Below are 128432 nucleotides of genomic sequence, written 5' to 3' on the forward strand. Positions count from 1 at the left end.
TCACCACCCATTGGGATTTTTTGTGATCTCTCAAAGGCTTTTCATTGTGTAAATCATGAAATTCTGCTAGGTTGGTTGGTTGGTTGTTTTGGGGAAGGAGACCAGACAGCGAGGTCATCGGTCTCATCGGATTAGGGAAGGATGGGGAAGGAAGTCGGCTGTGCCCTTTGAAAGGAACCATCCCGGCATTTGCCTGGAGCGATTTAGGGAAATCATGGAAAAACTAAATCAGGATGGCCAGACGCCGGATTGAACCGTCGTCCTCCCAAATGCGAGTCCAGTGTCTAACCACTGCGCCACCTTGCTCGGTCTGCTAGACAAGCTCAAGTATTGTGGCACGAGTGGGACAGTGCACAAATGGTTTCATTCATACCTAACTGGAGAAGTGCAGAAAGTTGAAATAAGCAGTTCTCATAATATGCAAAGATCAGCACATTCCTCAAACTGGGGAACTATCAAGAATGGGGTTCCACAAGAGTCGGTCTTGGGTCCTTTGTTGTTCTTAATATATATTAATGACTTGCCATTCTATATTCATGAAGAGGCAAAATTAGTTCTCTTTGCTGATGATACAAGTATAGTAATCACACCTGGCAAGCAAGAATTAACTGATGAAATTGTCAATAATGTCTTTCAGAAAATTACTAAGTGGTTCCTTGTAAATGGACTCTCACTGACTTTTGATAAGACACAGTACATACAATTCCATACATTAAATGGTATGACGCCATTAATAAATATAGTCCTTAATCAGAAGCATATAGCTAAGGCAGAATATTCAAAATTTTTAGGTGTGTCCATTGATGGGGGATTAAATTGGAAGAAACACATTGATGATTTGCTGAAACGTTTGAGTTCAGCTACTAATGCCATAAGGGTCATTGCAAATTTAGGTGATACACATCTTACTAAATTAGCTTACTACGCCTTTTTTTACTCATTGCTTGCATATGGCATCATATTTTGGGGGAATTCATCACTGAGGAATAAAGTATTTATTGCACAAAAGTGTGTAATCAGAATAATAGCTGGAGTCCACCCAAGATCATCCTGCAGACATTTATTTAAGGATCTAGGGATATTCACAGTAGCTTCTCAGTATAAATACTCTCTTATGAAATTTGTTATTAACAGCCAAACCCAATTCAAAAGTAATAGCAGTGTGCATAACTACAATACTAGGAGAAAAGATGATCTTCACTATTCAAGATTAAATCTAACTTTGGCACAGAAAGGGGTGAACTATATTGTCACTAAAGTCTTTGGTCACGTACCAAATAGTATCAAAAGTCTGACAGATAACCAACAAGTATTTCAGAAGAAATCAAAAGAATTTCTGAATGACAACTCCTTCTACTCCATAGATGAATTTTTAGATATAAATTAAGAAAAAAAGAAAAAACAAACAAAAAAATTATAAAAAAATTAAAAAAATAAAAATAAAAAAGTTGTTATATTAACTTAATTATGTTGTTAAATTAACTTAATTACGTCATGTATTGGAAAATTTGACTTGTTCCACATCATCACGAAACATCGTATTCATGATCCATGGAACTAGTATTAATCTAATCTACACTAATCAAGTACATACCTTCTTCAGCACATGAAACCAGATGCTATTCAGTTTCACACAGTCATTCTTCGCATTAAAATGATTTGCATGCTTAATAGTCTCTATAGTCTCTCTCTCTCTACACACTTCGTAATACCTGCTCATGGCAGATGTGACCTCAAGCTGGGTTCACACACGCATCTAATGTGGCGCCATAGCTGGTGGCTTGTTGTAGTGACATCGTGAGCTACCATTCACACAGGACACCACAAATTATACGTGGTTGCACAACTTTCAATATGATGTCAGTCGAATTATATGGGTGAGTATGAATGTTATAGTGCAAGTTATGGTCTTAAAGCTGTGACAAGAGTCCAATCCAAGAAAGAGGAAATCCTGATATTGGATCCAAAAATAGATTTCACACAGGTATAAATCAAGAGAAACAAACTAATTTACAAGAGAAAAAATGGTAAATTAACCAAGAGCTGGCATGTAAATATCATCTGCAGACACAACGGTCTTCCAAGATTTTAGAATCTTATTGTACCGCTATTTGTTGATACAGACAATTTGAATAACTAATTTTTAGTTTAACAGCTGCCACTCTGGAGCTGTTTCCTGCTTATAATCCACAGTTTATACGATGTTTGGTCTCACAAATTACAAAGTTTATATGACACACTTTTTTGGTTATATATATCAAGTTTATTTATTTATTCCTTCATAGAATATGTCATTGGTTTGCAAATATTGCACATACACACACACACACACACACACACACACACACACACACACACACACACACACAGCTGCAGACATAGGTTGCTGTTCTTTTAGTTCTAGAAGTGAATGTGTACCTGCCAATCATTGTTTTCATTTTTTTTCAGAAATAAAACAGAAACGCACTGAAGTCGAATATAATCCAATAGCAATTACTGCACAAAAACAGCGACAGAAAGCTAGTGTTTCGCAATACAGCCGCCAGATGGCAGTGGCAATAGGAAAATGTGCAGCAGATTACAACCAAGCTGAACTTATTGTGGCCTGACAAAAGTTGCATCCTTTAAGCTACACCACTAAAATCTGGGAGTTCACATAAGCAACTGCAATGCAACTGTAGTGTGCCACTATCTGTGACGACACATTTGTTGTGGGTGTGGTCCCTGCTTCAGTTTCATTAACTCGCTTCTAGTGGTCTCTTGGTTGCAAAGTGTGTTGTGCAATAGCCGATCTATGTATTCTTCCCCTTCTACAGTTGCCACCACGTTCTTCAAGTCGTTTTTTCCGCTGTTCTATTTTGTAGTACACGTGTACATGTCTCCGCAACTACACCGCATTATATAAATTCTTACTTTTTCCAGTGATTGGAGATCATCTTTTGCTGACTTACGATACTTCTGAATTTTTCAGGTGGGTTTGTAGTAGAGACATTTGTAACGACTTGTTGGCCCGAGGTTGACACACGCAACAAGAGTCTCACAACAGATAATGGCATACTGCAATTGCATGTGTGAACTCCAATTTTTAGTGCGCAACTTAAGAGACGCAACTTTTATGACGCCACAAAAAGTTCAACTTTGTTGCACCTCTTTCCTTCCACCACTGGGGGCATTATTACGAAACACGAGCATTCTGCCACAGTTATCGTGAAATAATTGCAACTGTACTTCATTCGATTTCAGCGAGCTTTTACTTTATTTCTGAAAAAAGTGAAAACCGTTGTTGGCATGTAGAGTTTCGCAGCATCTGGAACTAGAAGAATAGCAACCTGTGTTTGATTTTCTACAGCAGCAATGTGTGTGTGTGGGGGGGGGGGGGGGGGAGCAGTATTTCCAAACCAATGATGAATCTCACAATCTTAAAAGATTTTTAGATAAGTAAATAAATGAACTTAATATATGTAACCAAAAAAGCGAGTCGCATAAACTTAGTGATTTGTGATGCCAAACATTCTATAAATTGTGGATTATACGCAGGAAATATCTCCAGAACGTAATTTGGCAGCTGTTAAGCTAAAAAATAGTTATTTTAAATGCCTACATCAGCGAATACAACGAGATTCTAAAACTTTGGAAGAATGGCGTGTCTGTAGATGATATTTACAATTGTTGGTTAGTTTGCTACTGCAAACTCTGAGTGTTATTTCTTTTATAAATGTGTTTTTTCCCTTAATTTATCCCTGTGCAAAATCTATTTTCGGATCCAGCATTTGGATTTCGTCTTCCTTGTATTTAACTCTTCTCACAGCTCTAATGCCATAACTTGCACTATAACATTCATACCCGCCCATATGATTTTAATTTAGCCCATATTGAAAGCTGTGTAACTACGTAGAATTAGTGGCGTCCTGTGTAAACGGTAGCTCACGGTGCCACCACAGGAAGCCACAAGCTGTGGCGCCAGATTAGATGCGTGTGTGAATCCGGCTTAAAAGATAAGTTGCACGAGTGCCTGCATTGACGTCTCGAACTTTAACTAATAAGCAAACCCAATGCCTATCTGCACCGAAGTGCAACTTCTTGTGTGTCCACATGATGGTTTTTTTCTGTTCATCTTTGCACATGAGCTTACGTTATAACAATGCATCTAATCAATCGCATTTATGCACGCGTAATTGCGCGTTGCTTCCTGCGTTAGGTGACAATCTCCTGCGCTGTTTACTAGACGACGGGCATCTGGGGCCCATGTGTATTTTGTTCTGTACCTTGTAGTGTGTTGAGGTTTTTTTAAGGTGATATGTTTGCAATAATGTCTAGTGGTTCCAAAGAAAGCTCGCTGAAATTTATATGTGACTACAAAGAGAACGCGTATGGAACACGACTCCTGAAGATCATTTCAATAAAATTTTGAGATATGGAAGATGGGGGACATTGATGATACAAAAAAATACGTAACTGGAAAATGCAACATCCATCCTAGTGGATTCTGAGGTCTGTGACATCCCGGAATTCGTCCAGTCCAAGGATGTTAATCTGCACAGGATCTTTTATGATAAGTTCTGTAAACATTAAAAAAATACAAATGACGTATTGAAAGCCAATTAACCTTCACATAAGGACTAAGAACCTCCATTTAAGTATTTCTCTGTTTCTGGAATGGCCACTGCAATGCTTTGTTTTGAAATGCTCAAACTGACAAAGTTTCTGTATGTCCATCTTTCGTAGAATGGTTGCGGGTCTCGACTGTTCGGTACAGGATGCCAAAATAAACAGCTTTCAGCGGTCCAGTTTCCAAACTTATTTTGCTTGGCTACCAGTTTTGGTGATTTACTAGACCATCTTCAGGCCCATGTACGACATAGGAAGATTCCACCTCTATTGTGATAGAAACATGGACCTTGATGGTTAGAGGTATCGCTTTAGCAAGCAGAAATCTGCTGATACCAGTATTGCTGGTCCACGTTTTTATCACATCCCGAGGTGGAATCTTCCTACACGTCGGTCAGAGAACTGAAGATGGTGTAATAAATCACCGAAATTGGCAGCCAAGTAAAATAAGATTGGAAACTGGACGGCTGAAAGGTGTTTAATTTCACATCCTGATATATCGTCGGTTATCACTTATGAAATGTTATTGCCAGGTGCCATCCTTATCGCCGCAGTTTCCCAAGCAGAAAATCTAAAATCTCGCAAACAAAACGTTGTCGTCACGTTGTATTTCTTGTGTCTTTGTTATTAGATACTTTTTTATCCAAGGTCGTCTTTGAGTTTTCTGTCTTTGTGGCCTTTTCATCACAATAAACGAAGCACCAACCCTTCTAACAAAGAAGGGGATGCGTTGCATATCTGCGTTCTTTCCACTAATTTTTGTGGATATCCTTTCATTCCTACGCCTCTGCGATTGCGCACGAGGAGATATGCATCGTGTGGACATATTTTTCAGAAGCGTCTCGCGGGCCCCGAGGAATCATGACGTCATATCATGGCATGACGTCGTCTCTCATGCAAGCCAATATCGCTGGTAGTTTTCGAAACGCGGACGTTCTTTGAACATGGCATGCTGATGCCTTGTGGATTTGTGTATGATGGCGTGATTTGTGTGCGTTAAAGCTTTTCAATCACGGAAAAAAATTGATAATACTTGCTGCAAAAGCACATGTTTGCAGAGGAGAAAGGATAGTTTAAATTCCAGACAATGGACGGTAAGTAACTTTCGTTAGTAACCTTATCATGCGCAAGAAAAGTAAAATGTATGGTAAATCTACAGAAATTTCATTCTTTGTGCCTATAGTATTCTGATGCATTATGTTACTCAGTAAAGTTTCTTTCAATGCATCTATGTGGATTACTTGTGGTAACGGCGTATTCTCATAACAAATGGCTTCGGTATTTAAGTTGCAATCATCGTAACTTTTTCCTGATCAAAAATTGTGTAGTAACAGTATTCTAACAGTAACCTGCACATTTGAAAACTTTAGAATGTTTACAATTAATCATTGATCATAGTCAGTATTTTTGACAGTAAAATAGATATGAATTGCAGTGACTGAATCCAGATTTGTGAGTGGTGTAATGTGTTTTTGTAATGGATGTTTCAGAGTTTCTGAAGTGAAAGTCCAAGGAAGAGAAGACAAGGAGAAGTAGCTTTTTTGCCTGCTTCATGGTTTATAGGCCTACTGGGGAAACTCGCCATGTAAAAAAAACGAGTAACGCATCCAGCTTGGTACCTCTGTGGTGATGTGGAAATCCGAGCATTGTTAATAAAGAAATTAATTCTGTGTGTGTCTTTCTTTTGATTCCTTTATCATGTTGCTTATAGTAGACCAAATTTAATTAAAATACCCAGGTGATAATTTCAACATAAATTGGACTATGTGCATAGCTGCTTCTCACAGGCAAAGTATAAATATTCACCATACTCTGGCATGTGTGTTCACTAGTCAGTTATGGCAAAAGAAATCACTGACTCAAAGCATAATTTGCTTGGTAGACATAATTGGAAATGGCCTTTTTAGTTATAAGTTTACATTATTAGATTATAGTACTCCCTGAGAGATTATCTTCTGCATTTCTTGGCCCTGACATGATTAGGTCTGGAATACAGCATTAAGTGTGCTGCTCTGCTGTCAGCAGCATGGTAGTCAATGTGTTAAGCAGTCACTTAGGAACTAGTGTGAAGTATATGCATCTGTACAGCCTTGGCTAAAAAGATACAGCTAGAATGCTAATTACTGTTTCAGGAATTATCCTTTACACAGTTAAATATGTATCTAAAACTGAATTCATGAATAACTTTGTGGTCATTTAAATAAAAATACTGCAAACCGAAAAATCGTCTTGAAATGGTAAGGGATGTCAAATATAAGTAAATATTTTTCCTCGGTAAGATTAAAGTGTAAAATTGCTGATACCTGGTTGTTACCATGAGATCAGTGCTGGCCCCAGCAGAGCAATCTGCTGTGACCACCGGCACCTTCATGCCAGCCAACGGGTTAATACACAAAACAGGGCAGTGCAAGACTTGGTCCGTAATTGTCATTGATTGAAGCAACTAAAATTAAATTTCTGAGGTATGCTGGAACTGTGTTATTGGTATACTCCCCAGCATGATTTAAAATCTTTGCATTGAAATGGCACTGACAGTGTGTAATATATTTTGCAACCGAGAATAGATACTTAAAAATTTATGTGGGAATATATTTCAAGAAACCCTTTCAAACCAAACCTGACAATTATATTTACACACCAGTAAACCCACCTGAATGGCACACTGGGTTACACAAGCATTAGCTGTAGGTGTAGAATAGGTAATTTACACAGAAAACTTTTCATACAAATTTTATTGTAAAGCGCACTGAAGTTAGGGGAAAGATGCAATGCCTAGATGAGATAAACATGGACACACAATAACTCGTTTTGCTCAGATATATGGAAAATTAACTGTAGTATTATATGATGTATAACATATATATGACATATAACACATCTGAGGTGCAAATTTGTGGAGAGGAGAGATTGCATTGAACTTGTTGTGTATGGTGCATATTTTGTTGCAGTGCTGGGATGATGTCATCCAGATTTCAAAATTAGGGGTCTTGTAACGAAACTCATCAGTTTTAATATTTAAAAATAAACACGCCTGAAAAAGGAAGCTGAATAGGACTTTAAATTAAATTGCAAAAATTTTCTTGTTTTGCACATTCACTGCAGCTGACACTTAAAAGCTCGTGGCTAGTAGCTCTTATTGACCTTTGTGTCAGCCACAGTGAACATGTTGAAGATTTTAAAGTAACAAAGTAGTTGTTGACATTCTGGTATTAATGGATGGCAGCAGGAAACACAGCAATGAAATAATGTGAATGACTTAAACCAGGAATTAAACAAATCTACATAGCTTTGAACACAGTCATTTCACACTTCTTAGTCACTGCATATTTGTGTGCTATAACTAATACAGCAACCTTTCATTTTCTCATCTTTCATCTGGGACACATGTCGCATCTTACTTATTTTCCTAGAGCAACTCTAGGTTTACTAGATCCACATTCCAGAATTCTGGTAATTGTAGTCCTACTTCATGCTGAAAGTGTGGGTTGATAGCTGTCTCTTCAGATATGATCTCATCAACTGCCATTTCAGAAACTTGAAGCAAAAATGTGATTATTAAATTTTCTGTCAGTGATGAATATATCACTAATGTATATACCACACAAGTATTCATGATGCTATAGAGTAGTGCAGGGTCATCTTCTGGAACACCTGCTGGGTAGACTAAACAGTGCACTTCACATCCAGTGCATCAATTTCTTCATAGGTAGTATCATAGTACACTACTATCTCAGTCTCGATTGTTGCGATGCTCAATGAAACAGCATTATGCCTTGAAGACACTAAACTAACAGCCTTCTTAAGTTTTTGGATGAAGGATGTAAGTAAGTAATATGTCCAAAACCAATTAAGTTTTACATTTTGCTGTAAGAAACTCGTTTGGAATCTTTCCTTTTATTATTATTTTGTACATGTGTGACCTTTTTGTGTCCTCTTCCCAGTTTGACAAGTACATCTGATTTACTTAATGAGGATATTTATGGTTACAAAAAAAAAAGAAAAAAGAGAAAACATGTGGTGACAATGCAACCTGCGAACAAAGATCATCCTCCAAAACTTTACGAGCCTAGGAAGTAAGCACAATGATTTGGACATAATAGCGTTTTAATAAACCAGATGTTTCAGTTATTACTGAGCACTGGTATACCAAAAAAAGAACCTTATTATGCACCAATTAACAAAGAATTTCTGCTCGTCTTTCAGTAGGGATATCAAACCTTATGGTGATGTTGCAAAAAGTGCCAATAGTTGGTGCTCAATTTCTTACGTGTTGAAGGTGTTACTGAACTTTCTGCAATAAGCTATAGATGGGAAAGCTAATCTCTATCAATTGCTTGTAGAGAGAGATAGTAAATACTCTGGGAGGGTCGACAGAAGCGTCCGATCCCACGCGTCGGCTTTGACCCGTGACGTAAGGGTGTTGTGTGTGACGTCACGACGGCGGGGAGTTTGGTTTGAGTGTGGCTGTCTCCAGTTCTGTTTTATCTTATTTTATTTACTTTTCTGATCTGTTCGTTCTATCTTGTGAGATTTTTTTTTTTAATTTAAAAACACTTATTAGTTATTTTAATTATCTGTTTCCTCAAATTTCTGTTTTAGTTTATTATATTTATCTTTCTGATCTGTTCGTTCTATCCCGTGAGATTTTTTTTTAAAAAAGACAAAAAACACTAATCAGCTACTGAAGCATCTTTATCTTCTATGGGTTGCAGGGGTTACGACCCCTGGGGAGGTGGGTGGGTATTCATGCATGGCTGTCTTCACTTACACGTTGTAGCTACGCAAGGCGTCTAAATTTGTTTATATTTAGTTTGCCCCCCACCCAAAACACATTTCCCGCGCTTGTCCCGTTACTGTCATTAGGCTTCTTGCGGAAAGTGTGTGTGTTAGTTTTTGTTTCCGCCATATTTGTGACGTCATGGGTCAAAGCAGACGGGTGGGATCGGACGCTTCCGTATTTTCCTCTGGGAAAATGGCCGGGTAATAATGCCGATAATTGTTCACAGTTCAATAAAACCTTATCTCACACAAATCAGTTTTCACTCTTAAGAATGGCGAGTGGCACACACTGATCTAACATTACTGATATGTAATACAGGGTACCCTGGACTTTGTGCTGGGATACTTTCTTTTGTTGATTTATGTAAATGACAAAATACTGCTCCCCAAATTCAAGGATAGTTCTGTATGCTGATGCTACATCCATTGCATGCAAGTGTAAAGGTCATGAGCAACTACAAAAACTATGAAACTGTATTACAAATGAAATAATTCAGTATTTCTAAGAAAGTCATCTCATTGTCAGCACAAGATAGCAGCAGTAATGGATTTTCACCCCACAAGACAGATTTCGAAATTCAGTTGTGCACTGGAACTGATATTGTCATCAAAGAAAACTACTGCTTGGTTACAGTTAAACTTTCTATATTTAACATGTTATAACATGGAAACTAATTACTGTACAAGAACACAACTTGGTAGCATTAATGCCAAGGACATGAGGAAGAGAAATAATGCAGAATCAATTCAATTGAAAGACTTTTAATGTTTCCAGAATGAGAAACACCCCCTAGCCTGTGGCTAAGCCATGTCTCCGCTATATCCTTTCTTTCAGGAGTGCTAGTTCTGCAAGGTTCGCAGGAGAGCTTCTGTAAAGTTTGGAAGGTAGGAGACGAGATACTGGCAGAAGTAAAGCTGTGAGTACCGAGCGTGAGTCATGCTTCGGTAGCTCAGATGGTAGAGCACTTGCTCGCGAAAGGCAGAGGTCCCGAGTTCGAGTCTCGGTCGGGCACACAGTTTTAATCTGCCAGGAAGTTTCACTTTTAATGTGCTGCTACAGTACACCACACCAGTACCATTACTGGTGACGGTGATGGAGGCTGCTATGAAAAGCTTGCGATTTTATTCAAATCTGATGTGGCAAGTTAACAAAACTTTTTATCCATGTGAGTAAAATTATTGTGTAAAATTGATAGCGCAGCGAGTCTTTTCAGGGCCCTTCGGAGTCTTTCACTTACATGTCAACATAGTATTTGTTGTTCATAATAGGGGTAATTTTACTCTGTTCAGTGAAATGAACTTGCAAAATACTGGAAGTAAAAACAATGTCCATGTAGACTATACATCCCTGCCTACGATTCAGAATGGAATATCACATTCTGGTCGAAAGTCTTTAACAGGTTGCTGCTAGACATCAGGCAGAAAACTGAAAATCCTAAGGTAATAAAAAAAAATACAAAGTAAAAAAAAATATTTTATTAGCTTCTCCTTCTATAATTATAATTAAACATAATGTTTCGACTCACGAATGCAATTGCTAGTTAATGTTAACACTAAGGTTCAAATTAACAGGATTTTAATGTTACCATTATATGTACAGCTGACAATACTCATTGTAAAATTATGAAATGACTTGTACAAAGTATGAGAGAAAAACAGCACTTGAATAAAAAAAAAAAAAACACAACCTTTCTAGCTTTCAGGGTTGTTACTTCCTTCCTCTGGGAAGATGAATATAGTTTGTGACTGGAAATGAGGGGAAGATCACTTACACCACCCATATAGAACAAATATGTGACACGTTCATGAGTACTGCTCCAGTGTTTGAGATCCAGGTCGGATTTAAGCAACACATTGAAGCAACTCAGAGTGTGGATGCTATATAGGTTACCAGTAGTTTCAAAATATGTGTGAGTATAATGAAGATGCTTGGCAAACACATGTGAGAATCCCTGGAGGGAAAATAATGTTCTTTTTGTACAACGCTATTGAGAAAATTTAGAAGTCATGAGAAATCTGGGCTCGGATAGTAGACAGCCTTTCTTCCCTCTCTCTGTTTGCGAGTGGAACAGGAAAGAAAATGATTTGTAGTGGTACAAGGTACCCCTCCACCAGGTACCATTTGGTTGCTTGTGTAGTATGTATTTACATCAAAATACGGAAGAAAATTGTGACTGCCTACTACATTATGAAGTAATAGTTGAACTAACCTAAGCTTTGTGATTTACTTCAAATGTTTTCTCCCACTGATACACTCTGACAATTAGTGATTTGCATCTATAGCAGTCTTACAATTTGGAGATGTCAGTAGGCTTACTGCTTAGATCTATTAATATTCCCTCATTGAGCTCTTTTTATCTTAAGATCACATAAACTGGATTTTTGAGAAACTACATACAGGGAGATGTGATTGGCATATACCTGTTTGTTTACAATAAAACAGCGATCAAAATTTAAGCATATCGGTAACGCACACTGGACAAGAGCACATATCTGGGCTAGAGCACTATACTGGATTTCGCACCCTTCCCCCCCCTTTCCCTAGAAACCTTGGCTGGAGTAATAACTATTTGTAGCATAGTCTGAGGTCTACATTAGGTTGAAAAGCGATAATTTCGTCGACAGTTGTGGAACACAGCGAATGAGAAATAACGGTTGTGATAACAGACAGACGTGTGGCTTTGCCTAATATTCGTTTGCGGCGTATTTAAATGCACTTTCCCACATTTAATGCATTTCTCATAATAAAAAAATAAAACTACTGGGTCATCCCCAAAAAACATATATTAGAAAATGAACAATCATCCGACGTGTTTTGATGCATATTACTTACAGATATCGTACACAAACTGGAAAAATGCAATGGGCGTTCCACTACGTATCCTTTACCATATTGGATTTGTTTTTCCGCATTTGCTACTGCTGGTATGGGTTCAAAGACAAATTCGTGCTGCAAACGTCTCAGTGGTAGTTAGCCTACATTGGTAAGCTGCAGTTAATGCGTTAAAAACATTTATACACATTGTCCTCAATGCGTAATATGTGTTATGCTATAAATCACTCTGCCTTTCGACCAATAATTTGTTATCAGTTGGCTTCAATCAATCACGTAAGACTCTAATGTGTGACTTTGACTAGGCTGCGGATTATGATGTCACCATAATCCAGATTATTCGCATTCAAACCTTCTTTCTACATTTAATTCTGTTAATGGAAGCTTCATTCAAAAAATCTGGATTGATTTGACGTTCCAAAACAATAGCTGATGGCAAGTCTGGGGTCTAGTGCAGCAGGGGATACAACCCGTCGGCTTTGAACAATGACGTCATTCCTTAGTCATAGATCGTAATGTCTTCACTTCGAGGCATAGATAATAAAGCAGTTCGGTGTTCTAATAAGCACTATCATTAAAATAATTCAATAAAATAATTGAATGTAAATCTAAAAGCGATCGCTTGATATTGGGTGCATCATTAAACGTGTGACTTAATTAACCTAATTATTTGTTTCAAGATATTGCTTAATAAAGTAGGATCAGTTTATTCTATCTCGTGAGATTTTTTTTTTTTAAAACAGCCAAAAAACATTTATTAGGTACTGAAGGGAGCTGCTCAATAAAGTAGGATCAGTTTATTCTACCTCGTGAGATTTTTTTTTAAAAAGCCAAAAAACTCTTATTACGCACTGAAGGGAGCTAGAACACTAAGAAGAATCGCTTCTCGGCTTTTGACAAGCTATTGCTTAATAAAGTAGGATCAGTTTATTCTATCTCGTGAGATTTTTTTTTTTAAAAGTCAAAAAAATACTATTGCTTAATAAAGTAGGATCAGTTTATTCTATCTCGTGAGATTTTTTTTTTAAAAAAGCCAAAAAACACTTATTAGGTACTGAAGGGAGCTGCTTAATAAAGTAGGATCAGTTTATTCTACCTCGTGAAATTTTTTTTTAAAAAGCCAAAAAACTCGTATTACGTACTGAAGGGAGCTAGAACATAAAGAACAATCGCTTCTCGGCTTTTGACAAGATATTGATTAATAAAGTAGGATCAGTTTATTCTATCTCGTGAGATTTTTTTTTAAAAAAAGTCAAAAAACACTTATGCTTTTGACAAAACCAATGTTTATCTCTCTCGCATTCCTTTGTTTCTCAACATTCTCCTCAGCTCTTTCATCTCTGTAATACATGCTCTCTGGCGACTTGTGACGTCATTGTTCAAAGCCGACGGGTTGTATCCCCTGCTGCACTAGTCCCCGATTTGCGTAGTTTTGTGTGCTATGCTGTTCGTAAATAGACGGAATGTAAAAGATATTATGTGTAACTATCAAAATTCCGGGTCTAGTGCAGCAGGGGATACAACCCGTCGGCTTTGAACAATGACGTCATTCCTTAGTCATAGATCGTAATGTCTTCACTTCGAGGCATAGATAAGAAAGCAGTTCTGTGTTCTAATAAGCTTTTGCTGTTATGTTTCAATTTCGTTTTTTTACTGATTGCTTAATAAAGTAGGATCAGTTTATTCTATCTCGTGAGATTTTTTTTTAAAGCCAAAAAAAACACTATTGCTTAATAAAGTAGGATCAGTTTATTCTATCTCGTGAAATTTTTTTTTTAAAAGCCAAAAAACACGTATCAGCTACTGAAGGCAGCTACAACACTACGAAGAAGTCAAAAAACACTTATTACGTACTGAAGGGAGCTAGAACATTAAGAACAATCGCTTCTCGGCTTTTGACAAGATATTGCTTAATAAAGTAGGATCAGTTTATTCTATCTCGTGAGATTTTTTTTTTAAAAAAAGCCAAAAAAAACACTTATTAGGTACTGAAGGGAGCTGCTTAATAAAGTAGGATCAGTTTATTCTATCTCGTGAGATTTTTTTTTTAAAGTCAAAAAACACTTATTACGTACTGAAGGGAGCTAGAATGTTAAGAACAATCGCTTCTCGGCTTTTGACAAGATATTGCTTAATAAAGTAGGATCAGTTTATTCTATCTCGTGAGATTTTTTTTTTTAAAAAGCCAAAAAACACTTATTAGGTACTGAAGGGAGCTGCTTAATAAAGTAGGATCAGTTTATTCTATCTCGTGAGATTTTTTTTTTAAAGTCAAAAAACACTTATTACGTACTGAAGGGAGCTAGAACGTTAAGAACAATCGCTTCTCGGCTTTTGACAAGATATTGCTTAATAAAGTAGGATCAGTTTATTCTATCTCGTGAGATTTTTTTTTTTAAAAAGCCAAAAAACACTTATTAGGTACTGAAGGGAGCTGCTTAATAAAGTAGGATCAGTTTATTCTATCTCGTGAGATTTTTTTTTTAAGTCAAAAAACACTTATGCTTTTGACAATATGAATGTTTATCTCTCTCGCATTCCTTTGTTTCTCAACATTATCCTCAGCTCTTTCATCTCTGTAATACATGCTCTCTGGCGACTTGTGACGTCATTGTTCAAAGCCGACGGGTTGTATCCCCTGCTGCACTAGTCCCCAAGTCTGTATAAACGCTGTGGCCAACGTGTGACGTCACTTACGTCAACAGAGTTGTTTACAGGTCTAGTCACCAGGCAGCGCTGTCACGCTTTCAGCCTTACTGATGACGTCATGAAGCGATTGCTCGGGGCCCGCGAGACGCACGTATATTTTTCTTTTCTACGAAGCCGCTTTGACTCCGCAAGTTGTTATGGGCGCTGCGCATGCGCAAACGGCTATCAGCTGTTGTGAAGAGGTGTAACCAAAGTATGTTTATTTTTGTCTTCAGTGCTACGGACACAGATATCAACAGTACGCTTAAAAAGTGACATGTTACTTTTTTTTATGGAGAGTTGGCTATTAAATGACGAACCATCTTTTGATAGGAATATTGCTTGAAATATTAGTACATGAAACTTGAAGTGCTTACCGATTTCCTACTGCCATCGCGTAATGGTGCACGTTTTTACTTTTGTTATTTCTTTAACATGATAGATTGAGTGAAATGCCGATTTATATTTGTGACTGGTAGCTGTTGTTGATCTTTTACTAATATGAGTTGTAATCCTGAAGAACTCATTGAGGATGCCTTGACATCCTCCACAAGAGCTGTGCAGTTTGACAGGTCAGGTCAGCATGAAATTGCAGCTTATTATTATCGTGAAGCAGCAAGGTTCTTAAATGTAGCAGCTGGTAGCTCAGCGGATGCAGAACAACAGGAAACTTGGAGGACAAAAGCACGTGAATACGTTTGCAGAGCGATTCAATTAGATAACCTCGGTAAGTCATTCAGAACGACACGTTACATTTTTTCCTCCATTACCAAAAATGCAAAGATTAGCGAAACTATTTAGGGGACAAGTGCTAGGTTGTAGGACAAACAACAAATTTGTAAAAATACAGCATGATAAAGGAACATTTGAATCCTTGATTTACTTTCAGTGATGTCTCTCTGACACTCCAACTAAATTTTTCCCCCTCTCGTGCACTGTGCAGGCTTGCTTAGTATATGTGTAGATGCCTTTCTTGAAGTAGACATGAGTCTTACAGTAAATGGTGTATCAGAACATGGTAGTTAAATCACAGCACTAAAGCATCTCCAACAATCATGTTCAACTAAGGAGGGAAATATATAATTTTGCAGAATCGTGAATGCTGTCACAGTTACACTATGCAGAAAATTTACGGGTTAAACAATGGTAAGATGTTTACCAAGAACACAAAGTATATGAAAACATACTGACTGTTAGCTTTTCTCTGGGGACACAAGATCCCTAGACGAAAGCTAACAGGTAGTATGTGAACAAGTGCCCATAAAAGCTTGAACAGTTTTGTAGTAGATAAGAAGTGTAATTCATTCCTAAAATATTACTGTAACACTATGGAACCAGAATGAGATTTTCACTCTGCAGCGGAGTGTGCACTGATATGAAACTTCCTGGCAGATTAAAACTGTGTGCCGGACCGAGACTCGAACTCTGGATCTTCAGCTTTCGCGGGCAAGTGCTCTACCAACTGAGCTACCCAAGCACAACTCACGCCCCGTCCTCACAGCTTTACTTCCACCAGTACCTCGTCTCTTACCTTCCAAACTTTACAGAAGCTTTCCTGCGAACCTATAGCACTTGCCCGCGAAAGGCAAAGGTCCAAGTTCAAGTCTCGGTCCGGCACACAGTTTTTTCTGCGAGGAAGTTTCACTATGAAATCAGATTCTCTTCACAATTTGGTAAAAATTGCAGTGAAACCAGAGAATGGATGGCCAACATTTGAGAGTAAGTAGGCTGTATTGTGCCAGGAAGAGAGGGACAGAGCTTTTGTAATTTGTTGGGCTAGCTCTAGTCAAGACTACTAGAAGGATTGCAAAATTTTTAGTTATGGTGTCAAAAAGCCAAGAACCATACTTTAAGCAGAACAAATTCAACATTCCAAGAACATTAGTGGACATGAAATGGATAAACTTAAAAAGAGAACTAAAGATAGTTGTTTATCAAGCACCTGATGACAGTAGCGATGAGGTAGATGGTATTACATTCAAATAATTTACCAGTAAATTCAATGAATTCTGCATAACATGAGCAGAAAAACAAAGGGACAAAAATGGGCCATCAAAAGCAGATGCATCAGACATACTTAGAATGATGTAGCCTTCTGTTCCATTTTTGCCCAACCATTTACTAGAGAGATCTTAAAACAATCTTTCTGCCATTGGAAAACAATAATAATGATAGTATTTCAATTGGTGTACTAAAATCTTATTGATGTAGCAGCATATTCTCCCACCCCCCACCCCTTCTTTGAACCTCAATTACAAACCCATTTCCCTCCTTCAGGTATACTAAGGAGTCTTTTTAGGAAGTACCTTACTACAGAATACTGAAATAATCTTATCAGCAGCTCATTGTATCATCAGTAAAGACTTCTCTACAGAGAAAGCAATGTATGATTGCACAAATTTAGTTCTAATATAATTAAACAAGAAGTATTTTGCTGTGGCCATTTTCTGTGATCTTGCCAAGTTATTTGGTTGTGTTAATTGAAAAATTCTGCTTGAGAAACTAAAATCGTATGACAATAAAGCTTGCGTGCAGGGAGACATTTCTTAACAGCAATAAACATGGGGGTCACAGCCTAAAAAATTATACAACAGGAATAATATTAAAATTCAGGGTGGAGAAACATTAAATAAGGGGTACTACAAGGTCAAGTGCTTGACCCACTGATGTTCTTGGTCTACATAAATGATTTTTGCAGGACATTGGTGGACTCTCCAAAAATTGGGATGTTTGCTGTTGCCACATATAAATTGGTAAAGGACCCACACACATCCATACCAGAGACAGGCAGCAAAATATTGGAACAGGCTTACATCTGATTCAAAGCAAGTTTAGCACAACTACATTTTTTGGCAAGCTAAATGCACAATAATATAAAACAGTGCACCATCCAAAAACAAATATTATTAAAAAAGAGAGAGAGAGAGAATATCAATTTCCAACATAACGCTACAGCCACAAAACCAACAGGAATCATACACTTCACTCGACCTATATAGCTCAAATGAAGCCCACAATACCAAAAAACCTACATCTGCAACTCGATAAAGCAGAATTGGGCGTTTCCTTTGACTAATATGCCTCAAACAAAGACGACGGTACCAAAAAGCAACATCCCCAACTACGAAAAGCGGAATCGGACATTTCCATAAACCTGTACAGCTCAAATGTGTCCCTTGATGTCAAAAAACCAACACCAAAAACTCTGAAAAGCAGAATTGGACACTTCCCTTGACCTATATAGCTCAAATGCAACTCTTGATACCTACTGGCAAACCACAAATAAAAAAAACTGCCGCCACAAACTTCACTCACCTACATAACTCACAAAACACTGCCAAAACGAAAACCCCAACAACTCGAAAACCCAAAAATTTGGATATTCACTTCATCAATTAAAATACAACTAAAATGCCGTAAATATAACACAGTCAAAACTTTACAGTTACTGTAGAATAAAACCAAAACAAAAGCCTCCAACAAAATTACCTAGTTCCCCCCCCCCCATTCAAACCAACCCAAAAACTGCCCCTTCCTGCCTCTCACTGAACAGCAACTTATCAATTTCAACAACGATCCCTGACACAACCAACATCCCCATATACTTCATATACTCTGAACACACCTCATGACAAAAAGAAAACCAATCTAAAACATTTCTATCACTCAGAACAGTCTCATGCACAAAGAAACTTAAAGAGGACCTATAACAAAAGTAATATGTATGCAAAAGTCTCCCGTTCGGTCAACCTAGATTTCTCAAACCAGGTTCCATGCCATATCAAACACCAGATGTTGTCGCGCCGACAGTGCCACATGTATAGATCCCTGGTTTGAGATGCTGGGACTCTCGTCAACTTAATGCTTTGCCTGCAGGCATGGCACCTAACATATTCTGTTATTAATACAAAAAGCTGCAGGAAGTTTATTACTGACAACATACCGTCACCCGTAGCAGCATGTAACAAAAAGCTGGCAAGCTTATCAGTTAATATTCATCCCTAGCAAAAAACAATAAAAAAAATATTAAATTTCATTCCACACGGCAAACACACATCAAAGTAGAGGCCCACTGCACTCTGAATTCCTTCTGTGAGATCATATGCACTTGGCTGCTTGATGGCCTTACTGAGGCTGAAATAACAGCCTATCTCACTAACCAGGGAGTGATTGCAGTTCACCGCATCATGAAAACGGTTGATAAAGAACGATGCTAACTCACACTCTATTCCTTACATTTAACTATGTGGTACTTTCATCAAAAATTAAGGCTGGCTATGAAGCTATTACTTCAGATGATATATCTTGAATCCCATGTGTTGCTATAACTGTCAGCGCTACAGCCACACCTGTGAATCTTGTGAAAATGCTGCCAAATGAGTAACCTGCGCCAGAGTCACTAATGAGGATGAGTGTCCAACTCCTTCCCCTGACTGCATCAACTGCAATGGTGATCATGCTGCTTCCTTCTGCGCTGTCCAATCTACCTCAATGAAAGAGCTGTTCAGGAGATCCAGGCGAAGGAAAGAGCTCTTACTCACATTTTTCAGAATATGTTGGCTAGCTGCAAACCTTATACACCACCCTCTGGCTACTATACTACAGTTCTTGCTCTACCCCGACCTATGAAGGACAAGGCTGTGCAGACTTGTGATTTCCAGTTTAGCACCACGTTTGTGAAATTTTCCAATTCCGAAGTCACACACTCATCTTCATGTACTACAGGTGCACGCCATACCAACAAACCTTCACCTGTGCCAGCAAAATTGCGTGCCTCTCAAACAAAAGTACAGAAATCCAAAAAGGAGTACTCTTGCGATGACTTTCTGTGCACATATAGCCAGCCACTGTCTGGGTCAACATCTAACAAATGCCAAGTTTCTAAGCAGTCGAACAAAGGCAAATGATCTTCCCCTTCTCCACCTTGGCACTGTTCTTCAATGATGTCACCAGACCATACCCTTACTCGGCTGACATCTGATTCACCAGGACATACCACCAACAAACAGTGTGCTGGCCAACCGAAGGCGAATGCCGGCACTTCTGTCAGACTAATGGATCAGGATCCTCCAGTTTCTGTACCTGGTCGTTGTGCACATTCAAATTCTGGCACTCTGTAGTCACTGCGGTGACTGGCCCTTATTTGACCCATCTCCTGTCTATCATTCAACATGGTTATTCTCTGATGGAACTTCACAGCATCAGATCCAACAGGGTTGAATTACAGCTCCTCTTGTGATCACATGTGCAGTTGTTTTCTGCCTCCAGGAAGCAAGATTATGCCCTCACATTCTCTTTCACCTCTCACACTTCATTTCAGTCCATTTTGACCTCCCCCTGTGGTGGGGACAGCGGCTCATGGGGGGGAGTTGTGTCGCTCCTTTGAGATGATGTCAATAGTCACACCATTTCCTTGCACACCTAGTTTCAAGCAGTTGCCATATGTCTTTCCCTTCCCAGTTTCATGTTCTCTCTTTGCAACATCTACTCACTTTCATCTTCTGCTGTCACCAGGACAGATATTTTGCAACTTATTGCTCAACTTCCTCCTCCCTTTTTGCTGTTTGATGACTTCAATGACCACATCCCCTTTCGGGCTCTCCGTGCCCCAGTCTGAGAGGCTCTTTCCTAGTAGATAATTTCAACAAGCTCAGTTTAATTTGTTTGAACAGGAGTACATCCACATCTCTTTCCAATTCCATGCACTGCTTTTACCACTTGGACCTTTTGATCTGTACTGCTCAGCTTGGTCATTGCCTCGAGTGGTTCGTTCTCTCCACACACACTCAAATGACCATGTCCTGTGTGTCATTTGTTTGCTACTGCCTATCCTCTCTGTGCATCCAATGAAATGGCAGCTTTCCAAAGCTGTTGGGCTGCTCTACTCCTGACTGGCTACTTTTGATGAACACCTTTTTCCTACATTGATGACCAGGTAGAATATCTTACAAATGCTATTTTTACCTCTGCAGAATGTCCCATACTTTGCACCTCTTCCTCATCATGACATGTCCCTGTCTGCTGGTGGACTTAGCATGCTGCAATATGATCCGCATGCGAAGATGAGTTCTGTGTTTTTTAATGCCATCCAACGATGGCAAACTATATCTGTTATAAACAGCTTTGTGCGCAATGTCGCCGCATTTTCAGGGATAGAAAAAAAAAAGAAACAACTTGTTGGCTTTCTTTTCAAAGCTCTTTTTACAGTTTTACTCCCTCTTCTGTTGTTGGGGGTAATCTCCATCGGCTTTCAGGGACCATGGTTCATTCCACAGTTCCTGGTCTGACCATAGTGAACAATGTCATTGTAGACCCTCTTGATAACTCCAACACCTTGGGCCAATATTTTGCAGACATTTTGAGTTCCACCCACTACCATACTGCCTTCTTCTCTCTCTGAAATGGATGGCGGATGCAAGGACAATATCTTTCTCCTCCCAGAATCCTGATTGTTACAATACTGCTTTTATTATAAGGTAGCTTGAATGTACGCTCTCTTCATCCCTGTCATCTGCTCCAGGACCAACTGGCATCACATTCTGATGTGCTCTCCTATGAACATATAACTGCATTTGGACAGATGGCACATTTTCCAGTCACTGACATGGTGCCATTGTCATTCCCATTCCTATGCATGGTAAGGACGAACACCTTCCTTCCAGCTGCCACCTAATTTCCCTCACCAGTAGTGTCTGCAAGGTGATGGAATATATGATTAATGGTCAGCTGGTGTGATGGCTTGAGTCTTTGAATCTCCTCTGACGTCCATTGTGGGTTTCCTAGGCAGCGCTCTGCATATGACATCTGCTGGAGGACGGGCACCATTTGTATTACGTATGAGTGGGGCTTCTGGGGCTCCTGTCCCTTTTTACCCAGGAATTTTTAAAAGGCCAAGTTTTTGAGGTAAGTGTGGGTTCAGCTCTGTTGGACACTTTTATTCCAGAGAATGGCGTGTCTCAGTATTCTGTGCTCAGCACCATCTTATTTGCCATAGTCATTAACCCTATTATGGATTGTCTTCTGCCAGGTATCTCTGGCTGTCATTTTGATGATGACTGTGCAATGTATTGCAGCTCTCAGTGAACCTGTCTACTTGAGTGGCATCTTCAGAAATGTCTTGATTATCTTTACTCATGAGCATCAACAATGGCTTCCTCTTTTCTGTTGGCAAGACTGTCTGTGTGAACTTCTGGAAGTGCTAGGAGTTTCCTCTCCTATCGCTATGTCTCAGCACATTCATCCTTCCGTTCACTGACACAGTGAAATTCTTGGGGCTCATGTCTGATAGGAATCTCTGTTGGTCTTCCCATGCCTCTTACTGGCAGCTCGTTGTATTCACTTCTCAGTGTTGTATGTGTTTAATGTGGTACCTTGTGAGGAGCAGATCGGACCATCCTCCTACATTTAAACCAGTCCCTTTTCCATTTGAAAGTGGATTATGGCTGTATCATATATTCATTTGCATGTCCATCTGTCTTACTGTGTCTTAACACAATCCACCACTGTGGGACACGTTTAGCCACTGGTACTTCTATACTAGTCTCGTTAAGAGTCTTTATGCTGAGGCTGCTAACTTACTGCTATCTTAATGGCGGGAAGTTCTCCTCCATCATTACATGAGCCACCTGCCTTCTATGCCTGATCAGCCATCCTGTGCTCCCTTTTCTGACAATTCCCTTGACCACCAGTATGGGCTGCACCCATCTTCTCTTTTGCCTCCCAGAGTTCTTTTGTTTGCTGCTTTGACAGCTTTGCTTTATTCTCCCTGCCACGTTCACCATGGGTGTGAGCTCTTCATCGCCCTGGCTTCATGCTGATGTACCTGTTTATTACAGACTCCATTTGCTCCCTAAGGTCACTACTACTAGTCTGGTGTATCACAACAAGTTTCTCGCACTTCGTCTGTGGATTGGGTACAGTGGCATCATCTACACTGAAGGTTCCAGGGCTGACCGTGGTGTTGCATTTGCCATTGTACTTGTCTATGATTCACTGTCGGCTTCTTGACCAACGCTCAATTTTTACCACGGACCTTTACGCCCTTTATCGGGCCACCCACCAGTACCCCGGTGATACGGGCTTCCAAATTATGCTATCTGCTCAGATTCTCTCGGTGCTCTTCAAAGCTTCCGCATGCTGTACTGAGTCCATTCTTTAGTACAATGGAACAAAGACTGGCTCCACTCACTCACTGGGTGGTGATTGGGGGGGGGGGGGGGGGGGGTGGGAAGCCGACACGGTGTTCCTGTGGGTCCCTGGTCACATCAGCATGCTAGTGAATGAGGTTGCTGGTACTTCTGCAAAGGCTGTAGCTTTTCTCCCTGTCTGATAGTCATTCTGTTCCTTCAGATGATCTTCGTTTTGCTGTCTGTTATCGTGTAGTATCACTTTGGAGTTCACAATGGTCTTTCTGGTCCAGTGTCCATTTTTTAACTATTTACGTTTACGTCTATGTTTGCCGTCTACTCAGTCGGATGGTTTAATAGATGACATGCATTCTATTGATCGCGTCTTATTTTTTATTCACTGCAGCAGCATGGCAAAGCAAATTTGATCCCTTGTGTGGGGACCTACGCCATCTCAATGATGTTTTGAGAAATTTTCCCAAGGAACATCCTTGTCCTTACTGCTCCTCATTTGAAGTTGCTTGATTGGGTGTTTGCCTTTTTGCCTGATGTTTTTATTTAGTACTTGTTGTTTCATATGTTACGATCCTGCTGCTTATGACCATAGCAGCAGTTGTGCACCCCAAAGCACCAACACCGCCCCCCCCCCCCCCCCAAAAAAAAAACACACACACAACACCATTATTCACGGATCAGAGCAGACTGGTGGAATTGGATGCTTCCAATGACATGTTCACATTAACTAACATATTTCTACATTTAGAGCCAGCTGCCATTCACCACATCGACTAGAAATTTTGTCTAGGTCATCTGGTATCCTCCTACAGTCAATCGATTATATCTTCTCAAACACCACAGTGTCATCAGCAGACTGCTGCTCGCGCTGTCCATGTGTATAGAGAATAAGAGCAGTCACATCACACGTCCCTAGAGGCACTCCTCATTATACCTTTTTCTTCAGTGAATACTTATCATCGAGAACAACTTACAGGGTCTATTTCTGGAGAAATCTTTGAACCACTCACATGTCTAGGGACCTAATGATCTGTGTGCTTAATAGTCTGCAGTGGGGCACCCTATTTTAAGCTTATACGACATGGTGACCAGGACGTAACTCATTACACATGTGAATAGACATAAATAATAAAAAATATTTAATTTCAGAAGTAATGTGAAAGTAACCGGGCAATCCGGGAATTTAAGTGCTTTTGGATGGGGAAAAACTAAGTATATGACAAAACTAATAATGAAGATGTGCCAAAACAAACACTAAAACAAAAATTCAGCAAACAATATCTTCAGCAGTTGACAAAAACACTGAGGATAAAAAAATCCTGCATAAAAACTGGTATCAGAAATTTCACCTGACTTTGTAGCTGAAACGAAATCCACAGTACCACAAAACCACACACAACTCAACAAATCTGGTTAAATAATAGTACACTTGACCTGTAGGCCTATAGATGAAATGGTACCACAAAATAAAAAATTGCCCATATAACTAACAACGAAAACCTAATCCCATAAATGTAGGTAAAACAAGATCTGTGATACACAGCAGTCACAATCCAGCATAATTACCAACAACAAACAACACAACCCAAAGTGCATTAACACCAATTTTCATACACAAGAAACCCACAATTATTCAGATAAACACACAGACCCACATACTGCAATAAAAAGAATAAAACCATAAAAATATACTTACCAACCAAAGTCAGCATACACATAAATCTAGTGATAGCAAAAATATGTCGTCAAGACAATCCCTTGAATAGTTGGGAATCTCTGTGGATTTTGTTCAACTGATAATTCCATGTATACTGGTCCCTGGTCTGAAAGGCAACAACTTTTGTCAATCTCCTACTTCTCCACAAATGTAACACTTCACACACTGGGGAATTAAACCAAATAACTGTAGGAATTTATTCGTGGTCAACATGTAATCCCCAATTGTGGCATGCAGGGACCTACTTGTGAGCTACATATCCATAACTACAAAAAATGAAACATAAAATTAAATCTGCAACCATAAACAACACACCACACTAATAACTACACACTTAAGAGCAAATCTATTGCCCATAACTACCATCATCAAAATAACTTGGTGACTAAACCGCCACAGACTCTTCCGATATTATTCTCACAAACAACACTCAAGAAACTTCCTGGCAGATTAAAACTGTGTGCCCAACCGAGACTCGAACTCGGGACCTTTACCTTTCACGGGCCAGTGCTCTACCATCTGCGCTACCGAACCACGATGGTAGAGCACTTGCCCGCGAAAGGCAAAGGTCCCGAGTTCGAGTCTCGGTCGGGCACACAGTTTTAATCTGCCAGGAAGTTTCATATCAGCGCACCCTCTGCTGCAGAGTGAAAATTTCAATCTGAACACTCAAGAAGTCGAGTGAATCACCTTTAGCACCCACAAGCAATTTAGAAACAAGCATCCCACACTAGAGTGCACCACCTCATAATCCAACATGCACTCTGCAAACAGGACCAATTTCAACCAAGCTACAGCACCATAACATCACACAACACAGTTATGTCACAAGTCAAAGAATATAGATGATACCATAAACTTCGAGTGACGCTGTAATTGTTTTAATATTGTAAGCTGTACTGTTTCATATTAAGGAAAGTCTTTAAAAAATTCAAAAAGATGCTCACTTCTTCAAAAAATAACTTACACAAGTGAAATGAAATTAGTGTGAAATACTGCAAAAACATAAAATGAAGGAGGAAGCCATGTGTGACACAACCAGCCTAATTAGGTTCATTGAATCACTAACAGCACTCACAAACATTGTAGAAACAAACATCCCACACTAGAGAATATCGCTCATACTCCAACACACCCTCTGCAAATGTGATCAATTTCAAATATGCCACAACACCATGATGTCACACCCAAGATTGCCGTACTGGCAACTATTAATCACACACTTCAAGGTGGCCCCTTACTGATTGGCGAAATTTGCTTTACTTGAGGCTGCTACAGAATGTTAATGCTTGTTGCATCTAAGCTTGTAAGAATATTGTGCACCTTAACAATGAAGTAGCCATTGTGAAAATGATTTTGATTCATGCTTGGCATTGTCCATAGTGATTGTTCTTATTATTTTTGAGGAAAAAGAATGAAGAGGCTTTATCTGGTCTTTCTGGTGGCTCACCAATGACTTTTGCGTGATTATGTGGTGTGTGTGTTTATATATATATGGCTGCCATGAGAAAGGGAGGCTGGGCTCATCCAAGCAGCCAGTATTAATACTGGTAGCAAGCACTGCTAGTCCTCATGTACAGTAAGTTCTGGGCATACTTCAGTGACAAATGTGAGATATGCTAACATTGGAAAGTGTGGCTCATGGAAAGTTGTATCAGAGAGCAGAAATATTGGCTTAATTACATGATTTGCAAAGATAAAACAAACTAAGACTCTTGAGACTTGTATTAGTCTTCCCATTTTAACCCCAAAAATTCACAACCGTTAGGTTAGGCTGATTGCCATATTAACACCCAAGCCAACAAGAAAGACTATTAATTCACATGAGTGCTCACAAGCTGAAATCAGGCCAGAAAATTGGAACAGAATATGCACCAATAAGTGTAGGCTGCAGTAGTTATTTAAAGGTAAAGAGGTTTGCACAGGGTAGCTTTACTCGAAGAGCTGTGTCAAATCAGTCTTCTGACTGAATATGCCAACAGTAAACAACAACAGCAACAGCCAAAACGTAGTTTAACATCTGAAGAGAAAAGAACAAAGCTTTAAAAACTTATACTGGTGCTCTGCAAAGATTTAATGATTATAGAAACTAGTGTTCATGTGGAAGTGTTCCCACTCAGGCATCCCAGATGTTGAATATATTATACAAGGGGATTAACAGTAAGCTAGCTTTCGGTGCCTTTCACACTAGTCCCATCGACAGTCTCCTCGCAAAAGCGGGGATTCTCCCTGTAAAAATGTGACGGAGCCAACTCCTGGTTTCTTGTCACTGATGGTTCTAAATCGATAGACAAGACATGATACATTTTTACGCCTACTGCTGGAATGGAACACCATTTATTGCTGGGATCATGTAGTGTGTTCACAGCAGAGCTCCTAGTCAATAACAGGATACTCCATTTTGTTACTCGGGCCTCCCTCCACAGTGTTTGTAATATGTACCAACTTGATGAGCAGCTTGCAGGCTATAGACCAATGCTACTCTCATAACCATTTGATCTCTGCATGACCTCTCTGCCCTTGTCTGTGTCACCTGCTCAGTTGTCTTTCTCTGAGTACCAAGTTATGTGGGAATCCCAGGGAACTAATTGGCTGACAGTTTGGCTAGAGAGGCAGATACTTATCCCCCCCCCCCACCTTTTCCCTGTCATGATTCCAGGAGCAGATATGTAGATACCTATCAAATCACTCTTTGCCCCAAAGTGGTATGACATCTGGTGCACTACTGCTCTCTGTAATAAACTCCGCACACTCAAGGAGCCTATTGTAGTTCGGCACTCTTCATTCCACTCGTCTCGGAAGGAGTCCACTGTCTTACTCTGTCTATGCACCGGTCATACTAGGCACACCCATTGTTTCCTCTTGCATATCGAGCCAGCCCCACAGTGGCACAGTGGGGCTGTGTAGCCAGACTGACAGTATCCCATATATTGTTGGAATGTCCCCTTCTTTTGGCCCTTCGTACTAAGTATGGCCTGACAGATTCCTTGTATTTAATATTAGCAAACAATTCATGGGTGGTTGAACTGGTCCTCAGTTTACTATGTGAAAGTGGTTTTTATTTTCAGTTGTAAGGTTTTTCTTTACTTCAGGAGCAGGGGCAGGGTGGTTGTGGTTAGGATGACCCTTTGTTTTTTCTGGATCTGGGACCCATGACCACTCCCCTTGCAAAGACTGCTCTTTTATCTCTCTGTTTTTCCACTTCTTAGATTTGGCCTACCCTTTTATGCCTTCTACTGTGCATATTTTTAGCTTCCTTGCTTTATTATTCGACCCCATTGTCTGGATCTGCCCACTTTTAGCGGATGCCTCTATCTTAAGCAAGTAAGTTTTGAATTGACCTCACCGTTCAGCCCCATAACCTCCGCCCTCTCCCCCCTCCTCAATCAGTCAATAATCAACACTTTTGGTACTTTGTTAATTGCAAAGCGACCAGTATATTACTATGAACATGAAAAGAAAGCAAGCTCCAAAACCCTCTGACTATCCAAAACTACTTTTTCCAGTAAGTCTGGTGTCACCTTACGTGAAGTTTTGGAGTATGAAGTCTGCCTGCAGGATCCTGAAAGTCTCCACTTACTATAATGAAGTCCAGAACTTGGTGTTGAGAAAAGGAGAAAGTAGTAGGAAAAACCCTTTCCATGAAAATGGAGCTTGATACTCTTGTGTAATATTAATGGATCAAGGACTTATCTAGAAGAGCTGCCACTCATGGCACAGGCAAACTGTATGTTTTTATATCTTCAGGAAATATGGATGCCTTTGTGTTAAGGGGGCTATAGTCTCCTTGAAAAGATGGCCTCAGCAGGTTAAGAATTAAAGCTGAAGTGGCAATATTTGCCAATTATGAATACCACTACTTGCCTCTTCTCTTTGATGTGAACTTGCATCCAGCTGCTGCAGTAGCAAACATGCTACAGGGGGTGAATATTTGTTCCCAATACCTGTCACTAGCAGAGGTTGCTACTAGAAGGCTACCGAGCGGGGTGGCGCAGTGGTTAGACACTGGACTCGCATTCGGGAGGACGACGGTTCAATCCCGCGTCCGGCCATCCTGATTTAGGTTTTCCGTGATTTCCCTAAATCGCTCCAGGCAAATGCCGGGATGGTTCCTCTGAAAGGGCACGGCCGACATCCTTCCCTAATCCGATGAGACCGATGACCACGCTGTCTGGTCTCCTTCCCCAAAACCAACCAACCAACCATACTAGAAGGCTCTCACCAACATCGTTACATCGTACCCCCCTGTCTCCTCCTCTGTTGGGACACACAACCTGGTAACATGCTGTGGGGCTCCATACCATCAGTCTCAGGAGTCAAGCCATTGGGAATATCTTCACAACATAAGTTTCTAAACATTGAGCAGAACAAACTGTGGGGCAGTCTCTGCTGTCTTGATGTGTACTGCTGACCTCTCAGATGCCGTTCTTTGGGAAATGATTAAAGGCAGATACTCTAGTGATTACTTCATGATTTGTGTCACCTAGAAGACAGAGCAGTGGCCTAACCAGAGCAGCTAAAACGGATGCACATAATGCCTAACTGGACAAAGTACAGGCAGCTAGCTCTATCTGAACATTGTGACAGTGTCTAGAAATGGATGAATTATATTATGTCCATGTTGTTGTTGTGGTATTCAGTCCTGAGACTGGTTTGATGCAGCTCTCCATGCTACTCTATCCTGTGCAAGCTTCTTCATCTCCCAGTACTTACTGCAACCTACATCTTTCTGAATCTGCTTAGTGTATTCATCTCTTGGTCTCCCTCTACGATTTTTACCCTCCATGGTGCCCTCCAATACTAAATTGGTGATTCCTTGATGCCTCAAAACATGTCCTACCAACCGATCCCTTCTTCTAGTCAAGTTGTGCCACAAACTTCTCTTCTCCCCAATCCTATTCAATAACTCCTCATTAGTTACGTGATCTACCCACCTTATCTTCAGCATTCTTCTGTAGCACCACATTTCGAAAGCTTCTATTCTCTTCTTGTCCAAACTAGTTATCGTCCATGTTTCACTTCCATACATGGCTACGCTCCATACAAATACTTTCAGAAACGACTTCCTGACACTTAAATCTATACTCGATGTTAACAAATTTCTCTTCTTCAGAAACGATTTCCTTGCCATTGCCAGTCTACATTTCATATCCTCTCTACTTCGACCATCATTGGTTATTTTACTCCCTAAATAGCAAAACTCCTTTACTACTTTAAGTGTCTCATTTCCTAATCTAATTCCCTCAGCATCACCCGATTTAATTTGACTACATTCCATAGTCCTTGTTTTGCTTTTGTTGATGTTCATCTTATATCCTCCTTTCAAGACACTGTCCATTCCGTTCAACTGCTCTTCCAAGTCCTTTGCTGTCTCTGACAGAATTACAATGTCATCGGCGAACCTCAAAGTTTTTATTTCTTCTCCATGAATTTTAATACCTACTCCGAATTTTTCTTTTGTTTCCTTTACTGCTTGCTCAATATACAGATTGAATAACATCGGGGAGAGGCTACAACCCTGTCTCACTCCCTTCCCAACCACTGCTTCTCTTTCATGTCCCTCGACTCTTATAACTGCCATCTGGTTTCTGTACAAATTGTAAATAGCCTTTTGCTCCCTGTATTTGACCCCTGCCACCTTCAGAATTTGAAAGAGAGTAGTCCAGTTAACATTGTCAAAAGCTTTCTCTAAGTCTACAAATGCTAGAAATGTAGGTTTGCCTTTTCTTAATCTTTCTTCTAAGATAAGTCGTAAGGTTAGTATTGCCTCACGTGTTCCAACATTTCTACGGAATCCAAACTGATCTTCCCCGAGGTCCGCTTCTACCAGTTTTTCCATTTGTCTGTAAAGAATTCGCATTAGTATTTTGCAGCTGTGACTTATTAAACTGATAGTTTGGTAATTTTCACATCTGTCAACACCTGCTTTCTTTGGGATTGGAATTACTATATTCTTCTTGAAGTCTGAGGGTATTTCGCCTGTCTCATACATCTTGCTCACCAGATGGTAGAGTTTTGTCATGACTGGCTCTTCCAAGGCCAGCAGCAGTTCTAATGGAACGTTGTCTACTCCCGGGGCCTTGTTTCGACTCAGGTCTTTCAGTGCTCTGTCAAACTCTTCACGCAGTATCTTATATCCCATTTCGTCTTCATCTACATCCTCTTCCATTTCCATAATATTGTCCTCAAGTACATTGCCCTTGTATAAACCCTCTATATACTCCTTCCACCTTTCTGCCTTCCCTTCTTTGCTTAGAACTGGGTTGCCATCTGAGCTCTTGATATTCATACAAGTGGTTCTCTTCTCTCCAAAGGTCTCTTTAATTTCCTGTAGGCAGTATCTATCTTACCCCTAGTGAGACAAGCCTCTACATCCTTACATTTGTCCTTAGCCATCCCTGCTTAGCCATTTTGCACTTCCTGTCGCTCTCATTTTTGAGACGTTTGTATTCCTTTTTGCCTGCTTCATTCACTGCATTTTTATATTTTCTCCTTTCGTCAATTAAATTCAATATTTCTTCTGTTACCCAAGGATTTCTATTAGCCCTCGTCTTTTTACCTACTTGATCGTCTGCTGCCTTCACTACTTCATCCCTCAGAGCTACCCATTCTTCTTCTACTGTATTTCTTTCCCCCCATTCCTGTCAATTGTTCCCTTGCGCTCTCCCTGAAACTCTCTTACAACCTCTGGTTCTTTCAGTTTATCCAGGTCCCATCTCCATAATACATCTATTCCAAAATATTCGTCCCATCTCAAGACTGGCTGTCCCTCAGTACTATGAGGAATGTAGCTCCGCAATCAAAAACAGACATCAGATTTTGTGAAGTTTCTAATACAGACCAGCTATAGAGAGCTTTACAGGTAGCCTGGGCAAAGTGTGGTTGAATTATTAAGAAGAGCAAAAAGAATTTGTAATGGGAATTTCTGGAATTCCTCAATTATTCCATTAAATCCACATTAACATAGAAGACTATCAGGGCAGTTTATGGGTCATGCATGGGTAATGTTGTAATGCACGCTGGAAGTCCAGATCACGCCATGAGGCATAAAGGCAATGACTGAATGCTTTGCAGAAGTGACTGTACCACCTGCCAGGATCCAACCTTCTGGCCGCATTGAAGTGCATGACTGAGAATGTCCCATCTCGAAGGGGATGCTGGATTCTACATTGTCTATTGCTCATGACATAGCACTTAATCATGATGAAACGTGTAATAACATGAAATGGAAGGATATCCCAATTCATGGAGATACGTCATACAATTGCCATCATGGTGTGCATACGCAACACCTTGCTGCAAATAGTGAACTGGTATCTCTATGGGGTCTCAACTCCAGACAGCTACCTAGTTACTTCCAATGTGTGTTCAGGAAATACAGTTCTGCAATTGATAACATTATATTGCTGGAGCTGTAAATAAAACAGGCTTTTGTATACCATCAGTACCATGGTTTGGCGGCTGTCAGGAACTGCTTTGCTGGCCTGCCGATGGGGATGAACAGTGAGGGGAGGGCAGTATTGTTCGTTTGCAGCACTTTGTACTTAACACGAAATTGGAGGCGACACTGGAAATATTGCCCACGTAAGTGACACTTCTGTCGGATTGGAAATCATCTAATTTGTTACACATTCATGCTAAAGAGTTTTATCTACAATTTATGTATTATTTATTTATCAAAAACAATGAAAAATGAAAGTAGATGAATGTTCAACTTAAGACACTATGAATCACAATTCAAAAATTGATTTTTGTAATCTGTCTGCATATTGCATTTATTAAACACAGCACAGCAGCAGTGTGTACAAAGTGTAATTAACTGTGCCTGAAGAAAATGTCAAAATGATGTTCACTAAAGATCTCTGTCAATTGCTTGATTCAAGATCACCACTACCACCACTTGTGGGCATGGTATCGATGATTACTTCGTCAATGGCCATTTCCGTGATTCTGTCTCATCTCCAACACTGCTGCAGCTGCTGAACTTTCCTGCTGTAGCCTTGCCAAACCTGTGCAGTAACTGAAAGGAAAGCTGCAGTAACAACGCTGAAATTGTCCCCCCCAGGGGGCTTGCCACTCTTTGGCGGGTTCGTGCTTGGCTACCACGGGCCCCATCCTTTGCAGCACTTTTTCTCTTCCGTGCTGTATGTCTATCCTCTTGCCATTCTTTCCCTCTCCCTTGGGGAACATGTTTGGGGTATTATTGGGAATGTTCTGCGTTCTGTCATTGATCCGCGAACAGTCTCAACTTTCTTTTTGGCTCCCTTTTTCTTTCTTTGTTTCCCTTCTCTCGTTCCTCCACTTCGGTGTTAGAGGATCCTCTTTTTCCTTCTTTCTCCCTGTGCGCTCCTGAAGGCCAGTCCATGTGTCTAACGCATAAAAGGTGACTGGATAACACGTAATTCCCAGCCCCAGGTTGACAGGTAGGATTTGCTCATACCCCCTGGCACAGATCAGGCCCAGGAGGGGTGATTTACTGAGCTGTAACCTTCCCAAATTGCCATTTGGTCCCTCCATCAGGTGTTCAGGGGGTGTGACCTGAGGTGTGAACGATCACCTAAGGCAGTGCGCCTCCTTGTGAAGGGAGCCCCCAGTTGGAAGGAGCATGCCATCAGTGATGCTGGCAATCATGGGGGTTTTACTCGTGATGAGTCAATCATCCTCTTCATTGATGTTGATGAAACGTAAACGTAATGAGGCTACTGATTCGAAGACCCTTCCTGCTGCACTGCAGTTTCTTGTGGTATCATGTACTGAAGATGGTCAGTCCTTTGCCACAGTCAATCCGTTTATTATTCAGAAAGTCGTTGATGCTATTGCTGGCCCTGTGAAATCCTGCTCTCGTTTATGGAATGGCACTTTGCTTTTGGAGATGGCTTCTGATTCTCAAGCACAAAAACTGCTTGCTGCCTCGCTTCTCCATGGCTACCCTGTTAGTGTTGAGGCACATAGGACTCTGAATTCTTCCTGTGGTGTAATTTACACCAGGCTGCTTGATGGTCTAACTGAGGCTGAAATACAATCTTACCTCTCTGATCAGGGTGTCATTGCCGTCCATCGTGTAATGAAAAAAGGTCGATTCCTCCTTGGTGCCCACCCGAACTCTTTTCGTCACCTTTGATAGGGTGGTGCTGCCGTCAAAGATTAAAGTGGCTATGAAATCATCACAGTCCAGCCATACATTTCAAATCCGATGAGCTGCTACCTGTGTCATCATTTTAACCACACTCGAACATCTTGTCGACATCCAGCCAAATGCGTAACCTGTGGCAGGGATGCACATGAGGGCGAATGTCCACTTCCTTCTCCCTGCTGTATCAACTGCAATGGTGGCCATGCTGCCTCCTCCTGGGATTGTCCTGTGTATCTAGATGAGCGGGCTGTTCAAGAGATTCAGGTAAAGGAAAAAAGTGCCTTACCCAGTAGCTCACAAGTTACTGGCTAGTCGCAAACCCTGTGTTCTCCTGTCTGGCACCCATACTTCTGTTCTTGTTACCCCCTCGCTCCATGAAGGACATGACCACACAGATGTGCAACCTCAGATTTGGCTCTGAGGTTGTGAAGTCACCCAAAGTCAAGGTCGCATCACCTTCCCCCCATCCCACTGTGCAACTAGCCATTGAACTCTCGCCTAAAAGCTACCCAGGAAAGGACAGAAGGAGTACTCCCGAGAAGACTTCCTCCGTTCCTCCAGCCAAATAATGCCCAAGTCTTCCTCTAACCAGAAGGGTTCAAAGAAGTCCACTAAAGACAAATGGTCTTCTCCTTCCCCAACTCGAAGATCCTGCTCGACGGTGTTGCTACGTGGTCACTTAACCCGGCCGGCCTCTGTCTCGCCAGTGTACACCACCAACTGTTTTTCAGCATTTGACTCCACAGACCAACCACCCAAGCATGCCGATACTTCTGTGGACCCCATGGAGCAGGATCCCCCTGCTTCTGTGTCCTGTAGTAGCGTCTCTACACCGGCTGTCCATCGGCGGCCACCAAATTGACACCCCTACATCTCTTCCTCCTCATGACTGTTCTCCAATGGAACGTTCGTGGCCTTTAGTCCTACGTAGAGGATTTACGGCTGCTTCTGGCATCACAGCATCCCCTTGTACTCTGCCTTCAGGAAATGAAATTGCACCCTCAAGACCGCTTTGAGCTTCCACATTATTTACTAATTCGTTTTGACCTTCCTCCTGAGGTCGGCATCCCATCTCATGGGGGCGTCATGCTGCTCATACGGGATGACCTTCATAGTCAACCCATCTCCCTGACTACCTGTCTTCAAGCTGTTGCCATTCACCTTTTCCTTCCCCATCTGACTTTCTCCCTCTGTATCATTTATGTAACTCTGTCCTTCAGTGTCACCAGGGCAGACTTCCTTCAGCTTTTTGGGCAGCTACCTCCCCCGTTCCCCCCTGCAGGTCCGGGGTAAGAATAGGCCCGAGGTATTCCTGCCTGTCGTAAGAGTCGACTAAAAGGAGTTTCAACCGTTTCGGTCTTCCATGTGATGGTCCCCCTTGGGGTTCGACCTCCATTTTTCAAAATTCAACAGAAGTACGAGCCTTTTGGGGAAGGACGCCTTACATGGTGTACCACTGGTCCTCAGTGCACTAAGACCTTGGCACTCAGCATTGTAACGGCGTTGTCACCATACCCACTATTCCTCAAATTGGGCCTAAACGCCTGATGGGTTGTACAAGTTACGCCCATAGTGCGTCCCCATCTGCACCTACGATCATGATGGACTTTCCATGGCACCCGAAATCCAGCACAGTAGCCAGCCCGTTGTGGTGGGGTTGTCATGTACTCTCTAGGTTGTAGCCCCCTGACAACACAGGGATCGTACTGCCGATACCTGAGCTGCACCTTCCCCACGTCGGCCAAGGAGTAGATGCCCGTCTCCTTGGGGCATCAGGACTCCCGACAACGGTCATCCTGCCAGGTGGCCCTTGCTGAGGCTGTGTGGCGCCCGTGGGGAGAGCCCCTGGTCGGAGTGGGTGGTATCGGGGCGGACGTTTCGCAGATGAAACGTCAACGTGTATCAGGTCGCTCTGCGGCCGAGTCTTTTAAAAAGAAAGGTACTGTCTCTGGTTCTGGTTCTGGTTCTCCTGCCCTTTCCCCCTTGGCCACTTCCTGGGAGGAAGGACAGGCCCGCCGGCTTGGGGCGAAGTACTTAGCCCCGCTATTTGGTCTGTTCTCGGACCGATGGGGGGACGTTCGCCACCTCCAAGCCCATGTTCTTTGTTCAGCATATCGAGGACATCTTCGGGGAAATCGAGGCTCTCAGTAAAATGCGTTCCGGGTCCGTTCTTATAAAGACCACCTCCGCCACACAGTCGGCGGCGCTCCAGGTGTGCGACCGACTAGGGGACATCTCAGTGTCCATTGTCCCGCATCTGGCACTGAATAGGACGCAGGGGCTTATTTTTCATCGGGACCTCCTGCTGCGATCTGATGAGGAGCTCAGGGCCAACCTGGAGCGCCGAGGCGTGCATTTCGTCCGGCGAGTCCAGTGCGGCCCCAAAGACCGTCGCATCGACACCGGGGCCTTTATCCTCGCCTTCGAGGGGGACGTTCTCCCGGAGAAGGTAAAGGTGATGTGCTACCGGTGCGACGTGCGACCTTACGTCCCACCTCCTATGCGCTGCTTTCGGTGTTTGCGCTTTGGGCACATGTCGTCATGGTGTGAGGCTGAGCCCCTTTGTGGTGATTGTGGACGTCCTCTTTGTGAGGAACATATATGCACCCCACCACCTCGGTGCGTTAATTGTCCTGGCATCCACTCGCCTAGATCTTTCGACTGCCCCGCGTATCAGAAGGAGAAGAAGATTCAAGAACTCAAAACTTTGGATCGTCTCTCTTATTCTGAGGCCAGGAAGAAGTATGACCGCCTCCATCCTGTGACGTTGACAACTTTGTTTGCCTCAGTCGTGTCCACTCCTTTTACAGTATCCTCACCCCCATCCTGTCCCCCCACCACCTCCTCCCCCCATCCCAGGTCTACGCCTCCGCCTCCCAAATCCCTCCCTTCCAAATCCTCCTCCCCCACGGCCCCCGCCCCCTCTGCCCCAGGGGCCACCCTTCCTCCCCCCCCCCCCCCCCCCCCCCCCCCCCCCCCGCCACCTGAGATGCCATCCTCTTCTCAGGCGTCCATCGGGGAAACGTTCCGGACCCCGGCTTCAGAGGTCCGGCGTTCCAAAACGGACCCCACGCGTGAGGACCTTCTTCGGGTCCCGCCCACCATCCCTGTGCCTTCTCGGACTTCCAAGAAGGCCTCCAAGAAGAAGTCTCTATCCCCCTCTCCACCCCGGCGCATTTCGTCTGACGCTCCATCCGTGCATCGCTGCTCCCGGCCGTCCTCAGTTTTGCCGGGACGCTCTGTTGCCAGGCGCTCAGCTGGCCTCTCGTCGGCAAATGATGCTGCCCCTCCTACACAACCCGGGACAGTGGCTGCAGCTGGCGATGACTCGATGGAACAGGATCCGCCTCCCGCCGGTTGTAGCGTTGTTCCCTCGAAACCTGCCCCTCCACGGCTGTTGAGGTGACCAGCTCTTCCCCCGTCTCGTTCCCCCCTTTTTTCTGACTAGCGATGGCCTTGTTACATTGGAACATAAGAGGTATTCGATCTAATCGGGAGGAATTACAACTGCTCCTCCGCCTGCACTGTCCACTCGTCCTTGGTCTCCAGGAAACCAAGTTGCACCCAACTGACCGTATTGCCTTTACCCACTATACCTCGGAGCGGTATGACCTCACCCTTGTGGATGGTATTCCAGCTCATGGTGGGGTCATGTTGCTCGTTCGGGACGATGTCTATTACCATCCCATCCCATTGACCACCCCACCCCACTCCAAGCAATAGCTGTCCATATTACTCTTCCTGCCTTTACTTTTTCAGTTTGTACCATCTACACTCCATCGTCATCCGCAGTTAGTCGGGCTGACATGATGCACCTGATTGTTCAGCTTCCTCCGCCGTTTTTATTGTTTGGCGACTTCAATGCCCATCATCCCCTTTGGGGCTCTCCTGCATCCTGTCAAAGAGGCTCCCTCTTGGCAGATGTCTTCAACCATCTCAATCTTGTCTGCCTCAATACTGGCGCCCCGACTTTCCTCTCGGACTCTACTCATACCTACTCCCACTTGGACCTTTCGATCTGTTCTACCACTCTTGCCCGTCGGTTCGAGTGATATGTCCTTTCTGACACCTATTCGAGCGATCACTTCCCCTGTGTCGTTCGTCTCCTGCATCACACCCCATCCCCACGTCCTTCGAGCTGGAACATACCGAAAGCTGACTGGGGACTTTACTCCTCCCTGGCGACCTTTCTGGACCACGATTTTCTCAGTTGTGACAGTCAGGTCGAATACCTCAAGGCTGTTATCGTCAATGCTGCCGAACGTTCCATTCCTCATACTACTTCTTCTTCACGTCGCGTTTCCGTCCCCTGGTGGAATGAGGCTTGTAGAGATGCTATCCGTGCTCGACGACGTGCTTTACGCACCTTTCGCCACCATCCTACGTTGGCGAATTGTATTGGATACAAAAGACTCCGAGCGCAATGCCGTAGAGTCATCAAAGACAGCAAAAAAGCTTGTTGGGCCTCTTTCACCAGCTCCTTTAATAGTTTTACTCCCTCTTCTGTCGTCTGGGGTGGCCTGCGCCGGCTGTTGGGCATTAAGGCCCACTCCTCGGTACCTGGCCTGACTTCAGGTAATGAGGTCCTTGTTGATCCTGTGGCTGTCTCCAACGCCTTCGGCCGCTTTTTCGCGGAGGTTTCAAGCTCTGCCCATTACCACCCTGCCTTCCTTCCCAGGAAAGAGGCAGAAGAGGCTCAGCGACCTTCCTTCCACTTGCTGAATCTGGAAACTTATAATGCCCCCTTTACTATGCAGGAACTCGAACGTGCGCTTGCACTGTCCCGGTCCTCTGCTCTGGGGCCAGATGCCATTCACGTTCAGATGCTGGCACACCTTTCTCCGGTGGGCAAAAGCTTCCTTCTTCGTACCTACAATCGCATCTGGACCGAAGGTCAAGTCCCCATGCGTTGGCGTGACGCTGTCGTTGTTCCTATACCCAAACCCGGGAAGGATAGACACCTTCCTTCTAGATACCGCCCCATTTCTCTTACGGGCTGTGTCTGTAAGGTGATGGAGTGCATGGTTAATGCTCGGTTAGTCTGGATTCTTGAATCTCAACGGCTACTTACCAATGTCCAATGCGGCTTTCGTCGCCGCCGCTCTGCTGTTGACCACCTTGTGACCTTGTCGACATTCATCATGAACAACTTTTTGCAAAGGCGCCAAACGGTAGCCGTGTTCTTCGATTGGAGAAGGCTTATGATACCTGTTGGAGAGGAGGTATCCTCCGCACTATGCACAGGTGGGGCCTACGCGGTCGCCTGCCCCTTTTTATTGATTCCTTTTTAACAGATCGAAAGTTTAGGGTACGTGTGGGTTCCGTATTGTCCGACGTCTTCCTCCAGGAGAACGGAGTGCCTCCGGGCTCCGTCTTGAGTGTAGCCCTTTTTGCCATCGCGATCAATCCAATTATGGATTGCATTCCACCTAATGTGTCAGGCTCTCTCTTTGTCGATGACTTCGCGATCTACTGCAGTGCCCAGAGAACATGCCTCCTGGAGCGCTGCCTTCAGCGTTGTCTAGACAGCCTATACTCATGGAGCGTGGCAAATGGCTTCTGGTTCTCTGAAGAGAAGACGGTTTGTATCAACTTTTGGCGATATAAAGCGTTCCTTCCGCCATCCTTACATCTCGGTCCCATTGTTCTCCCATTCGTGGAAACAACTAAGTTTCTAGGGCTCACATTGGACAGGAAACTTTGTTGGTCTCCGCACGTCTCTTATTTGGCGGCCCGTTGTACACGTTCCCTTAATGTCCTCAGAGTTCTTAGTGATTCATCTTGGGGAGCAGATCACACTGTCCTGCTTCGCTTGTATCGGTCCATAGTCCGATCGAAGCTGGATTATGGGAGCTTCGTCTGCTCGGCCATCCCTCTTACGCCATCTCAACTCCATCCACCATCGGGGGTTACGTCTTGCGACCAGAGCCTTCTACACTAGTCCCGTAGAGAGTCTTTATGCTGAAGCTGCCGAATTACCATTGACCTACCGGCGCGACGTACTGCTGTGTCGGTATGCGTGCCGGCTGTTGTCAATGCCCGACCACCCCTCTTATCAGTCCTTCTTCGCCGATTCTCTCGACCGTCAGTACGGGTTGTATGTGTCTGCCCTGCTGCCCCCTGGAGTCCGCTTCAATCGCCTGCTTCGACAATTGGATTGTGCCCTCCCTACCACCTTCAGAGAGGGTGAGAGCCCGACACCACCTTGGCTCCAGGCTCTGGTTCACATTTATCTCGACCTCAGCTCACTCCCGAAGGAGGGTACTCCGGCTGCAGTGTATTGCTCACGGTTTGTCGAACTTCGTGCTCGACTTGCCGGTCACACTTTTATTTACACCGATGGCTCCAAAACTGACGATGGTGTCGGCTGTGCCTTTGTCGTCGGGGACGTCACCTTTGAATACCGGCTCCTCGACCAATTTTCCAGCTTTACGGCCGAGCTCTTTGCTCTCCATCAGGCCGTTCAGTATGCCCGCCGCCACCGCCATTCATCGTATGTACTCTGCTCTGACTCACTCAGTGCTCTTCAGAGCCTTGGAGCTCCCTATCCGGTCCATCCCTTGGTGCAACGGATCCGGCAGTCCCTCCATTCTTTCGCTGATAACGGTTCTCCTGTCAGCTTTCTGTGGGTTCCCGGACATGTAGGAGTGCCTGGGAATGAGGCTGCTGATGCTGCAGCCAAGGCTGCAGTCCTCCTGCCTCGGTCAGCCTCTCATTGTGTCCCGTCATCTGACGTTCGTGGGGTTGTTTGTAAGAGGCTAGTGTTGTTGTGGTGGGATGCTTGGTCATTCCTTCAAGGAAACAAGCTCTGGGCAGTCAAACCGCTCCCAACTGCTTGGACAACCTCCTCCCGACCATCTTGGCGAGAAGAGGTCCTTCTGACCAGGTTGTGGATTGGGCATTGCCGGTTTAGCCACCGTTACCTGCTCTCCGGTGACCCAGCCCCGCAGTGCCCTTGTGGTCAAGCATTAACAGTGCGCCATGTTTTATTGTCGTGTCCTCGCTTTAGTCAATCTCGTGTTGTCCTGTCCCTGCCATCTACTTTACCGGATATTTTAGCTGATGACGCTCGAGCAGCTGCTCGTGTTCTGCGTTTTATAACTTTGACTGGCTTGTCCAAAGACATCTAACTCTTTTACTTATTTTATCTGCATCTTTGTAAGGACTTTCTGGTGTCCCCCCCCTCCCCTTGAGTTTTACTAGATTCTATGTGCTCTAACGATTGTGACTAGGCGCTAATGACCTCAGTAGTTGAACGCCCTTAAACCCCCCCCCCCCCCCCAAAAAAAAAAAAAAAAAAAAAAAAAAAAAAAAAAAAAAAAAAACCATCTTAACCTCTTCTGCCTTAACATAGGAGCACTTTCCAGTCCGACTCCTCACACACCTGTTCCCATTTGGACCTATCCTTTTGTACTGCCCAGCTTGCCCATTGTCTTGAGTGGTTCGTTCTTTGTTACGCTCACTTGAGTGACCATTTCTTGTCTGCTCTCTGTCTGCTGACTCCTACCCCATCCACATGCATGCCTCAATGGCAGCTTACCAAGGCTGACTGGCAGCATTACTCCTTCCTGGCGACCTTCGCAGAACAAGATTTCCCTAGCTGTGATGACCAGGTGGACTATCTTACCAACGTTATCCTTACTGCTGCAGAACATTCCGTTCCTCGCACTTCCTCTTTACTACATCGTGTCCCAGTCCCTTGGTAGACTGAGGCATGCCATGACACAATTCGCGGACAGAGATGTGCTCTCTGCATTTTTAACAGCCACCCTACATTGGAAAACTGCATTCATTATTAACAGATGCATGCAAAGTGTTGTCGAGTTCTTTGGGATAGCAAATGAGCTAGTTGGATTTCATTCACTAGTTCTTTTAACAATTCCACACCTTCCTCTGTTGTGTGGGCCAACCTCCGACAGCTCTCTGGAACCAAGATCCATTCCCCCATTTTCAGCCTGACAGTAGGTGCCGATGTTGTCATGGATCTTATTGCTTTCTCCAACATCTTGGGCCGCCATTTTGCGGAAGTTTTGAGCTCTTCCCACTATCAATCTGCCTTCATCCATCAGTAACAAATGGAGGAGGCTCAGGTGATACCCTTCTCGTCTCCGAATCGTGAGTGCTACAGTGCCGCCTTTACTATGAGGGAGCTAGATCATGCTATCAGTTCATCCCAGTCCTCCGTCCCAGGGCCAGACACTGTCCACATTCAGATGTTGCAGCGCCTCTCTCTTGCGGGCAAGCACTTTCTGCTTAACACATACAACTGCATCTGGGCTGAGGGTGCATTTCCTGGATGCTGGCGTGAAGCCACTGTCATACCAATATCTAGGCCCGATAAGGACAGAAACCTTCCTTCTAGCTACTGCCCCCATCTCTGTTACCAGATTTCGAACATGGCATTCTGCAGTTGACCATCTTGTTACTTTGCCCACCCATGTCATGAATGGTTTTCTGCGGAAATCCCAGACTGTGGCCATGTTGTTTGATTTGGAGAAGGCTTACGACACCTGCTAGAGAACTGGTGTCCTCTGTACTCGTTACACGTGAGGCTTCCATGGGCACCTGCCCTGTTTTCTTCGGGCATTTTTACAAGACTGAGTTTTCAAGGTGCGTGTGGGTTCTACCTTGTCATACACCTTTATTCAGGAAAATGGTGTGTCTCAGGTTCTATCCTGAGCTTCATCCTCTTTGCCATCACCACTAACCCTATAATGGCCTGCCTCCCACCAGGTGTCTCCGACTCCCTTTTTGTCGATGATTTTGCTATCTATTGCAGTTCTCCATGGACCTGTCTCACTGAGTGGCGTCTCCAGCACTGTCTTGATTGTCTTCACTCCTGGAGCATTGCTAGTGGCTTTCGCTTTTCCACTGACAAAACCGTCTGTGAATTTTTGGCAGCACAAATGGTTTCTCCCACCATCTCTACATCTTGGGCCTGTTGCCCCTCCGTTCGTTGACACTACAAAATTCCTGAGGCACATGCTCGATAGGAAACTCTCTTGTTCCTCCCATGTCTCTTACCTGGCAGCCTGCTGTATGCAGTCCCTCAGTCTCCTACGTGTCCTCGATGGTACTTCTTGGGGTGCCAATCGAAGCACCCTCCTCCGTTTGTACCAGTCTCTTGTCTGTTCGAAACTCAACTATGGGTACTTTGTTTATGCATCTGGACACCCATCCCTTTTACGCAGTCTCTGTGTTGCCGTCTGTCAGGAGGTGGCGTCCCTGTGGCATCGCCAATGGTCCTCCCATCATGGGAATAAGCTTTGGCTTATTAAGCCTCCTCCGGTGCCTTGGCTGACCTCTCGGCCCACCCGTCGGTAGGAGATTATTTTAACTTGGCTGCATATTGGGCACTGCCTTTTTAGCCATCGTCATTTGCTAAGTGATGCTACTCCACCACTTTGTACGCATTGTGCTCAAATTTTAGTTGTCTACCTCTTCCTGCTGGAATGCCGTTTTTTTTTACCAATTTACGTTCCAGCTTGGGTTTGCCATCTGATTTATCAGCTGTTTTAGCGAATCATGCACGGACAGTTGACTGCGTTTTACTTTTTATCCACTGAAGCAATATGGCGAAGGCCACTTAATTTTTCATTTTGGACCTCTATTTTTGTATGGTGTTTGTTTAGCCCTACTTCCATGTACCTTTTCTAGCTGTCTCCTATTGTCCATTGGGACTGACACATAGTTGTTTCCCTCATCTCTGTGTTTGTGTTCTATAGTTTTGACTTGGGTGCGTATGACCCCAGTTGTTTTTCGTGCTCCCCCCCCCTCCCCCCCCCCCAAAAAAAAAACAAAAAAAAAAAAAAAAACACTGATACTGTGTTTTATTTTGGCGCATAACAGTTCTATCAGAATTAGATTTCAGTATTTGGTCGGTCAACAGACTACTTTGTAGCTTCTGCTTTCAGCGATTTTATCCATGACGTACGCTTACACAGCTGGTAAGTTTTCCTTAATTTTAGATAGCAGTTCAGCCTTCCTCATTAACCTGTTGCATTTTATTTACCTGTCTCGCAACCACATTAAGATTGTAAGCCAGAAATCATATTTAGTAGATACTCTGTTCTGTCGACGTCCGCTAATTTCAGCAACTTCCAGAACTTTGCAAGTTAGTGTGAACATTTTTGTACTTGAAACTTCCTGACAAATTAAAACTGTGTTCCAGACCAAGTTCCCAGGTTCGAGTCCTAGTCTGGCACACAGTTTTAATTTGTTAGGAAGTTTCAAATAAGCTTTTTGCATCTGGATACAAGTACTTGCTGAATTTGTCATTGCTGGATGTTGTGTGTGTACAGTACTGGTTCGAAAATATCATTGTCAAAAAGGAGAATGGCACAAAGACGGATAGATGGAAACAAATGTACCATTGGAACCCCTTAAAACACATAATTGGCACCACCAGAAAAAGAAATGCAAATTGAGTTTACAAATCAATTTGTTTTGCCAGGGAAAGTAGAATGATAGAACATGGGTATTTAAATTTAACTGATTTTTTGATGTTGCTGCAAACATAAATGCATTTCATTTGTGGTAAAAGTAGCAAATACTACTTGCAACAATCGAAGAGTAATTAAGAGATAGTCTCTTGGTGAGACACTGCATCACTGTTTCATTTCCTGTTATTGAATATTTTATACGATAGGCAAGAGATATTTGAAGTTTGCATATGACATCCTCAAAGTTTTTAATCTTAAGTGGAATCCTCTGATTTAGTTAATTGAATAGAGTTTCTTCAGAATGGCAATATGTACCCCTCTAACTTTTTCTCTATCTTTTTATCACAATTTGTATTCATTAATAATAACACAACAACAGTGGCAACCACTCTGGTTTTTAAGAATAACTGCTCTTCTGTAACAAGTACTTGCAGGAAGTTCATTAAACAAACTTGCCACAGTGACTTGAAGACACAAGCTTGAGGAAGTTTTTGTTCTAATATAAACAACTCAGCAAGTGCTTACAGAAGTTACTTGCTAGTGTACACAAGCCTTTTGTAATATTTTGTACCTAGGGGCAGTTTGACATTGGCAGCACTCAAAGACAAATGAAAAACTGTCAAGCAGTGCTGATTTTCTCCACTTCTGGCAGCACTAGTGAAATCACCAGGTTATCATGGCCAAACAATAGGTGACTTTTTTCCCACTTTAAGATCGCGTATACTACTTCTACTTCTGCTGTTATTCTTACACTGCTCTGCCAGTGCGGATGTCTACCTGTCATACAATGAAGGTTCTTGGGACTGGTTGTCTTAGTTATTGGTGAATCTTGCAAGTTGGATGTTAAAGATCCATGGAACTTTTTCATTCCTGATGTTTCATCCAGAGCTGCATTGCACATCTTCAGAGCTGCTGGTTCTTCATAGTCTTGCTGACTGATGGGTCAAACATAGGAGAGCATTATAAATACCATGAAAAAGTATATAGATAAACCATCAAAATTTATAAACATGGGGATGAATATAACAGAAAAGAAGCAGCTATGAAACTTAGTGATAAATTGTAGCTCTACAGAATTGAGAGAAAAATTTTATCTTTAACAATGATTGTCACTACCAATCACATCTAAACTTCTACCATGTCCCTTTTTCACAATACAAACTGTCAGTCACCAAGAATCTGCGGAACCAGGTGCAAGTCTGTAGATGTCCAATGCAATTCTGAATGAAATGTCAGTAACGAAAATGTCTTATTGGCCATGACCATACAACCTGGAAGCCAATTTACAATATGTTCTTAATTTACGTTAATTTCTTCCATTATCAGCATTTCTTCACAGTAACTACTCTTTGCTTCGCTCTGTTGTCGTTTTCTACATCTTTCACTGTGTTACCAGCCTGCTTTTCGCCACCCCCCTCCCGCCTCTGTTAAGTGCAATGCACTTAGCTTTTCATTCTTATTAACTTTTGCATGATGTTTAAGCAGTAATCTCTGTCTGCATATTACCCTGTCTTCCAACTTTAAGCTCTTAAGTTTTCATATCTTGCCCGATGCAGTCCCCAACAATCAGTCTTTCCTTTTCAGCCCATGTGGTAAGTCTTCCCTGACCCGCGGTTCTGGGTGACTTTCCCAAAATCTACCCCTTTTTCCTAGACTTCTCCAGTCCTTTTCCTATACCCCTCTTTCCTTCCCCTTCAACCCTTCTGTCTGAAGGGGCTGCTAACTCTGGCAGCTTGCCAATTTACAACAGCCTTCTATGCCTGTGTTCTGCCACTGGTTGGTGAACAGATTTTTGGTCTATCCAATTTAATTATTTTGTGAATATTTATGCAGCTTCTTTCAGATAGTACTTATAGATAACTGCATCTCTATGAAAAGCCTGATTTTACTATTAATATTGTCTGCGAGATCATTAATCTACAACATGAACAAGGATAATAGCACACTTCCCTGGGCACACCTGAAGTTACTTCTACATCTGATGATGACCCTCCTTCGAAGATAACATGCTGCATCCTCCCAAACATAAAGTCCTCAGTTTAGTCACAAATTTCACTTGATACCTTATATGATCGTACTTTTGACAGTAAGGGTAGGTGTGATCGTGACTCAAATGTATTTTGGAAATCAAGAAATACTGCATCTATCTGACTCCCTTGATCCCAATCTTTCAGTACATCATATGAGAAAAGTGCGATTTGGGTTTCATGTGATCGACATTTTTGGAATCCATGCTGATTGGCATAGAGAAGGTCATTCTTTTTAAGATACCTCTTTATTGTTTGAGCTCAGAATATGTTAGAAGATTCTACAACAGATCGATGTCAGGGATATTGGATGGTAGTTTTCTGGATCACTTCTACTACCTGGCTTGTAGATGGGTGTGATCTGTGCTTTTTCCCTGATGAGAGAACACTTTTTTGCATGCCATTGTTTGACTTTCTTCAGCCAGCACAAATTTCAAACGATCCAACAATGAAGTATAGTAGGGTCCAGATAGGGTTCTCTTCCAAATAATCTACGAGGATTATACTTTGGGAATGCCCCCGAGCCCCCAAAAAAGAAAGAAAAGTTGCCATCACTGTACCAGCTGACAAAATGGCCTTTGCATTCTTTGGTGCACTTTCACCAGCCTTTGTCCATTGTTTTGATTCTGGTTTGTAATCACCGATCTATGTTTTATTAACATCAGTAATTGGTTCAAATGGTCTTGTGGATTTGCGATTAAACATCGACAGACATTGTGTTAAGATGCGCTGGATGCTCTTTTGGTCGACTGTGAGCAATTGTGGCACCCACTTCGCACACAGCTTCTCTATGGCCATTTTGCGATGCAGGATATTATGTGCTCACTCAGTTGAGTTGCCTACAGTCTCAACAGTTTCATTAATTTTTATTCGTCATCTTGCATTACCATATCATGGATTTTGTCATTGGTTTCCTTTGTGGTGACCTTAGTTACCTGGCCACAGCGCGCTTTGTGTTCGGTGCTTGTCCGACCACATTTGAATTCATCAATACAAAAGTAAATGGTCTTTAGTGATGGAGTAGAGTCCGTGTGGACTTCATCCAATTCTGTTTTAATTTGTGCAGCAATCCAACCCTTGAAATGAAAATGTTTAATAACAGTATGAAACTCAGTTTTCTCCATTTTCAGTTACAGTTGACACATGAAACAATTCAGAAGGCTGTCAACAGTGAACTGTTCACGGTAAATTGTTGAAATTCTGTATATGATCCTTGCAGTAATGAAGCTTATTGACCATGGAGGTGCAACAAAAATGTTCCAACCTTTCATGGAAATTCACCAGACGTATCAAATCAGCCTTGTATTTGTTAGGGGATGGAAGTTTCTATCGAAATGTCACCACAAGACCTCCAAGGCACGATTGACAAAAACATCTGACTCTCACTACCAGAATTGCTTTGTTGAAAATATTGTGAAAAGGATAGTTGCTAACCATATAGCAGAGATGCTGAGGCACAACAAAAAGACTATCATACAAAGCTTTTGGCCAAATGGCCCTTCATGAGACACACACACCCACCCACCCACAGTCTCAGGCTGCCTTGGCCTTGACAGCCAGAGACTGTGGTCATATGTGTCTCAGTTGTGTGTGTGTGTGTGTGTGTGTGTGTGTGTTGTTTGTTTGTTTGTTCTGAGGGAGGACCATTTGACCGAATGCTTTGTCTGACAGTTTTTTTTGTGCCTCTCTGTGACCCAGGGTCTCCTCTGTATGGCGAGTAGGAACTATCCTTTGAATAATATTGTCATTATTTCATTCTGGATTTTCCATTGTTAGAATTGGTTTTTGGTGAGAAGTACATTCAGAAATGACCATGCCTTTATTTGCCTTTATTTGCCTTTATTTGCATGAAAAGTTTAGAATGTGTTGCAATTTGTGAACCAAATCAAGTAAAGCTCTTTAAAAGTCACCACAACAAATTGGCTTTTCAGAATTGCGTGGAAAAAGAAGAAATTTCTGATAGGCCTAAAATATATTTATAAAATTGTTTTTGTTGTAATTACTATGCAAACTAATCATTACTGAAGACACATTGGATACTACGTTTAAATGCAGTTCTGTGTACAGGAATATCTGTTTGAGATGACCTTGGATACTGTTTCTATAGCGTTAATCTGTACATAAACAATGTACTTAAGAATACATAAATTCTATTAATTTTTTTTAATGTGCAAATCTTTTAGGAAAAATTGCTGTATTAAATTTTAATACTCTGTCTGCAACTTAGTTAGCATAGACTAGATACACTCTTTGCGCAATGCAAAGATTTACATGCCTGTATAACAACAAACAAATTCAATTAAAAAAACACAAAAACAAAAAAAAATTCTGTGCAGATTATACAGTATATGTGAGTGAAGCAGTAGGTGCAAACCTAGTATCACAGTATATATATTTTAATTTTTCAAAGGTTTTATTGTATTTTTCAGTATGTGCCCAACGCAATGAAAATACTGGCAGTTCTGAAGTGAAGCAGCAGCTTCTGAAGTGCAAGTTTTTATTTCATCAAGCATTAAATGCTGATGAAGCAGGCCACAAAGAAGAAGCCATTGAACTTTATTTAAATGCTGCAGATCTTGGTTTGAAAGCAGTAGGTATAAAAATTTCTTGTTTGCTGTACGTTCAGTGTATACAAATCACTGACAGAACATTCATTACATTTGAGTTACAATGTGTGATCATGTGTTTTTCAAAAATGGAAGATTGTACAGGATCAGAAAATATTTTCTGCCCTTTCCTTCTTGTCCCTAGTAGTACATAAAACTTGCTATTTTATGAAAGAACTCTTTTTAAATGTGATAACTCTACTTTTATAATAATTGAAACTACGGGTTGGAAGTCAGCAATATTAGGAAAAGTATAGATTGCTAGTTACCATAAAGATGGCATTCTAAGTTGCAGAGAGGCACAATGAAAAGACTGTTACACATGTAGCTTTTAACCAAAGCCTTCTTCAGAAAAAAATACACACACACACACACACACACACACACACACACACACACACACACACACACACACACCCCTCAAGCACACATGACCAACATCTGTCAGTTTGGACTGGAATTCTAGTATTTTATTTTCTGAAGAATGCTTTGGCTGAAAGCTAAAAGTGTAACAGTCTTTTCATCATTCCAGTCTGCAACTCAGCATGTCATCTGTACAGTGAATAGCAATCTATGCTTTTCATAATACTATTACTACTTTTATAATAATTTGATGGATAAAAAATGTACTCACCAAGCAGCGGCAGCACGTTAAAGAAGATTATAATTACGAGTATATAAGCTATTTTAGCCATTGGCTCCTTCTCCCTGCAGATGGGTTGAAGGGGAAGGAAGAAGGGTGAAGGAAAAGGACTGGAGAGGTGTAGAGAAAGGAGTAGATTTCGGAAAAGTCACCAGGAACCGCAAGTCAGAGGAGACTTACCGGACGGTATGGAAAGGAAAGACTGATTGCTGGGGACTGTACCGGATGATATTTGAAAATGTGAGAGCTTAAAGGTGGAAGACAGGGTAATATGCAAGACAGAGATATTTGCTGAAACATCGTGTACGAGTTAATGAGAGTGGAAAGCTGCGAAAAATAGACAGGTCTATTCTGCTACTGCTTGATGAATAGATTTTTTATTGTCACTCATCAGTGGCATCTTTTCAGCATAATACTGTATTAACACAAGTTACTAAATGTAATGGAACTGTTGACATGAAAAATAATGCTGACAGTTGTCATTTTTGCCGTGATTCAACAACAGTCATTTGCTGTTAGAATTCATGTATAACTTAAAATAATAAAAAGCTCAGTATACTGATCACATCGTGGAACCTAAATCATGCAATCATCACAATATTAACTGACAGTTACACAATCATTTCTTCAGCATTCACAATGTTTTTAAGGCTATTTTTCCATCTGTGCCAACCACTACGGTACTGACAGGGTTTTTCTAAGCACATGAGCTATCATAATATGGCCCTTTAGGTCAGCACTGTGTCTGTCCTTTGTGGCTAAAGTCTAGATCAGGGACAGTGGTAGTCATGACAGTGTTTCTCTATTGCTTATAGGTCAGCAACACATCAGTTTCATGTAATCAGTGAGATGATACTTTCATGTAACCATATAGATGTGAGAAAAGAGATAATTAGTTTATAACACTGAATTTGCAACCATTCTCTTGTCCACTGTTAACACAAATATTTGACATTTTTCTAAGTATGTCACGATTTGCAAGGTTGTGGCTAGGTTGGGACCTTATAGCTCAGATTAAATTTATAATCTTGGCTTTTTTTTTCTTTTTTTTTTTTTCTTAGTGTGTCACGAATTATGAGGTGGTTTGCTGGAATGTGAGTTGGGTTTTGAGTTGACAAAGCCATCAAATATGAAAGATAAAAACCTGGTTGTGCTGACAAATATGCAGCATAGCCTGAGGTCTATGTTAGGTCAGAAAGTGACAGTTTTCCATGCAAAAAATTAAATTAATAAGCTCAGGTGTCACATGTATTTATGGAATAGGAGAACCACATCATCAGTGAGATGGTCACACTGACAGTATCAGTACCATGTACTCTTATGGTCTTATAAAGTTGTGCGTCTCCCATCCTGATGCAAGACTTTATATTTGGCACTGCTTCAGGAGTTTGTGTGCCAATTCCAGTGCCTATTTATTCAAAACCTCCTCATTTGAGCATAAGTTGTTTTTAAAATCTGTTATTGTACTGTATAACATGAATTGAACCTATGGTAATGTCATCTCTCTTCTGCAGATTAAGAATGGGGTTGATATGGTGTCATGATTTCTCAAGCATGATAGAATTAAGCAAGCAGTACAGAACCAGAATTCAGCTAGAAACTGTGTGTTTGCCTTGAGGCAGTATAGCTGACAGTGCACTAATACGTGGACTTCATTCATCCTGTGTTTTAGAATGAGAGCACTTAGTGACTTCCAACAAACTGTGCATATAAAATCGGATGTTTATGAAACATTTTCTTGTTGACATTCCCACAGAATGATAAAAGGAAGAAAAGTTCATGATTTCACTACATTTTCGCTGTTCATGCTGTAAAACTTCAGCACCAGACATAACATTTTAATTTATTACTTCTTTATTACTGACTCTAGCTGAAAAACTGGTTGGAAACAGTATCCACACATCTTCAGTATCAGGCATGACATCTGTATTTATTACTTCTGTATACTACTAACTCTCTTCACAACACACTTGTCAGACAATATCTGCATATATCACTGAATGTACGTGCAAAAATTATATCATTGTATAACACATAGTTCAGGACGTGATGATGTCATAAACATTAAGAAGCATGAAAAACTTGATTTTACTTTGAGTGAAGTGCAAATTGCCTACATGATGTTCATCCAGTGTTTCATAATGAGAGCACTTAGTGACTTCAAACAAATTTTAAGAATAATTTCAAACCTTTTCTCACTTCAGGCTTAATTTCAGATATTTGACACTTAATTCGTTTGTAAAGTATTCACAGGGGGTTTGATTCTTTAAAGAATAATGGACTGACAGATACCTACTAATGTGTAGTGTTTTAATGGCATACAAAGTTTTATGACAACACTAGATTTTTACTTAAGATTTGTTTTGAAGTATGTTATCCATCACACTTATTGATCATTCTTTTTAGGTTTTCTTTATTATTTGTAACTGTGTTTTGTAGAGAGCAGCAGCTGTCAATGATCCTGTGCTCCATGCTAAACTTACGAAGGTTACTTGCAATGCTGTGGAACGGGCTGAGGAACTGAAAGGGATTTCTCACAAACCAAAGGAAACTTCAGTCTCTGTCCAACCATCTGTCCCTACAATCCCAGAAGCAAAGAGCCCTAGTATATCAGTGAGAGCTTCATCTCAAAGAGGTAATGTGTGTTTGTATTTATGTAACATACATCAAAGACTGTCTTCCATGCTAAATAATGTCAGCAGACTGTTTTTTTTTTTTTTTTGGTCTTCCCCTAATAAAGACAGACTGCATGATAAGGTCAGTGAACATACACATAGCATGTCTTATCAAATCAAATAGTGGAAACTCCAGGTTGGTATATCAACAATATTAGGAAAAGGATCGATTGCTACTCACAAATTGCAGACACACACTAAGAAAGACTGTTATATGTTTACGGTTTAGCTTTAGCCTTCTTCAGAAAAGAGAAAACACACTCACACACCACACAAAAACAAGCAAGCACACCTCACACAAACATGACCACCATCACCGGCAGCTTGTACTGGTACCAAGATATTCAAGAAATTGTAACATTTAAGTATGAACATGAGTAATCAGCATTTGTTTTTTTCACATTTTGCTGGCTACTTTCATTTTAGGGACACCATTACCCTTTACACAGATCTCAACTGATGGACCAGGTGTATCTATATGAATGTGTTACAAAGATGCACTTGTCAGTGTGTACCTTTGACAGGTAAAATGTGTCTGATTTTCTTGTGGATGATGTATTGCAACTAGACTAGCACTTCACATGAAGTTTCAGAGATTGTCATTACTCTTCTTGAGGAAAAGTAAAATGATCTTTTAGAATTGATATGTACATTCTTTGTATTCCCGTTCAGTGGTGTGAAGCAGTATTTGCCATTGCCTTTGATCACAGACTGCATGAGAGAGAATAATTATGGTTGCTTCACCTATTTGTAACTTGTCTGTTGAAAACACAATAGCCTTTAAAGGATCTGAATTAGGAAAACAGCCACAGAACACATGCATCACTCTATTCAAATGTAATACATTTAATCTGAAAATATTTGCTCCTGTATACGACATAAAACTGAATTTAAAGCTTTTCTTATAATGTCTGCAGTATTCTCTATTTTTGGAATGTTTTAACATCATGTGCAGTATACGTAATTATGTTTCTTTATTATTAGTGGGCCTTAATTTCACCCTCCTCCTCCATCCGTCTTCCTCCTCCCCTTATCCTCCTCCTCCTCCTCCCCCCACCCCTGCCTCCTCCTTATTCTTTATGATTTACTCCTTTATCTTTCTGTAGTTTTCTAACTGTTCAGTTGGTTTTTATTTTTTCAAAATATTTAGTTTCCCTATTGCAAAGAATGAAAAATAATGGGAGATGGTAAGGGAGACTGGCAAAATTTTGGAGAATACAGACAATACAGAAGTGTCATAATCATAGTGTGGTAAATGAAGATGAAACAGTTTATTTATTTAATTTATTTATTCATCCTTAGACCATTTTTACAACAGTGCTGGACATGCAGATTGATATATTACAAAAATAATGTATATATATATATAAAACATACACCAGCGTTGAGAAGGAAGCAATGGATTGCATGTAATAGAGATGGAAAGGACCTGCTGATGTAGCAGAAAACATGATGATGATGATGGTGATGATGATATGAAAGGCATGCAGATTAGGATAGGATTAGGTAAGGATAGTGCAAGAAATTGGCCATGGCCTTATCGTTGGAACCAACTCAGCATTCACATGAACAGTTTGGGAAAAGCACGGAAAAGCCAAGTCCAGATGTGTCCTCCTGAATGCGAGTCCAGTATATTAGTACTGGCTTAACTACTTTGCTTGGTACATGATTTGGAAAGAAAACTGCACATAACTAGTCTATAAGGCGATTAAAACATGCATGCCCAAGAAGTTTAATCAGTGATATAACTAGAACATGAAATTTTGTTATATTACACTCCTGAAAAAATGTGACCACATGAACACATTATATAACACTGCTGAAAAGTATAAAGGCATGAACACCCAAACACCTGGCAACACTATATTCACCACAACTAATCTTGAAATACATTACTGGCCATTAAAATTGCTACACCACAAAGATGACGTGCTACAGACACAAAATTTAACCGACAGGAAGAAGATGCTGTGATATGCAAATGATTAGCTTTTCAGAGCATTCACACAAGGTTGGCGCCAGTGGCGACACCTACAACGTGCTGACATGAGGAAAGTTTCCAACCGATTTCTCATACACAAACAGCAGTTGACCGGCGTTGCCTGGTGAAACGTTGTTGTGATGCCTCATGTTACGGAGGCGAAATGTGTATCATCATGTTTCTGGCTTTGATAAAGGTCGGATTGTAGCCTATCGCGATTGCGGTTTATCGTATCGCGACATTGCTGCTCGCGTTGGTCGAGATCCAATGACTGTTAGCAGAATATGGAACAGGTGGGTTCAGGAGGGTAATACGGAACACCGTGCTGGATCCCAATGGCTTCGTGTCACTAGCAGTCGAGATGACAGGCACCGTATCAGCATGGCTGTAATGGATCATGCAGCCACGTCTCGATCCCTGAGTCAACAGATGGGGACGTTTGCAAGACAACAACCATCTGCACGAACAGTTCGACAACGTTTGTAACAGCATGGACTATCAGCTCGGAGACCATGGCTGCGTTTACCCTTGATGCTGCATCACGGACAGGAGCGCTTGCGATGGTGTACTCAGTGACGAACCTGGGTGCACGAATGGCAAAATATCATTTTTTCAGATGAATCCGGGTTCTGTTTACAACATCATGATGGTCACATCCGTTGTTTGGCGACATTGCGGTGGACGCACATTGGAAGCGTGTATTCGTCATTGCCATACTGGCATATCACCCAGCGTGATGGTATGGGGTGCCATTGGTTACGCATCTCAGTCACCTCTTGTTCGCATTGACGGCACTTTGAACAGTAGACGTTACATTTCAGATGTGTTACGACCCGTGGCTCTATCCTTCATTCGATCCCTGCAAAACCCTACATTTCAGCAGGATAATGCACGACCGCATATTGCAGGTCCTGTACGGGCCTTTCTGGACATAGAAATGTTCGACTGCTGCCCTGGCCAGCACATTCTCCAGATCTCTCACCAATTGAAAACATCTGGTCAATGGTGGCCGAGCAACTGGTTCATCACAATACGCCAGTCACTACTCTTGATGAACTGTGGTATTGTGTTAAAGCTGCATGGGCAGCTGTACCTGTATACGCCATCCAAGCTCTGTTTGATTCAAGACCCAGGCGTATCAAGGCCATTATTACAGCCAGAGGTGGTTGTTCTGGGTACTGATTTCTCAGGATCTATGCACCCAAATTGCGTGAAAATGTAATCACATGTCAGTTCTAGTATAATATATTTGTACAATAAATACCTGTTCATCATCTGCATTTCTTCTTGGTATAGCAATTTTAATGGCCAGTGTAGCAATTTTAATGGCCAGTCATGTAGATCTCCTCTCTTAGGAGGTGCATATGAAACTGAGAAAACAGGAGCCAGCAATAGAAACATTCTTATGTAAAGACAAACACAGGATGTTTGGTACATTTTTTAACAGAGTAAAAAGAACTCCACAATAAATGAGGCTGTACTGTTTATGTAATCCAACATATTCATTTACACTGCAGAAACACTTTTCGACAAGAAATGAGTTTAATGCTGCTCTAAAAGCCATTCCCTCTCCAACTTCTTTATGTATGCTGGCAGTTCATTGTAAAGAATGACACCAAAGTGCCTCAGAGGTCTTTGAGTGTGAGTTTTCTTTTCTCTCTCTACATGGAGTAACCCACAGTTGCAAGTGTTACAACTACAATAATCACTATTAGTTCGCAGGTTTCCAAGATTAGCTCTTGCCATCGATACACATTTATATGTGTGTAGGGAGGCTATTGTAAACACACACAACTTGCAGGACTAAGAACTTGCAGTGAGTTCTTGTAGAGCTGTGTAACAAGATTCAAATAGACCCTTCCTGTAACGCAAAAAATGTCATTTAAGATATTATTTCATTAGTTACAAGGGACTGGAAGTAACCAAAGTAAGCCATTCTGTTACCTTTGAGGAACATACTTTAGAAATGATTTTCAGAGAAAGCAATGCAGAACTGAGTCTCTGGGAATTTACTTACATGGTCTTCCCAGTTTGTCCTGATCAACATATAATCCTGAAAGCTTTGCACATCATACCATTTGTGTCTCATTTCCACCCAGTACCAGCTGGAGATACTGGTCATGATTCATTTTTCCAAAATGAATGTACTTTTTCTTTACATAGTCTGTTGGCATTGAACCATGAGTGCAGATACTTTCAATGACTTGATTAGTTGTTGTAGACAGAGATCCTTAACATCACTCACTATTACACTAGTGTCATCTGCAAACAACATGATCTTAGCTGCAATTTCTGAGGTCTTTGTATCATTTATATAATTATGGCACAGAAGGGGGTCTAAAAGACTACCATATGGTGCACCTATTTTGACTTTCTTTCCATCAGATACTTATCTGATGTCATGATTGGAATGAGTTGATGCAAATTCCACAACCTGTGATCTATTTTGCAAATAAGATTGAAACCACTTATTTTCTATCCCAATTGCTCCCATCTTATCTAAAAGATTTCATAACTGACATTGAAGAAAGTTTTCAAATGATCTACATTAACTTCTACAATATTATAGTTATTATCTAGATTGATAATTATTTCATTTGTGTTATGCATTATTGCAGTTTCTGGTCTTTTACATGTTTGAAAGTCATGTTGATTAATGTTCAACAGCTTGTGGGTATTTAAGTACTTACGAGTTTGTTGTTTCATCAGTATCTCAAATACTTTAGAGAATGATGAGAGGAGTGATATGGGCCGATAATTTTCAAATATATCTATTATCACTTTTGAAAAAAAGGTTTCATTTCTGAAGTTTTTAATCTGTGGGGGAATACTACCTCAGTGAATGATAAATTGGCAACATGAGCAAGCAGCTTTGCAGTTTGTGAAGTCGTACAGATTGTAAGTGACACTGGTAGCTCATATATACCTGCTGACATTTTGCATTTGAGGCTTTTAATCGCCTTTACTGCTTTTCCAATTTGCAACGAAGGCATTCTCCAGGAGGTGTTTGAAAACTGACTAAAGGTTTCATAGATGCTCCTGAGTAGGGCCCACCCAGATGTCATGCAGGTAATTGACACAATAAGGAATGTCCTGAATCAACTGATCCAAAAACCATAGATAAATTCAAGGCACAAACAAGGTTCCACAAGGCAAGCAAGTAAACTGGTAAAGTCCAAATGGGTTCTTAAGGACCAAGACAGTCTGAAGAACTGTGTCCAGTGGCAGCTGCAAGTAAGCATGGAACAAGTTGATGCAGTATGCTCCTAACAACTTTGCCAACAATTCCACCTGCCCTGGGATGGAATACTTATCCATGACAAATTGCACATTGATTGTCAGATTAAAATTGCCAGATTAGATTAGATTTGATTTACTTTCATTCCAACTGATCTTCAATGAGGAGGTCCTCCAGGATGTAGAACATATCAGAAAAACAATAATACATCACAAATATTTACAACTAAAACAAATAAGCTAATGTACCTTCCACAGGTCCCAAGCCGGAAAGGTGCACAGCGCCATCGGGCTTCCGAATCATCATCCACCGACCTGGGAAAACAGAAGAAATGATGCCCTGACCCTCCCAATGCTGCAACTCAACCTTTACCATGTCTGCACATGGCAAGCAGAATGGAGCGGGGGCAACAGAGTTAAGGTTTCGCTGATGGCTTAAGAGAAATATATGCCTTGAAATTTTCTGCCTGCCCCAAAATATTCTCAAACAGCAGGCTGTATGACTGCAACGAGGTGTGCAAATCATGAAAAGGAATAGATTGAGACACTAAATGCTCTTCATCAATGATCTGGAAGCTAAAAACAGAAAAATTGGCTTGCTCAAAGATATTTTGCAGCAGTGGTGAATTGACCACAAACAATGAAACAACGTTAATAGATATTTCACAGTTTTGTAAGGTGCTGAGATGGAGTATTTCACCCTTAAAGGAATGCTCTGTTAATTATAAGACACAACCTGAAGAAGCAGCCACTGAAACTTCAGGCACCACAACAGCTCGTACGTATATTAATGAAACTGATGTTGCTCCCATGTCTGCTTAAAATTCGACCAGTTGCCCATTCACTAACAGCGTAAGCAAATTACTCTTGAGCAATACATGCAAGGTATCGCTTGGAGCGTCACAGGCCAGTGAATACACCAGGGCATCCAATGCCGGAGTCATAGCCCAGTGAGTGTCACAACAGTTGCCAAATGGCCTATCTGATGGCATACTCGACACATATCCTTCACATCGATCTTGGGAAACATACAACAAATGACAATTGGGGCAGCACTACTGGTTTGCACAATGAGCAGGACACCTGTGTTGCAAGAGTGAAAGTGAAGAAGAATTGCATGATCTGTAGAATGGAATGAACACTCTAATGAGTGCAGAATATGGATCGAGAGTAAATTTAAGAAAAATGAAAGTAATGAGAAGTAGCAGAAATGAGAACAGCAAGAAACTTAACATCAGGTTGACAGTCACAAAGTTGATGAAGTTAAGGAATTCTACTATGCAGACAGCAAAATAACCAATGACAGATGGAGCAAAGAGGACATCAAAAGCAGACTAGCACTGACAGAAAGAGCGTTCCTCACCAAGAGAAGTCTGTTAGTATCAAACATAGGCCTTAATTTGAGGAAGACATTTCTGGGAATGTACGTTTGGAGCACAGCATTTTATGGCAGTGAAACATGGACTGTGGGAAAACTGGAACAAAAGAGAATCGAAACATTTGAGGTGTAGTGCTACAGACAAATGTTGAAAATTAGGTGGACTGATAAGGTAAGGAATGAGGAGGTTCTGCTCAGATACCTAGAGGAAAGGAATATGTGGAAACACTGCCAAGGAGAAGGGACAGGATGACAGGACATCTGTTAAGACATCAGGGAATGACTTCCACTGTACTAGAGGGAGCGGCAGAGGGCAAAAACTGTAGAGGAAGACAGAGATTGGAATACATCCAGCAAATAAATGAGGACGTCGGTTGCAAGTGCTGCTCTGAGATGAAGGGCTGGCACAGGAGGGGAGTTCTTGGTAGGCTGTATGAAATCAGTCAGAAGACTGATGACTCAAAGAAAAAAAAAAAAGAAAGAAAAAAAGAGTGTTACTCTTCATCTAATGGTGATTCATATTATGAGATGAATAGTGTAAAAACAAGATCTGTTGTTGCCTTCCAAAGACATTATGTTTCTATGCATATAAATCTACATAAAGTGCTAATAACACATCTTTATTTTGACTGTTTTTGCATTTCTAAGCACCATGTGCTATGATGCCAGACTTCTGAACAGTTTCCACTTCATTGTTCATTGTTGCAGTGTTTGCATTGCACCTTTCTGTCAGATAGAAAACAATTGTGCTCCGACTTGCTGTTGTGTATTAATGTGAGAGTGTGCTCGTAACATAATTAGTTGTGTTGTACTTGTGTGAAACCATGCATCAATTACTCATTTACGGAGTTGCGAAAAGTCTATGGTGATCAGCGGGTGTGCTTACTTTAACACCAAAAAAGAACAGGGTACGGGCAGTTCCATATCACAGCCAGTAAAGAGAACTTCTGAATGTGTTGGTATTAATGAAAGTACAGAGCAGCAAATTTGAAGATAATATGAGAAACTTCATGTCTTGTATCACCAAAAAACAGTTCTGGCAGGTGACAGAATTTTGTTTTGGACAAGTTTACACATAGAGTCATAAAAAGAAAAATCCATGACTTCTATGAGGAAAACTAGTTTCTAACAGTGGCAGCCATGTTGGAAAAGTTGAAGAATGAAATGAAAGATTTTCCTGATATTAGTGAAACAACCCTTCGGCGTGCTATTCGAAAATTGGGCTTTAGAGACAAAAATTTCAGCAAAAAACCTGTGCTGATGGAAAATAACCAAGTACCAGGAAAAAGAGTCAAGTTCTTGTGGGATTTAAGACACTTATGCAACACTGGATGGACTGTTTATTACACTGAAGAGAGTTGGTGTAGTGCAAATCATCCCAGAAAGTTTGTTTTGCAGGAACAAAAAAAGCCTTATACCGAAGAAAATGTATACAATTATCACAGAGGAAGAGGAATGGCTGGAGAACAGAAATTCAAACACCATCTGGTTCTGGAAGAAGGATTATAATATGCTTTATTAGGAACAAAGATGGGTTCATGCAGAATGCTAACTTATGTTTAGTTGGGCAAAAAGGAAGTACAGATTATCATTCTAAAATGAATGCCAGACACTGTGAAGAGTGGCTTAGCAGCGTTCTTGAAAAATTGCCAAACAGATCTGCAATTGTTTTATATCAGACTCCATATTACAATAATAAATCCCAAAATCCATCTACAGAATGAAGAAAGGATTCTATTATTGAAAGAATGGAAAGCAATAATGTAGAGCTTCCATCCAATGTCATATCATGTGAGCAATTTAATACATCTGGCCTATTGGAACATGTGCAACTGCACTTCAGGGCACAGGAAAAGCCTTTTGGAAAGCACATTGCAATCAGTGTTCGAGGAAATTAAACTCCTTTGGTTGCCTGTAGTGTACTGCAAGTTGAATACCATTGAACTTATTTGTGCATTTTTCAAATACAAGTTAGCAAAGGAGGACAAGAATTTCAAAATAAATGGTACTTTACAGTTGTGTCACTAAGCTCTGCTAGTCTTGTACACAACCTTGAAAACAGTTATGCACAAAGAGTCGACTGTCTTGACATAGCAACAGAACCATTGCTGATCCATGTAGACGACTGCAATAGCAGCAACGAGACTACAGCCAGCAGTGAAAGTGATTGAAGTAGGTTTTATTAGATTTATCATTCTGTACTGCGAGGTTTATTTGAGCTAATCGACTTTTCCATTTACTGTTGAACTGTGCCATACAAATGTTCATTTATTGTGAGCTGCTTGCATATTGAGAATTTATTTGTGATTTTGCATATTATTTCCCTTTACTTCCAATAAAAACTGAATGCGGCAATGCTTTACTGGAATTCGACTATGAAATTGCCGTTCTTCGCTGAAGAACACATGCTTGTGGCGCATTAGAACAATGGCAGCACACTGGTGTAAACAACTAAGCTTCACCACAGCCTCGCTTGTATTGCAGCTACTAACACAATTGCTTTACAAACTCTTAAATAACAAACACAAGGAGAACCTTCAACATCGCAGCGCGTCAGCAATCGTTGGTTAATATATTAAAAAACTAGAAACCCACCTCGATTGCGAAAAAAGCACCTAGTGTTAACTACGCTGAAACCTAGGTTAACACTAGGTGCTTTTTTTGCAATCGAGGCGGGTTTTTAGTTTTTTAATAAAACACAAGGAGTACTCAGTAGTAAAGACATATGATGTAACCAACAAAAGTTAAAGCTCAACACTGGTGCCTTTTCTGTCACAGTAGCTAGGACAGTAAGCTCAATCGCAGCATCTTGCATTTGATGTTGTTGTGATGAAACGAGTAATCAGAAAATAATGAAAATCTGCCTGTAAATAGAACAAGGTTGTATCTTTAAACTATGCAAAGGAAATTTTTCTCCTATTTACAGTCTGGTTTTTATGCATATTTAAAGTTGACACTCACCGAAAAAGCTAAAAAAAGCACAGTTTCTCTTAAATGTTATTGTGTATGTCGGCCCCCTCTGCCCTCCCCCCTTCCCCCTCCCCCATTCGAACTAAGATGTAATATTCATACACATTTAAGTAGACATTTCCACAATTATGACAGGGTACAACACACTGATGTTTGTAATGCAATGTGACCAGGATATAAGCTCAAAGTCAGGGGTCAATCATTATCAAATGGGTAATAGTCTGAACCTCAGGATCTGGAGCAAACTAGACAATCACATCATGAAATTGTGAGTCTGCATAAAAGGTAGCACATTTGGAATATTAAAAATGACACTTGCACAAGAGGCCCTGTAAATTGGTGATCCAGGCTGCATACGACTGCCCAGAGTGGTTGTGGTGCTAGTGAAACTGCAACTGTGCCACCATCGCATGGGTTTTATGTCTGAAATACTGCATAAGCAACCTAAAAAGCTCTTCAAAAGGGAGTTTCTCGGGATTGGTGAAGGGTCTCAAATTTTGGTCAGCTTCATATAAACTCTCACTGCAGGATGACAACAAGTTAGCCTTAACAGCTGGATAGAAGATACGCCTTACCTGGCAGTGGATTAAGAACTGGCTCAGATAATTCTCCCACCATTCCACTGACTCATCAAAACCAGCAAACGGGGCTGGGGTGGTGGGGGCTGCGAAGAAGACTCCACAGCTGACACCTGATCCCCCACTGGTGAGGCAAGGGTGCAAAGGAAGTCCACATTCTGGTTTATCTGTGCCTGCATCTAATCCTGTTGCTGCTGCTGCAGATTTTGCTGCACCTTCTAGAGATACAATTGTTCCTGTCAGCAGTGCAGAAATGCCAGGTCCATGGTGGCCCAAGTTGAACACCAGGAAAAGTGGAAAAGAAAGAAAGATATGGGCATCACATGCATAAGAACAACCTTCATCACCAGTTGAATATCTGCACCAGTGTGACAATGCCACTACACTAGACAGTTGGCACGGATACTTCGCAGGGTGATGGTGACTAAATAATTTCTGGCAAAGATAACCCCATGAGAGGAAAACAATCCTGCCATGTGAGTCAATCTATGGGAATCAAAGTGTCTGAACTGACATATGAAGTGGCTAGGTACTCTCGTAGCTAAAAGTATTCATGTCCCATCAGGATGGTGCGTGGATTCTTAGGCAGAATAAGAGGAATGAGAGAACAGAACCTCTTAGAAACTGTTATGTTATACTTTAGTGGAATGACTCCTTGATAAATTCCAGATACAAGTTCTAACCAATTCTGGAGCAAGTCAAACACTTCAACTGTTCACAATGAAGACATAAACAAAAATCTTGAGGCCAGTTCTGAGGTATTACTTTCAAAAGTTCAATTACGCTATGTTGGTAGTAGATGGATGTAGACTGGAGCTACACAACATCTCAGCAAAAACTTGTCTACCACTCTGTAAGAACTGGGTACAACAGCAGTCAGGGGTCACTTTATCCTCTTGATTAATGGTGTCAGTGGTGCCTCACCTCAGGGGGTGTGGCACTTGCACAGCTAGTGGTTGGGCGGCACCAGTTGCTGTCTTACATCCCTGGAACTTCCTGTGCTAACTTCTGCACCTGAACAATTACCCACTGCTGCGATACCACAACATAGAAATGGGCACGGGAATAACTCAGCACATGGCTGGTGTGGAAGGCTAATGACTAAGCACTCTGCAACAACACGTGGCACGAAGTGGAAGCTGAAGTCCATGGTGATTGAACTCCACATAAGCATTGGCCCACCTGACCTACTGCCACCAGCAGGTAAACGCTTCGGCCAGCAGGTCTACTCGTACTACGTTGTATACACCCTCCATGGCAGACTTCAGCACTCTGCTGCTGCACTACACATACCAGCTCATCTGCCTCCATCACAGTGTTCATTGGCGAGGATACTGAAACAATTATTTGAAGACAGTTTGAATTGACTGCAGTCATGACCCTTGTATGTGGTGATCCCCAAATGTGACACAGTACCTGAATTTGGCAAAGTTTTCCAGAATTTACCTTTCAGCACCTTGCTGCAATGTATATAGCAAAAGACTTTTATCTGAAGCTGAACTTATTTCTGAGGACAAACAGAACTGCCTGTTATCCATTAATGCAGAGAAATTGGTATTCATTCACCAGAACTTGCCTCTAATTCAGTACATGTGCTGATTTATTTTTGTGTTAAAATGAATAATAAACTGTGTTTTGATTTGAAAACTTTGTCATTTTATTTGTGTTTAGAGTATCTTACATGTGAACTAACTAAAGTCAGTTTTGTGAAATTTTCATAATTTATTGAAAATCTGCTATCTAGTGTCAGGCCAGATGGTAAATTTAGGCTCGATACTGGATAGTTGCCTAATGTCATTTTACCTCTGATCTAAGTCCTTATACTGAGTAGTTCATAGAGTTTTGTGTAGGAAATCTGATGAGCACTATGGCTTAAATGGTAAAATAGGGATGTGGCTGAAGTCATTTCTAGATGACAGAAAGTGAAAGGTAGTGTTGAAATAATTCTGTTTTGTCACTCTCACAGTGAAAGGTTGAGTATCGCAGGGCTCAGTGCTTGCTCCTTTACTATTCTTAATTTTTGTAAGTGATGTGCTGTGCTGTATGAGCCACCCTGTTTGCAGATGACACAATCATTACAATTGTCAAAGGACCCAGCTGCAGCAAAGAAAAAACTGTTGCCACTATATTCAAATCATCTGTCCCTCAATGTGAACAATGTTCAGTTCATTCAGTTTCAGACAGCACACAAAAAAAGAAAATGCTGAGATAAAATGTTGTAACAAAGAAATATTGAGAGTGAGTCTTCCAAACTCTGGGAATACCTATACTAATATCAACCTGAACTGGTCAGTTGACTTCATCGACGTATATAAGAGACTGAATTTGGCAGCCTTTGCCATTTTCTCAATTGCATCTGTTTGTGACCAGGAAACAATCAAGGATACACAATTTGGATATTGCCATTCATTTATGACTTATGGAATTATAGTCTGAGGAAACCAGTCACAACCAAATAAAGTCTTAATGACACAGAAGAGAGTCATCAGAATTATGAGTAGAGTCCATCCTAGATGCTCTTGCAGAAAAAGCTGGGTTTCCTCACCATGTCATATCAATACATTTGTGTGTGTTGGTGTCTTGTCAACAAGAATTGTATAATTTACAAAATTAACAGTGCATATCCTGATCATTATACAGGAAATAAGCTTAATCTTCATGAAGATTAAAAAAAAAAATGGGATGGTGCAGAAGAGAATAAGTTATTCAAGCATAGAGGAATACAATAAACTTCCAGTTCGTGTCAAGTAAGTTATTGGGGATATGTATTTTTTGGATAATTCTTTCTCGTCTTTACAGGAAATTTTTGACAGTGTGTAATAATACTTTGTGCATTGTTAGTAATTTTAAGCATTGCTGTGTGAACTTACTGTATATCACTGGTATCTCACTTTTTAACAAAACATTTTTTTAAAGAATTAGTGTGTTAAAGTTGTTGTTTGTATGTGTAACTATTATCACTACAATTATCCAAACACTTGGACCTCCCTTTTCTTGTATCTGTTCAATATGATTTAGATTGTAAGCCTTATGACCTTTTACATATGTTTATTATTGTAATAATCTAACACAATCTACACCCTAGTGACACATACACATTAAGAGTCTGTGGAACTTAAAACTAAAATAAATAAATAAAACTAAATAAAAATCAAATACTTTTAGGGCTTTAATTTCTAAACATAATCTATTCTAATCTTATTTAGTGTTGTTTTATTTCTGGTTTCTACATACTGGAGTTTTAAATATTGGAAACATGATTATTTTTCCCTCTGTGCTTTATTATTTGAGAATCCCATAATCTTGACATTTCCTCTGTGGAAAGTGCATGGAATTCTTTCTCCGTTTGACATGTCTGTAAAAATATAGAACACACATTAAACACACACAACAAAACAATATTCTTAAAATGAAAACTGTTATGTAACTGCATGACTACAACAAGAAAGTTAAATTTCGGTGTTTACATCATTATTTCACTAGCTCTATAATGTATATGATGTATGGAACAGTTGAAAATAAACATCCTCTCATGAAACTGCTTGTACACAATAGCACAGCCGTATATTATTTGAATGGGTTACAACATCTGACGACACTTGAAAAATGACAACATTTCAAAATTGCAGTCACAGTTAATAATGTTTTAACAGCCAAAACCAGAAATGATTTCATTTTTAAAAAATCTTTTTTTTCTTTTATATCTTAGGAACTGGACCACAGCTTCATCGTGGCAGCAGTGCACATTTGAAAATTACTGGACAAGATACTTATACAGAAGAAGAGAAACGAGTTTTATTACAGACTTCAAATATAAATGGAAAAGAATATGTACCGTTTATGAGTGTTGATTTATCAGAACGATTCCAATATTCGTTACCATACACAGACCGTGATGGTCCACTGCCATTGTCACCAAAACAGCGGAAGGATTTTGCACGATGGGCTCGGCCAGAGGAATTCTGCTCAGAACCAAAGATGGTTGTTGGGTCACATGTTGATTGCTTCAGTATCAAACAGACAGTGAGTTCAAAAACATTCTTCTTTTGTATATTTTCTACAGCTAGAAAATGTAGATATAATGTATTCAGGTTTACTTTACATTTCCTTTACTATTAGTCTCAGGTAAGATATTTAGTTAGTTTTCAGAAAATAAGCTGAATGCCATGCATTTCTATTGGTATTTTTTTTTTTTTTTTTTTTTTTTTTTTTTTTTTTTTTTTGTACCATAATAAACTGTGTCAATCAATCAGGCACATGCTGTTTTAGAGGGAAATATATAAGTATTTACATCTGCTGTGAAAGGAGGTGTCTTTCGTTCAAAAGATTGGTACTTAAAATTTATCTTGGTGGGCATGAGATTTTACCTGAGGCAGTTAAGACTAGCATATTGTGTCCTTCATTTTAGTCATTATAGTGACTGTTTTAAATATGAGTATAAGAAATACCATAATCACTTTTAATAATGGTGAGTACTGCTCTGAGTTTTCCTTTTACAGTGAGTATGTTTGAGTGTTTTCCCATTGTTTTTTTTTACAAATTTCTTTTCTCATCAAGGAAGGTATCAGTCTCTAATCTAAGACACTACAGTTTTTTTGTGAAGAACCCAGCACATTCACAAGAAACTTATGAGATGTTTCTATTTTCAGGTCATATCTGACTGTTCTTTTGTTGCATCATTAGCTGTCAGTGCATTGTATGAAAAGAGATTTGGCAGAAGCCTTATAACATCTATTATTTATCCCCGTAATAAGAAAAAGCAACCAGCATACAATCCTTTTGGTGAGTACTGCATATTGTAAATGGCCATTACCAGTTTGTGCTTGCAGTATTGTGATTGTAGGTAATATTGTGACTGTTGGGTTGGTGACTAAGAGGACAGAAGTCTGACTGCAAATTCAAAGGTTCAGTGTTTGATTCCCAGTTGTGAATAGTCCACCTTTCTATAGATGCCAAAAATAGTGTTGTTGTATTATGCTGAAAAATATTGCGTCCATACTACATTTGCTCATGTCTCCAAGGATCAAGTTCAAGCTGTAAAACATGGTGTAAACATTGCCCACTTGTTGATCTGCAAAACTCGAGCCTGTATTCTTGTGGACTTTACTTTCATATTAGCTCCTTTATCATATCCTTGGACTGTACAATCCATGATGTTTAAATTGTTTTCTTCAAGCGCTTTTATTATAACCTTCAACAGCCCTTCTCCAGTTGTATTTCTCGCTACTAAAAACTGAATGAATTTTTTTACTATGGTTGGAACTGGAACAGTCGACACCTTGCTGTAACAGATACACAAACTCATTTGTTCTTGATGACTGATGTCTGGGATGCAATTGTGGATGACAGCATAATATTTTGCTGCTCGAATATCACCTAGCATCTTTCCCTTAGCTGAGGGAAAAATTCCATGTGGGGGAAAAATATATATAAAAAAACAAAGATGCTGTGACTTACCAAATGGGAAAGCACTGGTAGATAGACACAATAAAACACACAGACGCACGCGCACACACACACACAAATTTCAAGCTTTCGCAACCCAAGGTTGCTTCATCAGTAAAGAGGGAAGGAGAGGGAAAAACGAAAGGATGTGGGTTTTAAGGGAGAGGGTAAGGAGTCATTCCAATTCCAGGAGCGGAAAGACTTACCTTAGGGGGGAAAAAGGACAGGTATACACTCCAGCGCACACACACACATATCCATCCGCACACATACCCATGAATACAAATATAGTTACAACTTATCTAACATTTCAGTCACTTCATTTTGAATTTGCAGTCCAAGGTAGTGATGATGAGCCTCCTTGTCATGAATACAATGTAGTGTTCCTTCATCGGTGCATCGAAAGATACAATTATTTCTGTCAGTTTCAGGATGTTTCCATTGTCAGGTTGGTAAATTGTTGACAAAGAACCCCGAAATGCTGAATTCATTTGTGCTAAACAGTCTGTCACTGCAATTATTCTTGCTGAAACATCTTGCCATTGTTTCTTTTCTTGACTTATTCATGCTTTGTCCATGTTGTCAATGGCGCGGCTCTTTCTTAGCCTTAGTCGTAATGGAGTAGCTCTTTTTTAGCCTTTGTTTCAATTCCAACCATTCCGTTTGGTGAAGGATAAAATATGATCCTCCAAGCATTCATGTTTTTGAAGGGCATCACTACGATGAATCCATGAGTTAAATAGTTCAGGTTTGCAGAGTTTACTTGCTACATGTGGTTTTTATTTAATTTTGAAGATTTGGTAACAGAAGCAGTAGGTGACATCTTAAGATTTAGAGTAAATGAACCAAGTTCTTGAATTAATTTCACTGATAGCAAAAATCTTTGGAAAAGTGCTGACCATCTTCATTTCTTGGCAATGTGAGTGATGAAGGAATTTCTGGAGGACCGTTTTGTACCAGAATTTCCATCACTGAAGCATTAGTAATATCTGGCCAATTTTTCTGCGTAATTCAAATCAATTGCCAGTCCCAAAGATCCGGCTAGATTTGACTGTGAGGGAGCTACTGAATTTCTTTTCGAATCTAACCTTTCGATGTCAGTTGATAAAAACATCACCACTGGCTCAGATTTAGCAGTAGAATAAGTAGACTGATTGTCGTCCTTACTCAAAGTACTTCAGTAGTTTCTTCCTCTTTGCTTTCATCTGTCATTCACTGATTGACTCTGCTTTTGACGTCTGGTCAAACAACTGCATTGAGCGACTGCACAATAATTTTTGTAGGGCACTTTTTTGTGGTAATTGCAATTTCTCCAGTAATTTTCTTTTATGTTTTTTTTTCAGCTCCACCTCTGAATCTTGCCCTCTGCCTCTATCAGGGCTTGCTGTGAAGCATAATTGATTACCTTAGTCTAAAAGAAAAAAATGATATTAAAACTTGTAGACTGACTCTCTGGACATATCACTGTTATCAGTTTGCATATCAGCAAACAATAAACAAAGAAAAACTGACCTCTTTGATGTTAATGTTCACAAAATAAAAAACTCTGTGCACCCTCAACTTACACACAATGAGGCGTACAAATGTTTCATGTATAACTGCTATCCCTTCACCTTTGCCAGCTATCAGTTTGGGCTGGATGAGGGACAGAGCCAAAGATAGCAGCATTCCTACAGAAACACCTGTGCTTCTAACTTTTAGCTTCTCACTTTAGCACCAACATTGCCAGATTTCGTCCAATATGAGGCTGGTGTACTACGTAAGCACTGGTCCCTCTGTCCACCCATATATGTAGTATTACATCCATAATTAGACCAGAGACAAACTTGCTTAGCACCACAGAGCAAATAAAATTTCATTAGCACAATTTCTTGCATTCATGAAGTTGTACTTCCTGTGTCTAGCACCACTCTCCACAACTTTAGCGTGAGACCGCTTCAACAGAGCTGGAGTAAGGATGGATGAGGATATTGCGTAGCTTGGGTGGGTGGTGGAAAACCACTGTGGGAGGAGTGGGAAGGATATTTTAAATTCAGTGCATGATGAGAGGTAGTCGACACCCTGGTATAGAATGTGATTCATTTGCTCCAATTCAGGGTGGTGCTGAGTCATGAGAGAAGTGCTCCTTTGTGGGGGATAGTGGATATGTGGGGAGTGGTAGGTGAATGGAGAGACATGGCACAGGAGATCTGTTCCTGAATGAGGTTGGGAGGGTAATTGGGTCTGTGGTGACCTCAGTGAGACACTTGACGTATTTGGAGACTGGCTGCTCATCACTGCAGATGGGACAACCACAGGTGGCTAGACAGCGTGGAATAAACTTCATGGTGTGGAGTGGGTGACAGCTGTCAAAGAAAAATCACAGAAAGGATGAAATAGAAAAAGATGAAACACAAGTGAGTAGGGCCCTTAATGATAGATGAAAATGAGCTAAATTAATGTGAAAACACAGTGAGATCAAAGACAGACAGACAGATAAACAGATGATAATAGTAGGATGCAGGTTGGTGGGTGGAGTTGTGTGAAGAGATGGCAGAAAGTGTAATTGCAGTAAATTGGATTAGTATGTGCATGCTTGAACAAGGAGATTAAAGGGGAAAGGGTTATATAGAGGGTGCAATGAAGTGTGTATGGTACAGGAAGGTAACAGAAAAGCATGCGAAGATATGCAATGCTGAAGGTAGGTAATGACATAAATTCGAGAGTCCGGGAATAATTCGATCAGTGAGAAGAATGTGGGGCATGAGACACTGCACCTACAATCCACATGGGCATGTAGTCATGTTTCGTGTGTGGATGAGATCATTCATAGAGGGTGGCTAGAAAATCAGAGCCTGTGTGGTTCTGAAGGTGACAAGAAAAACATAGGAAAGAAGAGTAGGATCTCCAGTCCTTCCTCCATCCTAGAACAGTTGCCCTGAGTCTACATCTCTCCTTATCCCCACCACTCCCCACACTCCTACCTTCAAGATGATTCCTAAAGCTCATATAACAAACCACCCAGGACACACCATTCTGGATGCTTGCTGCGTCCTTACAGATAGAATATCTGCTCTCGTGGACAGTACCTTCAGCCTATTATGCTGAATGTGGCCTCCTATATAAAAGACACCAATCATTTTCTCCACTGACTCTCCACACTTCCTGCTCCTTTACCATCTGGTGAACTGCTTATCACCGTGCATGTCACCTGTCTCTACATTAACATCTCCAATTCCCATGGCCTCGCAGCTATTGAACACTACTTTTTCCAATGCCTGACTGACTCCAAACCTACAACCCTTTTCCTGCTCACCATGGCCAACTATGTGTTCACTCATAATTACTTCTTCTTTGAAGGCATCACCTACGAATAAACTTATGGTACAGCAGTGGGCATCTTAGGAACTCTATCCACATCCCTCCAGAACCTCAACACGTTCTCCTTGTTCACTTCATTTGGTCCTCCTAACCCCAACAAACTTCCCTCCTCGATGTTGACATCCACTTCAAGGATTGCTACATCCATATCTCCGTCCACATCAGACCTACCAACCACCTACAATACCTGCAGTTGTACAACTGTTGACAATTCCACACCAAGAAGTATCTTCCTTCAGTCTAGGCACCACTGAAGCCTTCACAGACCAAAATTACCCTCCCAAACCTGTCCACAAACAGGTCTGCTGTGTGCCTCGTCTCTCTTCCAGTCACTTACCCCACCCACCCGCCACATACCCACCATATGTCTCAAAATGGTTCATATGGCTCTGAGCACTATGGGACTTAGCATCTAAGGTAATCAGTCCCTTAGAACTTAGAACTAGTTAAACCTAATTAACCTAAGGACATCACACACATCCATGTCTCCATGTCTGAGGCAGAATTCGAACCTGCGACCGTAGCGGTTGCGTGGTTCCAGACTGAAGTGGTTAGAACCGCTCGGCCACAACGGCCAGCCCATCTGTCTCCACCAGGATTTCGGGTACCCCTTGTTGTTTCTTAAAATGAGAAACTTCCTCCCCACTGTCCTCCCACCTGTCCCACAGTGGCATTCTGGTGATCTCCCAAATTACAAAATATTCTTGTGTGTCCCTACTCCACCCCTGTTCCCAACCCTTGAATCATGGCTCATATCTCTGCAGTAGACCTAGATGTAACACCTGTCCCATACATTTTCCCGCTACAACCTATTCCAGTGCTGTCACAGGGCCGGCCGCTGTGGCCGAGCGGTTCTAGGTGCTTCAGTTTGGAACCGCGCTGCTGCTGTGGTCGCAGGTTTGAATCGTGCTCAGGCATGGATGTGTGTGATGTCATTAGGTTTAAGTACATCTATGTCTAGGGGACTTATGACTTCAGATGTTAAGTCCCATAGTGCTCAGAGCCATTTGAACCATATGCTGTCATAGGCATCTCCCACTCATTGGAAGGTAGGGCTACCTAGGAAAGCTGGCATGTGATCTACAAACTAATTTGCAACCACTGTGCTGCTTTATACCTGGACACGAAAACTAACAAGCTGTCCGTATGTGTGAATGGCCACTACCAAAATATGGCCAAGAGACAGCTGAACCGCAAGCAGCTGTATCCTGTCTTCACCATGTCCCTGCATGCACAAACAGATGGTCAGATGTGTCCCCCCCCCCCCCCCACCCACCCCCGTGCTATCCTTCCCCTACCCTGCCTCTCACCTCTCACTTCCCTCTACTATCCATGCCAGGTAGATTGTTCTCATGTCAGATGCGTGAGTGCGCACGCACGTGTGTGTGTGTGTGTGTGTGTGTGTGTGTGTGTGTGTATGTGTTACTACTACGGGAGGGAAACCTCTCCTGAAACTCTAAATATTTTAGCATTCTTTTTTATTGTGCTGTTGGCAACTCAACACCACCTTTATGTGGTGAGTAGCAATCTCTCTTCTCTGTTATTCCATCCTGGGCTGAAGAAATTTTAAGAAATCGTTGTGTGTGTTAGTTAATAAGGCGGGGAAAAAATTCTTCTTCATCATAATGGTTGTGGTCCACAGTGCCATGTGCTTTGTGAGGTTTTTGGTGGAGAAGACATACAACCTTTTTCAACACAATAACTCGTACAAGTCAGCCTGACTCCTTGCACACCATTGTGGGTTTTTGGCTCGTTGTTCCAGATTGTTCTGGTGAGTTTCAATGAAACTGAAAACTGGGTCCTGCACAGACTTTTTCAGATATGGTAACAATCCTAAATTCTCCTCATATGAATGAGTCCTGTTCTGACACAATGATTGTGAGAATTGCTGTTTTGTGTGATGAGACTAGTGATTTACAGTCATTAAAGTGGCTGTCACCAAGCAGAGTCTTGGATGGGGAAAAAGCCATTGTGCAGCTCTGCTCTGAATGTTCATCCAGTGCAATTTCCTCTGAAGTGAGAAGAAGAAGCTTTGACATCCTGTCACAATTTCTGCTTTATGTTCCAGATTCTTGGCAGTGAGCTGGGTGAACACAAGCTCATTATCTTGAAACAATATTATTTTCTTTTGTGTACATGTATGATGGGACAGTCTTATTGAGGATATCAGCCACTGACATAAAACTGTGATGGTGCACTTACCGAATCCAGTAATTCCTTATTGGGAAGACCTTTCCATTTCCAAAGACAGTCAACACCTTTCCCTGCTGACACATTGACACCCTATGAATGAGATGGTCTCTATGTTGTACCAACAGCTCTGAGGATACTATGAACACTAGTCTACACTCCCAGTCAGTTGCTTCACCTCTCTGTTCCATGTCCTCCCATGATCTGTACAACGCACAGAAGTTTTAAAAAAAGTTATGTGTTCAAGTTTTTATCAGAAGTGTAGCACTAGATTGTAATTAGGGACATCTATACTCAAACAATGACCTCTTTTTTTTGCTTAAAAATTCCATTATTTTTCTGTGGTGCAATACGGAGATACATAAGGATTGCACCAGTGAAATTATAGACTCAGGGATGCATACTGAAGTGTACAGTCACTCCCTTCTTATCAGAGCAGTCAGAATGGATTGGGAAACACTCCCCCCATCCCTCCCCTCCCCCCACACTCTCTCTCTCTCTCTCTCTCTCTCCTCCTCCTCCTCCTCCTCCTCCTCCTCCTCCTCCTCCTCTCCCTCTCACCCATTGTTTGTGTGTATCTCTAAATCTAAGCCTCTTGCTATCTTATATTTAAAAATGTTTTAATTTTTTTTAAATTGTCCATAGGTAAATACATGATCAAGCTACATATCAATGGAGTCCCTCGTAAAATCATTATTGATGATAACCTTCCACTGGGAAGAAGAGGAGAACTGCTGTGCTCATATTCAACAAACAAAAATGAGTTATGGATTTCATTGCTGGAAAAAGCCTACATGAAAGTTATGGGTGGATATGACTTCCCAGGATCAAACAGTGTGAGTAACAGTGTATTTGAATTTATAATTGTTGTAGTAATAAATGACAGATACTATAAAGCCTGAAAACAATAGATATAAATTGAGTTTAAACATGTTAACATAGACAAAATGGGTGTAAGTGCCAAAATAACGTATAGAATCGATGCAAATGGAATTTGAGACAGTTGATTACATATATTCTGAGCTGTCAGTGCCAACATTACATAATGTATTAGAGAAAAAATTAATTAATAGAAAGTAAAAAAATATGATGTCCATTTACAGTGTTTTATAATTCAACTTAGAGTATTTGTAGTGAATCCTGCACGCTTGGTAGAACTCCGAAAGTTGCACCCTCCCCCTCACCCCTTTCATCTTTCTGCATTTTTTTATGCACATCTGGCAGGTTTTATGATTTTGTGAGAAGGTTTAATAAAACTGAAGCACAGTGAAACCGATACAAGAAGTTCACAGATTGAACTTTTAGCCCAGTGACCAGCAAAGAAATCTAACCATTTTAGAGTTTCACTGAGCGAGGTGCCACAGTGGTTAGCACATTGGCCTCACATTCGGGAGGATCACTGTTCAAGCCCACTTCTGGCCATCCAGATTTAGGATTTTTGTGATTTCTGTAAATCATTTCAGGGAAATGCCGAGATGGTTCTTTTGAAAGAGCATGGCTGACTTCCTTCCCCATCCTTACCTAATCTGACAGGTCTGCTGACCTTGCTGTTTGGTCCCCTCCCTCAAATCAATCAATCAATCAACCAACCTTTCATAGTTTCTTTCACCCTAGACTAACAATAAAATACCTAATACATAAGTAAGGCCTACTCCCAGTGCCACTGAGACTTGCTGCGACCACAGGAATGTGTATTTGGGTGTCTTGTGTGGTTACATTATGAATATATCTACTGTTGCTAGAGTATGAGCAAGAGGCTGAAAACTAGTGTGAGTACTATATTTCTTATGTGTTTCTATGCACCATGAATTGGAATGCAGGAGGTGAGTGTTTTCCCTTCCCTTATTCCACATATTTTTCCAGCCATGGATTTCTATTGTTGTTAATCATTTAACAAAGATATTTAAGCAAAGAAAATCTCAAACAGAGCAATGCAACTCTTAAAGAGAATGTGAAAGTTTCAAGCAAATGGTAATATGAAAGTTATGCAATAATCATGCTGAATCAAGAGGAAATGATTAGCTAATGCCAAACACACAAAACAAGTGATTTCCTCTGTTTGAGTCTCCAAACACTGCTCTGCAAAACTCAGAAATGAAGTAGATAAAGTAACGTAAGATATTGACTACTGGTCGATATGACTGAAAGTGCAAGAGCATGTTGCCAGAGGTGTCCCTTCATGCACAGAAAGTTGGATGTCACATGGCCTAAGGCCAGTATGACTATAGCCCCAAATGGACCTGTCCCTACAACACAAGGCCGTTTAAGGAATGGAAAAGACAGTCTGTTTCAACCAGTGAGCAATGTAGTGCACTGTAGTGGTATCCTCCATTACAACATGACCAGGAGACAACATTCAGATGACTTCACATGGGAAACAATCATTGGTAAACTGGAAGGAGAACAAAGTCTGATGAGTGTAACCCAAGAGTTTGATATGGTTCACAGCATAGTTTCATATGGATAGGGAACATTCCAAACCACAGACACTGCTGTCCACAGGAGAGGATGTAGTCATACACAGTTAACTACAGCAGTAGACGACCACTACTTTGCGAAGCAGGCAAGAAAAGGCCCACTTCCAACAGCGGGTGCAGCTGCAACCACGATTAACAGGACTGCAAAGTGTACAATCTCATGCTCCACAGTGGCATGGCGACTGCTGGAGATGGTCTCTTTGCTGAATAACAAGTATGTTATGTTCTGTTGATACCAGCACATCAGCAACATTATTAGCTATGGTGCCAAGAGCATAGCAGCTGGAACAAGGAGGAATCTATTCGCTTGCTGTTTTTGGACGGGAGCAGATCCAGTCTGAATAGTAATTCTGGATGTACCCTCATATGGAAAGATGTGGGAACATGTAATCACACAGGAGCATTGTCGAACATAATCGTTTTGGTAGTTCAGGCATCATGGTGTGGGGAGGCATAATGTTGCATGGCATACTGATCTTCAAATGTTTGGACACTTAATACTCATTGGTCAACTAGTCACTCTGCTCCTTCCCCATGTGCATCTTTTCAGTGGTGCATTTTCCCTTGACTTCATTTTTGTGGATGAAAATGTAAAACTGTATTGAACAGCACAGATGGAGGAGCTCTTGGAATGAAAGTATATTCAGCGAATGGACTTAAATTCTGTTTAGCACATGTGGGATGTGTTGGGGAGACTTATTGCAGTCAGCATGTTCACATACACCAATGACCATCCAGCAGTTGTCTGCCATGCTGGTGGAGGAATGGAATGCTCTATCACAATAACTCCTTACCAATTTTGCGTCCAGAATGCAAGCTTGTTGCAGAGCATACATTACTGTCTGTGGTGGTAACACACCCTATTGAGAACCTTGTCCCACTGTTTGTAATGTCTATGGGACCATCATAAATCATGGTGACGTCAGTGTAATTGTTTTCCTTGAATAAATGTGTCAATTCTGTTTATCTCAATATGTATTTATTTCATTTACCTTCTGAGCTATACTGTAGCAGTTCTTCCCATGTATGGTCCAAGTTTCATTGAGCTATGTTACTTGGCAGTGAAACATCATGCGTAAGTTGCCTTCGTCCTTAAGTTTTGCACATCGATGTATCATTGAAAGCAAAGTTCAGAATCAAGATTAAACTATAGTACCCACCTTCCCTCTGCCCCATCCTTTACAGGTGTGTACATGTCCACGCGCGCGCGCACACACACACACACACACACACACACACACACACACACACACACACACACAAACTGATTGGATAAGTCACTCAATATTTATGGGAAGGCAGAGTCATACATATTGGACCATGCCTAGTAAAGCATTGCTGCGTTCAAATTAGCCTTCAGGGAGAAAACAATGATACCTTTTTGACACGCCGTTGTTGTGGCCTCTGTCATTGAGCATTAGACTGGACATAGGAACATACAGTACTGAGTATACTTCCAGCCTCTGTGCCAGGGTCAGTCTTGGCACTCAAGTGAGTGCATCTCTTCAAAAACAACTTTCTGTCACCATTGAACTGTAGAATAGTAGCACCACAATTTACCTGAAGCTATAAATTCATATGAATTTTGTAGAGGAAGCAAATATGACTAGTCCCAAAAGAGTGAAACAGGGCTTCAACGAGAACCCTTCATGGGCTGCCATGAAGCCTTGGCTTATTTTGTGATAGTTATATATGTCTAAAAATTAAGTTTATCAGCAATGTTTCCATTGTTTAAAAATTAAGTTTGTATAAGTATTGTAGGTTCAAAATTACTTTAAACAATTGCATCCAAGCAGAAAGATCTTGTAAACTCTGCTGTTGTTTTCCCTCTCTGTTTTTTCAACACGGACTCACCCAAGTGTTTTCTCAGTGTGTTTTGCAGAACTGTAGGTGTCCTCGAAGTTCTCAAAGAATGATTTTTATTTAGCTCTTATTTTCCCTCAGTGCATACAAGCAGTTCACCAAACGTACCCACAAATAATAGGGTTGTCTGTAAAATAAGGTTCCCAAGCTCAGCCTTGGCTTGGCAGGGGTATGTGATGGATCTCCCCCTTGCTTCGCCCGCCAGGTGTGAGCTGCGCTCGGTAGGGTTGTCTGTAAAATAAGGTTCCCAAGCTCAGCCTTGGCTTGGCAGCGGTATGTGATGGATCTCCCCCTTGCTTCGCCCGCCAGGTGTGAGCTGCGCTCGGTGATCCATTTCCTGTCTGAAAAAAACATTGCGCCGGCAGAAATCCATTCCCAGCTGTGCGAAATCTGTGGAGACAAGTGTATGAGCATACAGCATGTGCACAAGTGGCGCAGAGTGCTCAAGAACAGACATACTGACATCCATGATGAGGAGCGTTCCAGACGGCCATATGTTTCTGATGAAACAATTGCAAAAGTGGGGCAGTGGTGCTCTCAGATTGAAGAGTGACGGTTTGTGAGCTCTCCGAAATGATCCCTGATGTCAGAAAAACCTCTGTTGACAAGATTTTGATGAAGCATATAGGGTATGCTAAAGTTTGCGCAAGGTGGGTGCCAAGAATGTTGACTTAAGACCACAAACATTAATGCATTGAAGCGGCCCAAGAACTTCTTCAAGATCACGTAACTATGACGAGGAATACCTCGACTCCATCATCACTGGAGAGGAGACGTGGGTGCACTACTGCACACCCAAAACCAAAGAACAGTCCAAACAATGGAAGCACCTAGAGTCGCCGAGTGAAAATTCAAACAAATGCAAAGTGTCGGCAAAGTGATGGCAACAGTGTTTTGGACCAGGAAGGGGGTATTGTTGTGTGAGTTCTTGCCCGCTGGTACAACAATCAATGCTGCCGGGTACTGCGAGACACTACAAAAATTGCGCTGTGCAATTCAAAACAAGAGGAGGGGTATGCTGCCCAAGGGGGGTGCATTTGCATCAGGATAACGCTCAACCACACACTGCTAAAGCCACCAATGAGCTCATTGCAAAATTTGAATGGGGTATTTTCAAACACCCACCCTACAGCCTGGACTTAGCCCCAAGTGACTACCATCTCTTCTCTGACATGAAGAAACACCTGGGTGGAACACATTTCGGTGACAGAGAAGAGCTGGAAGAAGCAGTTCTCAGGTACCTGCGCGGCTTGGCGGCAGATTTTTTGACTCTGGCTTTCAAAAGCTCATACACTGCATGCAAAAATGTATTGACTTCAGTGGCAACTATGTAGAAAAATAGGTTAAAGTCTGAACTTTCCAAAAATGTATGCATTCGTGGAGTAAACATGTTTTACACTGTGAAAAAAAAGGGAACCTTATTTTATGGACACCTGTCGTAAACTGATGCAAATAATTTAAGACATAAATTCCAACCTATGTAAGCAGTAGAGGGAAGAGCTAATGTGCTTGGTGCCAGGATATCTGAAGACAGTGCGAACTGAGTTATACGACAGAATATCTTGTGTAATAGTATTATGGAAAGGATGGTTGATACTCACCATATAATGGAGATGCCAAGTTGTAGATAGGTGCAACAAAAAGACTGTTGTTGTGCCTATCTGTGACTAAGCATCTCCACTATATAGTGAGTAGCAACTATCCTTTTCATAATATTGTTACGTTCCATCCTGGAGTTTCCATTGTTAGAATATGTAATGTAGTTCACAAAAAGATCTCACAGCATGTTGTAGAAGGGAAACATAACTCTTTATCCATTTCCATGTTCTCTGTTGCCTTTGAAGAGAACTTCTCTTGCAAAGACGAAATACTGGTAGAATCAGCAGTGTCCTACTCACATTGTACTGTTTTGTAGCTTCCTTTGTTTTATCTGTAGAAATAGGAGAAAATTGAGCTTATTAGGCACCTTATGCTTTATTTCAAGTGAAAATGTGGTAAGTGTGGCACAAATTTAGAATTTTGTTCTAGCACCAGAGATATTCTGTAATTTAACATTTAATTTTTTAAACTAATGTGATGGCTGGCAGGATCAACCAGCCACATATACCGGCATTGTTATTTTAAATGTGAGTTTCAGTTCCTCTTTTAAATAAACATTTAATAGTAAGAGTTTTGAGAGTCAGTGGGGATTTGTGTTTTGCTATTAATATAAAAGTGCAAATGAAATGCTTTACTGATTGAAACTAGCTGACAGATTAAAACTGTTTGCTCGACTGAGACTCCCACCCACTGACATGTCTTTCATGAGCATGCTGTATTGACTGAGCTGCCCAAGCATGACTGATAACCCACTCCACAGCTTCAGTTCTGCCAGTACCTCTGCTCATTTTTAGAGTTTTGGATAATAGTTTTTGGTGGTACATTTAGCATATCTTAGGTACATTAACGATACTCATTTCATTTTGTATGTCATTAGGCAATGATGACTGGGCTTTTAGCATCTGATCCAAAATCACCAACAAAATCTTTTAAAAAGTTTCATTTGCATATTACATTTGTAAAAATGAGAGAATTTCTTGCAACCACATTGTGATATTGTGTTTCAGAATATAGATTTACATGCACTGACTGGCTGGATACCTGAACGTGTGGCTATCAGGCCCGGTGAACCTGATTTCAACAGTGATGCTCTGTTTGATAAATTGTTAACTCGCATGTCAAAGGGTGATGTACTTGTTACTGTGGCAACTGGAGAGTTGTCAGATGCAGATGCAGATCGCACTGGACTCGTTCCCACTCACGCTTATGCGGTACTTGACACCAAGAAAGTGAAGGTAACTTAAAGAAGAAGCAAAGAAAATTTAATAGGTTATAAAATGGAGGATATTGCACAGTACTCTTTAGAGGGATGGATGTATAATACTCACCTGCAAATAAAAAATAGAAAATTGGAGTTTCCATTGTTAGAAAATTGGAAGAATATTTATAGGATACAATAATTATAAAAATTCATCTGTTTTCTTTCTTGCCATGGACAGTGATGCCTACTCTCCAAAGCTACAAATGCAAAGTGAATTTCATTTGTATATGATGTTACAGTACTTCTATGCTGTTTTCTTACTTTACTTTAGATCTGTTGTGTGTTTTGTTTAGTGGAAATGTAGAGTAACAGATGCACCAGAATTCAGTATTGCTGACAAAAACAGATGTGCCCAACTTAAATAAGATATCAGTAAAACTAACTTTTATTTGTATTTAAGTGACGTTCAAATGCTGTAGCATTTTGTACTTCCATATTAGTACCTGCTCTGCGTTCTTTATTCAAGTTGTGTTTTGCTTAGCCAGGCTTTTGAGCTGCTTTCAAAGTTATGATAAAAAAGAATCTCCTCAGGGGACACTGCCTTAACCTGGCACTGTTTGTGCAATTGAGGTGGTCTACAAGCTCTGTATTTGAAGGACTCTGCTGATGGTAGCTTAGATACCAGAAGGGTCATCCAAGCCAGATAGGCCAAAGGTGAAGAGCCAGACAAAGTGTGCCCCACAATGACCTGTTGGTCCCTTTCTTCCATCTTAAGCCTGTCCTTACTATGTCATTTTCCTGTCATCTCCAGTTATAAGCCAGTGTACCCGAGTGAATAAACTCTTAAAAGAAATCAAGCAGGTTGGAAGGCTGCAAAGTGGCAACTCCATATCCAACTATACTTGCATAACTTTGTAAGGTGACCAGGTGAATTTTCCTAATTACTACTAGTACTCGAAACAACCTCAATCTAGGTCAGACTTGCTGATGATGACCCGGTGATGAGAAAGGTTAAGAATAAAAGGATTGCTAATACAGTTAAGGTAGCAGCATGGAATGGCAGAGGATTAGTAAACAAAGAAGAGTTGGCAGTAATTATAAATAAAACCAAGCCAGATATGACTTCCATAACAGAAGAAAAGTAGAAGCTATGAGGTGGTAAGTATGTAGGAGAATATTTGATGTTCTGTAGGGAACAGGAAAACAGGAAAGAGAGCAAGCAAAATAATTGTCATTTACATACATAAGAGATGGTAAAAGAGAATTATGGGGTATAGTTATATCAGTGAAAGATTTATAGTTTTAACTGTCAAAGAAGAGACACACAACTTGACTTTCATTGTAATTCATACGTCTGAGGAGGGCATACATCTGAGGAGGGAGGAAAATGAGTTTAGATTTCTGTGACCAACTGCGATCAGTTTTGGACTGTTATAATTACAAACATCAAATAGTATTGATGAGGGATTTAAATGCAAGGATAGGAATAAACCTATCTCAAAACTGTAGGAATGATGGGAGAAAATATCATAAATAACAATAGAATAGTGCTTAGACTAATCATGTTAACAAACTAAAAATAGCCAATACTTTTGCATGCAGAAAAGATATCTATGTGGTACACTTTCAGCTCAAACATTTAAGTCTCTTATTGACTACATTATTATAAACAAAAAACTGGAAGGCAAAATAGGGGACGTAAGAATGTTCAGCGGATATGATACAGGTTCTGGCCCCTCTTTGGTGATATCTGAAATAGAACTACAGTTAAGAAAGCAACTGGAGAACCCTTGTGAAACAAGAAAAATATGAGAAGGAAGAAAGGGTTAAAATTTTTGACACCAGAATTAAAGTTACAAGAAAAAAAACAAGATGCATATCGTAAGCATCTCAAACGGCCAACAGAGGAAAATCGTTAAATTTACAAACAAGAGAGAAATGCAACAAATCATGCAGTGGAATGAGCTCTTCAAGAACCTTGGGATAGGATTGCAAGCCTAATAGAAGACAGTATTCTCAGAAGGCAAATGATAACTTATAAAACAACAAAACAGAAAAAGAAGTTGCTTGTAAAATAACATTTAACAACCAAAATGGATACCACATCCCAAGATCTTGGGGTATGAATCAACATGCTCCACAGAGAATAAAGAGGATGAAATTAAAATACAGTGAGTAGATGGTATGGGTGAACTAAGAGAAGCCCTCAGTTCCACGCTGAATAGAAAAGCTACTGGTTTGGATAGTGTAAACACTGACCTGCTGAAATACAGAGACATTCTACTACACAAGGGACTACTACATTAATTTAATATGTACTGGCAGAATAGAGATTTTCCAGAAGCATGGTCACAAGCAAAGATGATACCATTGTTTAAAAAGGAGACCACAATGATTGCAAGAACAGTCAGCTTGGGGGCGGGGATTGGGGGGGGGGGGGGGGGGGACCACATATAAAGTATGTGCAGGAATAGTAAACAAGATGTTAAAGTTTCTGGTTGAGATTTAAAAACAAATAGGATTTTATATGGGTGGGTCTACAACAGATGCACTATTTATAATTAAGCAAATAATAAAAAAAGAGATTATAAGTAGGTAAACCATTAGCATTTACTGATTTTATAAAGGCATTTGATAATGTTTACAGAGGGAAACTCTAGAGCTTTATGAGGAAAAGAGGATATCCACAACACCTAATAAACGTTTTAAAGAGTTCATTCAAACACACAACCGTAATTTTAGACATAAATGGTACTCTAACACAGCCTTAATTACAAACAAGGGAATTAGATAGTGTGCAGCATTGCATCCTCATTTTTAACAGTTATTTATATGATGCAATCTGGAAATGAAAGGACATTTTAAATGGGAGAATAGATTAACAAAAATTCCTGCTTGAATTGCATTTTATATGCAGGTGACACCACATTGCTGGCAGAGAATGAAGATGACCTACAAAGGGAAATACAGCTACCAGGTAATATATATGAAGAGTATAATTTGACAATTTCAGAAAAGAAGACAAAATTAATGGCTTTTAAAGGAAAACACAAAAATTTTGTAAGACAATGGCATTTCCAGTGCTTGTTTATGGAATTGAGTTGTGAATTATAAATAAATGCCAAGGAAGTTGCATACAAGCAACAGAGGTGAGATTTCTGAGAGTAGAAAAATGTGTACAAGAGCTGACAGATTTTGAAATTCACAAGTTAGGGAAGAACTAAATATATTTAATATCCTTAGTAATATACAAGGAAATAAGATAGCCTAGAATGAACATATGAAAAGAATGAGTGGAGAAAGGTTACCTCTCCACATAAGACCCAATATTTTTAGACCTTGTTTTGCACAGTAAACACTTTATCTCATTTAGTTGCATTAACCCAGAAACAAATGCTTAGAGTAACAGCAAACTAAAGTATGCAGATGAAGATAGAAGTTTTTTCTGCAAGTCGACTCATTGAGATATGTTTCTGAATACAAATCAACTGAACAGACATTTATAAGTGGTTTACAAATGTTCTTGTAGCTGAATACAATGAATTTAGGCCAAAGTCTTTTGTTTGCTGTTTGACCACGACTATTTCTGGTACAAGCATGTCATTTTTATTTGTTTGAAATTTGTGATGTGGAATGAATGTAACAATATACCAAAGTAAGTCGATAATGTGTTGTATTATGTAACAGGGTGTTCGTCTCCTACAACTGAAAAATCCATGGTCACATCTAAGGTGGCGTGGCAACTATTCAGAACTGGATACAAGACACTGGACACCAGACCTTAAAGAAATCCTAAACTTTGACCCAAACAGTGCAGCAATGTTTGACAATGGTGTTTTTTGGATTGACTATGAAAGTATTCTTCGTTTCTATGATGTCTTCTACTTGAACTGGAATCCTGGACTTTTCAGTTACACATACTGCATCCACCAGTGAGTAGTCTTAGTGAGGTCAGATATTCTGCTGTACTATTTTTTCAATGCATATTACTTCTAAAAAGTTCCATTTTCTTTGGCATGTTTATAGGAAGTGTTGTGACAAAAATGTATGCGCCTATTTTGCAAGTAAACAACTGGTATGATATGTCTCACAAATCCCCTTATAGGTGTGTGTGTGTGTGTGTGTGTGTGTGTGTGTGTGTGTGTGTGTGTGTGTGTGTGTGTACACAAAGGACCATATGAGAACTTGCCAATAACAACAGAGACAGACTTTAGATGTATGTAGTGATTGTTCACCTCAACTGTAGATGCAGAATGATGATTTATTTTTTAACATTTGTTTTATTTCCATATAAATTTTATTAAATATTGAAAGAAATATGTGTTAATGGTACATTACAGGTCATGGAAAGCTGGTGCGGGCCCTGTGAAGGATGCATATAATGTTGGGGACAATCCACAGTTTTCTCTTGAAGTAGAGGGTAACACTGGAGCTGTGTGGATCTTACTTACTAGACATATTACAGAGATAGAAGATTTTAAAGAAAACAGGGAGTACATTACAGTCCTCGTGTATAAAAATGATGGAAGGCGTGTGTACTATCCTCGTAAGTTTTCTCTTCAATCACCCGTGTGTGTGTGTGTGTTAGTTGCGAACCCTTTTTTTTTCCCCAGGTGTGATTTTTAAGTATAATTGCATTTGAGTATTGTATTGAAAAGGAAATTTTTTAAATTTTTGTTTCACAAAATCTTCTGTAATGTATAGAAGACACATGAGCATATTTCCCCATTTTTATTGTTAACTTGTTTTCCTGTGCCTGTTATTGTGTGTGTATGTACAAGAAAGTGTATGAATTGTGCCTTCAAAAGCTGAAACAGGTATTACGCAGGCAATACTAAAAGTAGCAACAAGTACAAGCTGCCAAGCACTATTTTTGTCATCCATGGTAATTATGCCTTTTTCTTCAGTACTGAACAAGTGTCTGCATGCTGTTAAAAAAAAATTGTTGACTCCAGCATGTATATTGGTAGTACTTCTATCAGTAATGTAATTATGGTTCTCTCTCTCTCTCTCTCTCTCTCTCTCTCTCTCTCTCTCTCTCTCTCTCTCACCCTCTTTTTTTAACTAACCTATTGAAATATTATGTTGTAACCCTGAACCTAATTCTGACTATTTAAGTTATATCACTCCATGTCTTCCACCTGCATTCTGTAGCTTCACTTTCTCCCTCCCCCCTTTCTGTTCATCGTCTCCTCCTCCTCTCTCTGCCCATCACCTCCTCCCTCCTCTCTCTGTACTTCAGCAAAGTACTGTACCCAACCTTGCTCAGTGAGCTAAAAACACGATAAGAAATTGTAAGAATTAAGTACTAAAGATTAGAAACTGTATGGAGATGGCTGTATAGGTAGAGACATAAGTGCCAACAAATGAAAAAGCTATTAAGTTGGGCAATGAACACTCTAGGATGACAAACATTTAATCATTGCTTTGACGGAGATTACCAGTATGCAATATCTGACTATGATTTAGCCACAATAAATTTCAACTTTACAAATCCATCACATTTTCTTGGAATGGGTGACAGTCCATACTAATATTATAAATGTGAAAGTAATTCTGTCTGTTACACTTCCATAACTAAACCGCTGAACCAATTGTGATTAAATTTGGTATGGAGATAGATTGAACACTGTAGAACAACATGGGCTACTTTATAAAGTGTGTAGTTCAACATGTTTATTAATTTGAAGAATATATCGTGAAATATGAGACAATAATTACTCTTTGAAAAGCTGTTTACTCTTCGATTTTTGAACTTTATCATAGTTTTGAAAAAGGTTTTTTGTCTTATAAGGTCTACATAATATGATTCAACATAACGAATACAATGTTTATACAGTCCTCTACATATTTAATCCGTACTTCCATTCTAATACCAGTTACAAACCCGTCACATTTTAGTCACTAAACATCAAGCTTCTCCTATAACTCCTTTGTTGCCTTCAAGATTGTATTGAACAGCTCGTGGTAATATGGTTAGCATCCTGTTTCAGTACTATTAGTTCCTGGGTTCAATTCCTGGCCCCTTTTTTTTTCCTCTGCTCGCGTCTTGATGTGTGCGTTATCCTCATCATCATTTTATCTTTGTCGATGTGCAAGTTACAGAAATGGCTTCAAATAAAATGACTTGCATCAAGCTCCTGAACATCCCAACTGGGGTCTCCCAACCAGTAAAGCTATACAAACATTTCATTTCATTTCATTTTACTGCTACGCAAGTGCAGCTGTGGGTAAAAGCTGGAATACAGTGCTTATGCAGTCCTCAATGAGTTTAATTCATGCCAATCCATACTTCTATACTGATGTTATAAATGCAAAAGTAACTCTGTTACATTTTCGTGACTAAACTGTTGAACTGATATCCGTGAAATTGGATGTGAGATAGCTTGAACTCTGATGAAGAAGATAAGGCTACTGTAGAAAGTTACTAGATTTTTATTGATTTGAAGAATATTAAGCAAATTGAGGAAAAATATTTGCTATTTGAAAAAGCTATGTACTCTTTCACTTTTGGACTTTTATCATAATTGTGAAAATGCTTTTATTGGTTGATATGTCCCGCCTCCCTCTGCCCTCCTCCTTCTGACTGTCTCCTCTGCGCTCCAACTCTCTTTCTCCATCTCCTCCACCCCTCCCCTCCCTCTCGCTGACCATCTCCTCTGCCCCCTCTTGCCAACCATCTCCTCTGCCCCCTCTCGCAGGCCATCTCCTCTCTGTACGTATCTTGTCTCTCCTCTCTCTCTTTGTACATCTCTCCTCCCACCTCTGTCTGTATGTCTCTTTCTCTCATCTATCTCTGTATATCTCCCCCTCTCACCTCTGTCTGTAGAACTCTTCCTCCTGCATCTGTCTGTACATCTCCTCCTCCCCCATCTATCTGCTCATTACCTTCTGCCCCCCCCCCCCCTCTCGGTCCATCACCTCCTCCTCTTTCTTTTTGTCTATCTCCTCCTTGCCCTTCTGCCTGTTCATCTCTTCAACCCCCCCTCCCCCCCTCCCCCCCTCCCCCCCTCATTTTTAGCCGCTCCCCACAGGTTTTAACGTCATTATTTCTTACAATTGTTAGCCCCATTTTCGTAATCTTTCACCAGAACACCACTCCTTTTAATACATTTACACGTTTTTTCGAAATTTTCCCGAATTTCTCCGTCCTTTAACGTGTTTTAGCGGCAACACAACCACCTAACCTTCGTGCACATCGCTGTCTACCAACCCAAGTTCACCACAGGATCAACTTAACCAACACTTTTTCGCCTTATTTCATACCAGATCTCCAGTTACTTTCTAGTTCACCCTTATCTATCCCCATATATACAGTGTGATTCAAAAAGAATACCACAACTTCAGGAATTTAAAACTCTGCAACGACAAAAGGCAGAGCTAAGCACTATCTGTCGGCGAATTAAGGGAGCTATAAAGTTTCATTTAGTTGTACATTTGTTCGCTTGAGGCGCTGTTGACTAGGCGTCAGTGTCAGTTGATGCTAAGATGGCGACCGCTCAACACAAAGCTTTTTATGTTATTGAGTACGGCAGAAGTGAATCGACGACAGTTGTTCAGCGTGCATTTCGAACGAAGTATGGTGTTAAACCTCCTGATAGGTGGTGTATTAAACGTTGATATAAACAGTTTACAGAGAATGGGTGTTTGTGCAAAGGGAAAAGTTCTGGACGGCCGAGAACGAGTGATGAAAATGTAGCACGCATCCAGCAAGCATTTGTTCGCAGCCCAGGAAAATCGACTCGCAGAGCTAGCAGAGAGCTGCAAATTCCACAATCAACTGTATGGAGAGTCTTACGAAAAAGGTTAGTTATGAAACCTTATCGTCTGAAATTGGTTCAAGCACTGTCTGCAGCTGATAAGATTAAAAGAATCGATTTCTGTGATTTTATCCTTGCTCAAATGGAAACAGATGAGTCTTTCGTTTCAAAGATTGTGTTTAGTGATGAAGCAACTTTCCACACTAACGGGAAAGTCAACCGTCACAATGTCTGTATATGGGGCACTGAGAATCCGCGGGAAACAACTCAGTATGAACGTGACTCGCCTAAGGTGAACGTTTTCTGTGCCATTTCAGCCAACAAAGATTTTGGTCCCTTTTTCTTCGAAGGTGCTACTGTAACTGGACTATAGTATCTGGAGATGTTAGAGAATTGGCTGTTCCCTCAGCTCAAACAAGAAGCACAACAATTCATATTTCAGCAGGATGGGGCGCCACCACATTGGCACTTATCTGTCCGTAACTACCTGAACGTCAACTACCCGAGGCGATGGATCGGCCCGTGACAGAGCCCTTCATCTCTGGCCTCCAAGAAGCCCTGATCTTACCCCCAGCGATTTTTTCTTATGGGGGTATGTTAAGGATATGGTGTTTCGGCCACCTCTCCCAGCCACCATTGATGGTTTAAAACGAGAAATAACAGCAGCTATCCAAACTGTTACGCCTGATATGCTACAGAGAGTGTGGAACGAGTTGGAGTATCGGGTTGATATTGCTCGAGTGTCTGGAGGGGCCCATATTGAACATCTCTGAACTTGTTTTTGAGTGAAAAAAAACCTTTTTAAATACTCTTTGTAATGATGTATAACAGAAGGTTATATTATGTTTCTTTCATTAAATACACATTTTTAAAGTTGTGGTATTCTTTTTGAATCACCCTGTATTTTTATCTTTCATTTTCATTTCAATCTCTTTGTCTTAAATATGTCTGCTTGTGTCTGTATATGTGTGGATGGATATGTGTGTGTGTGCGCGAGTGTATACCCGTCCTTTTTTCCCCCTAAGGTAAGTCTTTCCGCTCCCGGGATTGGAATGACTCCTTACCCTCTCCCTTATAACCCACTTCCTTTCGTCTTCCCCTCTCCTTCCCTCTTTCCTGATGAGGCAACAGTTTGTTGCGAAAGCTTGAATTTTGTGTGTATGTTTGTGTGTCTATCGACCTTCCAGCGCTTTTGTTCGGTAAGTCACCTCATCTTTGTTGTTTTTATATATATATATACGAACAATGTAATAAAGTGAACTTTCTTTTTTTTTTCCTTTTAGATGATCCACCTCCATTTATTGATGGTGTCCGTATAAACAGTCCTCATTATCTCTGCAAATTGGTCTTGACTGAAACCAGTGCTAAAAGATATACTTTAGTTATTTCACAATATGAGAAAATGAACACCATCTATTATACTCTGAGAGCATATGGCACTTGCCCATTTTCATTGAGGAAGATTGGTGATCCATATGAGTACACCAAACAGGTAAGTTTAAGTTACTTTCACAACCAATTGTAAAGTTGCAGAGTCAATTTGAGAACATTTTTCCACACAAGCAATATATCAGTTTGTCCCTCCCCCGCCCCCCCCGCCGCCACCCCCCGCCAACCCCCCCCCCCTCTCCCCCCCCCCCCTCCGCCCTCCAATCCCCTTTTTCTTAGACATTACCATTACTTAGCCTTCCTTGGGCTCTTGATAAGACCCACGAAGCTTGGAGACTCAGTTAGCCACTTGTATGGCTTGGGCCTCAAACCAGCCCTGCCTATACCACACTTTGATAGTGACCCTTTTGAGAAATAAGAACAGTAATAAACCCTTCTTGACCTTGCAGTTGGCCTTCATGGTGTATGGGATTTGATTTAATTTAATTCAATAAAACAGATAAAATATGAATATCCGTATGTTTACAGGCATATTATTTATTGTGTGTGTTACAAGTACAACTTTTTGTATATAAGTAATAACCAAATAGTTTTGAAAAACAGTTGAAGAAACACTTCCATAATTTTGCTAGTCTGAGTTGTACATGAAACAGTTCTCATATTTTGGCAATCTGTAAAAGCAAGGTGAAACAAAGCATAAGGCAAACTAAAAAGAAAAAAAAAAGAAAAGAAAAAAAAAGAAAAAAAACTAAAACAAACAAACAAACAAAAACTAGGCTTGCTGCCGTAAGGGGAGACTTTGACCATCTTGGAAACATTGTATTTTTTCGCCTCGAATCACTCAAATGGTATTGTAACTGGTCTCAACTTCTTAGAAAATCATCATTGGATGTTTTGGATATGTGACATAACAAGTAATCAAAGTACAACTGAGATGTGTTCTCTCACATTAAATATATTTGCTCTCTGACTACTGCCATGACACACATGAAAACATGCCTTACCACTGAACAACTAATGAGTACTCAGTGGATCTGTTGTGTATTTCCTGACAAATGGCTCACTGTATCTCTCAAACTCTCTCTGTTAGTTCTTGGGCTAAATTGATTTTGTAGGGATATACTGAAAGTCTTGATGCAGGATTTTAGGAGATTTCCAGGAGAAAGCAAGGGTCAAATATCCATCAGATCATGCAGATTTTGTTTTCCATGTTTTCCTAAATTTTTTAATACAAATGGCGTCGTGCCAAAAGAATGAACACATCTGCCTTTCTTTCCCATCTTTGCCCAATTTGAGCTTGTGCACCCATCTCTGATGACCTAGAAATTGATGAGATTTAAATATTCCTTCCTTACTTCAGGAATAGGAGGGGTGCCCATCCAGTTTGTGGAATATGCATAAGGCTACATCACATTAACAAGGTTGTACTTGAATAACCTTTTGTCAACAAAATCATGACAGTTAAATGTTAATGAATAATCTTTTGTCAGTTAATTCATAGCTGAATCATTTGTTTCTGGAAAATGGCAGTGTCATACATAATCACGAAGCAATACCCACCCATTTCTGGAATGATGATCCATCCAGATGTTAAAGTTATGTTAGTCCTATACTGTATTTGTTTGAGACAGCTGAAGTCTGTTAATTAACTAAAATCCTCCTCTGTTTCAGGTTACTGGCAAATGGGAAGGACTGACAGCTGGTGGTTGTGCTAATAATCGTGATACATACAATAACAATCCAATATACCAAGTAATCATTCAGGCTGCTCATAATAATACACAAATGTTGCTTGATCTCAAAGGGCCAAAACAGTATCAGATTGGTATGGATGTCATAAGTGTTGTTGTAAATGATCCAAATGCACCAACAGCTTTTAAACGAAAAGATTCGGGACCGTTCAGGTACAGTTAATCATAGTTTTAAGAACTCAAGAAACTAAAACACACATTTAATTTAATGTTAAGAAAATTTGATAATCACACTAATCATCTTTTATTTATGAAATCAGTTCTGTTGTGGTGTACATAAGGCTGTGTGGGGCTGAGGGGCAACTTTCCTGGTAGCAGTGACAGATTGTTTTTTGATGTTGAAAATAGCATAGTCCCCAATTACAAAAATGCACTTTGTTCAACATTTTTCCAGATTACGTCTCTGAAATGGAATTTGGGGAAGTCTTCAAATTATTGGATGTACATTTGCATTGTCTTCAAAATATATTGCAGCCACAAATTGCTTTATGTTTGGGAAAGGTGGAAGACAAAATCTATCAAATCTCAGGGTGGGGAGGGTATTTCAACAATTTGTATTTTGGATACCCTAACATTCCTATTGCTGAAAACTTGTGTTCAGGTTCATTGTTGTAAGTAAAGGCAGTTATTCGCAATCCCTGGCGAATGAGACAGGAACTGAAATTGAAAGTACCAAAGCAAAAGTTGAAATGCTGAACTCCGTTTTCATATGTTCCTTTACAAAGGAAACCCAGGAGAGCTGCCCCAACTTGATCCTCATACCACTGAAAAGATGAATGAAATAAGTATTATTGTCAGTGGCATTGAGTGACTGAAATCGTTAAAATCGATGTGGCATTCACTGTGTTATTCAGTGGTTTGGTATTTAACTAATTTGTAAATGAAAATGATAATGTTATTTCATTACAGTGAGTAATTACAAAATAATTTTGTCTCCCTGCTAAAGATTTGGTCAAGTTGCTAAATAAATCCAAGTTAACATTGTGTTAAAGTGTTGTCTGTAAGTTGTGTAAGTGTCACTAAATCACAGTTCATACAAAAGATTCTATACAGCTATTGGTTATGATTTAAACAGTTATCTTCAGGAAAATGATCATTAAAACAACCGAATATCAGATGCACACAAGACTGACGTATGTTACCTGAAACAATATTCTTCGCAACTCGTGCGTAATTAATTTCGGCTCCATACATCAGCAATAAAAGTTTGTTATATTGATCAGGCTATGAGCACTATCTTTAAAGAACCAATCTGATTTGAATTACTTTCATTAAAATGAGTTTGGGACCACTGGTGCATATTTATTTTTACACATTTTTATTACCTTCCGCATTTATGGCTGCAGAGTTGCGTAATTTGAATTTGCCGCTGAGATAATTGTTAAGATGGCGGCAGACAGTTGACGGAGACTTTCTATTGTTAGAGCAAATTTCCTTTCCTTTGATACTTTCATAAGAAACACAGATAAAAATTGCTATCATCAATGGCTGCGCTCCTTGCAGCGGAAAGAAATAATTAACACAGATAATGCTTATTGAGAGAGGAATTAAAGTTATAAATAATTATTCATTCATATTTATAATAATAATGAACTCTATTCTCAAGTAATAATTAACAAATAATTACAATTTCTTAACAGACCTCAGTTTGATATGTGTCTTGCGGCCGCAACCTACAAAAGCCAACCAAAAAAAGGTAAAAACAAAGGAAGACGAACGCAGATCATAAAATGAATTTACAATTATCATTGTCTTTGTAGGATACACATCGATATGTCCAATTACATCATAAAATATCACATAAATAATTAATATTTATCATCCTTTTGTTTTATTTCACTGTTTTTCTATATGTCGGATAGATAATGTTTATAACTGTTAGAGGCATAATATCCTCTTGTTGCACTGTAGCTAAAATTTATCTCGTGGATGTTACATCGAACTAAGCTCCAGGGCCCAATAAAATCCCTGTCAGGTTCTATACTGAATTTGCAGTTGAGTTAGCCCCTATTTTAACTATAATCTGTCATACATCTCTTGAAAAAAAAGCTGTTGCCCGTTTATCGGAAAAAGGCACAGGTCACACCCATCTACAAGAAGGGTAGCAGAGCAGTGATCCACAAAACTACCATCCTATATCCTCGACATCGATTTGTTGTAGAATCTTAGAACATATTATGAGCCGAAACATAATGAGGTGTCTTGAACAGAGTGACCTCAATGCCAACCAGCAAGGAATTTGGAAGCCATGATCACGTGAAACCCATCTTGACCTTATCTCAAATGACATACTGAAAGCTTTGGGTCAAGACAACCGAGTAGATGAAATGTTCGTTGATTTCTGAAAAGCAGTTCACTCAGGACTACACCTACACTTACTGCTGAAAGTATGATCACATGCTTATTGTTGAAATTATGATCATATGGGGTATCAAGTGATATTTGTGACTGGATTGAGGACTTTTTGGTAGGGAGGGCACTACGTGTTATCTGGGATGGAGAGCCATTGTCAGATTTAGAAGTAACTTTGGGTGTGCCCCAGAGAGGTGTGTTCGGACCCTTGCTATTCATGTTGTGTATTACTGACCTTATAGACAATGTTAATTGTAGCTTCAGACTTTTTGCAGATGACACAGTTATCCATAACGAAGTACCGTCTGAAAGTAGCTGCATAAATATTCAGTCAGATCTGAATAAGATTTCAAAGTGGTGCAAAGATCGGCAACTTGCTCTAAATGTTCATAAATGTAAAATTTTGCACTTCATAAAATGAAAAAATGTAGTATTGTATAACTACAATATCAGTGAGTCACTGTTGGAATTGGCCAACTCATACAAATACGTGGGTGTAACACTTTGTAGGATATATGAAATGGAATGATCACATAGGTTCAGCCGTGGGTAAAGCAGGTGGTAGACTACCCTTTATGGTAGAATACTGGGGAGAGAATCAGTGTACAAAAGAGATTGCTTACAGATCACTCATGCAACTCATCCGAGAATATTGCTTAAGTGTGTTGCACCTATACCAGATAGGACTAAAAGGGGATATTGAACATATACACATAAGGTCAGCATGAATGGTGACAGGTTTGTGTAATCCGTGGGAGAGTGTCACAGAGATACTGAAGAAACTAAACTGGAAGACTCGTAAAGGCAGACGTAAACTATCCCGGGAAAGTCTATTTACCAAAGTTTCAAGAACCAGCTTTATATGATTAGTCTGGGCATATACTGCATCCCCCTATGTATCGTTCACATAGGGATCATGAGGAAAAGATTAGAATAATTACTGCATCTACAGAGGTGTTCAAACAATCATTCTTCCTGTGCTCCACATGTGAATGGATCAAGAAGAAACACTAATAACTGGTACAATGCATCTCATAGTGGTTTGCAGAGTGTAGATGTAGATGTAGATATAGATTGATCTGAAAAAGGTTTTTCCAGAAGACATTGTCTGAATCTGGTTTGTACGTCGCTGCCTATTGCTCTTTAGTTCCAATGTGAAACAGAGGATCCACATATTATTGACAATAAAAATATTGGTGCAAAATGTAGTTTGGATTCTTTTTAAAATGTTCTAAACATTGCAGAGAACTTTATTTTTGCATTTGCTGTTGGCCAACGCACAACAGATGCAGTACCCTCTTTCTCAGGTTTATCATAGATAATTCCTCATATAAAAGTTACTATGCTCTTCCTTGCAGGATGCTTGTGGAGTCAGCTATTTTGTACATATTCAACTGCTTGTCTTGCAGTACCACATGGTACACTTTTCTCGATACTTTTTTCTGTGATTTATGTTTTGATGTTCTTTTCTATTAAAGAGAAAAAGGGACATATTGAATTCAACAGCCCATTTCTTAACTGTAAAAATGAAGATGTGACATTTCTTGTAAATGATTATCAATTTTTGCAAATTTATATTGACAATAAAATGGCTGAAAGAAAGAATGTTTTGGTGTCTTGGTATTAAATTTTATCAATTTAAACAAAAAAGTCATATTAAGATTTTTTTTTTTTTTTTCCAAGATTAAGTCAGTACTTTTTATTATAATGCAACATGTAGTGACATAACAAAATTTCATTACTTTACAATGCCATCTCCCTGCCAGACTAATACTTATTCAAATTGCCCTTGTATTTTTGTAATTATGTATTTATTACTTACTTTATGCTGTGGGTATTACTTAATTCAGTGAGCCATAATCCTTGTTACTGTGCTTATGAAGGCTGTTGAAAAAGTAAGGTGACTTTTCAAATAGTGCGGGCAACGTACATTTGATTATTGATCTTTTTTTATGTCGGTATGCCTGTCCCAAACATATTTTCACTGTTTCAAGTGTACAGCTTACTTTGTTTGTTTTTAACAGGTAGAAACGTTAGACTTATTTTAGTGTGCTTGGAGATTTTTGATTATTATAAAAAAATGGAGCAAAGAATTTGCAACAAATTTTGTGTGAAAAATGGAAATAAATGCTCTAAAACACTTGAAATGTTGACAGCATATGGTGAGTCTGATGTAAGTAAAAAAAAAAAAAAAAAAAAAAAAAAAAAAAAAAAAAAAAAAAAAAAAAAAAAAAGTTTGCAAGTGGTACAAGCTTTTTCCAAGATGGCCGAGAAGATGCCAATGATGAACTTCGGTCTGGACACCGTAGCACATCAACAACAGATGATAAGGTCGAAGCTGTGAAGAAAATTGTTTTGGAAAATCATCAAATTACCATAAGAGAAGTTGCTGAGGGTGGTGGCATATCGGTCGGCTCATGTCATGCAATTTTTTCGGATGTTTTGGGCATGAGATGTGTGTCTGCCAAGTTCATTCCCAAAGGTCTCAGATTTGATCACAAGAACCGTTGCATGAGCATCGCATGACTCAGTGATGATCCTGATTTGCTCAAAAGGGTTATAACTGGTGAGGAAACATTGGTTCACTATTATGGTGTCGAAATAAAAGCCCAATCATCCCAATGGAAACATCACGAAGAACCAAGACCGGAGAAAGCATGCCATGTTCGATCAAATGTCAAAGCTTTGCTCACTGATTGTTTTTTTTCTTTCTTTCTTTTTTTTTTTTTTTCTTGTTTCTTCTTCCCCAATTACTGTGGCGTAGTGCATCATGAATTTTTGCCTCAAGGTTGTACGATCAATATTACCTTGACGTTATTCACCGCTTGCAAGAACTAATATGCAAAAAAAGTGTGGAATTGTGGAAAACCAAGTCATGGCTTTTGCATCACGACAGTGCACATGCTCATTCATTGTTGCCTGTGAGAGATTTTTTGGCAAAAACCAACATGACAATCATGCCTCAGCCACCAAATTCACCAGATTGGGCCCCCTGCAACTTTCTCCTGTTCCCAGAACGGAAGAGACCTATGAAAGGATGAAGATTTTCAATGACTGGGGAAATAAAAACTGCATCGCTGGAAGTTCTCAACGCTCTACTGAAAACTGCTTATAAGAAGTGTTTCGAAGATTGGAAGAAGCATTGGCACAAGTGTTAAATAAATAAATAAATATTTTTCATATAAATATAGTCACCCTACTTTTTGAACACACTTCGTACATTAAGTCTTCAAGGAATGTAGGCCAACATTTACAAGATATGGGCAGTGGTTGGCAAATATGTGCAGCTGTCACCAATTTTTTTGTATGGCTTTGTCATTATAGTACAGTGTTTATTTGAGTACTATATTTAGATCAGTGAAGCTTTGTATAGTAACAGTACAAAGAAACTTGAACCATCCAGGCTCACATCTAAGACTGGCTCTCAGCTACAGGAAGCCACTAGTCATGCATTGTTAAGAGGAGAATCTTTCCAAAGTTTGGAATGAAAAGGAGGGATATAATAGTAAGGTAAAACACATTGTCAGTATGAGAATTGTATATATGACACAACTGGAAGTGGACCACCGGCAAAATGCAGTTATCTGCGATCAAGTCATGGAGTGATACTCAAGTTTTACCTATCATTATGTCAATACATTTCCAGTTACAAGACTTCAGCCCATTGCTAACCTTATCTTATAATTATTTTCCTTATGTTCATTGTACCCCACATAATTCAAAGTATTCACAGTTATGTGTGTGATGGTCCATAATTCCTTTTATATAGATGTTATTCATTCATAGTATGCCATTTCATTAATGTGTCACACAGGCCTATTATTGTGTGCATTTATGCAAGTTAACTATGCAGATTGATGGTGCTGCAAAAACAAGTGCAATAGGTAAATGTTCTCCAGTCTTATTATAGTATAGATTGTGCTCCAATCATAAGAACTAAAAGTGCAGCAAACAATGTTGTTTAGTTCACAATTTTTGTCTCTGTGGGAAATCTTGCCTTCCACATTTCTCCTCCATTCCTGACACTGCTGCACTTTAATAATAGATCTGGGAAAAATCTTTAGTGGTCAAGAAAACTGCCATAAGGAGTAGATGCATCTCCATGAATAATTTTCGTAAACCTAAGGATGTAAGAGGTTTCTCCATAACATTCTCCTTGCATTATTCCATACATGAAGGATGCAGCAAGTGGGATTATCCAGTAATTATAAATGCTGGGCTTACATTCTGAAGTACTGATGTTAAAAGTTTCACCTGTTCGTAAGGATTTAGGTTTTCTGTTACCTCTTCAGGTCAACTTTGGAATGGTTCCTTTGCTAAAACTGTGGCTGATTCTTTTCTCCCTATTCCTCCCAATGAGCTAATTCTCCATGTTAAATGACTTAAAAATCAATCATACACTAAGCTGTAATATTCTTCCCTCCCAAAATATGATCTACAGCCTTGATCATAGTAGTGGCTTTTTTTCATGGTTGTGGATATTATTTTAACAGAGTGATAAATGATATAAGGAGAGATTTATCTGAGGTTTATTGAAAATCGGGAGTTGGCTAACACACGGAATTGAAGCAGATAAGATGTGTACCCAGGTGCTTGAGCACAAAACTTCCAGTTCTCAAAACCTTCAAGCTATTAAATTTTTGCTATGTAAGCCTCAGTAGTTTTCTTGAGTGATATTTGCAGAGTGAAAAAGAAGAAAACATTTCGGGGGCTCATCTGTAAATTTATTGATATTCTGAGTTTTTTTAGATTCATTTAACACTGTTTGTCAGTCCCTTTAAAATAAATATAAATACAAAAATTTCAGCAGCATGTTAAAACAAATTTTACTGTCCTTGCCAATGATGTGCATACTACAGTAAATCATCTAAGTGATGGTATCGTTCACTAAACCTGTTTAGTGATTTTCTGTATTGTTTGAGTTTGCTTTCAGATGGTGCACTGCCCCATCACTCTTCTTCAATTATGATATACTAGTACATGATGTAATTGCAAAATCATGTTGTAAATCAATGATGATAATATCATCTTTAAGTGTAGTGGGGAAGTTCTGCTAGAAAGTAAATACTTTAGAAGTAAAGGTGAGAGACACACACAAAAAAGAAAGAAAACTTGCTAGCTTTTGGAGTAAATCTTTTCTCAAGCTAGAGCCCGCACGCAGGGTGTGCTTACACACAAACATGCACATGCACACACACACGCGTGTGGCCCCCCCCCCCCCCCCCCCACACACACACACACACACACACACACACACACACACGCACACGCACACGCACACGCACACGCACACGCACACACACACGCACACACACACACAATACCAGCTGGACGCAGTTGTGCTGTGTTGATTGCTGTCATGTTGATTTTGTAGTCGATAGTGCATTGCAGTAGAAAGCTGTCTGAAGCATACCCAACTGTGAGAACTTTCCTTATACTGTAACGACTATTGGGGAGCCTTTCACCATGGTATGTGTCCAGGGTCCATTTAATTTGTGTACTGTGTGCCCGTACGTCTCCTTCACATCAATCTTCCTGGCCATCTATTCTCTGTCTCCTCCTCCTCCCCCCCCCCCCCCTGCCCTCTATGCAACAATTTTTCCCTCCCCCCCTCTGTCCATCCCCTCTTCCCCCTCTCTCTGACCAACTCCTCCTCCTCCTCCTCCTCCTCCTCCTCCTCCACCTCTCTCTGTCCATCTCCTCCTGCCTCTTTTAACAGATAATCTCCTTCTCCCCACACTCTCCATGTCCATATCCTACTCCCTCCTCTATGTGTGTCCATTTCTTCCTCCCCATTTCTGTGCCATCTCCTCCCCCACCTTTCTCTGTCCATCTTGTCCCTCTTGTCCCTCTGCCTTACACAAACCATCTCCTCCTGCCCCCTCTCTCTGTTCAGCCATGCTCATATGCACATATAACCCCTGCAACACATGACAATACTAGTGGCAAAACTTGCCTGTCATGCAGGGCAGCCTACACGTCAGGAGCTGAAAAACCTTTTCATCCTTATGTCTTCTCCTATAGGAGCTAGGAGGTTCTAACCCTCGTAATGCTGATTCTTATGTAGCAAGCAGATGTGTACGAAATGCGGTTGAAGTCGACGCAGTGATTTAGTAGATACTGGTCTCACACACACACACACACACCCTATTTTATATATAGGAGGGTGGTTTGATAAGTCTGGTAAATTTCCATTAAACAATGGAAATTTTTGTTGTGCTTTCTGGTTGGTAAGCTTGTGATTATTCCAAGAATCATATAAAGAATTTCAATAACGTACAGCATACATTTCATTCTCAGTGGCCATCTGAATTGTTCCATGTGTCTCCTGCGATTGAAAACGGAGAAAACTGAGTTTCATTTTGTTATTAAACATTTTCATTTGAAGGGTTGGACTGCTGCACAAATCAAAAGAGATATGGATAAAGTTCATGTGGACTATGTAGCATCCCTGAGACCATTTACTTTTGGATTAATGAATTTAAATGGGGCCCAGCTGTCCAATTGATACCACCACAAAGGAAACCATTGCATAACCCATGATACAGTAATGCGAGATTGCTGAATGAAAATTGGTGAGATTGTTGACACTGTAGGCAACCTAACTGAGTGAGGGCATAATATCCTGCACGGAGAACTACCCGTGAAGAAGCTGTGTGTGAGGTGGGTGCCACAATTTCACAGTCAATCAAAAGCGCTTCTGTTACAACATTTCAACAATATGCCTGGTGATGTTTAATCACAATCTCCAAGACTTTTTGTGCTGATTTGTGGCTGTTGATGAAATCTGGACTCATCATTACACACCAGAGCCAAGACAGCAGTCAAATCAATCTACAAAGGCTAGTGAAAGTGCTCAGAAGAAAGTAAAGGCCATTTTGTCAGCTGTTAAGGTGAGGGCCAATGCTATTTTTAGGTTTCCCAAGAAATAACCATCATAGATAGCTAAGTTTGCATCATGTAGGAAGGCAGCCCAATTTTCAGCTTTTCTGTGCGTCCCCCTCCTCTAGCCACTGGCAGCCAATAATATTCATTCTCTTTCCGAACAGCTAGCAGCGATTTATTGCTAGAGAGTGAGAATCTCTCACCTGCGTGCTGCACTGTTGCCGTACCTCACGACAACCAAGTTATTCGTTCAACTGTCAGTTTTGTTTTTTCTTTTTTTTTTCTTGCAGCAGTATAGTTGTGAATGTGTGTCTGTAAATGTTTAAGGACAATTAAAAAAAGGTCAGGTGATGGCAATAAACTGAAGTGCTTAACAAGCAGGCGAGGGGTATTATTTACTGAGTTTATAACTTTTTCAAATGTGAATTTGAAAGCAGGTCTCCTGCTGTTGACATTTGAAGACATAAGAGTGGACTCTGGAACCGTGTAGTGTCAGCAAGAGAACTGTGAAGAGAATCATAAACAAAAGTGTCATAGCTTTAGGAACTATAGAAAAATTTGGTTTCATATCGCCTGGAAAGCACCAAAATCGCAAGCAACCTGTTACACAAATGGATGTTTTAACAATGATGTTTTAAAGTGCTCCATGTGAATGATGAATGCCCAATATCACAAAAACGTGTTACCGCTATACAGGAGAAAATTGGCTGTAGCGGTAAGCTCTTCATCAATGTAATGAATTTTAAAAGACATTGGTTCCAGATACAAGAGAGTTTTTAGTTCAAAGAAGTGACATAGGTGCAGCACGAACTACATGCCATATAAAGATTCACGATACAAGAGAACGAGGTAGCTCAACAGTGTATTACCTTGATGAAACTTGGGTCAATTGGAATCATTCCAGGAAGATCTGCTGGAAAATGAGTGATGGTACTGGCGGTTTTAAAGTTCTCATAGAAATAGGTTCTTGGATAATAATTCTGCTTGCTGACTTTTTCTGGTTTTGTTTCTGAAAATAAACTTGTACTTATGTGTAAGAAAAACAGCAGTGACTACTATTCGGATATGAACACTGTCAGTTTTGTGACATGATTCACAATTCTTGTCATACCCTGCTTCGAAGTTGGTCAATGACAGTTATAATTCAGCTATTGATGACAAAACAGCAGGTACAAACACCAGAAAAACACATATTTTTCCCTGGCTCAGAAATAAAAATATTAAGTATAGTATGAACCAGACTCGTGCCGTTCTCATTCAGCTCTTTAATTTATACAAGTCAACAGAACGTACAAACTTGACTTCCTCGCACGTAAATGGGGTCACACAGTTTTGCGGTTTCCCATGTGTCACTGTCAGTTTAGCCCCATGGAATTAATTTGGGCAAAGGGTTAAGGCTATGTTGGAGAAAAAACAAAACATTCAAGATAAAACCTACTGAATCGCTTGTGCACGGACACAGTCTGTGCGGCATGCTGAAAAGCTTCAGAAAAAGAATTTGACAGGGAAATGATGATAGATGTAAGCCTTGATCCTATCATCATAAATTTACAATCAGATTGTTTGGAAACAAACTCAGATAGAAGTGATGATGGTAATTATGATGCAGACTTTGGAACAAAGTAATAATATATCTTAGTTTTAAAGACTCATGACTTGCCAAAGGTGTTTGTCAACATATCAGTTGCATACATAATAATGAGAACTTCGTAGCCTTTTTGATTAAGACTTTGTATTCTTTTAATTATTTATAATGCTCATTGTATCACCCAAGTTAAGCTTCTCTTACCATGCTGTACACTCAACATGTGAGAATGCAACTGGATAAATTCGTCAGAAGCCTCATATTTCCATCTGTAAACCCCTATCATTTTCAAGGCATGAACTGGATAAGGCCTTGAAATGACAGTAACTGTTACTTGTCAAGATATCGGTGATTTTTGATGTTATGGGTCAACATTCCCTAGAGTTATTCACAGACGATGGTTAATTTTTTCACACACACACGCACACACATATACATAAACCTTACACATTTTAAAAAATTCTATTGAGTAGAAGCAGTTGTCAAGCAAATATAATGATTTTGATTTCTGCTTGAAGTTAATTTTGTTGTTTATTAAATTTTTACTTATAACACAGGTCAAATCACAATAAATAATAATTACTGCAAGCAGTTTCAATGATCATGTCATTGGACAATCGTCATTTTGAAAAAAATGTTCTTCACATATTCACTAAGCTGTGTCAGCTGTTCTCGCCTTCCAGTGTCACACAGAGTAAATCCGTGTAGCAATGGATGCAACACCGTCAAGACGTGAATTAATATTTCTCTCATGATGATTGATCGAAATTGGTTTTAATATTTCCTATTCCCCTCATAGATTTGAATGTATAATACGATGGATAGTAGACAAATGAGCCTGACTGTTGTCCGCAGCAGCTCAGTTTGGCAGTGTGGACTTTGTTTGCCCACTCTCTGCTGCCTTGCATGCACCATTCTCATCCCCACATGCTCTCTTTCTGCTCTGCCTCCATGCGCAGAATTACCGTCTTACGGAACACGGACCATAGTGTGGTTGGACCATGTTATGCTTTGTTGTTGGATTGTTTGAAACTTGTGTTAGCTGGAAAAAGATCAAGGTTGACATACAAAAAGTGCTCTTTTACCAGGATAATGCACCATCCCAGATATCATAGGTAACAATGATGAAAGCACATGAGTAGGGCATTGAATTGGTTCCTCACCCACGTATTCATGAGGCTCAGCCCCAAGTGAACTCTTCCTGTTTCCTAAATTGATACTTTATCTTTCTGGGCAGAAATTTTATCAAATGAGGAAGTGATAGTGGCTATCAATGAGTATTTTGCAATGTTTGACAGAAACTATTTTTATGGTGGGATGAAAAAGCTGGAGGATCATTAGGCTATTACCATACTTAGCAAACTACTCTTGTATACTAGCCTTTCCCCTGTATCTTGGCCTGCGTACGTGTTCAACACATATATTGCACATATCTCCTCCTCCACTCACCCTCTGTTTATCTCATCCTCACTCTGTCTCTCTGTGCAGGAGATGGGGAGTTTTATTCATTCCAATCTCTCCATCTCACTCTTCCCTCTCTATGATTGTCTTATCTTCATTCTGTCTGTCCATGTCCTCCTCCCCATCTCTCCGTCCATCTCTTCCACCCTCTTCTCTCTCTGTTTGACTCTTTTCCCTCTCTGTGTCCATACCCTGCTCCTCCCCTCCTTTTCTGCCAGTCTCCTCCTCCCCAGCCTCTGTCGATCTCCTCCTCCCTCTCTCCATGACATCTCATCCTCCCCGTGTTTAATTATCCATCTCCTCCTGCCCTTCTGTCTGCTCTGCCTGTGTAGCCCCTGCAAAGCATATCAGTACTAGCCACACAACATGCCTGTTTTGCACAGCAACATACGAGTCAAAGGTTGAGAACACTTTTGTACCCTTGTCTTCTCCCCTATGGGAGCTAGGAGGTTCTACCCCCACAGTGCTGATTCTCATTTATGATTCTGTGTAACATATTATTTTATGAGTAGATTGATAATATCAAATAATATGTTGCACAGACTCTGACTTATTCACATTTTCTACACAGTAATGGAATCTATGTAAATAAGTGTTGTAAATTGCTTGTTGTCTAGTGATGCTTTGCTACATTTACATGTTTGTGACAAGTATGGTATTGTTTCATAAATGAAAACATGTTTAATATTTTTAACTTATTCCCTAATCACGAGGACCATTTCACTTAAAGTCTGTGGAAGTAATAATTTCATCTCTTTCTTTGTTTAACATTTTTATTTCTTTGTTATGTTTTACATTACTGAGGCTCTCCTTAGTATGAATCTATGGAATAAAAGTATATCCAATCTAATCTAAAATTAAATTAAATTAAATTTAAGAAGTAGGTATAAAATATACGATAAATGTGGCTTCTTTTACTGAAGAGAGAAGATAAGTTGTTAATAAACTCAAAGACAATCAAGTAATATTAATTTTGAATGTATTATAACATTTATTTCATGTTCCATTCGGATATTGTTACACAATTTGTTGACTGATCATAATAAAGTCATAAACATATAGCAAAAATTGGGTTGAAATGTAAGAATGTATATACCTAGCCATCGTTTTCAAAAGCCAATGTGTATAATTAATTATTATATGTCGTTTATGAGTTGTTTTCAAGGTAGATAGTAATCATCTTGTGTAGAATTCTGTATTAGAGTGCTGACAATGTTTTTTTTTTCCCCCTCCAGATCGGGATTTGTGGTGCTTGACTTACAAGATGTTCCTGCTGGCACATACAATATTATTCCAGCCACCTTCTTGTCTAGGCAGGAAGGACCATTCTTTCTCACTGTGAAATCTTCTTCACCTTTTAAACTGTCACACTTACAGTGAAAAAGAAACATTTGCTGTCCCTTCTGATACTATGCACAAATCCAGTTTGCATTTAAATTTTTAATGCACATTAGTGCAGCAGATATTATTTTTAACAGATGATTTATACTCTGGCGGCTTAACATAAAAATAACCTTTTACGACTGCTTAGTAATTCTATATTTTCATGATCATTAACAACAATTAAAAGAAAAGAAGACACACAGTCTCTCATGTGTGAATTTGATAATAGTATAAACTGTTGTGTGTATCTGTTTGTTTTGGAGTGACATCTAGAAACATTTTCATATTTGGAAGTAATAAGCCTATATGTAACTCTGTTGCATACTTCATTTTGGATAACATGAATTTCCTTTACGTTTTGTGATTTCAGAATGTTGATTCATATCTGTAAGTATCTGCTACATGTTTTAATTTTATCTTAGTTTTGATGTTTCTTTCTTGGAACAGATTCACAGGTATTTTCAAGTGCAAAAAAGTGCCAATATTCTTGCCTGTCATTTGGTTGATACAAAAAGCATAATTATTTTAACTGATTCTGATAACTAAAAGCAATTTCTTAAGGTGTTTGTTGTACTTATTTTTAATGCACGCTGTACAACTCCATAGTGAGTTTTGTAGGGAGGGTGGCATCCACCAGAAAAGCCAACTGTTGTCTGGATTAAGCTGGTATGCTACAACAAACCAAAGTGGCAAGCATTTTTTATCCTTATTATGAGATGTTACAAACAGTTGATTGTTTTCGTTTATGTACTAGCATCAAGAATGTATACAAACTTATTTTTCATTCTGAGGTTTCTCTGCGCCCCTTGAATGTTATCTGTTCCCCCTTCGAGAACATTTTAATATGTGCACAAACAATATCCACTGTTACTTTACAGTATTACTCATTGTAACTTCTGTATTTTGCTGTACAATGTGTAATCACATTATGGTCATGAATATACATGGACAATCCTTGGATTTCTTTTCTGTACACACTTTAAAATTGTTTTCAGAGCATTTGTATATTATGGTGACACTGATTCCCCCAAAGTTATAAGTAATGCTCAGAGTAATTTAGTTTACTTGATGTACATTATTTGTAATCTCAAATGCACTGTGGAATTTTCCTTCAGAATTTAAAAAAATATCATTGTCATTTAGTTGCCAGTGCTGATGATTTGAGTGAATGGATCAATTATGTGTAAAATGTGAAATGCTGCAAATGTCTACAGCTTATGAGTCATCATTTCATTTGCCATAATATAGGGATTTTGTTGCACTTTCTTTCCTCACCAAATGTTTTTAGTGGGGCTTGTCTGTATTAGTGTACTACCTTATGTGTTCTTACATAAAAATTCCTAATTATTGTTTCATTTTTTGTTTAAATGATTGAAACTAAAAAAAACTTAAAAACAACTATGCAGCATTTGTAGATGTTCAGTGTACAGGCTGCTTATGAATGAATTACTTTTATGATTGCATTTCACAAGAAGTCAACTGTGTACTGTAAAGTCAGCATCAAACACTTAACTTAAGAAGAGAAAGTGTGGTACTGTTGACAGGAAAAAGGAAACCAGAAAGAGAGAGAGAGAATTCCCTTTGTGTGCATTGCATTTTTGTTTCTATTATCAAAAGATTCTTACATAATACGTGTTGTGTTGTGTTGTGTGTGTGTTGTGTTGTGTTGTGTGTGTGTGTGTGTGTGTGTGTGTGTGTGTGTGTGTGTGTGTGTGTGTGTTTTGGTGGAATAACCATCGAATATTTTAGTGTCCTTGGTCAGGAGATAAAAGGCAATATTTCGAAGAAAGATAGAGGAGTATAGTTCTATTAAGGGTTACCATCTATTTTTATTTCTATACTTATTTGACTTTCGTTTCAGCTTTTATTACCCTTGTTCATCCACATTGTTTAACACAGTATTGTTAGGAATTGTGTTTTGGGGATAAAATAAGAGTATAAGAAAACAATGGGAGGTACTTTCTCTGTGTTGTCAGTCCTTCTCACAGTGTTGTATTTTTCTCATTTGTCAGATATTGTAAGCTCATATAAGCAAGAAATTTCAGTAACTTTATTACATTTCACTAATTCATAAAATTAGTGAGATTTAAAAAATCAATTTTGTCTCAGCGTAACTGAAAAAGTAATGTTGGAACCACATGAGGTAGAAGAGAAGACTGAATTTCAAGCTTGAAAATTTAAATGAGGAAGGATATCTTCAGTACTTGTCTGTCTTCTGGCCTTACTTTCTAAGTGACTTGTTCAGTATTAACTTTTTATTCCATCATGTCAACTATGTCACTTCTGTCTGTCTCTTCACACACAGTGTGAGATGTATTCGTGTTTCAATGAAAAAGAAACCCCCTAATGTAAAAGGCTGCTAAGTAACTTGTTGTGGCATTTCACAAGTGTTACAAAATGTGATAGGTGTGATCATTTTAATGAAAACTAAGTAATACTCCCTGAATAGGTGACAGACCAGATGGCAATACCACATTCAGTGATATAGAAAACAGTGTATTAAAATTCACCAATTCTTTTCGGACTCAGAAACAGAAATATTTCTACTTGTTATATAACTTGGAATGTAATACGTTACAAAACTTAAAAAGTGAAATTGTGCTCATTGAAGACTTAAGACAGGAGGCAGAGGAGATATTTACACAGTAAAATTGCAGAACTTTGAGTTAGGGAAAATCACATTCTCTGAATGCACATTTGGTTACATTTCATTGTTCTTCCTCACTTGAGGCAGAGTGATGTTATGCAGTGGTAAGATACTAGAGCCTCAACTGAAGGATGGCAGTTCAAATCCCTATCCGGCCTGCTAGCTGTACATTTTCTATGCTTTTCATAAATTGCTTAATCCAATGCTAAGGTGGTTCCTTAGAAAAGGATGCGCTCCATTTTCCACCTTATCCTTCCCTAACCTCAATTAGAGCTCAGTCTCTGATGACCTTATTGTCACAGGGGTGTTAAACAATAATTATTCTTCCTTACTCATATTACTTCAGAATACTCCTGACATCGTGACACTGAATCGTGAACGTCCATTTCTTCAAAAATATAACGTGACTGTAATCTCCGCAACAGGTGTAGTCTAGTGCAGCTGTGCAACAATGTAAATAGTACAGTCTGTGATAGGTCCCTTACAATTAAAATCTGCAGATTATTCTGAAAACATGTTCCAAAATTTCACATTTGAATCCAAAGATTCTTAACAAATTGTTTTTCCTCAGCTATTCCTTTTGTTGCAAGTATTAAATTCCCTATCAAATACATGACAAGGCTGGCTGATTGACACATCAGTTTGTTGCCCACAAAATTCTATTGCACGTTAAAGACATCAGCTGTTTCCTGAGGTTATCCATTACTGATCTTGTCTCCTTCCCAAAAAATACATAAATTGTGTGTCTACTGATAGGACTCTACCTCCTGTGACCACATTCGTAATCACTCCTGTAAATTAATTCCCTCTGAAATATCCTGTAACGGGAACCCATACAAATTGTCAGAGGAAATGATAGTGTTAAGAGTAGCATGGCATCCTCTTATGCTAAAATTTTGTTGATTTGTTCTAGGCAATTTTTGTGAAGTATTGAGACAGCCATTTGTCAGTTCTCTGTCTCCACTATGTGGATTCATAATCAGTCAGGACTTAAACTACCTGCAGTCGTTTAAGTTGTGTAAAGATAAGTTACCCATTCTAGTCTCCATTCACCTCTAAGAGCAATTAAACTAACCAGGAAACAGCAACATATGTAACTTTTACATATTGCCAGTGACTTATATTTTAAAAATTATTTTAATGGATTGGATATGTGATTGGAGATGTGTCTGGTAAGTAATAATTTATAATTGCCTCACATCCCACAGTGAACAATTACACCCTCAAGGAGATTTTTTTTTCCTCTTAACTGGTTTAAAAAAATGGTTAGTTAACAGTACATTTATTTCTACCAGTATATCTTTTTATGGTTTGGATTTTTTTATGGTTGATGTTTTTGAGACTGATTAATAGAAAATAAATTTCTGTTTGTACAGGCAAGATGGCAATTTCAGTTTCATGTTGAATAAATCAATGTGTGATCTTGTCATCCATGCCTGGTTCAGTGACCTGTAGTCTTACTAGCAGTGCTTGCTGCCTAGACACTAGTCCTATTGCTGTTGGAGTAAGTGTTTTTCATTTTTGCAAGATTGTTGCAGCTCTGACTACTACTAGGTTTGATGTTGGCACATTATGCACGCCTGGGCACTTGGAGAAGTATCTTACATATTTTTATTGTGAAATTGCAGTCAATCTGTAGCAGGAGAATAAACATGTTTGTTTGAATTATGTGTATAATAGCTTTGAACAAAATTTTAACTTTTTATGTTTGCCTTTACCTACCATTTTAATCATTTGGAATAATATCTAATCTGTAGTAATTTATAATATAACATTGTTACTGCTCATACAGAAAAATATAAATGTATGATGGCTGTGAACACAGTAGTTTGTAATTCTTGTAATGTAATAAAAACATTTAAACTATTACATTATTGTTACAATATGTTGCTCAGCAGACTGTTTGTTAGTATTTATGTTATGGAATTAACTTTAAATATTTGTTAAAGCAGAGAAATGTCTCTATGATTCAAATCTAAACTATTTTTTTACATTCATGCAGAATATTGATTGAAAATGAAATACAAACCTTTTAAGTTTACTTGAAATTTGTTTATTTATTGCATGTTCCTTTCCCTACAAATTGTTAAGTATCTGGACATTTCTTCTGATAGAAGAAATTGGAAAACACCTACACTTTACATAACACACTCAAAAGCCACTTCACAGTCCATATCTGAGGCTATAATAAATAATTCAGATGTCCTCATATTCTGTTCTAATTTCATCATAGTTCATTTTCACACATTTTTTTTACTTGAAATTATTTTGCTTATGGAATCTTTTAATATCTAGTAATATTTAACTTTGCATAGATTTGACATCAACACATTTTCATGATGTCCATCATATATGCCACTCACCCAGCTCACAAAATGGGGAGAACTAAATGAGAGCACCATATTAGGAGATACCCTGATAATGAAGTTCCCAAGTTGCAGGGAAATTGCACTAGTGTCATGACTTATAACTAATCAGTCAGCCACTTATCTTGGGCACTTCTTTTTTTATGTTACTAAATGCTTATCACTTCCAGCTGGAAACTGTGTTTAAGATTGAGAATGGAAAATATGTACAGATAATTAAAAATAGTATTGTGAGAATATTAAAAATCAAACGCAATCACTCAAATTTACCATTTTTCCAGAATGCACGTGTTATGTTATTCTTTTTTGGGAGTTGTGTAGCTATCATAGATTGTGGGAAAATTTTTGAATCTGTTTGATTAAGTTTCAGCATTCAGGTATGATGGTTCCACAGGATGAAGTGTAAAAGATTTTGCAGGATGATATTATTCAATGAGTGAGTTATTCTCCATTAGGTATGAAGCACACCTCCGTAAAGTAAGTTTCCCACTCCCACAGCTAGCATATTATATGTTGTGCAAAGAGACTGCATGTGTATGATAGTGTATGCACCATGCCACATCATTACTCTAGCAGAACTTCCCGAGGTCTCTTAGTAGCTTCATAGCATTGGTTGAAAATGGAGGCTTGCATTCTGGCTCCCAGTTTGTGTGAATGCAGTCAGTGATAAAGTTTTTGAATGCCCAGAACAACTGAAAATTGTCACCAGCTGTGCCAGGCCTATAGGCCTAACATCATGTGTAAACAGATGGTGTATTGCTGGCGCAGAGACTTTGCAGCATTTTGCCAAAATGTTCATAATGAAGTAAGTGACAGGCCAGCAACCATTACAGATGACCTTGTGGAGATTGTGCAGGAACGCTTTATGGAGAATCATCACTTTGAAACCTTGGTACACTGCAGTCAGTTCCCACAGATGCCTCCCTTCTTGTAGCATGAAATTGTCACGGAACCCATGTCCTGGAAATTGTGCACCAGGTGTCTGCTGGATCGGTTGGCTCCAGAACACAAAGCAAAGTGCATGGGGGGCACCATTGACTTTTCTGCAGCTACACCATGACAACAGCAATTAATTACTGCACTGGATCTTCACAGGTAATGAGACGTGTGCAGAACGCAATACCCCAGAAACCAAGCAGTACTTATTGTGTTGGTGTCACAGTATCTCTGCCTACAAAACTAAATTCAAGCAGACTGTGTCAGCACAAAAAGTGTTGTGCTCAGTATACTGCTACAGATAGAGTTCTCCTCCTCAAATTCCTGACCAAAGGTGAGACAGTAAATGCAGAGTGTTACTATGAAAAAATGTGGAAGTTGCAACACGCAATTCAAAACGAGCCATGTAGGATCCATAGGCCTGCCATACACTGCACGCAGCAGAGGCCTGGTAGAGCAACAGAGTCTCTCTAGATCAGCACACACTGCCAGCAGGAGAGACATGTTAAAGGCAATAGTGGCTCAGGACTTGGAAGCACAGAGAATCCTGCAGTGTCAACTGCAAATTTTGTCTATGCAGATAGATTGAATTCCGACTGATTCATGACTTGGGAGCCTTTTGCATTTTCATAGGTGATGAGGCATTTCTGTTCTTAAAAAAACTTAATGTATCCTTACCCTAAATGCAGAGTAACTACTAACGACAAAAATAAAGTTTTTAGCTACCAACTTTCTCATGCTCATCAAACTGTGGAGTGTGCATTTGGCATATTGAGCATTTAAACAGCCTGAGTACTAACCAGCTTCTGTCGCCAGCTCCAAATAGGTGTAGAAACACGAGTGAAGCTTTTCTTACAAGAGAAAGATATAATAAGTGTTTTAGTTCACAAGAAGGTTGCATTCAGTGGCAGTATGCAAACTTAAGTGAAAACTTAATATCATAACTATTAATGTTTATTGTGAAGATGCTTATAAAGTAAATAAATAAATCAAATAATAAGTAAAACTCACAGTAGTTGTAATGTAATTCCTCTGCCACCTCCTTCCAGTTTCTTGTTTATTATTTCATTGAAAAATCTGTACTTGCTTGAGTATTGCCACAGGTATCAAAGTTTCACATATTAATTATATGTCAAAACATGCATCGCTTTGTGTTCTATCATTTGCCAAAATCTTGTTTCAGTATCTGAAACCTTTTGAGATATGATTGATTTATGAATATTTCATTCTGGCTTTTTCACTGGTATGGCCTTTCAGGACAGAGCACTTTACATACAATCAATGTTCTCGAGACTGGAGACAGATAGTGGTATCCTTCTAAGTTTAAACAATATTTCAATATTTTTAGCTACATATCACCTAACATGCAACAAACACAAATTCATAGGGACGCCTATTTTTCAATGCAAACTTTGAGAATTTCTTCTAGTAATTTATATGATCTTGAAATATCACAATTACTATGACCATTAATGAAATGAAACACAGTTTGTCACGAAGCCAACAAACTAAGCTATGAGATGTGTGACAATCAAATTTTTTAAAATGAATAGTTTCTTTTCAGTCATTTGAGAGTGATTGCAAATCAGCTTGTGTGCCTTGGGTTCACACAGAGAAGTCAGCCTGTTAGCTACTGTGGTGAATCAATGGCTACCAAGAGGATGCGTAGGCACTGGCAGATAGAGGAAAGACTGTGCAACTTGGACAAGGGGACTGAGGGCTGCCCAGCTATTGTCCTGCCCTGCTCCTTGGCTGTGTGCTGTGTGTGGTTCCTGATTGGAAAGCATGCTTTACTAAAGCCTCTACTACATGCAGTGTGTGACAGGCATTAGTGCTGGTGTTGTCTTACTGTACGATAACGCTCAGCGCCATGCAGCTTGATGGACAACAGAGCTACTGCATTCATCCTGCAACCTGGACTTTGCTTCCAGTGATTTCAGTCTGTTACAGAATGCCAGAGTCAGCATTTTTAGAGAGGCAGCGATAATTGTCACACAGTGGTTCCAACCCCAGGCAGCAGAGTTCTAAGACATAGCGATACAGAAGTTGATCCCGCTGTACCACAGATGCCTGAATTCTGATGTGAATATGTTGAAAACTAGCTCAACACTTCCTGTATGTGTTCCAATAAATCTTCCAATTAAATTGTGTCTTGTTTCTGTTCACGATCTGAGGGAAACTTAGTTTCTGGATGTGCCTCGTATATGTAGACTGGCTACAGACAACTCAAGATTGATCAGGCTGACCAGTAAACAGAACCGTGCCCACTGCATGTGGTGGCATCAATGAATTCACAGTTATGCTGCTTAGTTAAAGGAAACAAGATTGTTTCAACATCTCAGAGAGGAGAAGAACTGGGCGGGAAATCTGCTTTGAGGACCATCGCGTCAGGTCAATTGCCTTGATCACTTCTGGGAAACCATAGAGAACTTGAAGGTAGGCATCACTCTCCCAGTGAGCCCCATGCCTTTAATCACTGCCTTCTCACTTGACTCTTTTTACTCATACCAACTCTGTGGCCACTTCAGTACACTCGTTGAGGAATCTGCTTTTCCAACCAAAGCCATGTCTCTTATTGTATAGAGTTGATTACCAAACATCTTACAGACACATCTTCAGTGACCTAGATAGTCTTACACTTATCTGCCAGTACATAAACTTCCCAGTGGTATTTGTGATTAACAACAAAAATGCATTTAGGATTAACACTGCAATTCACAGTCACAATACTGGAAGTAGTACTAATTTCCATATGCACAAAGCTTTGCTGTCTGGTGTTTAGAAATGAGTTTTACATTATGGGGAACAAGTCTATTACTGGTTGTGGACAGACATTGGGCAGGAAATTGAAAATCACTGGATATTCAAAAGCAAAGTAGAAGAAGAGCTCATTAGCCGCATCTACAGATTTTCAGAATATTTCACCTCTAGTATGTAAATTCTGTTCATCTCCAATGTTCACAATTAAAAGATCTGTACTTTTCCACATTATAGACAGCTTATCATAATCTGTTAAGTTACATAAATGCTATATTTCAAATATTTGATAAAACCAGCAGCTAAACATTATGAGAGAAGTATCAATGTCAATTTTTTTCCAAAGTAACTGTTTACTCCTAAAATATATATAAAGTAATCTAGAAATAATTTGCATAATTACCAGTGACAGCAGACTAGCACTGGTAATAATTTTTCATTAGTATACTTTAAGGAAGTAGCCTACAATGGCTGCATCTGCCTGTTAATGCATAACTTAACTTGTTCATCATCCCAGAATGCTCACCACAATAATGGTGTTTATGGAACATGATGTGTTACTGAATGAATGGTTAGACACTGGACTCGCATTCGGGAGGACGACGGTTCAGTCCCACGTCCGGTCATCCTGATTTAGGTTTTCCATGATTTCCCTAAATCGCTCCAGGCAAGTGCCGGGATGGTTCCTTTGAAAGGGCATGGCCGACTTCCTTCCCCATCCTTCCCTAATCCGATGAGACCGATGACCTCGCTGTCTGGTCTCCTTCCCCAAAACAGCCCAATCCAATTTAATTTCAATAACAAAAGCTTTACACATGTTGAAAAACTGTAAAGTCATCAGTAAATGCACTTTAGTACACTGTCCATCTACAATTTCAATAATCTGTTACCATAACTGAAACTAAAATGGGAAGATAGTGGAGCTCTGTTGGAACACACTGATGCCAATTCCATCTATGTACATCGAACAGTTGTGAGTTTGAGTGATTTAAATGAAATGTAAGATTATGTGTATTTGAAGTGGGATGTGGCAACTCTGTTCTGCACCTCCATGTGCTCCTGCTGAAATGCCAATCCTTAAGAAATTTTTAGCAGGGTACAGTGAGCATTCTTACCATCGAGAACTGACTCCCTGTTATGGGGTGCAGAAGCCAGCACACCCCTTGTTTGCCTCTGCTTACTAAACATAACAGAGTACACAGATAAGTACATGCAGAGGAAGGTCAGGTCAATTAGTAAGAGCAGCAGCGTACTTGCTTGCTATCTGTAATGGATCGTGCAAGTGTAGATAGGTTAGTAGTGGGTAACATGCTGTTTCATGTCATTATGATAGCCATCTGTTAGCCATAAAGAGGTCATTTCCAATTGAGCGGCAGTGCCATGTGCTGTTGCACAGCCCCCTCTGCTGCACTCTGTCAATGCTGACTGGGCACAGCAGCAGTCCCAGGTTGGCTGCAGCTGTAGCTTCTTCCCCGGCATCATCCCTATTACCCATGTCAAGGGCTGCAGCCACCTCTTTATCATCCAGTGCTTTGCTGATGGGGAAGCTCTGCTTGTGAAGCTTCACTGTCAGCTGTGCCATCCAGCTCTTTGGGCACTACTTCTGCTTCTGCTCTATCTTCTCCAAGGTGAGCTCAGGTGCCAAGGGCAACTGTGCAGTGTTTTAGAAGATTTCCTCACAGATACCTTCTATCTTGCCGTGCTGCTTCCACTGGATATTGGCCACAGTGTCAGCCACCCATCTTGCGGCATCTGTGGTGGTCAATGTTGTCTTCTCCATCAGTCTGAGTGGCCGGCCAATGAAGACAAAGATAGGTGTCTGCTGCCTGGTGGTGTGTTTCCTTTCCTTCTGCTCTGGGAAAGTGACAGAGGGAGGCTCCTCTCCTTTTGTTGCAGCTCAGAAGTCATGCGAAGGAGTAGCACATTGTTACCGCAGCTGGTGGGATGCTACCTCCATCTCAGCAGCTGAGGTGGCTCAGAATGCTGTGATCTCTGCTACCACGCCAGCTTTGAAGTCCACAGTTGCCCACCCATGATATGGTGCAGCATGGTGTGCATGTCATCATCCCACTAGTGCCTCTTCTCAGTCACAGGCAGTGTCTCCCACCCTCACACTTTTCTTCCTGTTGCACTAGCTTCAAGTTTTACTGAGATGGTTGCAGTCCCTGAAACCTGGACAGCCTCACCAGTTGGCAACATGGGGATCACCACAGCAGGTACACATTAGTGTCTCTCCTTTGTCATGGCTGCAGGCACTGCAGTTGTGCTCGCCTGAGCACTTGACCCATTTGTGACATTGTGCCAGTGCTTGGTAATGTGTCCTTGTTGGCACCTTAAATACTGGGGCTTATGGTCAAGACCTGGTAGGAGAGCTTCCATCTTCACAGGAAAGCCAGAAGCTTCATGATTTGAAGATGTCACTGCTGTTGGACGCATTGATGACAAACAATGGCGGCCTCTTCTTGTTTGTTCGATTATGCAACTTGATTGCTTCATCCTGGAAGCCAGCACTAATGACCTTTACTGGACTGCCCATATCGTCATAAATCCAAGGCAGCCCCATGAGGAGTGCTGTGGTTGCCTTCTCTTCCTGCTTTAATGTTGTCATCTTCTTCATGGGCACCTCTACGATGTGGGTGACCACAGCACTCTTGAGTGCCCAGTAGTCAGCCAAACTCACTGCCTGTTGTTCAGTCCTAGCATCAAGCATTGGAGTCAACAGACTAGATGCCAACTTTTGTGCTTGCTGCAACTGGCTATCTTGTCATATGATCTGTCCATCCTGTACCTCTGCATTGAATATATGGATGAGGGAAATGTGTGTGGCTATCTTCTGTCGTCTGCTGAACAACAAACTCACTGAGTTGCATGATGGAAGGCACTTCCACTCTGTCAGTTTTCTCCCATCTGCCTCATCTGCCCATGATGTGGTGCAAACATCCGACATACACTAGTGTTGTAAGAATGACATGACAATTTGCTTTGCACCAATGCCACAGCGCGAGCATGCCTTTTCAGCTCTCTGTCAATCCAAGCTCAAGAGTGTGCAATGGCAGTGATTGCTCACCTTTACTGCTCAGGCTGAACTATTGATCAGTTAGCCCATCAGTTGTAGGTTTAATAGGAAGATTAGCAAATGTTGCAAGTTTAGCAGCTAACAGTAGTTTTGATCCCCCGGGGTATCATGCGACATGGAGAATGAGAAGTTGCCACCACCTCCAAAACTTACACCACCGTGAATGTCAAGTATTTTTCTTTGCTTTTGATTGGTGCCCAAAACCTGCCTTGTTGTTGTTGTTGTTGTTGTTGTTGTGGTCTTCAGTTTGAGGACTGGTTTAATACAGCTCTCTATGCTATTCTGTCCAGTGCTCTTTGTCTCCCAATAACTGCTGCAAACTACATCCATTTGAACCTGCTTCCCTCCACAATTATTAGTCCTCCACCCTTCCCTCCAATAGTAAACTGATGAGTCCTTGTTGTCTCAGAATGTGTCCTATCAACTGATCCCTTTTTTTAGTTAAGTTACACCACAAATTTCTTTTCTCCCCAGTTCTGTTTTGTACTTCCTCATCAGTCCTGTGATTTCCTCATCTAATACTCGGCATTCTTCTACAGCATCACATTTCAAAAGATTCTATTCTCTTCTGATCTGAACTCTAAATTTATCTGGGAAGGTTGACCATTTCTTTAATCACATTATCAATATGAACCAGATCTGGTGCTGATTCATCTTGGTTTTCAGTTGTGAAAAAAATGGACACAGTTTTTCAAGACGCCACTTAAAATTTTTGTGAAATTTCATTCTAAGATGGTCGAATAATTCTCACAGCATCCAAAACATTGAATTTCTTCCAAATGTCTTTAACAGAGAGCTCGTTGTTTTGCCACAAAGCTTCATGTAGATGCACAAACAATCATTTTGTGTAGTAAGCTTTAGATACGTTAAGGACTCCCTGGTCAGTCTGTTGAAGTGAGCCTGGCTATATTCAATGGCAAAAATATAACTTTCATATGTCAGTTGAAATTAGAGTAACAGGAGGATGACCTAGTGTGTTGTTGATTAATAGCATCATTTTAAATTTGATTTGTTTTAATTGGAAATAACATGCGACTTCAGATATGAAGTGATGACCAAACACATCCTCAAAAAGGAAAGCTGCCACCCAAGCTTTAGCATTCAACTTCCAAGTCATGGGCAACCCAGTTTTAGATGTATTTTTTAAAGCTCTTGAATTTTCTGAGCAATAAACTAAGAGAAGTTTTAGTTTACAATCACCAGCTTCATTCATGCCAAGTATCACTCTCAATCAATCTTTGGCAGCTTTAAAATCTGGAAAGGTTTTCTCTTCATTTGCAATAAGATTTCTTTCAGACATCTTCTTCAAGAACAGACCACGTTCTTGTATTTCTGGTATAGCCTCCTTATTCTATCAATGCTTTGAGTTTCTTTGGTTAGAGTGACACATCTCTTTATAAGCACTTGTTGCCTCTCCACTTTCTGCAATGCTGTGTCAATTAAGTTGACTTTTGAATTGGCTAAATCAACCATTACTAGCTTTAAACATTTTATCTTTGCCCACCTTCCCAGCTGCTTCTCTCAGTCTCTTTAAAATCAGCTTACATTGAGAGCACACCATGTTCTGCTCAACAGTTTAATTTTTCACTCTCATGTGATTATCACACCATAGTTTGAACATTATTTCCATATGGGCAATAATCCCATGACATTTACGAATGATACTTGAATTCAAAAACTGAGCATTTTTCACAGCTTCAAAAATTTTTCCTTTACTTTTCGTAATTGTTCTGACTGTTGATTCCGGTAGATCAAACTTCTTCGCCAATTCATAAATTTTAATTTTTGAATCAAAATCTTTGATAATATTAAATTTGAAATCCAAAGATAACGATTTTATTTTCTTGCTTGATGCAAATGAGTCAGTACTGCTTCGTTTGGATGATGTAGTTAGAATCTATCAATCAAGCAAGCTCTGTAGATAAAATTATTCCACACAAAACCTGTCTGATCCTGATATACGCTTAACACTGTGTGGGCGGAGTGATGGAATAGAACTGTATGGTGCTAAGGCAGATAAATTACATAGCTCTGTATTTGCTTAATGTGGGGTAGTGTTAAATCAGGGTATTACTGTATATTCTGTTACCCTTGTTTGGGTTGTGTTATTCATCTTATATCCTGTTCAGTTGCTCTTCCAAGTCCTTTGCTGTCTCTGACAGAACTATAATGTGATCAGTGAACCTCAAAGTTTTTATCTGTGCTCCCTGAACCTCAAAACTGCCTCCTCATTTTTCTTTGGTTTCCTTTACTGCTTGGTCAATGTACAGATGGAATAACATCAGGGATAGGCTACAACTCATCTCATTCGCTTTTCAGCCACTGCTTCCCTTTCATGCCCCTTGACTGTTAGGACTGCCATCTGTTTCTGTAGAAGTTGTGTGTACTCTTTCAATTGACGTTCATAACCTACTAAAGGTCTACCATTGATCTCCATCTGTAAGAAAGGCAATGTGTGAAGCCCCCAATGATTCCCTCAGGTAGATTCTGTGCCTTCTGTAGAGCCAATGAACGGATCCAAGTTTCCATTCAGTCTAATAGCTCAGTGTGGTGATGAAACTGAAGACAGTAGATTAGATTCCATATTATTAATGCATTAACATCTGAGGGTATTATTCCACAAATATTTTACTGCCGCCTACCCAGAAATGTGTGATATTCATATAAGCACTCTTCAGTATGAAAAGAAAAATTAAGACTAATAAAAGGAAACAAGGCATTAGGCCACAACAGCATCCAGTTAGATTTTACATTAACTACACTGTGGAATTAGCCTGATTTGCAGCTCAGTTTGCAAAAATGAGCACAGGTCTCTCCCGTTTAAAAAATGGTAAAACAACAGATTCACAAAACCACAGATCGATATTGCTGACATCCATCTATTTCAGGATCCTAGAGTATGTTCTGAGCTATAACACAGTCAAAGAATTAGCGCAGATTCAGGAAGAAAAAAAACCACTCGTATGAAGTACTACTTGCTTTATTCATACACAGTAACTCGCAAAAATAAAATGCATGTGAACAGGTAGATTCCGTCTTCCTTGGTTTATGAATGACATTTGACACTGTACTTTTCATGTGCAATTAATCAAGATACACTCATATGATATATCTTCATAAATATATAGTTGTTTGACTAATAGTGTGCAGTACATAATACAGAATGTTCTACATGAACTTAAGTAATACCTGGTGTGACCCATGGAAGAGTAATAGGATGTTGTTGTAACTCACAATATAAAAAAGAAATGAGATGGTACTGCCAGAAAAAGTATATTTAAGACCTCACAGGATAAGAGTTCACAAGGGATACAATGTATGGTGTAGCCACATGTCAAGATAGATACAGTATAGTTCTGTCTAACAAAGTGAATAGCATGATGAGCAGTCAGAGCCTTGGCGATTATGACACTTGTAGTGGTGGTTCCTCCGTGTCCATGTCAGGTTCTGACATAAAAGGGAGCTTCTGTGGTGGGGTTGTCACCAGTGGGGACAGTAGCACAGCCTGATTTTCCAACATCTGAACCATACTGGGCAGCCTATAAACAGAGGTAGCTGAGGGCATGGCCAGGATTGGAAAACACAGCTGAGAAAGAGAGGGCAGAAACAGCTCAGGACAAGGAGGGGAGATAGCAGAGAGTCCAGCAGAAGAGAAATGAAATGTGATGACACTGCAATGTGTCCGATGGGGGGGGGGGGGGGGCAGAGGCAGCAGCAGCTGGGTCTCCCACTGCAGGCAGAGCTTATTTTGTATGCATTTCGCCATATGGTCCCCTGTGGCTAGGATGAACATACATTGTCCCCGGCGCTGCTGGCTGATCGCCTGAACCCACTTGTCCTGGCATCCAAAGCCCCACATCCACAGGTGGATGCCTGGCTAGAAGCATGGAGACAGCACCATGGACAGCCCCACAGGCATTGGCAGCATGAGATGGAGCAGTGTGCGGGGCTGATGGCCACGTAGAAATTCCAATGGAATTCTCCCCTATCAGTGTTAACCTGTAAGAACTCAGAAAAAGCATTAATGTCTCATCTGTACAAGCATTGGCCACATATTTATTCATCTGTGTTTTACAAGTTCCCATGAGTCTTTTGGACTCACCATTTGATTGGAGATAGAAGGCAGAGACAGACAGTGTTGAATTCCATGTTTGTGGCAAAACTTGCTGAAAACCTGGGAGCGAAATTTTGATCCATTGTCCAACGCCACCATGAGAAGAAGTCCTTCAATAGCGAAAATTCTGCTAAGTGCTGTGATCGTAGCTACTCAACTTGTGGACTGACTGTTGACCATGTACAGAGACTTGGAGGAGACTTGAGGACCATCAGCTGGGCAGTATCCAGGAAGGGGTCCATGAAGTCGATATGAACCCAGTCCTACAGGCACGAGGGCATCAGCCCAGGGAAAATATGCGCTGAAGGGCCACTTCCTGTTGTTACAGTAATGACAGTTGTGGACAAGATGGTCGACCTGTCGGAACACATGGCGCTAAGTGAACTGTTCATTTCGCAGGACGCCCCTGTGACCTTGATGCAAGATCCGCAAAGTTGTGGGGATTGTCGGGAGCAGAGGTTCCAGCATGACTACCCAAGGAGACCATTGATCCATGGTTGCTAGGGTAACTCCATCCACCAGGATTAGTTGGTTGCAGAGGTGGAAGTAATGCCCCAGTGGATTCGAACCGTGACCAGGAATGTGGTCCAGCCAGCCCTGTTTATGTACTTTCTTACTTGTTGTAAGAGGGTGGCCTTGGGCATGGCTGCAGCCACACAGGCCCCCATGATGAGAAAAGCATCCACCACCTGTTCAGGCTCTTCATCCAACTGAAAGCACAAGATCTTGTCTTGCTCAGACTCCAGGTCGAAGCCCATCAGGAGATGGTACAGGGCATTTGTGCTGTCATGTTGAGTGGAATTATGGAAACGAATTTCGTAATTGTACCTGCTGAGAAAGAGTGCTCAACACTGGAGTCAGTGGGCAGTCCTCTCAGGTAGCTTTGCTGAAGGACCGAAGAGAGAGATCAATGGCTTATGATCCATAATGAGTAAAACTTTATTCTGCTTAGGAATACAAAGAATTTCTTCAGTGCAAAGAATATCACAAGGGCCTCTTTTTCTATTTGTGAGTGTCTCTTCTGTGTAACTTTGAGCATACTCGGTGCAAATGTGATCGGATCTCCGTATCTTTGTGTGGGAATGGCCCCCAGACCCCATTCAGAGGCATCCACCACCACCGCTAGCTGTTTGCCCCGTTGAAATATGGCGAGACATGATGCCAGGAGGAGAGCCTGTTTCAGGATCTTGAATACCTGTTCACATGCCTACAACCATAAAAAGGCATGCCCTTCTTCCACAGGTAGTTGAGTGGGTGTGCAATTGATGCTACGCCAGGGATAAATTTTCCTTAAAACGTTATTTTTTCCCAAGAAGGACCAAAGCTCTTTTCTTCTTTGGGGGCCAGGATGCATGATGACAGCTTTGACCAGCTGCTGTATGGACTTAATACCTTCACGAGAGATGATGTGTCCTAGATTTTCGTCTGACGATTCACAGAAGATAGATTTTTCCAGATTGCTTTCGAGGCCTGTGGACTGGAAGGTGTGGAATAGTCGCCACAAGTTTCCTAAGTGTTCTTCCACTGTGACCCCTCTCAGCACAATGCTGTCTAGATAATTTATGCAGCCTGGAATAGCCTGCAGCAGTTGCTTGAGGAACCTTTGAAATATCGCTGGGACAATGGTTACCCAAAAAACTAAATATTTGAAACAATATAATCTAAGTGGCGTGTTTACTACCAGGATTTCCCGCGATTGCACAACCAGGGTAATTGTAAATAAGCTTCCGAGAGATCACTGGCCTCTCTAAGAGCAGAGGAAAGGTAGCCTGGTTTTGGAGTGCAATAAACATCAATCTCTGACTAGGAACTGACTCTAACCTTAAAGTCTCCACACAGGTGGAGTTTCCCCATGGTTTTTTCACAATAACTCACTTGCACACGCAGGTTCAATGACGTCCAATGGCGTCAATCTATTTAGCTCATACTTGATGGCATTCTGCACTGTGAGGGGCAGGGGTTGTGCACAGAAGAACAGAGGATGCGCTGATTTTATTCATGTAATGTGCTCCATAAAGTTCTTCGCTTTCCCATGACCCACAGAGGAAGTCGGGGTACTCCTTACTGAGGGTTTCCCATCCTCGAAATGGTTCTTGCTCCAAGACCAGGAGGACTAAGTCATGGATGACAAAACTGAAAGCAGAAAAAGCAACAAGGCTGAATAGATTGTCAGTATCCATGTTGTTAACCGCAAGGAAGATGAGGTGTCTTACAACGTTTTTATATGTCACTGTGATTGTGACCTGTTCTTTGGGAGGAATGTGTTGGTTGCTATATACCACCAAGTGATGAGCTGTGGATTGAAGGGGCGGCATTCCCAGCTGGAGATTAACATGGATGCAGAGGGAACATTGTCAACCTGTAGCTGAACTTTTTTATTGTGCAAAGTGAGTGTGATGAACAGTTTCTTAGGTGATACCACAGTGATATGAAACTCTGATGAAATCACGTTAATGTTCATTATATCGTATCGAGGTGAGTGTTTTTTGTCCAAAGTGTGGCAGACAGACGCAGGATGTCCTTCTATCCGGCATACCACGCACTGTGCCCACCCGTCAGGACAGTCCTCTCTGGCGTGTTAGAAAGCAGTCTGGGCACACTGGAAAAGAGTGCTGGTTGGGGGGGGGGGGGTCAGGGGGGTCAGGCGACGGTCAAGACTTCTTTTCTTGTTTATGAGATGGCGCCAGAGAGAAGCAGAGTTTGTGCTCTACTGTTCCACATTTGTTGTGTCGGCAAAGTCAGACATCTCTCCCACATGGCCTAGGAAACTTGAAGGATTGAGTTCATTTTACAATGTCCTCCAATGTACGGTCCTCAAATGGTAGAGTTTTCTGATGCACATTCTTATCCAGAGCCATTCCAATGACTGCGTCCCTAATCATCACCTCTGCCTGTGATTCCTTATTTACCAAAGTGACAGAACGGCATTTCTTACAGACTCCCATGTGCGGTATGACTGATATGACTGTTTACGACACTGATAAAATTCCACACAGAGTGCAGTGACGTGGCAGTGTTGGTGAAAGTAAGTAGTTCATAGAGCACACATTTCACGAAAGGTTAGTTGTGCTGGTACTGTGAGAGGGGCTAATTTGCACAAAAACTGGTATGTACTGGAGGAACTCAAGGACAAGAAAGTGATTTTACCAGATCTGGATCCGCTACCTGGAACGTAGTAAAATGCTGCCAGAGGCACTTCTCGTACTTTAAATATTCTTCCGCCATCTCGTCATAAGGTGAAACGGTGGTGGGTTTGGAGCCAATGGCCAAGAGAGTAACATGGACAACAAGGTTGCCTGACGTTTCTGTCCCTCTCACTGCTTTCTTTTATATTAGAATATAATGAATATTCGAATCGAATCAGAGTTCCCATATGCAATTTTCATTACTTTTTACAATCGTGGATATTGATTTGCTACAATATATTACTTTTACAAAAACATGTGTTTCATTACAGTAGGTCTCATAAAAGGGTGGAAATTGAGAAAAAGAAGATATTTGACAGGTATCGTCTAATTGTAAGTCCTGAAGACATGAGAAAGTATAGCGAGAATTGTCAGAGGAAGAATTACAAGAATTATCAGATTCATGTGAATCTGACTCGGAAGAGACATCAAGAGTTTGTCACAAACTGTCTTGCTCACTATGTCAGCAAGTTTGTCGCTATTGATGAGATAGTACATCCTTTCAGAGGACGCTACAGTATATCCCTAATAAGCGTGCAAAATATGGGATCAAGATTTATGCATCATGTGATACCAAAACATTTTACACCCTGAACAGTGAAATTTACTGTGGCAAGCAGATGCCAGGACCCTACCTGAAGTCTGACATTGTGCAACGATTAGTGACACCGATTGAGAAAAGAAACAGAAATCTTATGACTGACAGTTACTACAGAAGCTGCCCTCTGGCTGAAAATTTCCTCGGCAAAGGTTTGACTTTCTTGGGAACCATGAAAAAAAAAGAAAGAAAGAAATACCTCAAGAATTCCAAGCAAATAAAACCCGAGAAGTTCAGTCATGTCTCTTCGGTTTTCAAGACGATTTTTGTATGGTCTCGACTGTTCCTAAAAAGAACTAAGCTGTGATTTTTTAATCGACAATGCATAACACAAATGAAATATATCAATAGACTAAGAAATCGAGAGTAAATCTGGACTACGATGCCACCAAAGGAGGAGTAGATACTGTAGATAAGATGGGCTCATCCTACAGTACTTCCAGAATAACGCGACAATGGCCACTTGCACTTTTCTACAGATATCTAGATTTGCTGGGATAAATGCAAACATTATTTTCAAATTGAACAATCATGATAATAAAGAAGGAAGACGAATTTTTTTTGAAACATCTTGCTCTGGACCTATGGAAGAACATTTGAATCAATGAGCGTTACTTGAGACACTTGCCAAGAATATTCACCCCTTCATGACCAAGTATAGGCACGAAGAAGAGAAGACCAAGGCGCCAACAGAACATGAAATTTGCTACATATGTGGCAGGCATAAAAACAACAGAACCAGAACAGTATGTATGAAATGCAAGAAAAATGTATGCAAGAAACATAGTGTCATAGGTACAAAATCCATGCCACGTGAAAGTGAGCTGCAGATGGAAGTTGACTAATTTATTCACAATCATAAACAGGAGTGAGAGTTTATCAATTCTCCATCCCACAATGTGTTCCGTTGATACTTTCTTTTCACGTGAATCATTGCAAAGTGATGTAATTAAAAGAACCATGAAGGCAATAAAGAATATCGGCTTGTTATAAATTAGAGTGACAATAATAGACAATTGTGAAGGCAAAAAATAAATAAAAGATTATTTTTATAGAGCCATGTAATGTTATGTTATGTTTTATCAAATAAAATGTAACTGGCGATTATATAAAGATTATTTTTCGTTAGGTTAAAAATGTAATACTAATTGTGGTGAAAAAGCCACAACGCGCCCACTCATGGAAGTATGAAAGGCGCGCCCACCGAAGGGTTATAAAACAAATTTGATTTTTCCACACTAGTTTATAAAATTATGTAATAGCAAATCCAGTTCTGTGTTTGATCGTCTGTATTTAGTTATCAGTTCGTGCACCGAAATCTCTATTTCATTTTCATTTCTTACGCTTTCTTATAGATTCACGTTTAATACCGAACGTGTTTTTTTGTCTGCTACACATTCAGGTTATTAGATCATAAAGCGACAGTTTAATTTTAATTTTGAAGGAATCTCTGTAAAAGTACATATTAATTTCTAATGTACGACTCGTTCGCTTCAATTTTTAGATCATAACACATCTTTTTTATTTTCATTTTCAACGGTTCGTGTAAAAGAACATATTAAAAGCGACTGTATAATAAAAATCCGTTATCTCTTACACGCTCTTCTGAATTTTTAGCCCATAAAAGAAAAGTTATGTTCCTTGTGTTCGTTTCTGTTGTCTTTCGACAAACGAATGTGTTAACACGATGCTTTTTTTTTTTTTTTTTTTTTTTTTTTTTTTTTTTTTTTTTTTTTTTTTTTTTAAAAAATCCGCTGCCATACACTAAGTACAGTTGAGGAAGCATATTACATTTTGATTGAGCACGACTAGACTGCTGAGGTGTCCTTCAGAACAAAGAATAGCAGTGTACGGAAACAGCTCATAGCGCTCCCATCCAAAACGGCAATTGTGAAGTGATCGGGTAATAGTTATTATTTAAAACATGTTTTTGGGGGGGATGCATATAACATGGTTTGCACCGACGCAGTCATTGGAATGGCTCTGTATAAGAATGTGCATCATAAAACTCTACCATTTGAGGACCCTACGTTGGATGACATTTTAAAATGAACCCAATCCTTCAAAGTTTCCCAGGCCACAGGCAATCAGCTATATTCTGGGGCGAGGTGGCAGCTGTCGTGTCATACTTGGGAGAGAGGTCCGACTGCCAACACAACAAATGTGCTACTTCTAATGTTGAACATATTGCCCAAGGAGAAGTTAGGCCTCTCTCACCATGTTGTATGCTCTAATAACACGTGAGAATGCAGCTGGTAAAATTAGTCAGAAGTTCGATATTTCCATATTTAAACCCCTGCCACTTTCAAGGCACGAACTGGATAAGGCCCTAAAATGACAGTAACTGTTACTTGTCGAGATGTCGGTGGTTTTCGATGTTATCGGTCAGCACTCCCTGGAGTGGTGGCTGTTTGCTTGTTCAATGGATTATAAATGTTGTCTCTCGCTGTAATATCGAAAGAGTTAGTTTACACCCATAACGCCCATTATCAAGGAAAAAATGACAACTTACTGACCATTTTTACGATAATCTTTTACAGTAGTCTTTTCTATCACTAATTCTTTTTTATGCGCAGTGATTACACTTGACTATAGTCAAACACATCCACACAAGCACGTTACACATTTTTAAAAATTCTATTGATTAGAACCAGTTTCCAAGCAAATATAATAATTTCAGTTTGTGCTTGAGGTTAATATTGTTGTGCATTAAATTTTTACTTATAATACAGTTCAAATTTCAATGAATGATAATTATTACAAGTAGTTTCCATGATCTTGTCGTTAGGCAGTTGTAATTTTGAGGAAAATTGTGCTTCACGTTTTCACAAAGCTGTGTCAGCTGTTCTCGCGTCCCGACGTCACGCAGAGTAAATCTGTGGAGCATTGGATGCAACGTCGTCCAGACGTGAATTAATATTTCTCTCATTACGATTGATCGAAATTGGGTTTAATATTTACTATTCTCCTCGTAATTTTGAACGTATAATACGATGTACCGTAGGCAAATGAGCCCGACTGTTGTCCGCAGCAACGCAGTTCGGCAACGTGGACTTTGTTTGCCCGCTCTCTGCTGCCGTGCATGCGCAGTTCGTATCCCTCCACGCCTCTATGGGCGGAAGCGCCTTCCTACGCGAGGCGGGCTATAGTAAAAGAGAATTTGGTAGTTGACAGTGTTTGTGTTGGGTCAACAACGACATTGTGCGCGGGGTTGGAGTCCCAGGCAGCACAGAACTGTGCCAAACGTGTGCACATCTCGCTACTGGTGAAGAAACTATAAATATTTCATGTCTATTCATAGCTATAAGACAATAGCGAAAGGTACAGGGTTCGAATCCCTGTCAGGCAAAAATCATTTGTATCGTCATTTCAGGTTCCAATATCACGCTATTGATGAACATAAATATCTGACATCTGATAGTGCTTAGTTAACAATTCGTATAGATATCAGGCTCTACTCCGTGTCTATCACCCCAACTTTACTTCATGGCGTTTTACGCTTGTGGACGATCCTTAATTACATACCTTTTGTGGATACTTCTCAGGGGCAATATAAGCTTCATGTGGTTCCAGTGCAGTGCTAAACTTATAATCTTTTAGTTCCAGCTTCGGACAT

At 40.3% G+C, this 128432-nt stretch overlaps 1 protein-coding gene across 1 annotated transcript; it reads left to right on the forward strand.

The window, feature by feature from the left end:
- Positions 1-15101: 15101 nt before the first annotated feature.
- Positions 15102-109825, forward strand: LOC124788283 (calpain-7-like). The gene is made up of 12 exons (XM_047255512.1): positions 15102-15635; positions 48798-48958; positions 52057-52252; positions 66146-66459; positions 67086-67218; positions 74077-74267; positions 80378-80605; positions 84259-84503; positions 84912-85117; positions 89615-89823; positions 91392-91624; positions 104990-109825. Exons 1-12 carry the CDS (start codon positions 15410-15412, stop codon positions 105132-105134), a joined length of 2487 nt encoding a protein of 828 aa, XP_047111468.1. The 5' UTR covers positions 15102-15409; the 3' UTR covers positions 105135-109825.
- Positions 109826-128432: the final 18607 nt, after the last annotated feature.

Source organism: Schistocerca piceifrons, chromosome 3 (assembly GCF_021461385.2).
Source record: "Schistocerca piceifrons isolate TAMUIC-IGC-003096 chromosome 3, iqSchPice1.1, whole genome shotgun sequence".
NCBI classification, from domain to species: Eukaryota; Metazoa; Arthropoda; class Insecta; order Orthoptera; family Acrididae; genus Schistocerca; species Schistocerca piceifrons.

Bases quoted from the DNA above. Each gene is read 5' to 3' on its own strand.
- LOC124788283 (XM_047255512.1), top strand. From the start codon at position 15,410: ATGAGTTGTAATCCTGAAGAACTCATTGAGGATGCCTTGACATCCTCC. The intron at 52,253-66,145 runs GTAATGTGTGTT...TTTATATCTTAG, and splicing joins GAGAGCTTCATCTCAAAGAG to GAACTGGACCACAGCTTCAT. The intron at 80,606-84,258 runs GTAACTTAAAGA...ATTATGTAACAG, and splicing joins TTGACACCAAGAAAGTGAAG to GGTGTTCGTCTCCTACAACT.